Source organism: Palaemon carinicauda, chromosome 6 (genome assembly GCF_036898095.1).
Source record: "Palaemon carinicauda isolate YSFRI2023 chromosome 6, ASM3689809v2, whole genome shotgun sequence".
In the NCBI taxonomy this organism is placed as follows: domain Eukaryota; kingdom Metazoa; phylum Arthropoda; class Malacostraca; order Decapoda; family Palaemonidae; genus Palaemon; species Palaemon carinicauda.
This window is the reverse complement of record NC_090730.1, coordinates 159,182,380-159,285,942: the sequence shown is the minus strand read 5'-3', so window position 1 is coordinate 159,285,942 and position 103,563 is coordinate 159,182,380. Positions and strand designations below refer to the sequence as shown.

At 42.7% G+C, this 103,563-nt stretch overlaps 1 protein-coding gene across 1 annotated transcript; it reads left to right on the top strand.

Moving 5' to 3' along the window:
• The first annotated feature begins 13,071 nt into the window (after window positions 1–13,071).
• LOC137642254 (tudor and KH domain-containing protein homolog) lies at window positions 13,072–71,027 on the top strand. The gene is made up of 9 exons (XM_068374782.1): window positions 13,072–13,199; window positions 24,987–25,117; window positions 27,039–27,073; window positions 39,139–39,325; window positions 48,014–48,175; window positions 49,414–49,628; window positions 61,268–61,357; window positions 64,526–64,650; window positions 70,610–71,027. Exons 1-9 carry the CDS (start codon window positions 13,111–13,113, stop codon window positions 70,701–70,703), a joined length of 1,128 nt encoding a protein of 375 aa, XP_068230883.1. The 5' UTR covers window positions 13,072–13,110; the 3' UTR covers window positions 70,704–71,027.
• Window positions 71,028–103,563: the final 32,536 nt, after the last annotated feature.

Below are 103,563 nucleotides of genomic sequence, written 5' to 3'. Positions count from 1 at the left end.
TCATGGATAAGGCCATTAGGATGGATCTGGTGAGCTTGCGTCGATGTTTGTATCAGGGGTTTTGAAGAAAAGGGAACAGCTGTGTACCTTCCTTTCCTCCAGCATTACACCTTGCCAAAGGTCACAACTCCTTTTTGCTCCGCTCTCGAAGTTCCTCTTCCCTGAAGAGCTGGTTAAGGACTTGTCTGCTGCCCTGATACAAAAGGACACACACGATCTTGTAGCCTCATCGGCTCGTAAGTCTAAGGTTACTTACCTCAGTCCCAAGACTTATCGCTCACCAGTGGCTGATACCCCTGCGACGAGGTTCATACCGCCCTTTCGTGGTAGAGCCCCCAGCCGAGGAAGCTCCCGTTCAGACTCTTTCAGGAGCAAGTCCAGGAAAGGCTCCAGGACATCTAAAGGTAAACACTGACTCTCCGCATCTCCAGACAGCAGTAGGAGCCAGGCTCAAGATCTTCTGGCGAGCCTGGGAGAAGAGAGGTGCAGACGCCCAGTCTGTCAGTTGGCTGAGGAACGGTTACAGGATTCCATTCTGCCTCAAAACCACCTCTGACCACATCACCCATCAACCTCTCTCCCAACTACAAAGAAGAGGACAAGAGGCTAGCATTGCACCAGGAGGTGTCGCTACTTGTGCAGAAGAAGGCAGTGGTTATAGTCCGGGACCATCAATCCCCGGGCTTCTACAACCGTCTCTTTCTTGTGGCCAAGAAGACAGGAGGTTGGAGACCGGTGCTGGACGTCAGCGCGCTCAACGCGTATGTCACCAAGCAGACGTTCACGATGGAGACGACGAAGTCGGTCTTAGCAGCGGTCAGGCAGGAGGACTGGATGGTCTCGTTGGAATTGAAAGATGCCTACTTTCACGTTCCTATTCATCCAGACTCCCAACCTTTCCTGAGATTCGTTTTCGGAAAGGTTGTCTACCAATTCCAAGCCCTGTGTTTTGGCCTAAGCACAGCTCCTATGGTCTTTACTCATCTGATGAGGAATATAGCAAAATTCCTACACTTATCGGACATCAGAGCCTCCCTCTACTTGGACGACTGGCTGTTGAGAGCCTCCACGAGTCGTCGCTGTCTGGAGAATCTCAATTGGACTTTAGACTTAATCAGAGAACTGGGCCTATTAGTCAACATAGAAAAGTCTCAACTCATTCCCTCCCAATCCATTGTGTACCTGGGAATGGAGATTCGGAGTCAGGATTTCGGGCTTTTCCTTCGGCCCCCAGGATAAGCCAAGCCCTAGAGTGCATCATGAGCATGCCTGAAGAGGAGCAGTTGCTCGGTGAGACAGTGGATGAGTCTCACAGGGACCCTTTCATCACTGGCCCTGTTCGTCGAGCTAGGGAGACTCCACCTCCGCCCTCTTCAATTCCATCTTGCAGCTCATTGGGACAAGGGTTCGACTCTCGAAGCAGTCTCTATCCCAATCACCCAAGAGATGAAGACCACTCTCCTGTGGTGGAAGCACAACCTCCTTCTCAGGGAGGGTCTATCGTTGGCTATTCAGACCCCCAATCTTCATCTCTTCTCAGATGCATCGGACTCGGGCTGGGGTGCGACCTTGAACGGACGGGAATGCTCGGGAACGTGGAACGAAGAACAGGGATTACTCCACATCAACTGCAAGGAGCTACTAGCAGTTCATTTAGCCCTGTTGAACTTCAAGTCCCTCCTGCTAGGCAAAGTGGTGGAGGTGAACTCAGACATACCACAGCCTTGGCTTACATCTCCAAGCAAGGAGGGACCCATTCGAGGAGCCTATACGAGATCGCAAGGGACCTCCTCATTTGGTCAAGAGGTCTAAACCTCACTCTGGTCACGAGGTTCATTCAGGGCGATATGAACGTCTCAGCAGATCGCCTAAGCAGAAGGAATCAGGTCATTCCCACGGAATGGACCCTCCACAAGAGTGTGTGCAACAGACTTTGGACCTTGTGGGGTCAACCTACCATAGATCTGTTTGCCACCTCCATAACCAAGAGACTTCCGCTGTACTGTTCCCCTGTTCCAGACCCTGCAGCAGTTCATGTGGATGCTTTTCTACTGAACTGGTCCCATCTCGACCTGTACGCATTCCCACCGTTCAAGATAATAAACAAAGTTCTGCAGAAATTCCTCTCGCACGAAGGGACACGGCTGACGCTGGTTGCTCCCCTTTGGCCTGCAAGAGAATGGTTCACAGAGGTACTTCAATGGCTAGTCGACATCCCCAGGACTCTACCTCTAAGAGTGGACCTTCTACGTCAACCTCACGTAGACAGGTTGCACCCAAACCTCCACGCTCTTCGGCTGACTGCCTTCAGACTGTCGAAAGATTCGCTAGAGCTAGAGGCTTTTCGAAGGAGGCAGCCAGTGCGATTGCCAGAGCGAGAAGGGTTTCCACTCGTAGAGTCTACCAGTCTAAGTGGGAGGTCTTCCGAAGCTGGTGTAGAGCCAATTCAATATCCTCTACCAATACCTCTGTGACCCAAATAGCTGACTTCCTTCTACATCTTAGGAATGGGAGATCCCTTTCAGCCCCTACGATTAAAGGATATAGGAGTATGTTGGCTTCAGTTCTCCGCCACAGAGGTTTGGACCTTTCTTCCAACAAGGACCTTCAAGACATTCTTAAGTCTTTTGAGACGTCTAAAGAGCGTCGTCTATCCACTCCAGGCTGGAACCTAGACGTAGTCTTAAGGTTCCTTATGTCTCCTAGGTTCGAACCTCTCCAGTCAGCTTCCTTCAAGGACCTTACCCTCAAGACTCTCTTTCTCGTCTGCCTTGCAACAGCTAAGAGAGTCAGTGAGGTTCATGCCTTCAGCAAGAACATTGGTTTCACGACCGAATCTGCAACATGTTCTTTTCAGCTTGGATTCCTAGCAAAGAACGAACTTCCTTCACGTCCTTGGCCTAGATCGTTTGAAATACCTAGCCTCTCCAACATGCTAGGTAACGAACTAGAGAGAGTTCTTTGCCCTGTCAGAGCTCTCAAATTTTATCTTAAGAGGTCTAAACCTCTTCGAGGACAGTCAGAAGCCTTATGGTGTGCCATCAAGAAACCTTCGAGGCCCATGTCCAAGAATGGGGTTTCATATTATATAAGGCTTCTGATTAGAGAAGCCCACTCTCACTTAAAGGAGGAAGACCTTGCATTGCTGAAGGTAAGGACCCACGAAGTAAGAGCCGTAGCTACTTCGATGGCCTTTAATAAAAACCGTTCTCTGCAGAGCATAATGGATGCAACCTATTGGAGGAGCAAGTCAGTGTTTGCATCATTTTATCTGAAAGATGTCCAGTCTCTTTACGAGAACTGCTACACCCTGGGACCATTCGTAGCAGCGAGTGCAGTAGTAGGTGAGGGCTCAGCCACTACATTCCCTTAATCCCATAACCTTTTTTAACCTTTCTCTTGAATGCTTTTATTGTTGTTTTTATGGTTGTTACGGTAGGCTAAGAAGCCTTCCGCATCCTTTTGATTTGGCGGGTGGTCTATTCATTCTTGAGAAGCGCCTGGGTTAGAGGTTTTGTAGAGGTCCTTTAGTAGGGGTTGCAACCCCATATACTTTGGCACCTTTGGGTTGATTCAGCCTCCAAGAGGAACGCTGCGCTCAGTAAGGAAGACGAACTTAAAAAAGAGGCAGAGTAACGGTTCAATTCGACTTCCTTACCAGGTACTTATTATTTCATTGTTATTTGAGATAACTGTTATATGAAATATGGGATACTTAGCTATCCTTTAATCTTGTACACTGGTTTTCACCCACCCCCCTGGGTGTGAATCAGCTACATGATTATCGGGTAAGTTTAATATTGAAAAATGTTATTTTTATTAGTAAAATAAATTTTTGAATATACTTACCCGATAATCATGATTTAATCGACCCTCCCTTCCTCCCCAGAGAGAACCAGTGGACCGAGGAATAATTGAGGAGGTGTCAACAAGAAGTACTTGAGTACCTGGCCACAGGTGGCGCTGGTAAGTACACCCCCTTCTAGTATTGTGATAGCTGGCGTATCCCTCCATAGAATTCTGTCGGGCAACGGAGTTGACAGCTACATGATTATCGGGTAAGTATATTCAAAAATTTATTTTACTAATAAAAATAACATATTTCCACAATATTCAGATATTGCACAAAAAATAATCATCTGCACTGCATATTAAAGTGTTAATTTCACGATATTTATGAAAAAATGTTGATGTAAAAATACGACTTCTCTCGCCCCTGATATTTAGGGTTTATTTTTTTACCATAATGAAAAAATTCATATCTGGCAAAAAAATTACCTTTCGAAAAAAAAACTTTTCATATTATTGGAGGTACATATCAGGTCTATATAGGGTGGCAATCCCAGATCTTAGTAATAATTATCAAGGGATGTGATAGAATTTGAAAAACACTAATTTTCAATATTAAACTTAGCCGGTGATTATATAAGCTGCAGCTCTGCTGCTCGACAGAAAACTCTACGTTCAAAATCCGCCAGCGATCGCTAAGCAGGTAGGGGGTGTACATCAACAGCGCCATCTGTCGGGCAGGTACTCAGTACTCAATGTAAACACAGAACTCAATTTTCTCTCTGTCGTGCTACCGGCAAGACCTACTAATTCGCTGTTGCTAACTGGATTGGTTTTCACATCTTTTTGGTGAAGTACACATTTCTGGTTTTGAGCTTTCGCTTTGCAGGCTTTATCTTCAATACATCCTTGCATTCTTTTGTTGATATCGGATTATTTGTTGATGACTTTGGATAGTTTTTGAATTCCCCACTTGACTAATTCAAAATGGCTGACCCTTCTCAAGTCCCTAAATTCAGGAAGTGTAATGCTAGGGACTGTTCAAGGCGTCTTCCGAAGGCCTCTATCGATCCTCACACCGTTTGTTCCAATTGTCGGGATAAAACCTGCCAATTGGAAGATCGATGTGAGGAATGCGTTGGGCTTTCGGAATTCGATTTTATCGAATTCCTTAAATATACACGTAGGCTAGAGAGAGATAGAGTCAGGAGAAGTTCGTCTCGCTCCGTTGAATTTTCCTCTCCTCATGCCCCACAACCTATTCCTTCCCCTGTAGTGGTTGCTCCTGATCCCCCTTCTAGCACTCAGGAACCTTTGATGGCAGATATGATGCGTGCCATCCAAGCTTTGGGTGAGAGAGTCGAGTCCTTGGCTAGTGACCGCAACCAGCTCATGGCAGACGTCAAGGAACTGAAGTGTAAGAGTGCAGTGGGTAGTGATAAAGTGAGTGATAGTGTTGTGGATAGTGTTGCGCTTGAGGGTTCGTCTGTTCGTGCCTGTCGTCCTCCCAGTCCGGGACCTCTTGCAAGCTCCCAAGCCCAGGGGAGAAGCAATGTCGTACGACCAAAGGGTTCGAGAGGCTTTAATCAGCGAACAGACGTTCCCTCCGTGGTTTCGGGCGTATCTACCCAAGATCGCCCCACCCACACAAAGACGAGAGAGCCCATTTATTCCTCGTCTGCGGAAGAGGTTTCTCTTAAGAAACCATGGACCAAGGTCTCGCGGCCTCTTAAGCGCAAGTCGGTCCCTTCCGCGCAAGTCCAACGGCCCAGTTGTAGCCACTGGGTCAGTTCGGACTCGCTGCAGTCTTCCGACGACTGCTCACCTCCTAAGAGAGGCAAAGCGGTACCGCATCAGGCAGTCACACCGTCTGTTGCTGCACCTGCTCCTGTAGACCCTAAGTGGTCTTTGCTGCAGACCATGCAGGCTCAGTTAACGTCATTGATGCAGGACTTTCGTGCGGAGAAGGTTGACGCTGCACCAACCTCTAGCCTACAACCACCCACGGTTGTGCGTCCTGTGGACGCTGAGGCGACCTTCGGCCGCACTCCAGCTGAGAGAGTCCCGCCACCCATGCGCTGCCAGCCGCATGTTGACGTTCAGCGACGCACGGAACCTTCCGTTGACGTTCGCGAGGTACAACAACAGTCTAAGTTGTTTTGTTTTGACGCGGTGCGTCAACCTCCGCAACCCATTGTGGTTACCTCTGCTCGCCCACATCAGACTACACAGTCTGGAGTAGACGCTATGCGTCCCCGCGCTGCTATGGTTGTTGCCAGTTCACAGACTGGGCAACAGTTCCATGACGTTGCGTCCGGTTCAGTCACGCGTGCACCCGTGCTGCCGGACTCAGCTGACCAGCCGATTCCTACTCCTTTGCCGCTTCCTCCTCAGTTCTCAGATGATGGACTCTCTGATGATGACGACGCGGCACACATAGATGACCCACATACGGACCTTGACGAACCCAAGACCACGCAACCCTCTTTGGACTTTAGAAAAGTTCTTGCTCTGTTCAAAGAGATGTATCCGGACCAGTTTGTGTCTGCGGCTCCACGCTCCCCTCCATCAGAGTTTGCTTCAGGTACGCAGTCATCCGCGCCTGCCTTTACGAAACTCGTCCTCGCCCGCTCGTCCAAGAGAGCTTTACGAGTTTTAGGAGACTGGATGCAGTCCAAAAAGGACCTAGGGAAGACAGCGTTTTCGTTTCCCCCTGCGAGACTCTCTTCCAGATCGAGCGTCTGGTATGCCACGGGAGAAGTTCTCGGCTTGGGAGTTCCTGCCTCTGCCCAGGGCGACTTCTCAAGCCTGGTAGACTCTCCCCGCAGGCTAGCCATGAGACGCTCTAAGATATGCTGGTCTCCTACGGACTTAGACCATCTGTTGAAAGGAGTGTTTAGAGCCTTCGAGGTCTTTAACTTTTTGGACTGGTGTCTGGGAGCTTTGAGCAGGAAGATCTCCCCGTCTGACAAGGAATCTTCCTTGCTCATAATGTCCTGCATGGACAAGGCCATACGAGACGGATCTAGTGAACTTGCGGCTTCGTTCGTATCCGGGGTCCTCAAGAAACGGGAGAACCTTTGCTCTTTCCTGTCAGCTGGAGTAACACCATGTCAGAGATCTGAACTCCTTTTTGCTCCCCTCTCAAAGTGCCTTTTTCCAGAGGACTTGATTAAGGAGATAGCTGCCTCTTTGATTCAGAAGGACACCCATGACCTGGTTGCGTCCTCTGCCCGCAAAGCCACCCCTTTGCCTTCTGTGTCAAGACCCAGGATGGACACTCCAGCGTCCAGGTTCATTCCGCCCTTTCGTGGCAGAGCCTCCAGCAGAGGAGGTGCTCGTGCCGAAGGGAGACGTGGGAAGAAGAAAGGTACCAAGTCCTTTAAAGGCAGAGTCTGACTGCCTCCTTCTTCAGACAGCAGTGGGAGCCAGACTCAAGAACTTCTGGCAGACCTGGGAGGCAAGAGGCGCAGATGCACAATCTGTGAAGCTGCTCAGAGAAGGGTACAAGATCCCGTTTGTACGCAAACCCCCTCTAGCAACGTGTCCCATCGATCTCTCTCCCAGGTACAGAGAAGAAGACAAGAGACGAGCTTTGAAGCAGGTGGTGTCTCTCTTACTAGAAAAGGGAGCGGTAGTCAAAGTCCGGGACCATCAATCCCCGGGCTTCTACAACCGTCTCTTCTTAGTGGTAAAGAAGACAGGAGGGTGGAGGCCGGTGCTAGACGTCAGTGCGCTGAATGTCTTTGTCACAAAGCAGACGTTCGCCATGGAGACCACAAAGTCTGTTCTAGCAGCGGTCAGAAAGGAAGACTGGATGGTCTCTTTAGACCTAAGGGACGCATACTTTCACGTCCCCATCCACCCAGACTCCCAACCTTTTCTGAGGTTCGTTTACGAAAAGGTTGTCTACCAATTTCAAGCCCTGTGCTTTGGCCTAAGCACAGCTCCTCTTGTATTTATGAGGCTGATGAGGAATATAGCCAAATTCCTTCATTTAGCGGACATCAGAGCCTCCCTCTATTTGGACGACTGGCTTCTAAGAGCCTCTTCCAGTCGTCGCTGTCTGGAGAATCTAAAGTGGACTCTAGATCTGATCAAGGAATTGGGTCTCCTGGTCAATATAGAAAAGTCTCAACTGGTCCCATCCCAAACTATTGTGTATTTAGGGATGGAGATTCACAGTCAAACTTTTCAGGCTTTTCCGTCGGCCCCCAGAACAAGTCAAGCCCAGGTATGCATCCAGAACATGCTGAAGAGGGAACGATGTTCAGTCAGACAGTGGATGAGTCTGATAGGGACGCTATCTTCCCTGGAACAGTTCGTTTCGTTAGGGAGACTACACCTCCGTCCCCTTCAATTTCACCTAGCTGCTTACTGGAAAAAGGACAAGACGCTAGAAGCGGTCTCGATCCCCATTTCCGAGAAGATGAAGTCGTCCCTGACTTGGTGGAAGGACAGTATCAGCCTCAGAGAGGGTCTGCCCCTGGCTGTTCAGACCCCCAACCACGTTCTCTTCTCGGACGCATCGGACACGGGCTGGGGTGCGACATTAGACGGTCGGGAATGCTCGGGAACTTGGAACTCGCATCAAAGAACGTTACATATCAACTGCAAGGAGCTACTGGCAGTTCATCTGGCCTTGAAAAGCTTCAAGTCCCTCCTTCAAGGCAAAGTGGTGGAGGTGAACTCGGACAACACCACGGCTTTGGCGTACATCTCCAAGCAAGGAGGGACCCATTCTATGACGTTGTACGAGATCGCAAGGGACCTCCTCACCTGGTCAAAAGATCTAAACCTTTCTCTAGTAACGAGGTTCATCCAAGGCAACTTGAATGTCATGGCAGATTGCCTCAGTCGGAAGGGACAAATCATTCCAACAGAATGGACTCTACACAAGGATGTGTGCAAGAGACTGTGGGCCACATGGGGCCAGCCTACCATAGATCTCTTCGCAACCTCGATGACCAAGAGGCTCCCAATATATTGCTCACCAATCCCGGAGCCAGCAGTAGTTCATATAGATGCCTTTCTACTGGATTGGTCACATCTAGACCTTTATGCATTCCCCCCGTTCAAGATTGTCAACAAGGTACTGCAGAAGTTCGCCTCTCACGAAGGGACAAGGTTGACGTTAGTTGCTCCCCTCTGGCCCGCGAGAGAATGGTTCACCGAGGTACTTCAATGGCTGGTGGACGTTCCCAGAACTCTTCCTCTAAGGGTGGACCTTCTACGTCAGCCACACGTAAAGAAGGTACACCAAGGCCTCCACTGCCTTCAGACTATCGAAAGACTCTCTAGAGCTAGAGGCTTTTCGAAGGAGGCAGCCAGGGCGATTGCTAGAGCTAGGAGGACATCCACTCTTAGAGTCTACCAGTCGAAGTGGGAAGTCTTCCGAAACTGGTGCAAGTCAGTATCAGTATCCTCGACCAGTACCTCTGTAACCCAAATAGCTGACTTCCTATTATACCTGAGGAAAGAAAGATCTCTTTCAGCTCCCACTATCAAAGGTTACAGAAGCATGTTGGCATCAGTCTTCCGTCACAGAGGCTTAGATCCTTCCAACAACAAAGATCTACAGGACCTCCTTAAGTCTTTTGAGACCACGAAGGAGCGTCGTTTGGCTACACCTGGTTGGAATTTAAACGTGGTACTAAGATTCCTTATGTCAGAAAGGTTCGAGCTGCTACAATCAGCCTCCTTTAAAGATCTCACTTTAAAGACTCTTTTCCTGGTTTGCTTGGCCACAGCTAAAAGAGTCAGTGAGATTCACGCCTTCAGCAGGAACATCGGATTTTCATCTGAAACGGCTACATGTTCTTTACAGCTTGGTTTTCTAGCCAAAAACGAGCTACCTTCTCGTCCTTGGCCGAAATCGTTCGATATTCCAAGCCTTTCAAATATGGTTGGAAATGAACTAGAAAGAGTCTTATGCCCTGTTAGAGCTCTTAAGTTCTATTTAAAACGAACTAAACCTTTACGAGGACAGTCAGAAGCTTTATGGTGTTCTATTAAGAAACCTTCTTTGCCCATGTCAAAGAATGCCTTATCTTATTATATCAGACTGTTGATACGAGAAGCTCATTCCCATCTGAGTGAGGAAGACCAAGCTTTGCTGAAGGTAAGGACACATGAAGTTAGAGCTGTCGCAACTTCAGTGGCCTTTAAACAAAATAGATCTCTGCAGAGTATAATGGACGCAACCTATTGGAGAAGCAAGTCAGTGTTCGCGTCTTTTTATCTTAAAGATGTCCAGTCTCTTTACGAGAACTGCTACACCCTGGGACCATTCGTAGCAGCGAGTGCAGTAGTGGGTGAGGGCTCAACCACTACATTCCCCTAATTCCATAACCTTTTTAATCTTTCTCTTGAAATGTTTTTTATTGTTGTTTTTGGGTTGTCCGGAAGGTTAAGAAGCCTTTCGCATCCTGGTTGATTTGGCGGGTGGTCAAATTCTTTTCTTGAGAAGCGCCTAGATTAGAGGTTTTGATGAGGTCCTGTAGTATGGGTTGCAACCCTTGATACTTCAGCTCCTAGGGGTCGCTCAGCATCCTAAGAGGATCGCGAGGCTCCGTAAGGAAGACGTACTTAAAAAGGCAGAGTAATTGTTCAAGTCGACTTCCTTACCAGGTACTTATTTATTTTATGTTTGTTATTTTGAATAACTGCTAAAATGAAATATAAAATCCTTAGCTCATAATAATGTAAACAATTATTGCTGGTCTCTACCCACCCCCCTGGGTGTGAATCGGCTTATATAATCACCGGCTAAGTTTAATATTGAAAAATGTTATTTTTATAATAAAATAAATTTTTGAATATACTTACCCGGTGATTATATATTAAAGGACCCTCCCTTCCTCCCCAATAGAGACCCAGTGGACCGAGGAGAAAATTGAGTTCTGTGTTTACATTGAGTACTGAGTACCTGCCCGACAGATGGCGCTGTTGATGTACACCCCCTACCTGCTTAGCGATCGCTGGCGGATTTTGAACGTAGAGTTTTCTATCGAGCAGCAGAGCTGCAGCTTATATAATCACCGGGTAAGTATATTCAAAAATTTATTTTATTATAAAAATAACATTTTTCAAGATAAATTGCCCTGGCATCGCAAAACTGAAGGTCAGAGGCAAAAATCCTATGCAGTTTGGAAATGTCCTAAATCACCTTATTAAGTGGTATGAATGTCGAAGTCCTGTCATTATAAAGGGCGGGCCGGCCGGCTAATGCCGTTTTTTAAGGACAGGACTATGGCATTCATACCACTTAATAAGGTGACTTAGGACATCTCCAAACTGCATAGGATTTTCACCTATGACCTTCGGTTTTGCGACGCCAGGTAGAATTACCCGGGGGGGGGATTAAGAAAAAAATATATGAAACAAAAATTGGAAAAAGGCAACATTTGATCATTTTATAATGTCTTTCTAAGATATATACCTAATTTCATTGCTGTATCTTTAAAACTAAGGGAGAAGATAGAATTTGAAGGTCAATAATTATAGTTTTGGGATAAGGTCATTCAAAGTTTTTCATGGTATTTTTACAAAGACAATATTAATAAATCCTGATTATTATGAATTTTATGTTCTTTTTTGGATATTGATAAATGATGACAAAGTTATTTATTATAATTTAATCATAAATGAAGATCCTTTAGCTCAGTATCTTGCTTCTTCTGGCTCCTGTCAGGCAAACTCTCTCTCTCTCTCTCTCTCTCTCTCTCTCTCTCTCTCTCTCTCTCTCTCTCTCTCTCTCTCTCTCTCTCTCTCTCTCAATAGAGTGAATTTTCTTCTTCCTTATGTTAGCAAGATTTTGAAATTGTCTTTTACTTTTTGAAATGATAAAATTCTTGCCAAAAAATGAGAAAAACAAAAGTAAAAATGAGTGAAAGTCAGATGTCAAACTCAGACATGAACTCTCTATGAGGTTTGTGGTAGGAATGAAAGGCACAGGATGTAATTTACCATGTAATATATCGTCTTGTGACTCGTGGAAGCTATACAGATGCCATTGTTCACAATTTCTTTGACATTAAAATGTAATAATTATCAAAATTTACGATAGCAGAAGAAATACTGCATTTTCTTGTAGGGAACAATTTTTTGGTGTATTGAGTTACTTTTACTAATTACCCTGTAACTATGAAAGCAAGAAGAATTTTAACAAAATATTTCGTATATGCATTCTCCATTGCCATACGAAGCTCAGTGAATTTTTTTCAGGATTTTGTGTTTTTCTTCTTATACATCATATATTGGCATTCCAGCCGGGCCCCCTTAAGTTGAAGATTACAGAATTACACTTTACGATAGGGAAAGGCTGAAAGCAATGTTTTTTATTACCAATGAGTAATTGACATCTAAAGTTTTGTTTACCATTTGACTGGCGTATTTCAATAGGATTTTATTAGGGTCGTATTGTGGGTCTGTTCCCTAGCTATCTATTACTCAATGTTAGCAGCTTATGGATGCACAGGCTTGAAAAATGTCAACCTTTCATTCTATGGAACAACTTAATTATCACCATTTGTAATATCTAATGGTAATGCTAGTCAGTGAGATGTAAGTATTAAGTTGCTTGAAGAGGGTAAGTGCACTACCCCCTCATGTTTTAGTCTTTAAAGGTGGAATTACAGATAATCATTCATAGATTTTGTTTTTGATGGAATAATGTGAACTGTCCTAGGGTTATGTATTTGTTATAGAATTTTGGAAGCCCTCAGAGATTCAAAGTATAATCTTATTAGGTAGAAATATTCAATTATATGATATTCTTATGAAGCAAAGCAAAAATAGAAGATAAGACCAAGAGAAAACAAATGAGCAGGAAAAAAAAGTAGAGCTACTACATAAAATGTAAATCTTTTGTTCCAAGACCTAACAAGACACTAGAATATTACTGCTCTATTTCATACATACATACATACATACATACATATAACAAGGCACTTCCCCCAATTTTGGGGGGTAGCCGACATCAACAAAAGAAACAAAAACAAAAAGGGGACCTCTACTCTCTACGTTCCTCCCATCCTAACAAAGGACTCAACCTAGTTCAGCTGGTACTGCTAGGGTGTCACAGCCCACCCTCCCACATTATCCACCACAGATAAAGCTTCATAATGCTGAATCCCCTACTGCTGCTCTATTTCATACCTGATAAATATGAGAAATTTATGTTGTATCACAACCGCTGTAGCATTACATTACTATAATTAAAGATAAGGGAAAGTAGAGTTTTGCATTTTCTAACATTTTATTTTAAAGCTAATGAAAAATTTATTTTAGGTGCACCCACTTAATTCATGGGAGGAATGTATGTGGCCACCGGCAAGCATTAAAGCTTTTATCGATAAATGTGGAGGACTGGAGTCTACGTTGTTTGCTGCATTTCCATGGCCCATTTCGTGAGTAACATGTTTATTATTGCATCATAATTTCTATAGTATGGATGATCATAGTTCTATCTGCTGGTTTGCTGTGATTTTTTAAATTAAATTCTTAACCCTTTTACCCCCAGGGTATTTGGAAATTTCCAACCCTTAACCCCCAAGGGTTATTTTTTTCAAGCACATTTTGCAGTATATTTTTTAAAAATTGCTCTAACAGCCTTAATTTTTGTCATAGAGATGTCAGGTTGGTCCCATTCTCTTGGAAAATGCCTGAATTTTCTCAAAAAATTATCAAAAATATGCAAAAAAAAAAATTTTTAAATGGCATTTTTTTGCAAGGACGTACCGGTACGTCCATGGGGGTAAAGGAATGAGTTTTGTGAAACGTACCAGTACGTCCTTTGGGGGTAAAAGGGTTAAACTTTTTCTCTCAGAACAGCTAGATATACTGTATTATTAAATACCTAATTCATTTAGTGCGAGTTGAGAGAGTTTTGACAGTGCAGTCCTAAAGGTGCATACATAAATGTTCAAAACTTAAAGACCTTAGATACAATGTAATAGAAAATACTTCTCTGTTTCTTTAACCCTTGCCATTGCCACCTATTTCTAACTCCTGAAACATTCAGTACTGCTTAATACTTATTGATAGATTAACATTTCCAGGGAGTCTGAGTGTCCATCTAATTTATATTTTGTATGTTAGCAAAAGATTCATCATATTTATGGCGTTATTTCTGTGAACCTCCCCTGATGTTCATATTGCTTCTTCTCTAAAGGCTCGGTTTATCTACGTTTACCCTGAAAATTTTATCATTCGTTTCCTGTTTTCTTTCCTTTCAAAAGGTACTTGCCCCCAGTAAAATAATGAGATAATCTAGCGGTTAATGGTAAGCAGTACGCTGTTTCCCATTCTTCAGGTTTCTGTCGAAGTGCCTCGTCACAACTTGTATAGTATGCTAAGTTTCCCATTCTTCAATTTTTCATCAAATGCCTCGTTACAATTTGAATGGTACGCCAAGTTTCCCATTCTTCGGTTTTCCGTTGAAATGCCCCATCACAACATGTATCTCCCCTTCCAGATTGTGTTAGGTGTTTTTAATTTAATAATTACTTGTTTGGTTAGCATTTCTGTATGGGGAAAGCACTGGTTTTAAGTAACTATTGTGGAGGTAGCAATATCTCATGTTTCCTCCTATGATTTATGTTCCAAGTTGGTGTTAATGGAACTGAAGAGTATACAATGCGCAGCATTAGATTTTCTCTGTTTTAAAGAGAATGACTACCGTTCGTTGTCCATAATGGCTGAGGAAAATAATTTTTAGTTCAAGTGGAATTACAGTGAGAATAGTTAATTTTAAGGAGTTGATATGTCACCAATACTAGCTTCCCAACCAAGTGAATGATTTTGGGTTTCAAGTTAATATTTAACTTTTTTTTTCATTTTCTGAGGTCCGTGATCCTTCTCTTGTGGGTGATAAGTCTGTCTTGCCTGTCCGGTTGCTTACACTACCCTAACTTAGACCTAGTACTTTAGTCATAATTACATAGTGTTTCTTCAGTAAGCGTTCTGTATGTTCACTGCGCCTTACAGAGTCAAGTTTCTCTCTTATGAATCTCAGATTCTTGGATTGCTTTTTCCTTCTGTAGCTAAACCCTTACATTCCCACACTCCTGGACATTTACATGTCATCTAGATTGTGAGGCACAAGACCGAGTAGGTAGTATGTATCCTTATATCCTTCCTCTCGCAAAAGTAAGCACTCTTAAACAATATTGTTTTTATTTGGGAGATGGTGTTTCATATTGTAAATGTTCTTGATTTTTATTGTTATTGGTGATGTGTCAGATCAGCTGGTCATTTACATCACATGATCATTCCATGGGACGGTGCGTTTTCATTCAGTTGCAAGCTCGGCCACTAGCTCATCATGGGTTTTCTTTTGTGGAGTATTTTAACACATTTATTTTTTATCCTTAAAAGTCTGTCTATAAATAAAAGACTTAAATATTATAGTTTGTTATTCATACTGTATTCAGTGAAGAACAAGCCCTATTGTAGCCCTATAGCTTGTAGAGTAAATTTTGGTTCAATTAAGAGAGATAGAAATAAATTAATAGCAAAGGGTGACTTGAAATTTTAATGAGCATCATCAGAAGTCAAAGAGGCAGCTTTTGATGTACCTGCTGTATAAGCGTCATTTTTTGTAGATATATCCAAAATATGAGTTTTTATTCAATTAATTTTATGTAGGTATTTCAAATCAGTCATATTTTTAGGCTAGTCTAGGATTTAAAATATGATGATCATTTGAAATCAAAGCAAGTTGAAGTTTAAATCCAGATGATAAGACACTGTAGGAGACAAAACTCTCTTATTTTATTCAGTGGTGCCAGATTTGGGCTTTCTCTTTAGCCTAGCTAATTTCCTTGGCTCATAAATGCCCCATCACAACATGTATCTCCCCTTCCAGATTGTGTTAGGTGTTTTTAATTTAATAATTACTTGTTTGGTTAGCATTTCTGTATGGGGAAAGCACTGGTTTTAAGTAACTATTGTGAGGGTAGCAATATCTCATGTTTCCTCTTATGATTTATGTTCCAAGTTGATGTTAATGGAACTGAAGAGTATACAATGCGCAGCATTAGATTTTCTCTGTTTTAAAGAGAACGACTACCGTTCTTTGTCCATAATGGCCGAGGAAAATAATTTTTAGTTCAAGTGGAATTACAGCGAGAATAGTTGAGTTTTATGGAGTTGATATGTCACACCAATACTAGCTTCCCAACCAAGTGAGTGATGAACCGTTTTGGGTTTCAAGTTAATATTTAACTTTTTTTTTTTTTTTTTCATTTTCTGAGGCCCGTGATCCTTCTCTTGTGGGTGATAAGCCTGTCTTGCCTGTCCGGTTGCTTACACTAACCTAACTTAGACCTAGTACTTTAGTCATAATTACATAGTGTTTCTTCAGTAAGCATTCTGTATGTTCACTGCACCTTACAGAGTCAAGTTTCTCTCTTATGAATATCAGATTCTTGGATTGCTTGGTCCTTCTATAGCTAAACCCTTACATTCCCACACTCCTGGACATTTACATGTCATCTAGATTGTGAGGCACAAGACCGAGTAGGTAGTATGTATCTTTATATCCTTCCTCTCGCAAAAGTAAGCACTCTTAAACAATATTGTTTTTATTTGGGAGATGGTGTTTCATATTGTAAATGTTCTTGATTTTTATTGTTATTGGTGATGTGTCAGATCAGCTGGTCATTTACATCACATGATCATTCCATGGGACGGTGCGTTTTCATTTAGTTGCAAGCTCGGCCACTAGCTCACCATGAGTTTTCTTTTGTGGAGTATTTTAACACATTTATTTTTTATCCTTAAAAGTCTGTCTATAAGTAAAAGACTTAAATATTATAGTCTGTTATTCATACTGTATTCAGTGAAGAACAAGCCCTATTGTAGCCCTATAGCTTGTAGAGTAAATTTTGGTTCAAATAAGAGATATAGAAATAAATTAATAGCAAAGGGTGACTTGAAATTTTAATGAGCATCATCAGATGTCAAAGAGGCAGCTTTTGATGTACCTGCTGTATAAGCGTCATTTTTTGTAGATATATCCAAAATATGAATTTTTATTCAATTATTTTTATGTAGGTATTTGAAAACACTGTTATATTTTTAGGCTAGTCTTGGATTTAAAATATGATCATCATTTGAAATCAAAGCAAGTTGAAGTTTAAATGCAGATGATAAGACACTGTAGGAGACAAAACTCTCTTATTTTCTTCAGTGGTGCCAGATTTGGGCTTTCTCTTTAGCCTAGCTATATTTCCTTTAGGTTCATGAAATGAAACGGCGTCAATGACCTTCGATGTCAGGATGCCAGAAAAGGGATTTTGACGAAGGAAAAATCTATTTCTGGGGAGAGACCTGTGACGCCCGGCGAAAAAGTCCTTCTTTGTACTTTTTCTGATATAAATCTTCCAAATATACCAGAGAAAATTAAAAGCATGGAATGCAGAGGTTACAACCCTCGCGCGAGCACCTTGTTGGTGTCGTATATCTAACAAGGGCGTTTGTAAAACACTATTCACAGGCTGTCTTCCATTTAGATAATCCCTTCATCAAAGTGGGAGGGCCGTGACAGGCCCTAGAGAATACAGTTGGGTTACCCTACCGACACCTACCACTCGCGCTCACCAGGTCATCCTTCTGCAAGAACATATGGCTTGGCAAGGAAAGGGTGGGTCCGTACAAAAATAACCGGGAAGGGTTTCGCCGGGCGTCACAGGTCTCTCCCCAGAAATAGATTTTTCCTTCGTCAAAATCCCTTTTCTGGGTCGACCTGTGACGGCCGGCGAAAAAGTACCAGAGAATGCCTTCCAAGCCCAATAAATTAATAACATAATGAGGAGAATACAATCACCATGTACGACAATACTATGATATAATAAAGTAATCGTCCAATTACCAACCAGCCAAATGACATAGGGAACGTAAGGTTAAATAATAATGACGACAAGGAACCAACTGAGTGTCGAATCGCAAAAGGCATCAAACCTTACATGTCTAAGTATATCTAAACATTAAAGGAACGGTAACTACAATAACAATTAAACCATAGGAATTAAACATGGCAAATATCATAGGGCTAACGAACTACCAAGGAGAGCGGCGACGTGGTGTGAGTGGCGGGTAGGAGGGAGAAGAGAAGAGATGGAAGAAAGGAAGAAGAGGAGATTAATGGGGAGAGATAAGGCTCCCCTCTGCCATCGTTGGGTATTTAAGGGCCTGTAAGATCTTTAGATATTGGCGTTTGACAACCATAGGGGATTTCCAACCCGTATATTTTTTAAAATCATCAAAGTCCCTGTTCTGGAAGTCATTGTTGGAGGCATCTACTGTCCGTATATCATGAGCCTGGGGAAATGATTCCGGATTAGTATGTTTAATGAAGTAGAGGATTTGTTGCCTGATACCGTGAATGGAAATAGTACCTCCTTGTTCCCTGATAACCAAGGGGCCAGACGAGCGGGTGGCAGTTCTAGCTAAAAAGGGGCTTGAGAGTGTGACTGTACACGGAGAAAAATCCTGGGGATGAAGAATAATCTTCCGAGGGGAGCACCTATTTTGCGGATCCTCATTTTTTAGCTAGGGAAGCTTTGTCTGGAAAAGGAGTACTTCGGCTGAAGGGAGGAAATCTATGTTTTCCGGGTTTTGTGAGAGAGCTGCTAGTTCTGATGTTCCATCACCTGAGGCCATAGCCGTTAGAAATAAAGTCTTCCTAAGAAGAGTGATATAAGAGCAGGATTCATTGTCCGTGTCCATCGCAAGTTTGAGAACACCATTCAGAGACCAAGAGTCCTTTTGTGGCCGAACCGAAGGTCGAAGCCTAGCACATGTTTTTGGTGTTGATGAGAAATAGGAATCAGCTAGGTTAATGTTGAACCCAACAAGGAAGATCTTCTTCAAAGCTGACTTGATGGTGGTTAAAGTGCTAACTGTTAGGCCTTTGACAAATAGGAACCTCAAGAAGGAGATGGCTAAATGCGGGGACATACGAGTATGGTCTGCACTCTTAGGGGACCTACTAGTTGTTAACGGCCGAATCATATTGGCGAATTGTCGAGTCCCTTTTGTCCCATTCGATGAAGAGATCGTTTCCGGTTCAATGTTCGCATCTCTACGAGCTGCCAACTTCCTGTAGTCCACAAAGTTAGAGTTTTGGCTATCCTTGAGTAATCTGACACAGTGAGTTTGGATACTCGGGTCAGTTTGAGGAACGGGATCCGGATGGGACTGAGTTTCAACTCGAGGAGGAGAGGAAACCAACTGTTCTTGGCGAGTGAGGTGGTACTAAAGCCACTGCGCCCCGGAAGGAGCGTAGTTTGTGTAAAAGTTTTTAGAAGATTCCCTGGGGGAGATAAGGAAATCTTCTTCTAATGGTTCCAATCCCGGGGTAATGCGTCCATGGCATAAGCCCGAGGGTCCAGGGTTGGGGTCACATAACAAGGAAGTTAGTGATTCATCTGAGTTGCGAATAGATCTACCTGGAGGCCTGGAACGAGCCTGAGTATCCACCGGAATGAAATTATGTCTAGAGACCATTCTGACTCCAGTGGATCCGTCCTGGATAGTGAGTCCGCTCTCACATTTTGGCCTCCCGCTAGGTGAGGTGCTGACAGGAACCAGTTCTCTTCTGTTGCCCAGGCGAAGATAGTGACCAGGATCTGATTCAGGTTGGGTGACTTGGATCCTCCCCTGTTGACGTAGTGTACTGCGTCTGTGCTGTCTGACACTACTCTGATGTGGGTCGACCTCGGAGGAGAGTCTCTCTTCAGGGTCAAGAACACTGCCATGGCTTTGAGAACAATGATATGGGACTGTTTCATGGAGAGTGACCAAGAACCTGAAACATCTGATGTTCGGAGTAATCCCCCCCATCCACTTAGAGACGCGGCTGTATGGAATGTCACTTGTGGAGGTGGGAATTGTAGAGGAACCGATTTGGAGAGGTCCTTCGGTTCGGACCATGGGCGTAGTCTCATTTTCAAGACAGAGGGGATCTTCGAGACCATGTCTCTTATAGGTACTGTAGCTCTCTTTCTCCAAACTCGATTGATGTCTTTGAGTTTGGCTTTTATTAGGAGATCTGTTACTGAAGTGAATTGGAAAAGTCCGAGGATACTTTCTAAGGCTCTTCGGACACCTGTTTGTGTTTGAGAAAATTTTTTGATCTTGGAAACTATTCCTCTTACCTTTTGGAAGAGAGAGACAACGTGTGCTTCGAAAGGTCCCACTGAATGGCTAACCATTCTAAGCGGACTGATGGTTGCAGGCGAGATTTTTTGGAGATTGACCCGAAATCACAGGTTGTCGAAAAATTGAAGTAATTCCTTCGTAACTCTGTTGCCTTCTATGACCGGCCGGGCCCAAATGAGCCAACCGGCCAGATAAGCAATGATCTGTATCTCTTGGTTCCTGAGTTGTTCTAACACTCTCTCTCCCAGTTTCGTGAATATCCTGGGATCAATGTTGAGGCCAAAGGGCATGTCTTGAACACAAAGGCTTTCCTGCTTAGGCGGAAACCCAGATAAGAAGAGAAGTTTCGAGCTATAGGCGCAAGATAATAGTCGTCGGTAAGATCGACAGAGGTGGTGACGGTCCTACGGGGAAGTAAGGTCCGTACCTGAGAGATAGTCCACATCCGGAACTTGTCGCAGAGAATGTAAGAGTTTAGCTTGACAAGTCCAGGTCCACTCTCAATGCCGACAAGCCTTTCTTCGGAATTGTGAACAGGTGGCTTTGGTACTTCAGTGATCGATCCCGTTTGATTGCTTCTTCTTGAGTAACCCTGTGGTGTACTCTTTCAGGATGGGAGTGGATTTCTGGGAGAAGGTCACTGGTGGAGGAGGAGGACCTTGTGGCCATTTTCACCTCAAACCTTTAGAGATTATGCTATGAGCCCACAGACCGAAGGTCCAATGGTCTCGAAAGTGGTAAAGTCTACCCCCTACCGGGACCACCGCGTTGTGAGGGGGTGAATCTAGGTACTTTCCTTCTCCGAGCCCCCTTTTTCCTAGGTCCGCCTCGATGGCGAGACTGTCTTCTACTCCTGTAGCTTCCTCTCTGGTGTCCACGAGAGGAGCCTGAGGGTTCGGATCTAGGGCTGTATGCAGGTAAAACATCCCAACGGGGTTGGGCTGTGTACCTGGGGAATCAGTGAGGTAGACCACCTGATGAGGGGGATTTGGATGCATAGACGTCGAATCAGAGGAAGGCTGTGATGACGAGTGGGTAACCGACTATCGATTCCTGTCTGATAGAGGCCTCAGACAGAACGTATTTCCCACAACTAACCCGATCAGACCATCAAACGTGTAGGTCGAATTGGAAGGGCAGATCTTGGAATTATCGTACCCCCCAGACTGACAACATCCTGGTCCAGACAGATCGGGCCTGCCCTTTAGGAAATAATACTGTTACCTTCGGTACCTTGTCTAACCTAACCAAGGCAATCTCTTTCAATCGAACGAATCCGTTGAACGGGAATTCTAGTACCTGGGAGTAAAATCTAGGTCCCCCAGAGGGAGGACGTCTATGCCATCCAGATTTATGGTACCATCTATATATGGAACAAGTAAGGCAAATCTCTATGCGTTGTTTTTATCGAAGGAGGTTACTTCGATATGCCTGGGGCTGTAGGGGGAAACTTCCGAGTTCCTGAACGGATCCGACTCACTACCATACTTTTGAGCTCCGTCATAGCCCCTTGGTTTTCCCTAGAATGTGTTGCTTTTAGCAGTCACGGTTTATGCAGGGTAACATGAACATCAGGATCGATTAAGGGTCCTAGGTCGGTGACGTAGGTAATTGCAAAGTTGAAGGCTCAAAACTCATCCCCACCTACCTGCCCGTCCATGGGGTCGTCGTCCAACCTTAGAGAGGACACTCTGAGGAGATAGGGACCTCTAGATGGAGCATTTCTTCCCAACCTTGATACCCAAGGGCGGAGAGCCTCTCTTGCAGGCCAGAGAGATTCATCATCATCCTGACGGGAACCATGTAGGTGAACCTTCTGTAACAGAAAGGGGATATAAGTCTGGATGTTCCTTGAACTTTGGTTAGTGATCCTATTCACAGGCTGGGATCAGCTGTATAACTCATAAAAATCAATTTTAAAGAAGTCATTTAATGTACTATCTTTTGGGGTATAGTTCGACACTTGTATTCATGAAATGTGACACTGTTGGCGCATCCGCCACAGGTTGGCCACCCCTGACTCAGACGTTCAGAACCGGGTCTAACATTATTTACTGGCTATTAGTATTCTATTGATTCATCTGTTCACTGACCAGAGTTTCAAGGAACAGTAGATAGCCTCTCATGGCATGGTTAGTCTCGACCCGGCCCTTCATTAGAAGGGGCCAACGTTCGGTTCCCAGTACTGAGTGGAAACTTATTTCTATTTGAACACTATGTTGTATGGATATTTATTCATATTTAGGCATAGTTAGAATTGAATATGCATAAATAAAGGCATAATCAATTTATTTCTATTTGAACACGATGTTGTATGAATATTTATTCATATTTAGGTATAGTTAGAATTGAATATGCACAAATATAGGCACAATCAATTTATTTCTATTTGAACACTATGTTGTATGGATATTTATTCATATTTAGGCATAGTTAGAATTGAAAATGCATAAATATAGGCATAATCAATTTATTTCTATTTGAACACGATGTTGTATGGATATTTATCCATATTTATACATAGTTAGAATTAAATATATGCATAAATATAGGCATAGTTATGTTCATATATTTTTATTATGACTTTCAAGAATAACTAATGAATATTACCAACGCAAATTCAAAGTGTCATTAAAGTAAGTACAGTTTACTTTGTATTCATGTTAAATCCTTTCCTTTACAGCAAAACAAGAGATTGGCCACCCGTGGTCTGAGTGATCTCTGTCTGTACCGGAGCTCCGGTAACAATCCCCGGTACAAAGGTCCGTCATAGTGACAACGTGAACACCAGAGGAAAACTAATATTAACCTCAATGCTGATCGCCTGTACGATATCCGGTTAAGCCGGAGATTCGATGAAAAGGATCGTAATAACGATATTGTGATTATTCATGAAAAAAGGGTTCATACCCTAATTCTGATCGTCTGATTGATCTCTGTTTGTAACGGAGAACTAGTGACAAAGGTCCGTCATCGTGAAAACGTGATCCTCAGCGGTACGATAACATTCTCTAATACTGAATGTTTGTGTTATCTCCAGTGAAGCCGGAGATTCGATGAAAATGGGACCGTAATAATGAAACTGTGAAGTCTTCATCGGTATCACATTGTTAACTCCGGTTCTGGCCGTCTGCTTGATCTCTGTTTGTACCGGAGATCCGGTAGCAAAGGTCCGTCACCGTGATATCGTGACCGTTCCCGGTACGATAACATTAACCTCAATGAATGATTGTGTTATCTCCCGTGAAGCCGGCCGTAACGGTGTAATTATGATCAAACATGACAAAGGTTCGTGTGTAAAAGGCTTCAGCCGGAGTCCGAGTGCCGGATTTCACCGTTGCACTCCAAAAATCTGCTCCTGTACGTTAACTAGTTCTCACCCAATGAGTATCCATATAGCGGAGCATAACTCAAGGCGGAGCTAAGCATAACTCAAGGCGGAGCTAAGGGTGTCGGTATAAAACGACCCCAATTAATGACTCATACACTAACGTACCTATTAATAGTGTTAGCTATATTAACAGTAACCACATCAATAAAAACGTTTATAATATTAAACGTACTATCATCAACTCTGATACTAAGAGGAGGCCTGAATAACTCGTGATCGTATAAAAACGGAGAACGGGAAATTCACCTCTCTTACTCGAGCTAACAAAGAAAACGAGAGAAGGGATAACTCATATCTGTAGAACAGGGAACGAGCAGTCTCTGTTTTCGCTCTCAAGGTTACATAATAAAAAACTAACATCACACAATAAAACAAGAAAATTAATAAAATTGATTGCTTTTCTTAGTAATTGTAATAACCAAGAACGAAGAATAACGACAACGTAACAAATAAACAAGGATATAGTCTAAATCGAAGCCTCTGAGGCGAGTACAAACTAACAGACTAAATCGCTAAACTTTAATTCGCTATTCTTCGTAGGTCCAAATTGGACTTGCAAGCAAATAAATACCATAGTAAAATTTAATGATAACACAAAAAGGCCATAAAACGTAAGTGATATAACCTAGATGACAGAGTACCAGATGGGCAAAAATAACTAGAATATTTACCGAAGCGAACATAACCCAAAATGGCTGCCGATACCTCGGCAGGACAATCGCTTCCAAAACTAAAAACCACCATATTGGAAACAGAACAAATGCCCGGTACTGTCAAAAGCTGCCAAAACAAACTATGGTACTTAACATTGGTAAGGGTGAAGTAACAACGTCAGTCATGTTGAATTAACGACAATCACTTCGAAAAACACTGGGCAAAACACTTATCAACTTTGCGGCCAAGTCCAAAACAGAAAGATGACCTGGTGAGCGCGAGTGGTAGGTGTCGGTAGGGTAACCCAACTGTATTCTCTAGGGCCTGTCACGGCCCTCCCACTTTGATGAAGGGATTATCTAAATGGAAGACAGCCTGTGAATAGTGTTTTACAAACGCCCTTGTTAGATATACGACACCAACAAGGTGCTCGCGCGAGGGTTGTAACCTCTGCATTCCATGCTTTTAATTTTCTCTGGTATATTTGGAAGATTTATATCAGAAAAAGTACAAAGAAGGACTTTTTCGCCGGCCGTCACAGGTCGACCCAGAAAACCTAATATCAATAAATCATAATAAATCATGAAGTGAGAGCAGGAGTCGGATCTTGATCAAATTTACCATTACTGTATTTTGTGATGGTTTACTTGGTGTGTACGTGCATCAATATATTGAACGCCTTGGGATGAAATTAAGTAATGTGCAGAGAAAGATTTTGCATTTGTATTATAAGAAAAAATAAGATTATATATATATTATATATATATGTATATATATATATATATATGTGTGTGTGTGTGTGTGTGTGTGTGTATTTCTCATACATTACTGTATTAAGTATTTTATTGAAAACTTGGTAAACTGTTTTTGTAGTTTTGATAAAAACTTTTAGTGATTTGTCTTTGTATAATATATTAAGTGATGAGAATGATTTACATTTATGTAGAAAATGCAGTGACTCCTATTATATTTAGCCTATTTTCAGGAATGAAGTATACCCAGTTGTATTGAAGAGTCTTGAAAATGAAAATGTTAACGAGTACCTTGTGGACTCAGGATATGCCAAATCGAGCTCAAATTCTATGTTAAGTGGAACAACTCCAAAAAAAGCAGATGGTAAGTGAATTCTTCATGCATTATTATTATTATTGTTGTCATTATTATTATTATTATTATTATTATTATTATTATTATTATTATTATTATTATTATTATTACAAGCTAAGCTACAACCCTAGTTGGAAAAGCAAGATGTTACAAGCCCAAGGGCTCCAACAGGGAAAAATAGTCCAGTGAGGAAAGGAAATAAGGAAATAAAAACTACAAGAGAAGTAATTAAAATTAGAATAAAATATACTAAGAACAGTAACATTAAATTAGATCTTTCATATATAAACTATAAAAACTTAAAAAAAAAACAGGATGAAGAGACTAAGATAGAACATCGTGCCTGAGTGTACCCTCAAACAAGAAAACTCTAATCCAAGACAGTGGAAGGCCATGGTGCTACCAAAGACTAAAGAACAATGGTTTGATTTTGGAGTATCCTTCTAGAAGAGCTGCTTATCATAGCTAAAGAGTCTTTTCTACCCTTACCAAGAAAAAGTAACCACTGAACAATTACGTTGCATTAGTTAACCCCTTGAGCGAAGAAGAATTTTTTGGTAATCTGTGTTGTCAGGTGTATGAGGACAGAGGAAAATGTGGAAAGAATAGGCCAGACTATTCAGTGTATGTGTAGGCAACGATGAAATGAGCCTTAACCAGAGATAAGGATCCCTTGTAGTACTGTCTGACCAGTCAAAGGACCCTAAATACGACTGGCCGATTTTTTAAAAGTAATTATTTTGTTAAATCACTATGGGAACATTGTGCAATGTCTCTTCTGCTATTGAAATATTAAGCTTTTCTTTGTTAGGAGATGTGGTCTTGCTGTCCACCTTCTATTAACTTTACTCCATAATGTAACTATAGGGTTCCCCCACCCCTAGTTGCTTCTCAACACAAATTGGTCTTCCTGGTTCCGGCACTGGGTCACTTGCCCTAGTTTCCATAAATCAAATCAAATAAAGGCATGAAATCTTTTTGGTTATGAACATTATGCCAGTTTTCCCTTTCTGAACAGGGTGACATGTCTCTTTATGGTTTATATATGAGAGATCTACCTTATAAAACTTCAATAATATAAGCCTAGTTCGTTCTAGTTACTGATACATTCTTAGGCTGACACTTTTAAAAATAGATAAATATTGTCTTTATACCATATAATTGTAGACTCTCTCATGCCTAGAGGGGACAGTTTAGAGGGTTGGGAAAACCTGGAGTTTGTTCAGTGTTACAGGAGTATATGCAGCATTACTGTAATTTACTTTTAGTTTTTAGGCCTAAAAATTACTATTGATAACTAAAAAAGATAAAAATATGAAAAATATATAACTTATCTGCCCTCAGAAACCCGCAATATAAAGAGGAGGCCATGATATAGATTTATGTAGTCCCACGATTACTAAGCAAGCAATAGGTGAACAGCAATATGGCAAGGGGTTACTGTATTTTCAAATAAATATTAATGGTAGGATGGAGATCATTGATTCTGCTTCTCAGTTTGCAACCCCTGTTCCTAAGCTATGAAATTTCATTTTTAATTTGATATGAGTTTTCCTTGTTTATGATCTCTTTTTTTTTCACTGCAAGATAACTTCCAAACTAATGCACAAATTTTAGTACATGGTTATGTCAAGATTTAATTATTGTATACCAGATGGCTATAGTTTTCACAATGCACTGTGATTTTATGTTGAAAGTTTTATTTACCGGGTATTATCGTTTTTGGTATAACTTCGATACTTTTGATATTTTAAACTTATAAGAAATTGGTTAATCTTTACTATTCATATTTATTTGCATTTGGTAAGTAATTATGCATTTATTTGCTTTTTGCCTTCGTTATGTACTGTAGTTCTTAGAATTTTATTTGTACAAGCTTGAGTTGGTGGACACCAAAGTTTTGGTGACTAATTGATTTTATTATTTACAGATAAAGCCATGGAGGTCAAGACTGATGAAAATACTGTAAGTAACTTTTTAGGCTGTCCATACACTGCAGTATATGCATGATCTCTGCAGTCCTTACCCTTAGCTTCTCAAATTGATTATTTAAAATCATCACCAAATTAGGTGTTATAACTCAAGGTGCCACATCCCCTGCAGCCACTACAGCACCCAAAGCCCAGTAATCCTAATAAGATATCCATGTTTCTTTGAATGAGTTCCTAGAAAAAACCAACCTGCTGCTAATACACATTCTAATGAAAGGTTCCTACAGAAATTGAGATATGTAGCTACACTTTTAATATCATGAATCCTAAGTTTCAAGCGATGCATCTCACTTGGATATGGTTATCTTCAAGTCCCTGTGACTGAAATTTTAACAAGAAAATTATCTAGTGTCTTTGGAAAAAGGACGATTTGAAGTCCTAACCCTACAAAACAAATTGGGAACTGTTCCCCTAATATTCTAATATTTTTTTATAGTCTTTTCCAAGTAACATCTCTTACAAGACAGAAATCTGTTCTTTGACACATGACCAGTTTTCTCTTCCAAAGAGGAATTGTGAAGAATGTAAGGCAAACCCTCCGCCTTAAAATCATTCTTAACTCCGAATGTACGTTAGGTAAAAGGAGATAAAAATCATCTTATATTTTCCAAGAACTACATTATATGTAGGCCGTTAGTATATTTAGTTGATGCTGAATCTAATCAAAAAGTAATCCTAACTGTGAGATCTTCAACAGAAAATGCTTTCAAAGGTTCAAAGAGATAGCCATTTGAATATTGTAATGCTATAAGTAGATTCCAATAGATTGTTCTGCCAACCTGAGGTTTCTCAATATCAGATATAAACACATCCAAAATATCTGAAGCAGATAACGTAAGCCTAGATGCTTAAGTATAGAATTCAGTTAGTATCTATAAGTCCTTAATAGCTGAAATGAACGATTTCCTTCCATAAGAAAGAAAATGAAAAATTAGACACCATTGCCTAAACTAGTTCTAGTCATTGGAACATTCATTGATTCTCACTAATCAAAGTCAACATTCCATTCCCTTCGATACAGATTTCTGGGGCGACCTGTGACTGCCGGTGAAAGTAGTCCTTCTTTACACTTTTCTAATATAAATCTTCCAAATATACTAGAGAAAGATAAAAGCATGGAATGCAGAGCTTACTACCCTCGCGCAATCACCTTGTGGGTGTCGTGTATACAACAGGGGCGTGTGAAAACCACTATTCACAGGCTGTCTTCCATTTAGATAATCCCTTCATCAAAGGGGAGGGCCGTGACAGGCCCTAGAGAACACAGTTGGACTACCCCACCGACACCTACTACGCGCGCTCTCCAGGTCATCCTTCTGTTTTGGACTTACCCGCAAAGTCGTTAATTGTTTTGATCGGTGTTTTTCGCAAGTGATTGTAGTTAATTCAACATGACTGACGCTGCTACTTCACCTTTACCAATGTTAAGTACCATAGTTTGTTTTGACAGTTTATTTCAGTACCGGGCATTTGTTCTTTTTCCAGTAATGTGAATTTTAGTTTGGGAAGCGGTTGGCCTGCCTCGGTATCGGCAGCCATTTTGGTTTTGTTCGCTTCGGTAGTTTTTCAAGTTATATTGCCCATCTGGTACTGTGTCATCTAGGTTATATCACTTACATTTTATGACCAATTTTATTATCATTATTTATTATTGTTTTTACTATGGTAATTATTTACTAGCAAGTCCAATTTGGACCAACGAAGAATATCGATCTGGTCTTTGTTATAGTTATGTACACGCCTCAGGAAGGTGCTCGTTTTAGACTATATCTTTATGTTTATCTGTTACGTTGTCGTTATTCTTCATTCTTGGTTATTACAATTTCATCATTATTCTTATCATATTATTGTGTGATTTTGGGTCTTTATTATGTAACCATGAGAGCGTGAGCATAGAGTGCTCATTTTCTGTTACTACAGCTACAAGTTACCCCTTCTCTCGTTTTCTTTATTAAGCTTGAGTAGGGGAGGTGGATTTCCCGTTTTCCGTTTTATACGATCACGAGTTATTCCTGCCTCCTCTTCTTCTCCGGGTTGATGATATTACGTTTGATGATATTCACGTTTTATTGATGTGGTTACTGTTAATATAGCTAGCACTATTAATAGGTTAGTGTATGAGTCATTATTTTGGGATCGCTTTATGCCGACACCCGTAGCTCCGCCTTGAGTTATACTCCGCTATAATGGATACTCATTGGGTGAGAACTAGTCAGATATTTGGAGTGCAACGGTGAAATCCGGCACTCAGACTCCGGCTGAGGCCTTTTGCACACGAACCTTTGTCATGATTAATCACAATTACATTATTACGGTCCTTTTTTCATCGAATCTCCGGCTTCACTGGAGATAACACAGATGTTCAGCATTGAGGTTAATGTTATCTTACCGCTGAGGTTCACGATTTCACGATGACGGACCTTTGTCACCGGATCTCCGGTGCAAACAGAGATCAATCAGACGATCAGAATCGGAGTTAACAATTTTTTACCTATGAGGTTTATAGTTACATGTTACGTGGTTACTGGTTGTTAATATATAAAATTGTTAGTTGATATATTACTCACACATAATTAAATTTATTTGTTCTGTTGATTCATCTGTTCACTGACCAGAGTCTCAAGGAACATCCAGACTTATGATCTATGCCGGTCCCATGCACATTGCTCCATATCCTTCTCTCGGGAACCGGGACAAGCCCCCTACATGGTATGGTTCCCGGAGTCATGCACGCTCTGCTACGAGCTGTCATCCCTACTCCTGAGCGAGGATGTAAGTTGGTTCTAGTTTGTCCCTGTTAATATCCTTTGCGATGAATTAATTGGTCTTTATATATTTACATCAATTATTGCTTCATCATTAATCCCCTCACCTCTTTCAGGCTGATGATGAATCTCTCCAGGAGGCAAGAGCTACTCTCCGTCCGTGGGTGTCAGGTTTTGGGAGGAATGCGCCGTCTGGCGCACCCTATCTCCTTGATGGAGACATGGCTGCTCGCCTATTCCCGGGCTCTACTACTGCAGCAGTTCCACCGGAGACAGCTGCCCCGTTAATTGAGGCGGTTAGAGCAACCATTCCAACAAAGGAAGAAGTTTTATTGACGGAGGACGCGTCCTTTCTAGATCTGGACGACGAACCCATGGATGAGCAGGTAGGTGGTGATGAGTTGGTGGACCCCCTTTCATCCCTCACTCCTTCCTCTACTGCTTCCTTTCATGGCTTTGATAAGTCTACGGCTTCTCCTCGGGATCCCTCCGTTCCTGTACGACCCAAGGTGAAGCCACTACGTATCTTTAAGCCTTCAGCTTTGCCATTATCAGTGTCACCGGTCCCGGGACCCTCAAAGGATCCTGATGTTCATATTACTTTACCTAAAACCGTGACTACTAAAAAGACGAAGTCCGCTAAGTCCAGGGCTTCGTCAGCGGATCGGGCTCGGGAGCCCGCCTTATCCACCGCCATGGTCAGGGATATTGTGAAAGAGCAGATACAACAGCATCTACAACAACATTCTAGGACAAACCAAGGGGCTATGACGGAGCTCAAAGATATGGTGGCGAATCTGATCCGTTCAGGAACTCAGATGCCTCCTCCTTCAGCCCCAGACGCATCGAAGTTACCCCCCTTCGATAAAAACAACCCTTGGAGGTTTGCCTTACATGCTCCATATATAGATGGTGCCATAACTCTGGAGGGCATAGGCACCCGCCCTCTAGAGGACCTAGAATTTTACCCTCCGGGACTAGAATTCCCATTCAACGGCTTCATCCGATTGAAAGAACATGCCTTGGTTAGGTTAGACAAGGTACCGAAGGAAACGGTAATATTTCCTAAAGAGCAGGCCCAAGCTCTCTGGGCCAGGACGTTGTCGGACTGGGGGTGCACTAATTCCAAGCTCACCCCACACAAAGGAGCCTACACCATATTTACAGCTTCTCCAGTTATTACCCTACCTATTACAGATAAAGTGGCAGGTCTTACTTTTCAAGCTATCAAAGAAGGTTCTGCCATACCGGCTCTTAAAGAGACGGACCCCACCTCCATGCTCATCTCGAGTACCGCTACTATCTGGGACGATGCCCCCTCTACTTTCACAGCAGGAAAGTTAGACCCAGACTGCGCCTCTAATCTGTTTTCCGAGAAGCTTCCCAAATTACCGGAAAATCTTCTCAAGACTTGAGTTTGAGGCACGGAATAGGTTAGCTAGGTATCTCAACTCCTTTACCTCCGTGGAGTCTCTAGCCTCGCTTTATCCGACTGAGACCTTGTTCCGGGTATTCACGAAGAACCTGTCTCTGTCCTTCCAAATCGACCTACACGAGTTTTGTTCGGCTCGGGTTAGTTGCAGGAAACACGTTCTATCTGAGGCCTCGATCAGACATGAACCGAACAGGCTGATAGCTTCCCCCTGCTGGGGTAAGAACCTTTTTCCTCAGGAGGGGGTGAACAAGGTTCTACTAGACGCTGCGAGAGCAAACCAAAATTTGCAAGCAAGGTGGGGCCTCACTGCCAAAAGGAAGGTTGAAGCCCGAAAGCAAACCTTCTTCAAGAAGAAACAGAGATTTGCCCCATACAAGACGAACCGAGGTCACTACCATCAATCGTCTGTTACCCACTCGTCATCACAGTCTCCCGCTTCGTCGACTCTATAAGCGAATCCCCCTCAACAGGTGGTCTACCTCACTGCTCCCCCAGGTACACAACCCAACCCCGTTTGGATGCCCTCACCCGCATACAACCCTAGCTACGAACCCTCAGGTCCCTTTCATGGACACCAGAGAGGTAGCTACAGGGGTAGAGGACAGTTCCGTCAACGAGGCGGACCTAGGACAAAGGGTGCTCGAGGAGGGAAAGGACCTAGATTCACTCCCTCGCAATGATATAGTCCCGGTAGGGGGGAGACTTTACCACTTTCGAGACCATTGGACCTTCAGTCCGTGGGCTCACAGCATAGTCTCCATAGGTTTGGGGTGGAAATGGTCACAAGGTTCTCCTCCTCCACCAGTGGCCTTCTTCCAGAAACCTACTACCATACTGAGAGAGTACACCACAGAGTTACTCAAGAAAAAAGCAATCAAATCGCTGAAGTTCCAAGGTCGCCTGTTCACAGTTCCGAAGAAAGGCTCGTCGGCGTTGAGAGTGGTCCTGGACTTGTCAAAGCTAAATTCTTACATCCTCTGCGACAGGTTCCGGATGTTGACTATCTCTCAGGTACGGACCTTACTTCCCCGTGGGGCCGTCACCACCTCTATCGATCTTACCGACGCCTATTATCACGTACCAATAGCTCGAAACTTCTCTCCTTACCTAGGTTTCCGTCTAGGCAGGAAAGCCTTTGCATTCAAAGTCATGCCCTTCGGCCTCAACATTGCACCCAAGATATTCACGAAACTGGGAGAGACAGTGTTAGAACAACTCAGGAACCAAGGGATTCAGATCGTGGCTTATCTGGACGATTGGCTCATTTGGGCTCGGTCGGCCCTGGAATGCAACAGAGCTACGAAGAAAGTACTTCGTTTTCTCGCCATCCTGGGATTTCGGGTCAATCTCCAAAAATCCCACCTACTACCATCAGACCACTTCGAATGGTTAGGCATTCAGTGGGACCTTTCAAAGCACAAGCTGTCTCTACCTCCCAAAAAGGTAAGAGAAATAGCTTCCAAGATCAAGAATTTTCTCAAACACAAACAGGTGTCCAGAAGAGCCTTAGAAAGAATCCTCGGCCTTCTTCAATTCGCTTCAGTAACAGATCGACTATTGAAAGCCATACTCAAAGACATCAATCGAGTTTGGAGAAAGAGAGCCACAGTACCGTTAAGAGACAAGGTCTCGAAGATCCCCTCTGTCTTGAAAATGAGGCTACAGCCATAGTCCGAACCGAAGAACCTCTCCAAATCGGTTCCTCTTCAATTCCCACCTCCACAAGTAACAATTCATACAGACGCGTCTCTGAGTGGATGGGGGTGTTACTACGAACATCAGATGTTTCAGGGCTCTTGGTCACCCGCCATGAAACACTTCCATATCAATGTTCTCGAAGCCATGGCAGTGTTCTTGACCCTGAAGAGACTCTCTCCTCCGAGGTCGACCCACATCAGAGTAGTGTCAGACAGCACAGCCGTAGTACACTGCATCAACAGAGGAGGATCCAAGTCGCCCAACCTGAATCAGATCCTGGTCACTATCTTTGCCTTGGCAACAGAAAAGAACTGGTTCCTGTTAGCAACTCGCCTAGCGGGAGTCCAGAATGTGATAGCGGACTCACTATCCAGGACGAAACCACTGGAATCAGAATGGTCTCTGGACATAATTTCATTCCGGTGGATACTCAGACTGGTTCCGGGCCTCCAGGTAGATCTATTCGCAACTCAGATGAATCACAAACTTCCGTGTTATGTGACACCAAACATGGACCCTCAGGCTTATGCCATAGATGCATTAACCCTGGATTGGAACCATTGGAGAAAGATTTAACTATTTCCACCAGTGAATATTCTAATGAAAGTATTGCACAAACTACGCTCCTTCCGGGGGGCAGTGGCTTTAGTAGCACCTCACTGGCCAAAGAGCAGTTGGTTTCCTCTCCTCCTCGAGTTGAAACTCCGACCCTTCCGGATTCCATTCCCCAAACTGACCCAAGTAATCCAAACACAGACTGTGTCAGATTCCTCAAGGATAGCCAAAACCCTAACTTTGTGGACTTCATGAAGTTTGCAGCTTGTAATGACGCAAACATTGACCCGGAAAACGTTCTCTTCATCGAAGCGGACAAAAGGGACTCGACAATTCGTCAATATGATTCGGTTGTTAAGAAATTAGCAGATTTCCTAAAGAATTCAGACCATACTCGTATGACTCCGAATTTAGCCATCTCGTTCTTTAGGTTCCTATTTGACAAGGGCCTGGCAGCTAGCACTATAACCACTATCAAGTCAGCTTTGAAGAAGATCTTCCTCGTTGGATTTAACATTAACCTGGCTGATTCCTATTTCTCATCTATTCCAAAAGCGTGTGCTAGGCTTCGACCTTTGGATCGGCCACAAAAAGTCTCTTGGTCTCTGAACGATGTCCTCAAACTTGCATCAGACACGGACAATGAGTCCTGCCCTTATATCACTCTGCTTAGGAAGACTCTATTTCTAACAGCTATGGCCTCAGGTGCTAGAATCTCAGAACTAGCAGCTCTCTCACGTAACCCGGAAAACATAGATTTCCTCCCTACAGGCGAAGTTCTGCTTTCTCCAGACAGAGCTTTCTTAGCTAAAAATGAGGACCCGCAAAATAGGTGGTCCCCTTGGAAGATTATCCTTCTTCCCCAGGATCCTTTCTCTGTGTCCAGTCACTACTCTCAGGGCCTTTTTAGCTAGAACGGCCACCCGCTCGTCTGGCCCATTATTTATCAGGGAACAAGGGGGTACTTTGACCATTCAAGGTATCAGACAACAAATCCTCTACTTCATTAAACATGCTAACCTGGAATCATTTCCCCATGCTCATGATATACGGTCAATAGCTACCTCCATCAATTACTTCCAGAACATGGACTTTGATGACCTTAAAAAATATACGGGTTGGAAATCTCCTATGGTTTTCAAACGCCACTATCTAAAGAACTTACAGGCCCTTAAATACCCTACGGTTGCAGCGGGGAGTCTTATCTCTCCCCATTAATCTCTGATTATTCCTTTATTCCATCTCTTCTCTCCTCCCTCCTACCCGCCACTCCCACCACGTCGCCGCTCTCCTGGGCGGTTCGTTAGCCCTAAGTTATTTACCATGTTTAATTCCTATGATTTAACTGTTATTGTATTTACCATTCCTTTAATGTTTAGATATGCTTAGACATGTAAGATTGATACCTTTTGCGACTGGACACTCAGATGATTCCTTGTCTTCATAATTATTTTAGCCTTGCGTCCCCTATGTCCTTTGGCTAGTTTGTAATTTTATGTTTACTTACAGTATTATAATATTGGCTTACATGGTGTTTGTATTCTCCTTATTATGTTATTATTGTATTGGGCTTGGAAGGCATTCTCTGGTACATTTTCACCGGCCGTCACAGGTCGCCCCAGAAAAGGGATTTTGACGAAGGAAAAATCTATTTCTGGGAAGAGACCTGTGACGCCCGGTGAAACCCTTCCCGGTTGTTTTGTACGGACCCACCCCTTTTTTCCTTGCCAAGCCATATGTTCTTGCAGAAGGATGACCTGGAGAGCGCGCGTAGTAGGTGTCGGTGGGGTAGTCCAACTGTGTTCTCTAGGGCCTGTCACGGCCCTCCCCTTTGATGAAGAGATTATCTAAATGGAAGACAGCCTGTGAATAGTGGTTTTCACACGCCCCTGTTGTATACACGACACCCACAAGGTGATCGCGCGAGGGTAGTAACCTCTGCATTCCATGCTTCTATCTTTCTCTAGTATATTTGGAAGATTTATATTAGAAAAGTGTAAAGAAGGACTACTTTCACCAGGCGTCACAGGTCTCTTCCCAGAAATAGATTTTTCCTTTGTCAAAATCCCTTTTTTAGTGAACTGTCTCTTGAAATCTAAAAAAGGCAATCTAGAGAACTTGGAACCCTTTTCTCAGAGAATGTTGTGGGCAGTTTTCCTGCTGCTACATGTAGTGTGTATTGGTTTGGGTTTGTCGACTTTGAAACTGGTTGTCTGAGAAGATTGGTTTTGTATGGCAACCAAAGGCCGCCAATATGTAAATCACTCTCTTTCCAGGTAAAAAAGGGCAACTAGTCATATCCTGATTTTTGCAGACACTCTGAATCTAGTTTTTCATAGCTTGAAAGATGGGAAAAGGAGGAAACATACAGATCCAACTTGCCCTATAACAGGAAATACACTTTTCTTGTTAAAGTATCAGTCACAGGTGACTAAAACACTCCTATATATTGTTGAGCAATGTTGTAAATATGTCCACATTTGGTCTTCCCCTCCAATTCCAAAATGTTGGTCAGGTGAAATTAGTTTGAAGGTATCTACAGGGTATTTCCCTTTCAACTCAACTTCTAAGAAGTTCAGCCTCCATGAAATAAAAAGAGGTCGAAGGATCCCCCCCAAATTCATTCAAGTTAATGCAGAAGGTGTCCCTAGATTATGAACACAATACTTTACCAGTTTTGAGAAGGAAGCAATATGAACACCAGGTTTGAAAAGGAATAATAAAATTTATCATTGAAATTTGCTTTTTGTATTTCACTTATTTTGTCTGAATAAGTAGGTAGTTCTCTTGACAATGTTATGGAGTTGTTATTTTAGCTAGGCTACCTCTTTTGAAGCTATAAATTATGCAGATAAATGACTAAAATTTGATAAGTTTCAATTAATAGTCTTTCAATTTTAAATAGAGAGTTGTTATATGAGCTATGTTTGTAGTGTCTGATATCATGTAGGCTATTATATGGGGTCCATATTACGCTTATTGGATATCAGCTTATCAAAAACACAGGCCAAAAATATACAGCAAGTTTCAGTATTATCATATACAGTGGAACCTCTACACAAGAACGTATCTACATCCGAATTTTCCAACATCCGAAGTAAAATTCGAGCAAATTTTTGACTCTACACCCGAATTTTATTTCGACACACGAAGTAGCAATTTTCGTCGTACCGGTTGTATCCGAATTTTTCGACACACGAAGTACAATTCGAACACGTTCCTACTCTACACCCGAATTTTTTTTTCGACACCCGAAGTAAACAATACTCGTATGCGTAGTCGGTGCTCATAGCGCCTGATGTGTTTTTTATTTCCGCCAATAGAAGGCAGCACTTCAACCTCGGAGGGACCCTCAATTAGCGTGGCTTGGGTCAGTCCTCTGTTCTCGTTGGCTTTATGTGGTTGTGCCCTGTGCGTTCTGCTATTAATTGTGTTTTAATCGTGATTTTTTACATTCATCCTTTTACGGTATTTTACGAAAATCATGGGTCCTAAAAGGCTTAGTTTCGCAAGTGGTAGTGGTAGTGGTGAGAAAAGGAATAAGGGAATGCTTTCTTTAGAAGTAAAGCAAGGAATTATTGAAAAGCATGAGCGTGGCGTCCGTATGAGTGAACTTGCAATAAGTTCCGCGCAAATAAAAGAGGTGTTAGGAAAATATCAAGACGTGGTCGACTTCATCGACAAATACCATCCAAAGAAATTGCAGGTTTGTCGTGTAGCTGCGCAGTTTGATGATGTTTCCCTAACTTATTTTCGAAACATTCTGAAAAGCTGTACCAAGCAACTTTCTATCGATAGCTTCTTTAAAAAAACTACGAAGCGAACTCGTGATGAAGAGGAAGGAAGTGGTTCAAAGAAAACAGCAAAGAGTGAAGAGAAAAAAATTCAATCAATTTTAAGTGTAGAGAGTGAAAGTGATTAAAATTAATCATCAAAAAGAAAAAAAGAAAATGTAAAAAAAAAATATAAATTATAAAAAAAAAAAACTAAGTTATGTTAAAGTTCACTTAGTGTAAGTTAGAATAAGTTACGGTAGTGTACGTTTATCGTAGTTAACCTCTCTACCTCCTCGCCGCCCGTCCGTCTCCTCTCTGCGTAGCAAGACTAACAACACCTGCGCTGGAGTTTCTAAGGTAAAGTGACGCTAAAAACCCGTTTCTTATTTATCATTTTTTGCTAATTCTTCTTATTTACATGTCTATTCTTCTTATTTACATGTCTATTATCTAATTTAGTGTTCATTATTCTCATGGGAAAATTAAGTGTAGTAGTTTATTAAGAAGTTATCATAGGTTTTTGGGCTCAACCACGGATTAATCCTATTTCAATGTATTCTTATGGGAAAATTCGTTTCGACAACCGAACATTTTCTACATCCGAAGTTGGTTCTGGAACGGATTAAATTCGTATGTAGAGGTTCCACTGTATCTACTAATAAATCCCTTATGAACAAGAGAAACAAAAATTAGTTTGCAATTTGGCCTCCCTAGTCCCAGGGCTGAATCATATGGCTCAAATTCCAAGAATCCATTCATTATATTGTGCATTTCCTGTAGGGGTGTAGCACCATCTACTGTATAAGCGTTACTAAATAGCCTTTGTAGTATGCATTCAACCCCTAACTGCACCCTCTTTTTAACCTTCAGCTTGACCTTGCCATTGGCTTCTGTTGTTCCACCTTGATGTCCAGCCTCTTATAGCTTTTACTTTTCAGTGCAACAGTAGGCATTTGCCCCTAGTTGTACATTGGTACTGAATAGTATTCCCAGCTCAAGTCTTAGGCCTTCTTTTTCTGTCGGCTTCTCCCATTCAGGGATCGTCACAGCGTATCGTGTCTCCATTTACTTCTATCTACTGACTCCTCTATCACACCAACTGCTCTCATATCTTTGATTAATGGATCCATAAATCTCCTCTTAGGCCTTCCTCTCCTCCTCCTACCTGGTGGCTTCATGCTTAGCATCCTCCTCCCTTCCCTTCATGTGCCAGGACCACCTTAGTCTTGCTTCCCTTGCTCTCTTTCCAAACTGATGGACATGTGTTCTTCCTCTAATGAATTTATTTCTGATCTTATCCTCCCTCATTACTCCCAGTGAAAACCTCAACATTTTAATTTCTGCAACTTTTGTTTCTGCTTTTTATTTCTTGGTTATAGATAAGGTCTCCAAACCATACAACATAACTGGTTTTATCACCGCTTTATAGGCCTTCCCTTTCAGACTTGCTGATATCTTATATCATTTTGTTGCATAACCATCTGATACTCTTCTCTCGCCATTCCACCCAGTTTGAATTCTCCTCACTTTTCCCATCACACCCACTATGGCCTTGTATAGTTGATCCTAAACATTTAAACTCGTCTATTTTTTCATTTCTATATCATCCAATCTTAGTGGCCAAGTGGTAAGCTATATGTCCCAAATCCATAAATCCAAATGCAGTTGTTAACATGCTTTTACTACCTCAAAATCCTTTTGATTTTAAGAGCATTGGTCATGGTCTCATGAATGGTGTCTTATATTTTACTATTTTGTACTCTGTTTTAGAATAATATGTATAGACTTTTTACTATTTTATGATTTTCAGATGAATTGGAATCCTATGGCAGAAGACTTTTTGGGAGAAGGAAATAGTCATGTTAATAATGAGTGCGCTGAAACGGTACTTTCTGGGATTAAGAATACAGATGAAACTAGGCTGTGCAAGTTTTTCAGAGAAGGGAAAAAGTGTCCCCGAGAAGCATGTCAGTGGGAACATGTGAGATACAGAGATGGTGAGTGTATATTTAGTCGTTGGAATTTGAATAATTTATTTATTGCTTTAAAGGATAGAGGTTTTATTTTATAGTAAGGGCCTAATGAAAAAATGGGCATTCAGTATATCTAAGGACAGCTTTCAATTGATCCTCTGAGAGGCAAGAGAACTGTAACTGTTGAAGGAGGAAATGGAAAAGGCATTAAAGGGCCTTTAGTCTCCAATCCAGTTGTGCAAATAGAGAGCACCTGAGATGTGCATGTTGAAGGACTCCTGAGCTCATGTGCAACAATAACTTAAACCTCAGGGAACTAGAGACAGAAATGATGGGCGCAGGAGTGGAGAGGAAACATAAATTGGTAAATGAGAGGTGGGGGGGGGAGGGAAACAGGGAAAGATTGGTAAGTGTAATTTTAATTATCAAAATGGTTGTTTGAGACTGATATGCATAATTTTCTACACCATTTTTTAAGCTTTTTTTTTCTTTTCTCTTTACTGTATGTCAAATAAAAACTAAAAATAACATTACACGCTAAACTCCTATTCTGTAGATCACATACTCTACCTATATACCTAATGCATTTTAGAGAGAGGGTCAGACTTAAGGCTATATATTTGGGTCCTTCAAAACTAACCTAAACTAGATTATGATGCTGACATACTATTAACCAGTCCAGAAAAAAAAAAGATAATGATACCCTGCTCTTGTGAAGCAAAGTTATTTTTTCAATATTAAACTTACCCGATAATTATGTAGCTGTCAACTCCGTTGCCCGACAGAATTCTACGGGAGGGATACGCCAGCTATCACAATACTAGAAGGGGGTGTACTCACCAGCGCCACCTGTGGCCAGGTACTACAGTACTTCTTGTTGACACCTCCTCAATTTTTCCTCTGTCGTGCTTCCGGCAAGACGTTCTGGGATACGCTTATGATCTTGGAGTATTTTCACGGCTTTTGGTGAAGTATTTCTCTCAGATTTCGGCTGTCGCTTTACTGGAAAACTTCTATATTAGCTTAGATAGCTATTATTTAGTTCTGATTAATGGTTAACGATCTTTTTGCTTGATTTGGAATCCCCACTTGGCTAACTCTTTGATTCAAGATGTCTGACATTTCACAAGCCCCACCCCATAGACGATGTAGGTCTTGTAATAGGCGTATTCCGAAGGCCTCGGTAGATCCTCACACCGCTTGTTCTGACTGTAGGGAAAGACCCTGTCAGTTGGAAGATCGATGTGAGGAATGCGCCGGACTTTCGGAACTTGATTTTGTCCGATTTCTTAAGTATTCAACCAAGTTAGAGAGAGAGAGAGTTAGGAGAAGTTCTTCTCGCTCTTCACTTTTTTCCTCACCTCATGATCCCCTACCTTTTCCTCCCCCTGTAGTGGCTACCCCCGAACCTACTATTTGCCCTCAACCTGATATGTCTGTTGTTTTGCGTGCCATTCAGGCTTTAGGTGACAAAGTGGAGTCGGTGGTTAGTGATCATAAGTCTCTTATGGCCGAAGTCAAGGAACTTAAGGTCAAGAGTGCAGTGGGTGGTAATAGTGCCAGTGCTGTGACGAGTGCTAGTGTCAGTGCAGTGCCAAGTGCTAGTGTCAGTGTCAGTGTGGTGCGTGAGGGTACTTCTGTGCGTGCCAGTCGTCCTCCCAGTCCGGGACCTCTTGCAAGCTCCCAAGCCCAGGGGAGAAGCAATGTCGAAGGGCAAAAGGGTTCGGCAGGCCTTGATCGGCGCACAGAAGTATCCTCGGTGGTTGCGGGCGTGTCTTCCAGAGACCGTCACTCCCACCCGCAGACGATTGAGCCCGTCTTTTACTCGTCTGCTGAAGAATTGTCAGGGAGGAAACGTTGGACTCAGGTCTCAAGACCTCTCAAACGCAGAGTCCAGACCTCAAGAGCTCTACAACCTGGCTGCAGTCATTGGATCAGCTCTGACTCGCCGCAGTCATCAGTTGAAGGCACTCCTCCTAAGAGGAGTAAGGTGCTGCCGCAACAGATCTCTTCTGTTAAGGCTTTGCCTCAGCAGACCTTAGTGTCTGCCGACCCCAAGTTGACTCTACTGCAGTCCATGCAGTCACAACTTGCGGTCTTGATGCGTGAGTGTCAGGCTGAGAAGGTTACACCTCCTCCTGCGATCGCTCCGCCTAACCGCAGTCCTGCCTGCCAGGCGTACGATGTTGAGGCTCCTCAGGATACCTTACCACGTACTGAGTTACCAGTTTCCAGTGGTGTGCAGCTACCTCCGCCTTCCTTAAGGCAACCTCAGCAATGGGAACAGGAAGCTTATACCTTACTTCCTCCGCTTCCACTTGCGGTTCCACCAGTGAGGCAACACTCTCTTGAGGTACAACAACCTCTCCCATCCATGAGGCAGACACCTCAGCTCTCGCTGCAGCGTCCTCAACCCTCCTCAAGGCGAGAGCCTCAACACCTTAGCCTTGCGCCTCAGGAACCTCAACTCGCGAGACAAGTTATGCGTTCTGCGCAGCCTCTACCTCAACTCTCGCAGCTCACACCTCAGGAACCTCAACTCGTTCCTCAGGAACTTGCTACTGCGCATCCGCTCACCTTACAGCAAGCGCAACCCTTGAGGCAAGACACTCATGCCAGGAGTCAGCCTCCTCCACCCATGCGCCTACCTTCTGCTACTTCTTTTGACCAGCCTTTGCAGCCTGAGCCTCAGGTGTTCCCTCAACAGAGACTTGAGGAGGAAACCACAAGCGTTTTTGCTCCAGCTCGTGCAGATTCTGCTGTTCAGCATACCTTACCTCTCACTTCGCTACACTCTGGTGATGAGGTTTCTGATGATGAGGCTGCACACCTGGACCCCTCATCAGACGTGGATGAATCCAAGTCTTCTCCGCCTCCTATTGACTTTCGTAAGGTCTTGGCTCTTTTCAGAGAGGTATACCCAGACCATTTTGTCTCTGCTACCCCCCGCTCTCCGCCATCTGAGTTTTCGCTGGGCATGCAGCCAGCCAAGTCAACGTATACTAAGCTCGTCTTTGCAAGGTCCTCTAAGAGAGCGTTAAGGATTTTAGGGGAGTGGTTGCAGTCTAAGCAGCAACTAGGAAAGACTTCCTTTATGTTTCCTCCGACTAAGCTCACTTCTAAAGCGGGCGTTTGGTATGCCACAGGAGAGGAACCAGGCTTGGGAGTACCTGCCTCTGCCCAGGCTGACTTCTCAAGTTTGGTAGACTCTCCTCGTAGAACAGCAATGAGGCGCTCTAAGGTTTGCTGGACCTTCTCAGATCTTGATCACTTCCTAAAGGGTGTATTTAGAGCCTTTGAGATGTTCAATTTCCTAGACTGGTGCCTGGGGGCCCTTAGCAAGAAGACCTCCCCTGCGGACAAGGACTCAGCCATGCTCTTAATGTCCTGCATGGATAAGGCTATTAGGGATGGATCTGGCGAGCTTGCTTCGATGTTTGTGTCAGGAGTGCTTAAGAAAAGGGAGCAGCTTTGTACCTTCCTTTCCTCCAGCATCACACCTTGTCAAAGGTCTCAACTCCTTTTCGCTCCGCTCTCTAAGTTCCTGTTTCCCGAAGAGCTTGTTAAGGACTTGTCTGCGGCCCTGATACAAAAGGACACCCATGATCTTGTGGCCTCATCAGCTCGTAAGACTAAGGTTGCTTCCTCAGTCCCCAGGACTTATCGCACCCCAGTGGCTGATACTCCTGCTACGAGGTTTATTCCGCCCTTTCGTGGTAGAGCCCCCAGCCGAGGAAGCTCCCGTCCAGACTCTTCCAGGAGCAAGTCTAGGAAAGGTTCCAAGACTTCTAAAGGCAAAAACTGACTCTCCTCATCTCCAGACAGCAGTAGGAGCCAGACTCAAGATCTTCTGGCAAGCCTGGGAAAAGAGAGGTGCAGACGCCCAGTCTGTCAGTTGGCTGAGGGAGGGTTACAGGATACCATTCTGCCGCAAACCCCCTCTGACCACATCTCCCATCAACCTCTCTCCCAACTACAAAGAAAAGGACAAGAGGCTAGCGTTGCACCAGGAGGTGTCGCTCCTTTTACAGAAGAAGGCAGTGGTTATAGTCCGGGACCATCAATCCCCGGGCTTCTACAACCGTCTCTTTCTGGTGGCCAAGAAGACAGGAGGTTGGAGACCGGTGCTGGACGTCAGCGCGCTCAATGCTTATGTCACCAAGCAGACGTTCACGATGGAGACGACGAAGTCGGTCCTAGCAGCGGTCAGGCAGGAGGACTGGATGGTCTCGTTGGACCTGAAAGATGCTTACTTTCACGTTCCTATTCATCCAGACTCCCAACCTTTCCTGAGATTCGTTTTTGGAAAGGTTGTCTACCAATTCCAAGCCCTGTGTTTTGGCCTAAGCACAGCTCCTATGGTGTTTACGCATCTGATGAGGAATATAGCAAAATTCCTCCACTTATCGGACATCAGAGCCTCCCTTTATTTAGACGACTGGCTGTTGAGAGCCTCCACGAGTCGTCGCTGTCTGGAGAGTCTCAACTGGACTTTGGACTTGATCAAAGAACTGGGTCTGTTAGTCAATCTAGAAAAGTCTCAGCTCATTCCCTCCCAATCCATTGTGTACCTGGGAATGGAGATTCGGAGTCAGGATTTTCGGGCTTTTCCATCGGCCCCAAGGATAAGCCAAGCCCTAGATTGCATCCTGAGCATGCTGAAGAGGAGCAGTTGCTCGGTGAGACAGTGGATGAGTCTCACAGGGACCCTTTCATCGTTGGCCCTGTTCGTCGAGCTAGGGAGACTCCACCTCCGCCCTCTTCAATTCCATCTTGCAGCTCATTGGGACAAGGGTTTGACTCTCGAAGCAGTCTCTATCCCAGTCACCAAAGAGATGAAGACCACTCTCTTGTGGTGGAAGACCAGTCTCCTTCTCAGGGAGGGCCTATCGTTGGCAATTCAGACCCCCAATCTTCATCTCTTCTCGGATGCATCGGACTCGGGCTGGGGCGCGACCTTGAACGGACAGGAGTGCTCGGGAACGTGGAACGAGGAACAGAAAACGCTCCACATCAACTGCAAGGAGCTACTAGCAGTTCATTTAGCCCTATTGAACTTCAAGTCCCTCCTGCTAGGCAAGGTGGTGGAGGTGAACTCCGACAACACCACAGCCTTGGCTTACATCTCCAAGCAAGGAGGGACCCATTCGAGGAGCCTATACGAGATCGCAAGGGACCTCCTCATTTGGTCAAGAAGTCTAAACCTCACCCTAGTTACGAGGTTCATTCAGGGCAACATGAACGTCTCAGCAGATCGCCTAAGCAGAAGGGATCAGGTCATCCCCACGGAATGGACCCTCCACAAGAGCGTGTGCAACAGACTTTGGACCTTGTGGGGTCAGCCGACCATCGATCTGTTTGCCACCTCCATGACCAAGAGACTTCCTTTGTACTGTTCCCCAGTTCCAGACCCAGCAGCAGTTCATGTGGATGCTTTTCTGCTGAACTGGTCCCATCTCGACCTTTACGCATTTCCACCGTTCAAGATCATAAACAAAGTCCTTCAGAAGTTCATCTCGCACGAAGGGACACGGCTGACGCTGGTTGCTCCCCTTTGGCCTGCAAGAGAATGGTTCACAGAGGTACTACAATGGCTGGTCGACGTCCCCAGGACTCTCCCTCTAAGAGTGGACCTTCTACGTCAACCTCACGTAGACAGGTTGCACCCAAACCTCCACGCTCTTAAGCTGACTGCCTTCAGACTGTCGAAAGATTCGCTAGAGCTAGAGGCTTTTCGAAGGAGGCAGCCAGTGCGATTGCCAGAGCAAGGAGGGTATCCACTCGTAGAGTCTACCAATCCAAGTGGGAAGTCTTCCGGAGCTGGTGTAGAGCCAATGCAGTTTCCTCTACCAATACCTCTGTGACCCAAATAGCTGACTTCCTATTACATCTTAGGAATGAGAGATCCCTTTCAGCTCCTACGATTAAAGGGTACAGGAGTATGTTGGCTTCAGTTCTCCGCCACAGAGGTTTGGACCTTTCTTCCAACAAGGACCTTCAAGACATCCTGAAGTCTTTTGAGACTTCTAAAGAGCGTCGTCTACCCACTCCAGGCTGGAACCTAGACGTAGTCTTAAGGTTCCTTATGTCACCTAGGTTCGAACCTCTCCAGTCAGCTTCCTTCAAGGACCTTACCCTCAAGACTTTTTCTCGTCTGCCTTGCGACAGCTAAAAGAGTCAGTGAGGTTCATGCCTTCAGCAAGAACATTGGGTTCACATCCGAATCTGCAACATGTTCTTTACAGCTCGGATTCTTAGCTAAGAATGAACTTCCTTCACGTCCTTGGCCTAGATCGTTTGAAATACCTAGCCTCTCCAACATGGTAGGTAACGAGCTAGAAAGAGTTCTTTGCCCTGTCAGAGCTCTGAAATATTATCTTGATAGGTCAAAACCTATTCGAGGACAGTCAGAAGCCTTATGGTGTGCCATCAAGAAACCTTCGAGGCCCATGTCCAAAAACGGGGTTTCGTATTATATAAGGCTTCTGATTAGAGAAGCCCATTCTCACTTAAAGGAGGAAGACCTTGCTTTGCTGAAGGTAAGGACCCACGAAGTGAGAGCCGTAGCTACTTCGATGGCCTTTAATAAAAACCGTTCTCTGCAGAGCATAATGGATGCAACCTATTGGAGGAGCAAGTCAGTGTTTGCATCATTTTATCTTAAAGATGTCCAGTCTCTTTACGAGAACTGCTACACCCTGGGACCATTCGTAGCAGCGAGTGCAGTAGTAGGTGAGGGCTCAGCCACTACATTCCCTTAATCCCATAACCTTTTTTAACCTTTCTCTTGAATGCTTTTATTGTTGTTTTTATGGTTGTTACGGTAGGCTAAGAAGCCTTCCGCATCCTTTTGATTTGGCGGGTGGTCAATTCATTCTTGAGAAGCGCCTGGGTTAGAGGTTGTGTAGAGGTCCTTTAGTAGGGGTTGCAGCCCTATATACTTTAGCACCTTTGAGTTGATTCAGCCTCCTAAGAGGAACGCTGCGCTCAGTAAGGAAGACGAACTTAAAAAAGAGGCAGAGTAACGGTTCAAGTCGACTTCCTTACCAGGTACTTATTATTTCATTGTTATTTTGAGATAACTGTTACATGAAATACGGGATACTTAGCTATCCTTTAATCTTGTACACTGGTTTTCACCCACCCCCCTGGGTGTGAATCAGCTACATGATTATCGGGTAAGTTTAATATTGAAAAATGTTATTTTTATTAGTAAAATAAATTTTTGAATATACTTACCCGATAATCATGATTTAATTGACCCTCCCTTCCTCCCCATAGAGAACCAGTGGACCGAGGAAAAATTGAGGTGTCAACAAGAAGTACTGTAGTACCTGGCCACAGGTGGCGCTGGTGAGTACACCCCCTTCTAGTATTGTGATAGCTGGCGTATCCCTCCCGTAGAATTCTGTCGGGCAACGGAGTTGACAGCTACATGATTATCGGGTAAGTATATTCAAAAATTTATTTTACTAATAAAAATAACATAATTCTGTGAACAATCAAAATCACAATGAAACCAGACGGCTGATAGAATGGTAGTTTACCATCCCATGGAAAGAAGCAAACTGGTAGGGTAAGCATGTTATCACTGTCACAGTATAGCCATCTTAGATGAGGTGTTAACCCATGGATGGACTATTTAGATATGAGAAAATTATGCATCCAATTTTTCATTTATTGATATTGGGTAATATTTATTGAAATAGTATAAGTTGTTACAGAAATTCTACAATATCCTTCTTATTTTCTCCTTTGAATTTTGTTGCAAAGCTATGCAAGTTATAATTTGTAAGCAAACAATAAAATATCCTCAAGTACCTAATAAGAAAATTATATGACAATGAGAAAGGATAAAGACTATGAAAGCAAAATATATTAATATCCCTTGAAAATTAAATTTATAAAAGGAAATAATGCATTATAGGAAAGATTTGTTACTGCAACCTTATCCTCATTTATTTGATAATTTAATTGAAAAGTAATAGAAAAAATTTATAGTAGACTAGATTATACAGTGTTAACAAGGAAATAATTGAATGAGGAAAAATAAATACTGCAAACTTAGTAATTTGGAATTATTTACTCTAGTGAATGTGTAGTGGTTAAGCAATTAAAATAAAAGTGTAATCTTATCTGCACTGAGAAGTTTATCTTAAGAAGTTTAGTAACAAAGCATGCCGATAGCTACTTGATTAGCACTCCATTAAAAAACAAAGATACAAAAAATATGAAGTAAAAGTAACAATTCCCTAAATATAAGACTCAAATAAGAAAAATTAGAATATTTTAGTCACCCAGAAACTTTTGTGATCAAAGCTTTCTTAGTGATTTATATGTTCTAGATGAGGGTTACTTGCTCTAAAGAAATGCATGAAACTTACATTCCTACATTGGTGAACACTTTTAGGTAATGGCACACCTTTCTGAACAGTATCACATATGTAAAATAAGAACCTTGTAATTATGTATTAAACACTTTAAATTTTGTAATTATATCAAGTTGGCATTTAGAGGTAGGCCTGCTGTTATGCGAAATAACACTTATGGGATGTACCATCATTGAAGATACTGTAATGTGATATTTGAAAATATTGATCATGGTACTCCATAAAGGCTATATAAAGGTTATGTTTTCTGCCAAGTAGATTTAAAAGATTTGTGAAAAGAAACATTTAGAGACTTGCATAATTAGTCATTCTATTCTTTTAGGTGTAACTACAGAGAGGCAGCCTGTCTTTTATATAAGTGCTGACAATTATGAATTACCACAAGTTGGAAGAGCTTTGGCAGCTATAGTAACGAATGTAGTGTCTCCATCTCAATTTTATGTATATTTTCCAAATGGAACAAGAGATCTTCGTGAACTATCAGGTAATGTATGTTTGTTCTTAGTAACTGATCTTTGGGAAGAGTTAGTTCTTCCAAATTATATTCATAATGAGAATTTTTAGGGGGAGTAGTATTATAGTTTACCATCTAGTAAAGCATGCTTCCATATAGTCTACCATCTTGTAAAGCATGCTTCCATAGATTAGAATGCTGCTCGAGTTTTTTTTATATCTGACTGAAAGTAGAGTAATGCTTTGTGTTAATGAACTTTTAGGTTTGGTTTTTGAAAGTGCACTCATTTATAAAAATAAGGATAAATTATTTCTAGAACCTCTCAAGTGATTTCATTCTCAAGACAAATAATCTGTTGACATTTATATTTTTTTTTATTCTTACCATAAATTTGTATGACAACTATTTTCTTGTTCTTTGTATGAAAAAAAAAAAAAAAAAAAAGATTGTAGCCTACAGGAAAAGTATTACAATCCATGTGTTAAGAGTTTGAGCCTCACTCATGGCTGCATATTTTCATAAATTCCATGAGAGTAAAGGATTAGGGTTTAGGAGATCAGTAGGTCCACCTGTTATTGGCACCCATTGCCTAGCCCTAATTTTGGCAGAGAGGCACTTGGGTGCCAATCGTGATTATACTTTATATGATGTTTCTTGGACATCATGCACAAACTGCAGTGAACTTTCTTTGCCTATGCCACTCTTAAGTGTCCTTTAAAACCTATACTAATCTCTTTAATATAAGAAGAATAGAGAAAGCTTTTAACCAAAGGCAAACCCCTAGTGTGAAACAGACTAAATTCAGCTCAAATGTGCTGCACAGACATAATTTCTGTTCGTTTTGTTTTTCTTAACAAGCATGGCTTCATACCTGGTCAAGCTGTGTGGGAGGTGTCCCAGTATAACAAAGTTATACAGGATCCATTGTGATGGACCATGGTTTTGATTCCACATGAAATCTCAATTACAGAGTTGAAGTTGAACCACACTAAAACTAGTTACATTATACAAAGGAAATCAGAGTACTGTATATTTATTATATTGATGTACGATTTAGGTAGGCTAATGAGGTAAAATTTTAATGTTCAATGGGCTACTGAATAATAGAATGCCATTGTAGATTAGGAGTACAATTTATAAAAATATTGTCATGTAAAAGATATTAATATATAACATACTTTGCAATATTATGTAAGCGACCATATTTTTTTTACTAAATAAGAAAATACATTCCTTGTTGTATATATTATGAAAGACTTCCATTTCAGATTATCCCAACAATGTTGCTGACCAAGAGAATCTAGAAAATTTAGTAGAGGCTATGCAAAAGCACTACAAATACTCTTTGCCAGAGCCAATTGCTTGTTTGCCAGGAGTAGGGGAACTTAAAATTGTTCATAGTATTCGAGATGGAAGGGAAGAGTATTGTCGGGCACGTGTCTTGGAAATACAGAGAGAAACCGATGCCACTACTATTCTAAAGGTGAGAAATTGTTTGCATTATGTGGTTTTAGTATTGTCGCATACAAACTTTTACATGAGACAAATAGTGTCTTGAGTATTTTTATGAATAGTACTTACCTGGCAGTTATATATATATAGCTGAGTCTCCGACTTAGCTATATATATAACTGCCAGGTAAGTATTCATAAAACTTTGTTTTTCAATATTAATCTTACCCGATGATCATGTAGCTGTCAACTCCGTTGCCCGACAGAAATCTAAGGTCGGGATACGCCAGCGATCGCTATACAGGTGGGGGTGTACACAACAGCGCCATCTGTGAGCAGGTAGTCAAGTACTTCTTGTCAACAAGAACTCAATTTTTCCTCTGTCGTGCCACCGGCAAGACCTATTTGGATACGCTGTTGATTCTGGAGTTGTTTCTCACGATTTGGTGATGTATTCGCTCTAGTTTTTAGCCTTCGCTATTCAGGAAGCTTTATCATTAGCTTAGCAAGCTTTTGGAATTAATTTGGATTAATTGTTAACGAACTTTGCTAGTTTTTGGAATCCCCCCTTGACCATTTCTACAATTCAAGATGTCTGACCATTCTCAAGTCCCTAAGTACAGGCAGTGTAGTGTTAGGGCTTGTACTAGGCGTCTTCCGAAGGCCTCCATAGATCCTCACACCGTTTGTTCCAATTGTAGGGGTAAATCCTGTCAATTGGAAGATCGGTGTGAGGAATGCGCTGGGCTTTCGGAATTCGATTTTAACGAATTCCTCAAAAATGCACGTAAGTTAGAGAAGGATAGGATCAGGAGGAGTTCTTCTCGCTCTGTTGATTTTTCCTCTCCCCATGCCCCTCAACCTTTTCCTTCCCCTGTAGTGGTGACTCCCGACCCTGCTACTAGTGCTCAGCCATCCATGGCGGATATGATGCGTGCCATTCAGGCCTTGGTGACAGAGTGGAGTCATTGGCTAATGACCGTAATCAGCTTTTGGCAGATGTCAAAGAGCTGAAAGCGAAAAGTGCAGTGGGAAGTGTTAGTGCAAGTGAGGTGAAAAGTGTCAGTGTCAGTGTTGCGCATGAGGGTACATCTGTTCGTGCCAGTCGTCCTCCTAGTCCGGGACCTCTTGCAAGCTCCCAAGCCCAGGGGAGAAGCAATGTCGAAGGACCAAAGGGTTCGGCAGGCCTTGATCAGCGTACGGATGTACCCTCAGTGGTTGCGGATGTTTCTCTTAGAGATCGTCCCATCCACATACAGACGAATGAGCCCTATCATCCCTCGTCTGTGGAAGAAGTTTCAAGGAGGAAACGATGGACCAAGGTCTCACGACCTCTTAAGCGTAAGGTCCCTTCCGAGCGAGTCCAACGGCCCAGGTGTAGCCACTGGGTCAGTTCGGACTCGCCGCAGTCTTCTGAAGACTGCACACCTCCCAAGAGAGGTAGAGTGGTTCCACAACAGGCTACTGCTCCGTCTGTTGCTGCTCCAACCACGGTAGACCCTAAGTGGTCCATGCTGCAGACTATGCAGTCTCAGCTTGCTGCGTTCATGCAAGAGTATCATGCTGAGAAGGTTGACACTTCTCCTGTTAGCCTACAACCTGCCGCGGTTGTGCGCTCAGCAGATACTGCGGCTGCCTGCTCCCACACTCCACCTGTGAGAGCTCCACCACCGATGCGCAGTCCTCCCTGCCAGACGCATGTTCTTGCTGCACCATCCGTTGACATGCGTGAGCTACCGCATCAGCAGTGGGAAGGTGCTGTAGAGCTGCCGTGTTCTGACACTATGCGGCATGCTCCGCAACCGATGCGGCATGCTCCGCATCCCATACGGCATGCTCCGCAACCCACGGCAGTCCCTCCCACGCACCAGCACTCTGCTTTTGTTGTTGCCAGCTCGCAGACTGACCAGCAGCGGCATGATGTTGGATCCGCAGCAGCTACGCATGCACCCGTGCTGCCGGATTCAGCCGTTCAGCTTTCTGCTCCGCCTTTGCCACTTCCTACTCAGCTTTCGGATGATGGAATTTCGGATGACGAACATGCACATTTGGATGAACCGCACTCAGACTTAGAAGAGCCCAAGTCTACGCCTCCCTCCTTAGACTTTCGTAAAGTCCTTGCCTTGTTCAGGGACTTGTATCCAGAACAGTTTGTGTCTGCAACCCCTCGCTCTCCTCCCTCCGAGTTTGCTCTGGGCATGCAGTCTGCTGCTCCTGCCTTCACCAAGCTTGTCCTCGCGCGCTCATCCAAGAGAGCTTTGAGGGTTTTGGGAGAGTGGTTGCAGTCCAAGAAGCAACTGGGAAAGACTGCTTTCATCTTCCCGCCTACCAAGCTTGCTTCCAAGTCTAGCGTCTGGTATGCCACGGGAGAGCAACCTGGCTTGGGGGTTCCTGCCTCTGCCCAGGGCGACTTTTCAAGTCTGGTTGACTCTCCCCGCAGGCTGGCTATGAGACGATCGAAGATTTGTTGGTCCTTTTCTGACATGGATCATCTGTTGAAGGGAGTCTTTCGTGCTTTCGAGATCTTCAACTTCCTCGATTGGTGTTTGGGAGCGTTAAGCAGAAAGACTTCCCCTTCGGATAAGGACTCTGCCATGCTGATCATGTCTTGCATGGACAAAGCCATTCGGGATGGGTCTGGTGAACTTGCGGCTTCTTACACGTCAGGAGTGCTTAAGAAGAGAGAACATCTTTGCTCCTTCTTGTCGTCTGGTATCACTCCTTGCCAGAAGTCGGAGTTGTTGTTTGCTCCTCTCTCCAAGTGTCTGTTTCCGGAGGAGCTGATTCAGGGGATTGCTGCCTCACTGGTCCAGAAGGATAACCATGATCTGATGGCTTCTTCTGCACGTAAGGCTAAAGCTTTACCTTCCGTGCCTAGACCTTTCCGTCCTGCAGCAGTAGACACACCAGCTACTAGGTTCATCCCGCCCTTTCGTGGCAGAACCTCCAGCAGAGGAGGTACCCGTGCCGACAGTCACCGTGGCAAATCCAAGAAGGGTTCCAAGTCCGCAAAAGGCAGGTTCTGACTGCCTTCCTCTCCAGACAGCAGTGGGAGCCAGGCTCAAGTTCTTCTGGCGAGCTTGGGAGAGCAGAGGTGCAGACGCTCAGTCTGTGAAGTGGCTAAAGGAGGGGTACAGAATTCCGTTCTGCCGCAGTCCCCCTCTAGCTACATCTCCCATCAACCTCTCTCCCAACTACAAGGAGAAGGACAAGAGGCTAGCGTTGCAACAAGAGGTGTCGCTCTTGCTACAAAAGGGAGCGGTAGTCATAGTCCGGGACCATCAATCCCCGGGCTTCTACAACCGTCTCTTCCTGGTAGCGAAGAAGACAGGAGGTTGGAGACCGGTGCTGGACGTCAGTGCTCTCAATGCTTTTGTCACCAAGCAGACGTTCACGATGGAGACGACGAAGTCGGTCCTAGCAGCGGTCAGGAAGGAGGACTGGATGGTCTCGTTAGACCTGAAAGACGCGTACTTTCACGTCCCCATCCATCCAGACTCCCAACCTTTCCTAAGGTTCGTCTTTGGAAAGGTCGTGTACCAATTACAAGCCCTGTGCTTTGGCCTAAACACGGCACCTCTTGTGTTTACCAGACTGATGAGGAATATTGCCAAATTCCTTCACTTGGCAGACATCAGAGCCTCCCTCTATTTGGACGACTGGCTTTTAAGAGCTCCGTCAAGTCGTCGCTGTCTGGAGAATCTCAGATGGACTTTGGATCTGACCAAGGAATTGGGCCTCCTGGTCAATATAGAGAAGTCCCAACTCGTCCCATCCCAGACCATTGTCTATCTAGGTATGGAGATTCAGAGTCGAGCTTTTCGGGCTTTTCCGTCGGCCCCAAGGATCAATCAAGCCCTAGAATGCATCCAGAGCATGCTGAGAAGGAACCGATGTTCAGTCAGGCAGTGGATGAGTCTAACAGGGACACTTTCATCGCTGGCCCAGTTCATCGAGTTAGGGAGACTCCACCTCCGCCCCCTTCAGTATCATCTAGCTGCTCACTGGAGAAAGGACATGACGCTAGAGGCGGTCTCAGTGCCTGTTTCCGAAGAGATGAGGTCTACACTGACGTGGTGGAAGAACAGCATTCTTCTCAAGGAAGGTCTACCATTGGCTGTTCCGACCACCGTCTCTTCTCGGACGCATCGGACACGGGCTGGGGTGCGACACTGGACGGACAGGAATGCTCGGGCACGTGGAATCAGGAGCAAAGGACACTTCACATCAATTGCAAGGAGCTTTTGGCAGTTCATCTGGCCTTGATAAACTTCAAGTCCCTCCAGCTAAACAAGGTGGTGGAGGTGAACTCCGACAACACCACAGCCTTGGCTTACATCTCCAAGCAAGGAGGGACTCATTCGAGGAAGTTGTTCGAGATCGCAAGGGACCTCCTCATTTGGTCAAGAGATCGAAAGCTTTCGCTGGTAACGAGGTTCATTCAGGGCGACATGAATGTCATGGCAGATCGCCTCAGCCGGAAGGGTCAGGTCATCCCCACAGAGTGGACCCTTCACAAGAATGTTTGCAGCAGACTATGGACCCTGTGGGGTCAGCCCACCATAGATCTCTTCGCTACCTCGATGACCAAGAGGCTCCCGATGTATTGTTCTCCGATTCCAGACCCAGCAGCAGTTCACGTGGATGCCTTTCTGCTGGATTGGTCCCATCTAGACCTGTATGCGTTCCCTCCGTTCAAGATTGTCAACAGGGTACTTCAGAAGTTCGCTTCCCACGAAGGGACACGGTTGACGTTGGTTGCTCCCCTCTGGCCTGCGAGAGAATGGTTCACCGAGGTACTGCAATGGCTAGTGGACGTTCCCAGGACTCTTCCTCTAAGAGTGGACCTTCTGCGTCAGCCTCACGTAAAGAAGGTACACCCAAGCCTCCACGCTCTTCGTCTGACTGCCTTCAGACTATCGAAAGACTCTCAAGAGCTAGAGGCTTTTCGAAGGAGGCAGCCAGAGCGATTGCCAGAGCAAGGAGGACATCCACTCTCAGAGTCTATCAGTCAAAATGGGAAGTCTTCCGAAGCTGGTGCAAGGCGAATGCAGTTTCCTCAACCAGTACCTCTGTAACACAGATTGCTGACTTTCTGTTACATCTCAGGAATGTAAGATCCCTCTCAGCTCCTACGATCAAGGGTTACAGGAGTATGTTGGCAGCGGTCTTCCGCCACAGAGGCTTGGATCTTTCCACCAACAAAGATCTACAGGACCTTCTTAGGTCTTTTGAGACCTCAAAGGAACGTCGGTTGTCCACTCCAGGCTGGAACCTAGACGTGGTTTTAAGGTTCCTGATGTCATCAAGATTCGAACCGCTTCAATCAGCCTCTTTTAAGGATCTCACATTAGACTCTTTTCCTCGTTTGCTTAGCAACAGCTAAAAGAGTCAGTGAGATCCACGCCTTCAGCAGGAACATAGGTTTTACATCTGAAACGGCTACATGTTCCTTGCAGCTCGGTTTTTTGGCTAAAAACGAGCTTCCTTCCCGTCCTTGGCCCAAGTCGTTCGAGATCCCAAGCCTGTCCAACTTGGTGGGGAACGAACTAGAGAGAGTACTTTGCCCAGTAAGAGCTCTTAAGTACTATTTAAGACGGACAAAGCCATTACGAGGACAATCAGAAGCTTTATGGTGTTCTATCAAGAAGCCTGCTCTACCGATGTCTAAGAACGCAGTTTCTTACTACATCAGACTTCTGATTAGAGAAGCACATTCTCATCTGAAGGAAGAAGACCTTGCTTTGCTGAAGGTAAGGACGCATGAAGTAAGAGCTGTCGCTACTTCAGTGGCCTTCAAACAGAACCGTTCTCTGCAGAGTGTTATGGATGCAACCTATTGGAGAAGCAAGTCAGTGTTCGCATCATTCTATCTCAAAGATGTCCAGTCTCTTTACGAGAACTGCTACACCCTGGGACCATTCGTAGCAGCGAGTGCAGTAGTAGGTGAGGGCTCAGCCACTACATTCCCATAATCCTATAACCTTTTTTAATCTTTCTCTTGAAATACTTTTTATTGTTGTTTTTGGGTTGTACGGAAGGCTAAGAAGTCTTCCGCATCCTGGTTGATTTGGCGGGTGGTCAAATTCTTTCTTGAGAAGCGCCTAGATTAGAGGTTGTGATGAGGTCCTTTAGTATGGGTTGCAGCCCTTCATACTTCGGCACCTAGGAGTCGTTCAGCATCCTAAGAGGACCGCTAGGCTCAGTAAGGAAGACGTACTTAAAAAAGGCAGAGTAATGGTTCAAGTCGACTTCCTTACCAGGTACTTATTTATTTTATGTTTGTTATTTTGAATAACTGATAAAATGAAATACGGGATACTTAGCTTCTATTGTTAACATGTATGCTGGTCTCCTCCCACCACCCTGGGTGTGAATCAGCTACATGATCATCGGGTAAGATTAATATTGAAAAATGTTATTTTCATTAGTAAAATAAATTTTTGAATATACTTACCCGATGATCATGAATTTAAGGACCCGCCCTTCCTCCCCATAGAGAACCAGTGGACCGAGGAGAAAATTGAGTTCTTGTTGACAAGAAGTACTTGAGTACCTGCTCACAGATGGCGCTGTTGTGTACACCCCCACCTGTATAGCGATCGCTGGCGTATCCCGACCTTAGATTTCTGTCGGGCAACGGAGTTGACAGCTACATGATCATCGGGTAAGTATATTCAAAAATTTATTTTACTAATGAAAATAACATTTTATCATAAAAACTCCATATTTGTCATAAGTTTTATATTTTGGCAGTGTTTATTAAGCTAGTTAGGTAAATATCGGGAAATTATATGCTACAACTAAAAAGTTTTCATAACAACTTGTGCTGAAATGTGCTCTCTGAACTCAGAAATCTGACAGCTTTAATAGAAAGATTATAAAATGATTACTTTATTTAAACTTTACAGGTGTTATTATATCTTGTAGTTTACTACATGAATCTTGTACTTTGAGATGAATCTAATTTTTCATGTTGTATATGTTTAAAATTTTCCAACAGAAAGTGCCTTAGCTCCCTACCTTTAGTAGACTAGATTTAAATATCAGTGTGTTTAAATGCATGTTATTAATTTTGGAAGCTAGATAAGTTATTTCTATACGCTCCTGGTGTTCCTATTACTTCTCGCTGGAAGCTCTCTTATACCAAAGTTTACACCTATATATAAAAAAGGTTCCAGTTTTCTTTCCTTCAAGTAGAATGAGATCTCTAATAAAATAATGAGACAATCTAGCAGGTACTGGTAATGAATCAATGGCTTGGGCAAGCCATGCTTCCTTTATCTTCAATTTCGAAGTCAAAACTACTTCCTATCCTCTTGATATGAACATCAGGTGAGTGTATGAATAGCAGATTGAATTATTAAAATTTGTTTTTTTGTATCTATGAACCTCCCCTAATGTTCATATTGCTGACTTCTACACACAGATGGAAGTGGGTCAACATTGAGGGAAAGATATTGGTCATTTATAGCTGATAAATAATGAAAGTTATAAACCTTCTAGACTCCCCTGTAGTTTAGAAACTTGGTAACAATCTTTTCAAATTAAACTTCAAAATATGATATTCCATATTGTTTCCCTAGATATTTCCTTATCCTCTAACTAACTTCATTTTTAGGCAAAATTGTTTTCGTTTGACAATTCATAATTTACGTGTGAGAGCTATATTCTAATTGAGAAGGGTTTGTGTTCAGTATGGATAGTTATGATTAGTTGGTGAGCATGGCATATTCCTTGAAGGAGCAGTTGTCATTGTCATGCTGGTAATTAGTGATCACTCCTAATGCTGGAGTGGCTTCTTCATCTTTACCAATTTGACTGCTGGAGATCATGATGAAGAGTTTCCAATGCATTATTATGAACTGTTTCTTAACATACCTAAGAATGCATTTCAGTGCTCATCAGTTATGTAATAGTACTTGACTGCCTCTTGACTTTAGACTGAATCTGGTTGTGCCCCCGGGTGTTTGAATGTCCTTGTTTACAGTTACTTGCATTTGATCTCTAGGTTATTATTTGACATCTGTTCTGATAAGTAAACATTTCTGAAAGCTTTATACTCCTCAGGATGTGTGGTCTGTAAAAGTGACATCTATGCATAATAAACTGATAAGTATTGGGCATACTGTAATTTATCATGTCATAAGCAAAAGCCCAGGCAATCAGCACTTTGATGGCATGCAAATTGCATTGACGTATACAATCCAAGGAAAATATCATCAACCATGTCAATTTAAGACATCTAATATACAGATAAATCACATTTTGACTTGTGAAGATGATCAAGAAATTGAGACCACATTGTCTCAAGTTCTATAAAGCTCCAGGTTTCCATTAGCTGGCAATATCTTCTCGATTCAGATCTGTGTTGTTAAACTGCGATAGTATTTCTTGAACTTTCAGGCACTCATGTTTATCTTCTACTTATGAAATTAACTATTACCAGATAAATCTCATTAATGCCTCATACGTAAGTTTGTAAACTCTTTCAACAAGGTTATAGTCTACTTCAAGAACTTCACTAACAGAACCTTTTGCAACAATACGAGATCGAATACTTATGTAAACTAGTATCTTTAAACCTCTTGCATAGAACAAAAAGAGCATTGCAAAAGGTATGAAATATCCCCATCCTGATTATAACTGGCATATTTGATTCTCCAAGCAATTTATGACTTTCACAAAGACACCGATTCAGGATTTCAAAAGCTGTTTGTTCAATTTCTGAGGCATTTATTGCCGGGAGATACCAAAGAATTTTTTCTCTGATAGACCTCTTTTTTTCTTATTAAATCCAGTTCAACTCAGAATTTTTGTATTTCCTATATTTTTTAGTCTGCAAAGAATCTAAAAGTAGTTCATTCCATGAGCTGCAGCGCAGCTTCAACTTCAACTGCTTTCTTATCCTTTGCTGTACATACAGGCTTTACAAAATTCTCCACTTATAACACCAATTAAGAATCATTTCAAATTACATGGAAAACTGTTAGAGTTGTTTCTAACATCACTGATGGTTTGACAATCAATGGAGGTGGTACGGTAGTTATCTGTAATGATAAATGAATATAAGGTGATGCCTTGTGTATGGTACAATTTATGTCACTTGTTTATATTTCATCATTTTCAATTACTGTAGTTTTTAAGATTCCTGTTCTCGACAACCATATCGGGCATTGTAACATTAGTAAGGACTGTACTTTATAACAGAATAATTTATAGCATTTTAAATCCTCTTGACTAGTTAAAAATGTTTTCATTTGAACAATTAATTTATCAGGTAACTTTTTGTTCCTTATAAAAGCATACTGGTCTGCAAAAGCTTTACTTTCAGCCTTGTTTTAAACAACTTCAAAAATTGGCTTCAACCTTGCATGTTACTGTCAATTCTTGATTTTGTATAGTTTTCTGGGTTATTTTTTTCTTGGATGATTTATGATAATGGGCCTCTGCTATAAGAAGGTCTCATCTTGTTTTCGACTTCACATTTTCTCTCTCGTCAACCCTTAATTGGGAGGTTTTGATTCAAGTTTTTCAGAAGTTGATGTTCCTTAAAGAAATTTATCATTTCAACAATGTATAAAATCAGTCTTAATACACTGGTTGGGGCAGGCATTCTTTTTTATCTTGCTGTATCTCCGCTCCTTAGAGCTATTACTTTACATAGCATATTTCCCTTTTAAGTTCTCCACATCTATTGTTAGTGTAAAATGGATCCTACAGTGTCTGTGGTACCATATAATAGGTACCTCATGTTTTTTAAGATTTTCTTCAATTCACAGAATTACCCCTTATAGTAATCATTCTACAGTTGTGAAAATATGTGTGGAAAAAATCTCCATACTTAAAATATTTATGATAGTGCAAGATGCTAATTGCATGATATCTCAACATGCTGTACATAAATGAAAAGTTCTCTTTCTAAGCTTCATTTTAGTGTAAAACAGCTCCTATTATGTTTAATGCATTGTGACACAGGAAAGAAATGTCCTCCAAGTCCTGCTCAAAAAAATTGCAAGTGATACCCAAGTAAAGACTAATATCTCAAGGAAGGCTAAGAGGTACATATTACTAACAGGCATTTTTCGAGACTTATGACGTACAGTACAATCCCCAATTATGCGAGGATGTGGTTGATCTACGGCTTCGCAGAACTGGAAAATCATAGTTTCAATACACACAAGGGGAATAATTCCATTAGGGCCAAGGCAAATGGCAACTTACCCAGTCAGAGGTTTTTTTACTACCCATTTTCAAATATGAAATTGTTCTTATGGATAAATAAAAGATTAAAAAGGTTTTAAAGTTTTAATAACTTGAACAAAATTTTTAAATTACACCCAGGTTGGTGAAAATTCCCACACGCAAACACTGCCACCAGTGGTTGCAAGTGTATTGTACAATAGAGTACTTTCCTACTGTTAAAATCTTTAAAAAAAAAAAAAAACTTTTGAGTGAAATTTCCACTACCCCTCCTCTGCAAAGAGTTATATTGCCAAAAGAAGGCTTTGTTAACCATTTGAGGTTTCAGGGAGTAGCGAATCATGCTTGTCTTCACTCCCGTTAGACCTAACAAACTTGGTTAGGAGCACCCCTCTCTGTTTGTTCTGTTTCTGGATGAGCAGATCCGAATATAATCTAAATGTTGGGTTGGCACGATCTCAGCCTTCTGAACCTTGCAAATCTGTAATGAAAAATTGAAAAGAAACATTAAAAATTGAACTTGAAATGACTTTTTAATGAAGTATAGATTTATTGAAAAAGAACAGATAAAAATTCAAAACTCTACTTGAAATGACAGTTTCTTGAAAAGTTTACATCAAATGATTCTCTCTCTTGTGTGACTCACAGACTTTGAACAGCTTTGCAGATACAAAAAAAATTCATTCGAGACCTAGTGACCACATAAAAGGGGACTGCCAATTCGATTGTGCATATTTTGGAACCGTACTGTATGTCTTTCCATTAATCACGAAGAGATTTTCTTCCTAAATTGATAATGACTGAATCCCCTGAGGCTTTGAACTAACAAATAATGGTTACTGATGACTCGGTAGGTAGACATATATGCTCCCCCAAATCCCCCATGCCTAGCTCAGAAGGATGGTGTGGTTGTAGACTCTAATAGAAACTATCAGGTTTGAGTGAGGCTCAAACTCTAGTCTCAGAATGCAAGACAGATACATTTAGAATAGGCTACCATAACTTTTACTATCCATTTTATTTTATTGATTGTATATAATTTGATTTTACATCTTGAATAAGCAAGTTTAATTTTAACATCTTGAATAAATATCTCGTGGAGTGGGATGCTTAATAATGAATTAATTAAATTTTTTTTTGCTATTTTCCATTTATTCCTTATTGCGAATTACTATATTTGACATAATAAATAATATTCTTTGCATCAATGGTCCATATAATTTTTGCTGGTTCGAAAGGGCATTTTACTTTTACTTTGAGCATGATTCTTATGCTAACAGTCTTCCCTGGGTATAGATGTTGCAGTGAAATAGTGCTACCCTGATTGGGTATAGATATTGCTCATCTATATTTATACTATTTTCTTGCATTGAATATAAAATTAAAATAAATGTTTATATGTAAATATTGTTCTGTCATTGTTTTATTAATATTTATCTTATTTTAATTTGGGTCACCTCTATTCCAGGTTTTCCTAATTGATTATGGTGACATATTATGGGTGAAGGAGCACCAGTTCAGACCTGTAGTACCTCAGTTTACTCACTTGCCACCTCAGGTACTGTATATGTAACAATATGGAGTTCAGGACTGCAATTTATTTTGTAGATGAGTATGGTCATTTGAATCTGTTTGAAATTCCATCTAGTTAGTTCACTTTTGCTCCTACAATACAAAGAAGTTGTTTGTGAATACAGTGATACCTCGCAACATGAAATTAATAGATTCCGTAATGGCTCTAGTACCATGAATTTCTTATGTTGTGAGTCGCCTTTTACTTATGAATAGCCTAATTTGTTCCAGGCCTTACAAAAACACCACATTAAAGGATTATAAGAAGGATACGCTCCACTAAACTCGAGGAAATACAGTACTGCACAATCATTTGGATCATTCAATAATAAATTAATCGTTGGTAATCTGTAAAAGAATTGTATAATAAGAGAAAACAGTAAAAATACAGTAAAAAAAAAAAATTGGAACCTTACCTTTGGAATGAGGTGATGTCTGGGAGGTAAGGAGGATGACAAATGGCAGAAAACTTAAACACTTAACTTTACTAAACAGATTAATAAATGGCAGAAAACATTAACAGTTGATTTTAGGAAACTCAATAATAAATGGCAGGAAATATTAACACGTAACTTTACGATAAACTTTAAATAATAATTTTTTTTTACTTTTTTTCTAATTCTGTATTTTCACTTTACGTTTTGTGTTTTCTAGATATGATTACACTACATATTTTTATCACTTCCACTTTTCTTTTGTTTTTTTTTATCACTTTTATCTTCCTCTTGGCTTGCTAGTACCAAAGGCCTCTTTAAAATAACTATCCAAGGAACCTTGTTTCTGCCTGCTTCTTAAAATTTTCCTAAAAAGATTCAGGCAAGCTTCATTTACATATTCAAGCATCAACCTGGGACAATTTTTTCTGGATGTGTCTTTTCGACAAAAGTCGCCATTTCATGGTAACACGCTAGAGCCTCCTTAATTTCTGCCGTGGTTGTAGGATTATCCTCCTCCCCCTTGCTGCTAAAGGACTGTTTCTGAACTTTGTTCAGTTGCATGACCTTCAACTCCCTCAGGTCATCCGTCGTAAGTTCCTCTTGTTGTTCCTCTATAAGCTCATCGATGTCGGCCTCATCAACTTAAAGACCCATGGACGTCCCGAGTGTAACGATCTTGACAGGTTCAGGATCGTCAACATTTTCGGAATCGGCTTCGGCCTCAGCTTGGTCTGCGTGGAAACCCTCAAAATCTTGTGCAGAAATGACATCAGGCTCGTTTCTTTTACGCAGAGTTCAAGGTGGGCCTCGAAACCTCCTGCCAAGCTGTATTGATGATTTTGAGGCATGTTTCAATATCGAAATGTTCCTTCCAAAATTCACGAAGGAAGAGGTTTGTGCTCTCAGTGATTTCGAGTTTCTTGAAGTTGGAAATCACTTGCTGGTCCATGGGCTGGAGGAGAGGGGTGGTGTTAGGCGTAAGATAGAGAACTTTGATGAATGAATACTCTGCTAGGATATCTTCCTAAGCTAGGTAGAGAACTTTGATGAATGAATACTCTGCTAGGATATCTTCCTAAGCTAGGAGGATGAGTAGGCGCATAGTTCATCACCAGCAGGCATTTCAGGGGAAGATACTTCTCTTCTAAATATTTTTTCACAGCCGGGCCGAAGCAAAGGTTTACCCACTCAGTGAACAAGGTTCTTGTTACCCAGGCTTTTGCATTAGCTCTCCACAACACCTGAAGCTTCTCCTTCATAACTTTGTGGACCTTAAAGTCTCAGGTAGTCTCGGAGTGATACACCAGAAGGGGTTTTACCTTACAATCCCCACTGGCGTTTGCACTGAGTGCAAGGGTAAGCTTGTCCTTCATAGGCTTATGCCCGGGTAGCTTCTTTCCTTCCGTAATGAATGTCCGAGGTTTTTTCTTCCAGAAAAGCCCAGTTTTGTCGCAGTTGAAGACTTGCTGGGGACTGTAGCCTTCCCGGACAGTCAACTTGTCGAACGTCTGAACAAAGGCTTTGGCCGCTTTCATATCTGAGCTTGCAGCCTTTCCATAACGCATCACTGAATGAACACCAGACTGTCTCTTAGAATTCTCAAACCATCCCCGAGAAGCCTTGAACTCTCGGGGTGCCTGCTTTGATGTCCCTTCTCTTGTGTCGGCTTCGGCCTCAGCACACACGAGATCACCGAAAATGGCACTGGCCCTCTGGCAGATTATCGTTTCGGTGATCGTGTCTCCAGTGATTTCCTTGTCCTTAATCCAGACAAGCAGGAGTCTCTCCATCTCATCGTGGATGTGGCTCCTCTTGCTGGAGAAAAGAGTCATGCCCTTAGGTGTTGCTGCTTTGATGCCTTCCTTCTGTTTCCATATCGTAGACGAGTTTCGGCTATATTCCCTTGCGATCACACTTAACTGCATGGCGGCCTCGTATTTCTTGATTATTTTCATCTTTGTCTCCATAGAAAACATCATCCTCTTCTTACTCTGCACATCAGCAACTTTCTTGGGACCCATGACTAATAAGCTAACATAATATCGCAACACAATACAGGACAATATTCACAAAAGTGAAATCACAAACACAAAGTCAATGGGTGCGATAACGCTGCCAAAACGAAATGGCTGAGGAACACCTATGTGTAGATGCATGATTGAACACAGTACAGTAGATGTTGACCAATAGGAGAGCTGGATCTTATGGCAGTAACTAGCATTTGAGTCGGGAGAAAACCAATGAGAGTGCGGGAGGATGGTTTCTAGTTTACGGGCTGGGGGCATGTGAATTTTAAAATCGGTCTCGGACACGTTCGGGTTCTCGTACCGTACCTTCTTTCCTTGCACAAAACATTTTTCGTGATACGAGTCGTAAAATTCTTCGCATCTCTTTTTGCAGTGAAAATTTCATAAGAAGATATTTTTGTGTCGAGAGGTATCACTGTATATTGTTTTTTATCTTTCTTGATAAGTCTTGAATTACATAAGTAAACAGTATCGTTAGTATAATATTTGAGATATCTTTCATTGCATTTGCTTGTTTAATTAATCATACCCCTTCTTTCCATAGCAAATAAAGGTGTTTTATAACATACACAGTATACTAGATGGCTGGTTTCCAGTACTTGATATCAAACTAGAGATTAAACTGATTTGTGATTAATTCAAGAAATGTTGCCTTTTGCTTTTGTAATACAAGTATTCCTTTCTTTATAGGCTGTTGAATGTTATTTAGAAAACCTAGAAAAGCCAGAAAAAGGCTGGGATGCCTCTGCTATTCTGCATCTGAAGAGGATGACTGAAAAGATTGACCTTGTTGCCATTGTGGAAAGTATTAATGAGTAAGTACTGGCATTTACTTTGGTCTTCTTGAATGTCATTAACACTTCACTGTTATATGCTAAATCATTGGTTGCATTTTTGTAGGTTTAAAGAGTACATTGGGTTGTTGTTACAGTCTGCCCTCGGTATTTGCAGATTTCATCTTCACTTTTCTGAGATTCATATAATATTTTAATAAAGTTTTGATGAATTACTTTTAAGACTGCTGTGTGCAACCCGACTTTTTCACCGTGCTTCATTTCGTTTTCCTTCCTACACAATGCAGTGATGAAAAGGAATCAAATATACATGACTACTCTATAGCTAACACTATTCAGATAAAATATTTGCTAAATTTGAATAATAAAAATTATTAAAAGTTTCATATATACAGAATCTTTAAGTAATATAAAAAATTGATGAAAAATATAAATTTGCATTACAGTTGTCTTATAGATGCATTTCAAGTCGAGACTGGAGCAATAAAAGGGAGAATACTAACCCCTCTGCTATATATTAGGGTGATTGATTATGTTATGAGCAAGGCAATCCAAGGAATGAATAATAACATTCAATGGAAAGACGACCAGATAATATTTGATAGTCTAATTTCCTGTACAATGGCTGAAATGCTGGAAATGATTGATAGGTTAGAACTGAAGGGGAGAAATGTTGGATTGGTGATCAACCTGAGAAAGACAGGGGTGATGCAGATTCATTGTTGATCAGGCTAACTATTACCAACAATGGATCACAATTTACAGAAATTAAAAGAGTAGGGAGGACAGAACAAGCAATGAGCATGCTAAAACCAGTTTGGAGTTCACAGCAAATTCTATATCTATATATATCTATCTATGTATGTATGTATTTGTACCTGTGCAAAATACAAACCACCTGTTCTTACTGAGGAGTATTATCTCGGCGAAAGCTGAAACCAGCTGATAAACTTTTTGGTCAGGGTGTAACTACCCACTGCTATTTAGTGGAGGGGTGGAGCGGGGTAGGTTAACCCTCCAGCGCACACCAGCGACTAACCTTCACTTTTTATTTCGGCTCGGTAGAGTAAAGACGTAGTCTCTCTCTCCCATCAACACCCTTTTAACTGGTTACGGCTAAACGCAACTGGCCTAATACTTATTCAATTTCCATTTGAGCTGCCTTCCTTACACGGGTTCCCCGGGCAAGGGAGGTAGCAAGAGGCCATGGCTTCTACCCCTGCTGCTCACCCAGTATTTGCTCTGCTTCAGTGGGCGGCCAGGAGCAGTGGCAGACGGGAACTCCTTGGGCTTGGAGTGACTTGTCACAGGACCACAGGTCTCGGGAACGAGTTTTGGCTTTGTGCCAGAGGTTGTACGGGTTGCTGTTCCTTTAGCCTGGTTCGCCCGAAGGAGGGGATGCAACCTTTACAACCGGAAGGTTCGCCTACAAGTGTTGCGCAGTCAGACCTTCCCAGGAAGGACACTGCAACACCCTTCCGAGCGGAAGCTCCCTCGTATGGGGCAATGCGCCATAGGAAGGAGGAATTGATCGATCCTCTCTTGTGAGAGGAGAGATCTTCTCCAACACCCTTCTGAATGGCAGCTCCTTCGTCCACGAGCCAATGCACCATAAGAAGGAGGAGTTGATCGATCCTCTCTTTTGCGAGAGGAGAGATCTTCTCCAACACCGTTCTGAACGGCAGCTCCCTCGTCCGCGAGGCGATGCGCCAAAGGAAGGAGGAGTTGATCAAACTCCTCTAGTGAGAGGAGAGATCTCTCCAACACTCCCTTTTGAGCGGCAGCTACCTCATACGCGAGGCGATGTGCCATCGGGAGGAATAGGTGTTGGTCTCTCTTCTTGCTTACGAGAAGAAAGATTTTCTCCTGAGTTGTACCCTCTGAGTACGAAACGAGTCTTGTTGAATTTTCCCTCTGGGATATTTACCACAGATGGTGAAGACTGCCGGCCGCCTCCTTCCCCATCGACGAGTCTCGTAGGCCTTAACCCTATGGGGTTATTCCTTATCGTGCTTTTGGGCACAACAAAGCTCTTAGAGCTTTGTGAGGCCGAGCTTTTTTGGACCTGCGCCTCATAGCGACTCTAATGAGGGAGAGACAGCTGATCTTCAAGTCCAACAGAGCCTCTTTTCGTTAACATGAGGCTACTGACCTCCCCCTTTTTGGGGGGTGGGGGTAGGAGTACTAAGAGGAGGTGAGGGATTTCTCGCTTCGTGCGAGACCCTCGCCTCACGTGAGACACTCACCTCGCACAAGACTCTCATCTCGCATGAGACCCTCACCTCGCGCGAGACTCACCTCGCCAGATTTGCCCGAGGCGATCCTCGCCTTAGTACCTGTTGCGAGTTTATGAACCCTCATTGCCAGCTAGATTAGCGTACACTACTAGGTCTAGATGGAAAGGAAATTTTTTGGCACTTTTTACTTTCTTGTTCATAGACTTGCGCTGGTTCGCGAGCGCTTGCCAACGTTTGCAAACGCTCGCCAGCATTCGCTGGCAACAGTGTACGAAAGCTTTCTGGGACAACAAACCCTTCATGCAAGACTTCGCTTTTGCATGGGTATCTCTCGGCCCTGAGAAGTTTTACATAACTACAGATGTTCGGTAAAATTCTATAAAAGGCTGAAACGCACTCCTGTGGGGCATGCATTCTTGCCAAGACAAAACCTCAGGATTATTGCCACAAATACAGTTTACTACCAATGGCTTGAGTCAGCTGGATGTGTCAATGTGTCTCTGGACACAACGAGTTCTCGTTAGACACCAAGTTTCGTGAAATATAGTCCTTCTGGGTTATTTTCTTCGGCTTTGTTGCCCGACGAAATGGAGAGCTTACTAATATACCCTTACAAGGTTATAATCTTAGCATGTAGTCCAAAGATTGTTAGTTTCTGCTCACGTTTACGAATAATAGCAAGCTCCGTACACAAGGTCACCAGACGATTGTTGTTGGCTTTTCATTACGTTTACGAACGTTAAGAAGCTCCGCCCACAAGGCAAACAGACAATTTTGTCAGCTTCTCGTTACATTTATAAATGTTAGCAAGCCTCGCCCACAAGGCAGGCAGGCAAATACAGTAACATAACGGAGTTATAATTGTTAAACCAGCTGTATGTGTGGTTTTACACATCTTGAGAATACTACAGGTAGTCGACGATCAAATTCCTTTGGCCATAATGTTGCGATTCCTCGCACATACATTATTCCCTCAAGCGGTTTCAAACTCGTCAAACGTTTTTACCTGTAGGCAAAGAGGTTTCGTATGCCCGGCCGCAGACGGACATGTGCATATGCGGGTAAGCAATCTTGCGGCCGACGAGGAATATAGGCCATCTTACAATTAGAACTCAGTTCTAATAAATCATTATTGTTGATGGCTATATTCCTTACGGGGAAGCAGGTTATGTATTAGTCTTTTTTTTCCTTCCCATAACCAGACATACTGGATATGCAGTCTCCCTTCATCCCAGGCAGTCCTTCCTAACTTCCAATCAGAGGTCTCAGTTTAAAAATAATAATACTGAGGTCAGAAACTTCACATAAGGGAATCAGTTTCCTGATAAAGAAAATTTGAAACTTATTCCAGTTTTGCCGATCGGAGAGAAAGAAATACAACTGTTTTCATCATTCATAGGAAGGAAGAGGTCTGTTACGAACGTTTATCAACATTCTCCAACCGAGTTACATACACTACTAATAATTCGGGCTACACCCATATGTTCGTCTGCCTCCCTGGTCTGTGTTACGGGTCCGTAGAAGGACTTATGCATACATTACCTGTCCAACAATAGATTGGAGATACATCTCAATCTTACCTTTAGGAAGTAGTTGTGTGAGCGATCGATCATTACCAACCGGTCTCTTGCCCGTAAGCGATCACTAGGAGATTCGCTGTAATAACATCTTCCTCTAAGGGGTACTGGCTACCCTGGTTGACCGATTTTATCATACTTACTCGGCCAACTCCCATTGCGTTGGTGGCAGTTAGAGTTAATTCCCCCTCTCCCCTCATAGCAGGTGTGTGCAAATTGTTGCACTTCTTGACATCAACTAGAGATGTTACTTGCTATGCAATCTCTAGACCCCTCTCGAGGAACCGAGGAGGATTGACTTTGGGCTGGAAGGTCTAGGTCTCTTGTTCCACGCGATAGAACTTTCTAAACTTTGGGGGTGGGGGGCAATAGAGACAATCCCGAGGTATTGTTGACATCCTACTGGGTATTGGTAGCCCAGAGCCCTTCCCATTTTCTGATGATGGCGAGGAATTTTTCCTCACAGTTGCTGGTACAATCTGTCTCCCACAGTCTCAATAGCCTGTTATGAATGAATGCCTATGACAGGTGGGATAGGGCTCCCTGCCCTCGCTCTACTTCAGCAGAGTTGTTTAGCTGTTCTATACAATCAAAGTAGGGATGATGTTCAATGGGCCTCAGATCTAACAGGTAGGCTCTCCATGACTTTTGAGGGAGGTGGTAGCCAAAATTAATCTTTCTCCATTACAAGTTTGTGATCCTTCTATGGCCCCTGATGTCAGGGGACACAGTAGGTCTGGTTTGGTTGCCTACCACCTGGCAGGTAGGGTAGCCTGGGTGGAGACAGTATCAAAGAAAGGTAATTGTAAGGGAATTCTTCTAAAATGATTGAGTGTGACCCCGATCTCTGACCCAATGCTCTCTTTCCCATGTCTCACCCTGACCCTTGTGTCAGGGGATCCGGGGTCTGTGTTTCCTCCCTCTGTGGCTCTGGCTCATGTTGATGGGTTGAGTGGCCTTGATTGTGCCCCGGTGCTATGGTTCCTGCCAGTGCAACTCCCATCATTTCTCCCCCAGGGGAAGTATCGTCGTCAATAGTCACTCCGACCTCAACCTCGACAGCTCTGTTACAGAGCCGGGAGTGAGAGCTAGGAAGAGGAAAAATTCTGCGCACTATTTCACTTCCTCCTCAAACTCTTTGTCTGCTGACTCCGATTAAGACTCTTCCTCTCACCAGAGGAAAGGGTCTAAGAAGTCCAGTCATAGTTGCAGGGACAGAGATTCCCGCCACCTCTCCTTCCGGAGAGATGGATGGTATCTGTGTGGGTCCTGTGGGACCACAGCCTCTTACGACCCCTTTGCAGGGGGAGGGGGCAGGACCTTGTTTTTTGGCCCTATGCCTTGGCCTGGGTTACGGTCATCCCATGGAACACAGTGTATTTCTGGGGTGTTAGAAGAGAGCTGTTATGGTATACAATGTGTGGCAGCGGCTTTGTCATAAGCAAGGGATAGTGGTTGACTCTCTGCCCCAACCCATGGTGTCAGGGCCAAGGTCTGCCTTGTCGAGCAGTCTTGTACAGGGAGATCTCCTGCCTGGGCTTTCTGTGGTTCTAGTCTGCCACCCCCCCCCCCTCAATTACATTCCAGGGTCTTTTTTTTTTTTTTCCAGACTCTGGAACAGGATTTCTTTTGAGCTTGGTCCAAAGTCCTCAGATGCAGCCTGTCCTTGAGCTTGGGCCGTAACTCTCCCAAGGGAGACTTCAGTGGTTCTGCCTTCTTGGAGCACTTGTGTTATCGATCAGCGTTTTTGTTCCCCCTCGAGGATCGAAGCCCTCATTAGCATTGTCATGGTCAGATCTAGTTGATATAGCCCTCGACTAAGTAGATGATCAGTTCTGCAGACTTGAGAATTCACTTCGTTCAGGATCTCAAGATCTTGTTTGTCTTCCCTGCTTACTAGGCAACAATGCCGCATCCTTACAGATTGACCTGTCCTTCCTTTATAAATTGTATGTTATTGAATGAAAGAAAAGGGGAAAATTGACAGGTAAAGGTCAATTAGATTGAGCTTCTGGAGAAGTAATATGAACATCAGGTAAATATAGAAATAAACTTTATTATTAAAATTTTGTAATTGCTTATTTAATGGTAGAATATGAGTACATGAAAAAAATTTGGACCCTGGAGAATACAATTTACTGTATTTATAATTAATCTTTTCAACAGAACTATGCCACGACTTGGTCTTAACTTGTACAATACCAATGGAAATATCGACATCAACATAAATGCAATCCTCAGAGCAAAGATCTCCTCGTGATAGATTACAAGTTGCAGAAAGTATTTTATGCAGAAAAGTATATTGTTTTATGAAAGTCAGTCAGTTTTTATTTGATTTTACCTGGTAAGAAATAGGATTTCTTTTTGTAGAAGGCCCGAGTTTGGAAGCTATTGGGAGTATGAAATTGGCTGTAAATTGTATGCTTCATCAATGATGGTTTAAAAGATAATTGCTTTGTAATTTTTTCAGAGTACCTGTACATTTTATGAATATTGAATGCTTTTACTGTGGTAAAATTAGAACAACTTAGCATTTACTTAAGAAATGTTCTTGCGTCTTCAAAGAATATACGATTCGACTCATTGTTTTGTTTTCATAATTTATTTTTATCCTCTTACTTTCTTTTTTTTATAATTTTAAAATATAAATAATGATGGGACCAGAAAATGAAAACTCAAATGATATAAGATGTGCAGATAGTAAAATGCAAGTTAAGGTAACCTATTGAGATTTCAGTCTTTTTTTGGCTCAGGCCATGTCGTTCTGATGGAAGGTTCCTTGAAGTAGCTTCCTAGGGTATATTTGACAACAGCGATATTCCCTGAGAATTTGACTTGAGGTCTCCAGAATTCTAACTCCTGGCTCGCGCGAATATCCTTAAAGTTTTCCTTTTAGGATATCACATATCAGGGGACGTATTCTTGACACGCCACATAGCAATCTGCACCCTGCATAGCGTTTATGCTTCGAGGGGAAAAAGTGGCAAAATAAAAGAGGAGCTGTTATAAAGTTCACTTCCTCCATTACTGTTTGAGTACTCAGAGGGCGCCATAATTGCCGCCATCTTCATTCCTTTTTCTGTAGCGGTCTCGCACGGTGGTTTTCCCAGTGCTCTCTTGTTATCAGGATTTATTATGCAATCTCCAGCCTCTTCTGCCTCTGGAAAGTTGAGTATTTGATTCTTATGCTGTATAAAATTAGCTCTGGCCGTAAAGTAAAAAATTGAATCGAATTAAACTAATTTTTTGGCAGAGCTATTGCCTAGACTGGAGGCGTCTTCGGCGCTGTTGTTCGTAACGCACGAGTTATTTAGTTAGCTAGAACGACTTTCCCGGTATAATAGCTTAAATAAAAATAATTAGCTATTTAGTCTTCATTGCTAGGAATTAATTATATTATGCCGATAGTATTCACATTAGTTTCGGCGAATTAGGTAGCCGATCTTGTTTACTCTAGGCTTTCTAGCCTAGGCGTTATAGTTTACTCTCTTGCATGATATAATAAGTGTTCCTGGTGCTATTGAATTCAAATGAAGATAATAGGCAATTTATACATGTAAGATATATGCATTGCATATAAAATTTCCTCTTCTAAGATAGTATACGAGAGAGCTTCGATGAGTTAGGTAGTCGATCTCACTGTCGCTAGGCTAGTAGCCTAGTGGCTTTAGTATACTTTCATACAATCTCTCCTGTTACCCTCATATATAGGGTAATCCCTCCTTCCCTCTGAGTGTAGCCTATGGCTACAATCCTAGTTGATCTTGCCTCGAATTGTCATTCAGGCAAGACTAGGCTAGGATTTTTCTGCCCCTTCACCTAGCTACTGATGGTGAGCTTTGAGTTTGGGTCAGAACCTCAGAGTACTTGTCATATGCCGGCAACTGATCGACAGGGTGAAAGTACTCCCCTGTTGGACCTTGTTGGATGGCATAGGAGGCTTTGCATCCCTAGACTGCACTTGAAGGGGTCATGTGATCCCCCTTCTCCCTGTGGTTTAGTCGAATAGTCCTGTGCTCGCAGACTCTAGGCTGAAGAAAAGAGATTATTCTGCTGCCTAGGATGGCGCCGGCATTGGAACTCTGTTTCTCTATGATTAAGAGTGGCGGCTAGATGATTGCCGGCCCCCTTACTGTATTGGCAGACCCTAGTCTGGGAATGAATTCTCTGTCCGCCTAGGATGGCGTCGATACTGAAACAGAGCTTCCTCAAGGTGTGGTAGGACCGACATGCTGCCGGCTCCTCTCACATCTTATACTTTCCCCTCCCCACTCTGTCCTTTAGTGATGGCCTAGCCATCACATTCCTTTGGCCGTTGTCCTACAATCTAGCCGCTTGCCGGCAGTTTGTAGGGCCGGTTGGGCTTCTGCTTGTATGGCCTAGTCGTACAGCTTCCCTATCGTACGCAGAGCTCCGGGATAGCTGTGTCGGCAGGTCTAGCTGCTGACAGAAGACCCATTTACTTTAGAGTGTTCTTCAGTCCTCCCTTGGGCTGCCATTCACATCCTATTACCGGCAGGGACCGGCAACGCAGGTGGATGGATGGAAGCTTGATTATCTTATATTCTCCCCTTCCATTAGAACCCTCATTCCGGAGGAAGGAAGTGAGATAGTGCTCTTACATCACCCTTCACTCTTTGCTTTCTCTCTCTCTCTCTCTCTTGGCTAGTGCCGCCATGTACTAACGTAACCGGCGGCTGCCGGCCACTAACCTTGCCAGCAAGATGCTGGCTAGACTTGTGGACTGACAGCCAATGATTCACTGACACAACTGACTTGGCCGGCAAGAGCCGGCCGAGTTCGGTCTGCCGGCCACTACCCTGTCACATTGAATGCTGCCGGTGACCCGCCAGCGTCCAGTAAGCCGACGGCAATCCGGTGGGTCGCCGGCCTTAAAAATTATCAATATTGTGTCAGTTGAATTGTGCCTTAGGTACTAGCCTGGCCGGCTATATGCCGGCGGCAACTATTGTATGTGTATATACAGTAGCCAGTACATCTGTAGTATAGAGCATACAGTACTGCAGACAGATACCAAAGTATACATTAGTTAAATTTTCCAACATACTCTGTGTTCAGGCGCAGTCTATTGTTGAGACCTTATTCTAAGGTGCCGGCCCTAAGCAAGAAACATCCCTCTTTTCTTGCTCCAGCAACTATGGCCTTCCCCTTTGCGGAAAAAGAGTTTAAGGCAGTAGAAGCTGGGAAACCTTGCCTTACACTGGAGGAGTGTAGCCCCCTTTCCCTAGCCCTGCCAACGGATCACAAGGACTGGAAGGATGTCCACCTCACCTTCTCAGTCGGGAAGTTGGAGGCTGATATCGCTGGACATCAGTTTAGCGAAAACCTCCCCAAGTTGTCTAAATTTCTCCTGCGTAGGGAACAGGATACGAAAGAGAGGCTTGCTGCCTCTCTGTCCCTCCAGGTGACCCTGGAGGCAATGGCCAGTGAACAGAGGTCCCCGGATATGTTCATGGTCATAGCCAAAACACACTTGGCAACCCTACCTAAAGACTACTATAGCTTTGTTAGGGCTAGAGGGGCTTGTAGGGAGTTCGTGTTTGCCTCGGCTGCGGTCAAACACGAACTTAGGAAGTTGATATCGTCCAATATCTGGGGGAAAGACCTCTTCCCAAAGGAAGTGGTCAAAGAAATAGTCGACAAGGCTGCCACGGAGAATAGAAATCTTCTCCAAAAGTGGGGCATGTCAGCTAAGAGGAAGTCTTCCCCGGATGAGGGTCCCTAACCGAAAAGGAAGACAAAGAGGCCAAGAGTGCCATCTCGGCCTGCTGGACAACAACATCATCTTCCCATGACCGCGGTGCCACAGATGGTGGCACAGCCCCAACCCACCTACCAGATGGTACCCCAGCAGGTGGTGACTCAGTTACCAGCCTTTACTCCCACCTATGAGAGGCAGACCACTACCTTTCGCCCTAAAGGTAGGGGGTCAAATAGAGATTCCTCTAGACATCCCTCGAGAGGAAGAGGGGGTAAGGAAGCACGTGGTCAAGGAGGCAAGCCCTCCGGAAACCAGAAGCAATGAGATGCTTCCGGTAGGAGGAAGACTCCGGCTCTTCCGGGATCGTTGGACCTTCGATCCGTGGGCCCACAGCCTAATCAAGAACGAACTAGGTTGGAGCTGGAAGACAGCTCCACCATCATTTCCTCAATTCTTCCAACACTCCACCCCCGTTCTGGAAGAATACACCCGAGAGCTCTTGAGCAAATGGGTGATAAAGAGGGCTAAGTCCATCAAATTCCAAGGAAGGCTGTTTTGTGTCCCCAAGAAGGACTCAGACAAACTCAGAGTCATTCTGGATTTGTCGCCACTCAACAAGTTCATAGAGAACGACAAGTTCAAGATGCTGACCCTTCAACACATAAGGGCCTTGTTGCCCAAAAGGGCATACACAGTCTCCATAGACATGGCAGATGCCTATTGGCACATTCTGATCAATCGCCAACTCTCCTCCTACCTAGGATTCAGGCTACAAAAAAGAAAGTACGCTTTCAGAGCCATGCCCTTCGGACTAAACATAGCCCCAAGGATCTTCACGAAGCTTGCAGAAGCAGTCGTTCAACAACTCCGCCTACAAGGTGTCCAGGTGATATCCTATCTGGACGATTGGCTGGTTTGGGAAGCATCCAAGTCAAAATGCAGGCAAGCATCCAAAAAAGTGATCCAGTTCCTGGAACATCTAGGATTCAAGATTAACACCAAAAAGTCTCGCCTATCTCCAGCTCAGAAGTTTCAATGGCTAGGCATACATTGGGACTTACAGTCACATCGCCTCTCCATTCCATTAAAGAAGAGGAGAGAGATAGCGGGATCTGTCAAGAGACTTCTAAAATCCAACAGGATTTCAAGACGCCAACAGGAGAGAGTGCTGGGCTCCCTTCAGTTTGCATCAGTGACAGACCCAGTGCTAAGAGCACAGCTAAAAGATGCATCAGGAGTCTGGAGAAGATATGCATCAAACGCTCGAAGAGATCTAAGAAGACCAATACCGATTCGATTACGATCACTTCTCAAGCCATGGTAGGAGGCCAAGAACTTCAAGAGGTCAACACCTCTGCAACCGCCTCCACCCTCAGTCATCATCCACACGGATGCATCATTGGAAGGATGGGGAGGTCACTCTCATCAACGGAAAGTTCAAGGAACTTGGTCCTCTCCATTCAAGACCTTCCATGTCAACATTTTGGAGGCCATGGCAGTCTTCCTCACACTGAAGAGATTATCCCCTTGCCCTTCAGTCCACATAAGACTGATTCTAGACAGCGAGGTGGTAATGAGATGTCTGAATCGTCAAGGCTCAAGATCACCTCAACTCAACCAAGTGATGTTGGCCACCTTCTGTTTAGCGGAAAAGAAGAGATGGCACTTATCAGCAGTTCACCTTCAAGGGTTCCGCAATGTGACAGTGGACGCTCTATCCAGGATAACTCCGATAGAGTCAGAATGGGCCCTAGACGCAAGATCATTCTCTTTCATCTTACATCAAGTCCCGGAACTGCAGATCGACCTCTTCGCGACGAGCGACAACAAGAAACTTCCTCGATACGTGGCCCCGTACGAGGACCCTCTGGCGGAAGCAGTGGACGCCATGTCCCTCGACTGGAACAAATGGACCAGGATTTATATGTTCCCTCCATCCAACCTGCTGATGAAGGTCCTCAACAAGCTGAGATCTTTTCAAGGAATAGCAGCCCTAGTGGCTCCCAAGTGGCCCCGGAGCAACTGGTTCCCTTTAATATTGGAATTACAGCTGTGGCTGATTCCCCTGCCGAACCCAGTTCTGTCTCAACAAGTACAGAAGTCTACTGTCTTCACTTCATTACAGAAAACCAAAGACCTTCATCTCATGATTTTCTCTCCCTAGCAGGAAAGAAAAGGTTTGGGATCTCGAAAGAGTATAGACTTCTTAGAGGAATATTAGTCAAAATCTACCAGAAGGCAATACGAGTCATCTTGGAAGAAGTGGGTGGCCTTTGTCAAGGCAAGAAACCCAAAGGAAATCTTGACGGATTTCTGCTTGTCTTTCTTTATTCACCTTCATGAACAAGGTTTAGCAGCCAACACGATAACTACGTGTAAATCTGCCTTGACTAGACCCTTGCTTTATGCTTTCCAAGCAGACTTGTCTAATGAGATTTTTAACAAAATCCCTAAGGCCTGTGCTAGGCTCAGCCCTGCAGCACCTCCAAGGCCCTTCTCATGGTCTTTGGATAAAGTGCTACATTTTGCTTCAAATTTGAACAACGATAATTGCTCTTTGAAAGATTTGACTCAAAAAGTTATATTCTTGTTTGCTCTAGCCTCAGGGGCTAGTGTTAGTGAGATAGTGGCCCTTTCTTGGGAAGAAGGCCATATCCAGTTTGCTGAAGCGGGAGAGCTAAATCTCTTTCCCGACCCAACGTTTCTCGCTAAGAATGAGCTACCCACTAAGAGGTGGGGTCCCTGAAGAATCTGTCCTCTGAAGGAAGATGTCTCGCTGTGTCCAGTGGAGAGTTCTTCGCAGAACTTCAGACTACAGGGGAGGACAGCTCTTCAAAGGAGAAACATCGGGCTCAAACTTATCCCTGAAACAACTAAGGGCGAAGATCACTTACTTCATTCGCAGAGCGGATCCTGACAGTACACCCACAGGTCATGATCCTAGGAAAATTGCTTCTTCGTTAAACTTTTTCCAGCTCATGGATTTCGAGAGCCTTTGCTCGTTTACTGGATGGAAGTCATCCAGAGTGTTTTTCAAACACTAACGCGAAGCAAGTGCAAGAATTCAAACGATTCATGGTGGCGGCAGGTAGTGTACTAAAACCTGTCGCTTAGTGCTGCGAGGAACAGTGAATTATGTGGGACTGTAATTCTAAAGGGCGTACATGTTGGCACATTATAGTGCAACATGGTAAGTGAAATGTCATCAAGGTGATATTATGGACTGTTCCAGTGTACAAAGGTGATGAAACATAGACTGAACACTAAGTGCCGTGTGTTTTTTACACAAGTGTAAATAGACAGAGTTCTCAGAAAGACATTATAAAATTTATTAAATTTTCAATTGAGTGGCAAAAATTTTTGTTTTCAGGTAAAACAAGTATTTCTGATTTATTCTGTATTGTCTATGTTGGTAAATTCTATTTTACTTGAATTTTTATATTATTAGGAAATGTATGCACAATTTTTATTTGTTGTTTGACAATAAATGATTAATTGTTTTGTGCGTCTTATTTCGCCCTAAACATTTTTAATAAAGTTATGTACGAGCACTCCTTTCATTACTTATTATTCTGCATAATTACATTGAACAAAGGTAGTAACTTTGTTCCTATACGTAAACAAACCTTTCTAGCTAGACTGAACTGATCTACCTCAGATGCTATGATGGCTGACATGAACCTGTGTTCGTTTATAAATACAAACTTTGGCTAAAGGCATACAGTGAGACCTGTATGCCCTTTTGATTGCTAGGTTGGTCATATGAAATATGCAAACTTCGAGACTTTTCCCGAGTCTAGTTTGACTCTTCCCTGTAGGGGGCAGGAAGCACTAACATAGTCTATGATTAGAAGAAATGACATATAACAGTAAGGTCATAGGTCTCTTAGGTCTAGATGGCCAAGGAAATATTGTCTTGAGGTTTAAGGCACAACTGGGAAATCCACAGATACATTAATGCTCTGGTAAACTTCCATCAGGACGACATGGCCTGAGCCCAAAAAACGGATTTTGAGCGAAGCGATAAATCTATTTTTGGGTGAAATAGCCATGTCGTCCTGATGGACCCGCCCTCCTTTTTATGAAAGGCCTTGGCAGGATCCCTCCCAATAATACTGTATCTATAAGTACCGGCTTAACACTACATGGAAAAAGATGGTGGCGATTATCGCACCATCTGAGTACTCAAACAGTAACGGAGGAAGGGAACTTTATAACGGCTCCTCTTTTATTTTGCCACTTTTCCCCCTCGAAGCGTAAACGCTATGCGGGGTGCAGATTGCTATGTGGCGTGTCAAGAATACGTCCCCTGATATGCGATATCCTAAAAGGAAAACTTTAAGGATATTCGCGCCAGGAGTTAGAATTCTGGAGACCTTAAGTCAAATTCTCTGGGAATGTCACTGTAGTCAAATATACCCTAGGAAGCTACTTAAAAGGAACCTTCCATCAGGACGACATGGCTATTTCACCCAAAAATAGATTTTTTGCTTCGCTCAAAATCCGTTATGTAGACACTAAAAGGAAGTGGTGACTAAAATTCTGTGAAACAGGTTATCTTTATATTTTTATTAGCTCTTACATTGGGGAGCTAATTGTATTTTTACCAAGAAGGCTACTGGTATAGAGTTTTATGAGCACAAAGAATGGCAAATGCAATTAGGGAAAGAATTTTGTACTAGCAGTTGTACAGTTTTACAAAATTTGGCTAGGGGAAATTCAATAAAAAAAAAAAAAAACATTGTATAGAAGATGCAAGCTAAATGAAGTCATCCTATTATCAACAATGAAAGGGCAGTTGCACAGTATAGTCAAATTCAAGAGGTTGGACAGCAAGAAGAAAGAAAGAAATCTGCAACTGAGGTAAAGTAGAAGGCTTAAAAGTGAGTCATATAGGGCAGGAAAGTGATGTTGCTACAAAGAAAAATAATACCTACAGTGCACCTCATGAGATACACTAATGGCCTTCTCCCAATAGAACATAAAATCTATAAATATGCCACTGAAACTTTTGGCGCACTCATTGCCTTGACAGGATGCCAGAAAACTCAAAATCAATCAATCAATCGATCATTACATTAATATTTTTGTCACAAAATAAGAAGCACCAGAGTATAAATTTTATTTGTTCCGTAACCAAAATACAAACCATGCTATTTACATTGGGTTTACCTTTTAGCGCAGCTGAAATGACGAGCCAATAGTTTTAACGAGGGTTAATTATCCCCGCGCTAGTTAGCGGGGGGTAGGGGAAGGGTAGCTTGCTACCCCTCCCCCCCCCCCCCCACACTGGTGACTTGCTTCACTTCACTTTTGGCTCGGCGGTGAACAGACGTGTCTGTTCATCGTCCTCGTTGACAGCCTTTAATCTTTCTGCTTTTTCTTTTCTACAGCTTGTGTGTTGGTTTGAAGTTGACTTTCGTTATTATTATCTTACAATGCGTACGTGCCCTGGTGTTGCCGGCCGCCCTTGTGGGACTTTTATGTCGGCCTTAGATACGGACCCTCACACCCTTTGCCCTCGGTGTCGGGGCCGACGGTGTGACCAGGAAAACGTGTTGTGAGTGTAGGGAGTGGTCTGCCTCCCAGTGGGAGAGGTTTGGCCGTCGGCGTAAGAAGAAGTCCAAGAGAGACCGTTCTCCTTCGGGGGTTACCTTGAAGGAGGAAGGTTCTCGGGATTCTTCTTCCGCCACCCAAACCTCCTCCGAAGCTCCCCCTCGACCGCCTCCTAAGGAGAGTCAGACGAGTGGTAGCGCAGGCCCTAGTTCTGTTTCCCGACCTTGGGTGGGGGGAGAGGGCGTCGCCTCCCATAGCGGGGCGGTTCCCCCTCCTCCGGGGGAGGCCATTGCTAACTCCTTGTCTAATGATGATCTCTTACAGATTTGGGCTTCCCTGGGGCTTAAGGGCTTGCCCTCCAGGGTCGCCTTGATTGACCTTGTCTCGTTGGGGGCCGTCGTTAAGCAGTCGCCGGCGTTACCAGAGGTAGACCCTCTGTCTATTGTCGACGTCGTGGTGGCAGAGGCCTCCGACGTGGCTGGGCAATCCTCTGCAGGTGCAGTTGAGGATGATGGTGCTGACGGCTCTCCTCCCCCTTTCGTACATCCTTCGAAGGGGGAAGTGAGTCCTACAGGCTCTTCTGCTGTTCAGCTTCCTTCTAAGGGAAGTGCTTTGACTGAGATTCCCCTTCCGAGGACTGATGGTCCTGATGATCTTCCCCGTGGCCGCCTCCGCCGTAAGGCTCACCGTCCGCTGCGTCGCAAGGGCCTCCCTTCCCCTTATAAGGGGGTTAAGAGGCGCCTTTTTGGATCTTCTTCCTCCGAAGGGGACTCTCCTCGTCGTACTCAGCCTACAGCTCCTTCTCCTTTGGACCTCTCTGCAGACCGTTCTCCAACACCTGCTAGATCTTCACCTTCTGGGGAACTTGTCACCCGACGGGCAACGGTCCCTTCGGGGCAAAGGGATTCTTCCCTTCCACGTGCAGTGCTAGCGCACAGGCGCTCTCCTGCTCGTCAGCGCTCTCCTGATCGTCAGCGCTCTCCTGCTCGTCGGCGCTCTCCTGCTCGTCAATGCTCTCCTGCTCGTCAGCGCTCACCTGTTCGCCGGCGCTCTCCTGATGTTCGCCGGCGCTCTCCTGATGTTCGCCCTCCTCGTCAGCGCTCTCCTGAGGACATCCTACATCCTGTGGTTCCTGAGGAACGCTTAGCGCGCCAGCATTCTTCTGCTCGCCCTTCTGCAGTGTTAGCGCACAGGGGCTCTCCTGCTCGTCAGCGCTCTTTTGAGGATCATCGCCCTGTGGTCTCGGACCATCCTGCAATTCCTGTTGAACTCCCTGCACGCCATCAGTCTCCTGAGCTCTCTCATCCTGTGTCTACGCAACAACGTTCGCGTTCTCCAGCGCTTGTGTCAAAAGCACATGTTCACCCACGCGCCTACGATCTTCCTGTTCCTGAACGCGCCGCACCACCTGTTTCTTCACAGGATCTCACGCGTCGCCCTCCTGCTCGCTCTCGCCAGCGATCTCCTGCTCGTCAGCCATCACCTACACGCCAGCGATCACCGGCTCGCCAGCGTTCACCTGCTCACCAGCGCGCACAGGCGATTTTAGTATCGCCTATTCATCAGCATTCTCCTACGCGTCAACGATCACCTACGCGCCAGCGATCACCTGCTCGCCAGCGTTCACCTGCTCGCCAGCGCGCACAGGCGATTTTAGTATCGCCTATTCATCAGCGTTCTCCTATGCGTCAGCGATCACCTGTTTATCGGCGATCTCCGGTACGTCCGCATGATTTACAACCTGCTCGCACGCGTTCTCCAACGCTTCGTCGACCAGAGGTTCTGAAGGGACATGGTTCGCCATCTACTAGCTCGCCATCGCGTGATCACTCACCTGCGCGTGCTGCGCGCTATCGCTCGCCAGAGAGTCACCATGCGACAACGCGCCATCGCCCACCTGCGCGTCAGCGCTCGCCAGCTCACCACCAATCGCCTGTTGATCTACATCGCCAGCGATCTTCCTCGCCCACGCGGCAGCGCGTTTCCTCGCCATCGCGCCAACGTTTTCGTTCGCCGACTCGGACACGCGCTCATTTGTAATAGTTAGAATGGTAATATTACATGTTTAAAACAAATGACGTAATATGTCATGTTGGTTGGAAGAGCTAACCCTGAGATTTGCTGTAGTCATTCAAATTGTAAACAGGATGTATAATGCAAAGACGGCAAATTGACATTCTTTCTTAACGTCAACACATTGTCTCCTCGTGTGAAAGTTTGTGACGTCACCGGATGCAGGTGTCTTCCGATTCCGTCACTTGGCTAAATTAAAGCAAGCATACGATATTTGTGATATCGGTAATTTATTCAGTTCATATCTAAACTTCACCAGAATTGGTCATGTGGACCAACACAGCTTCCTCCAGTGATGGAGATGTTTAACTCTGTTGTTTATTAAAAATAAAACTTAAAAACCATTAAGATGTATTCAGTAAACCATTTAAATACATCTGAAAACAACTCATACTCAAATGTGTGCTTAAGACAGTAGCACACCAATAAATGGTGGCAGCGGTTAAACCATAAGACAGCGATTAAACTCTAAGAATTAGAGAAATATCTTCAAGACTTCAAAATAAATAGCTGTAAAACCAGAGAAATATCTTCAAGACTTCAACATAAAAGCTGTAAAACCAGAGAATGATCTTCAAGACTTCAAAATAAAAGCTGTAATACCTGATAAAGATCTTCAAGAACTCAAAACTATCTACAAGAATCTACAATTTTGACTAAGTCCAACGGAAAAGCTAACATCAACATATGTTAGTATACAACTTGAATCTTCAATCAACATCCTAGGAAACCCAAGGACTGACGTTCAACAATTGCAAGACATATCCAGGAAGAACTACATTCAACAAGAAACTAGAACGAGACATCGCTAACAAAACATCAAGAGAGAGAGAGAGAGAGGACGTGTCGACTTCATATAAAGCTAAGTACAGAGATTTTGTATTCATTTCAGTTTGGGCAGTGAAGTGTAGTTATCACAAGTCGTTAGTCAATTATTACTGGGGTGAGTGAATTCCTAAACTTTGTTATAAGAAACTCCGAATTCTCATTTAGAATTTTTCTTTCTTTGTGCTAATTCCTTTTTCTTTCATAAACTCTTGGGGGGAAATGTTTTGGGATTAGTAACATTGTTGGGGGAATTTTATTATACATATGCGTTTACGCAGTGGGCGTCTGTACTCATGTAGATATTTTGATAGGATTGAAAGGGGTCAAAGAGATAGAAAAAAAAAATACAGCAGTCATGGCTCCTCCTGTCAGCCCTACCCCTGGACCTAGTGATGTAGGCCAGGCTAATCCTCCTCCAATTGTGACGCTTGTAAATGCCAGGTCAGCAATCCTTCCTTTTCAAGGTCGTGTCAACGGGTTCTTGCCACAAAATGTGGAGTCATGGATTTCATCCGTTGATGCCCATTTAAATGCCAAACAAATCGTAGATCCTTTTGTACAATTACAAGAAGCTAAAAGTTTTATAGATTTTTCTAAGGGGGATGCGAGTGCGTATTTAAGAGGTGTTTCATTTCAGGAAGCAGTTACTTGGGATGATTTCAAAGTTAGGTTACGCGCGATTTATGGGGGTGAGGAAGCTTTGGATGTAGTGTTAACGTTACGAAATACACTTAATCAAGCCACTATGAATCGGCTTAATGTTGTTGAGAGAGCAGCTCTCATAGCTGATAGGCTTAACGAATATCAGGACATTTTAGGTAATTCCACTTGGGTTACTAACGATAACATCTCCGTGAAAGATTTTTTACGATTAATGTATTTAACTTGCATGACACTTATGTTGCCTGAAGCTTTAGTGCGGTGCTTTGATAAGAAGTTAATGCCTGCAAGTACGGAATTGGATGTCTATAAACAGATAAAGAAACACATGTCCAAGTGTCCAGATCTCGATCCCGTGTTAACTCAAGTTTTTGCTAAGAATGAAACAAAACCACAAACAGTGAACGTAATTAACAATCCAGTAGCGGGAGTGACGTGTTACAACTGCAAACGTCAAGGTCACATAAGCGCAGACTGTAGAACGAAATTTTGTTCAGTTCACAACACAGCATCACATTCTTATAGTCAATGTTACGCGCGTAAGACACAACAATATCCTAGAAATACACAGTCAATTCCACAGTCAGTTCCATATGGAAATAAAAAGAAAAATCCTCATTTTAACAATAAGAAGAAACAACAAAATGTCAATGCAGTTCAGAGTCCGAAACAAACAAACACTTCTTCAAATATCGCTGAGCCTGGGCCGTCAAACCAGACCTCGCAAAATCAGCCTAATTTTCAGAATGTGCAGAGCAAAGCAAATACCACATAGTTAACTCTAGAGGGGAAGAGAGTGATGTTGGGTCAAGGTCATTTATGTCAACATCAATAGTATTGAATACAGTAATCAATTTAATGTTTTATCAGATAATTGTGAGACAATAGATTTTCCTATGAAACACACGGCCGAATTAAGTAAAACAGTGCATGCTCCCGTAGATTTGCAACGAATTCATACAATAATAAGCCAAAATGAGTTACGGCCAACCTTATATGCTGTAAATTTAGAACACAAATCCTTTACGTTATTTTTTGACTCTGGTAGTCCACGTAATATTATGGATTTGAAGACGCATCATTTGTTGTTTTCAAACTTTCCGATTGAAAAATCAGGAATTAGACTTTCAGGTATAGGAAATAATGAATTAAACGTCATAGGCATAACTCATATTCAGTTCAGAGTCGGTAATCGCACGTTTGCCGATACATTTGTTGTTGTGAAAAACATTAATATGTATCCAGCTGTAATTATAGGATACCCATCTATGGGAAATCAAAACTATCTTAGCTCCTGCAAAGCACGGCGTGTATATCAAAGGGAAATTCTATAAGTCTTCTAATACTTTAAAGTCAGTTTTGGATAAAAAGGAGACGACAAATGTAACCGTAACGTACGTTGAAGAACCAATAACTTGTCTCACTAATAAAGAAATAATATACGCGACCCAGCAGAATTCTCGTTCACCCGTAATATCATCTTGCACGCAATATATCGAACCAAACATACCTTCGAATTTAATAGTGCAAATAAAGAAAACACTACCGGGATCTGAAATATTAATCCTTTCCGATACTTTGAAAACTAACGGATTGTCTGTCACACAAGCTATTTATACAGTAGGCTCACATCAGCAATGTAATATCGAAGTCTGTAATCATTTAAATAACACTTTAGTAATTCACAAAAATCAACATATCTTGGATGTAGAAGTTTATAAACATCGTATTCTTACCGTTGCTGAAATCAATCACTCTCAATCAGTTGCGGATGAATCCCTTTTGCGATCTATTAAAAATAAAATCAGTAAGGACATTCAAGACGAAGAAATTCAGCAGAAAATTTTTGAACTTTTAAATAAATATACAGATGTCTTTTCCACTACGGATGGATCCTTAGGAAAAACAGATGTGATCGAGCATCAAATAAGGTTAAAAGACAAGAAAAAAATTATATATGTACCCTCGTACAGACTCCCTATGAAATTCCAGAATGAAATAAATGATGAAGTAGGTAAAATGTTAGAGGAAGGAGTCATTAGAAAATCAAATAGCCCTTATAATTTTCCTTTAATAGTTGTACCGAAAAAAGATCAAACATGGCGTATCTGCGTCGACTTTCGTCGTCTAAACGAGGAAACGATCCCTGATCGATTCCCAGTGCCATGTACTGACGATATTTTGTCTTTGTTAGGTCAGAATAAATATTTTACCAGTTTGGACTTACTTAAAGGCTTTCACCAGATATCATTAGAAGAAGATAGTATCCCATACACAGCCTTCAGCACAGCCAGGGGACATTATGAATTTTTACGGATGCCTTTTGGTTTACGTTGTGCTCCTATAACATTTACAAGAATGATTAACATAGTGTTTGGAGACTTGTTAGGGGATATATTGCATGCCTATATGGATGATCTTGTAATCTTTTCCAACACCTTAGAAGAACATCTACGTAAGTTAGAACTAGTACTACAGAGATTAAGACAACATAACTTAAGGGTAAAGATTAGTAAGTGTGAATTTTTCAAAACAGAATTAATATATTTGGGTTTCATGGTGTCAAGCCAAGGTCTTAAAGTAGTCCATGATAAGGTGTCGGCTATACGTAATTTTCCCATACCTACTAATGTCAAGGGAATACAGCAATTTCTGGGTTGTAGTGGATATTACAGGCGTTTTATACGCAACTATTCAATAATAGCCGCTCCTTTAACTGATCTTACGAAGAAGGGCGTAGATTTCATATGGTCTGAGCAACATCAACAGGCGTTTAATACTTTGAAAGATGAACTGTGTAGTTCTCCTATCTTAAAATTTCCTGACTTCAGTAAGGAATTCTTCATTGCAATAGACGCCTCAGACTTAGGAGTAGGAGGGGTATTGCTTCAGCAATATGATAAACAGTTTTTCCCGATAGCTCTCTATTCTCGAAAATTGAGAACTTCCGAAAGTAAGTATGCAGTAATAGACAAGGAAGGACTAGCTATTGTTAATTCGCTAGTGCATTTTAAGTTCATAATTTACGGTTATCCCGTTAAGGTTCTTACTGACCATAAACCACTAACAGAGTTCTTTAAAGGCTTCAATCACAGCCCTAAACGAACTCGGTGGCATTTAATCATTCAAGATTTTGGCGCAAGAATCGGGTATTTACCTGGGAAAGCAAATATCATTGCGGATGCATTATCACGCAACCCCGTGTCATCTTGTACGGAGTCTTTAGCTGAATTAATAGATATATCAACATCCATGCCTATTGTAAAAACAATATCTGAACAAGAAGATTTAGGCTGGAGTGCTGAATTGTTACAGACTGAGCAAAGAAAAGATCAGAAAATAGAAACAATTATAAATGCTTTGAAAGGCAATCATAAAGAAAAAGAATATTTAAAGTATAAGCAGCAGAATTATATAATCAAAGATAATATTCTGTGTAGGACTGTGACAAGGCTATCGCGTCCCGTTCACAACATCTCAACCTCCCCTGACAGCGAATCCAGTGTCGTTGAGCTCCTATGCCACGGGATCGGCAAAGGGGCGTGCCCTTCGGGCTGAAGTTGAGACCATGCTCGAGAAGGGTGCTCTCCAGGAGGTCGTCAACGGCTCCCCAGGCTTCTTCAGTCGACTCTTTCTTGTAAAGAAGGCGTCTGGAGGCTGGAGGCCTGTCATCGACCTCTCAGCTCTGAATGGGTTTGTCAAGCAAACCCAGTTCAGCATGGAGACAGCAGACATGGTCAGACTTGCGGTGAGACCACAAGACTTTATGTGCACACTGGATCTAAAGGACGCGTACTTCCAGATCCCAATCCATCCGTCTTCCAGGAAGTACCTGAGATTCTGCCTAGACGACAAGATCTACCAGTTCAAGGTGCTGTGTTTCGGTCTCTCCACAGCTCCTCAGGTGTTCACCAGAGTGTTCACTCTGATTTCAACTTGGGCGCACAGGAACGGCATTCGTCTCCTTCGTTATCTGGACGATTGGCTGATCCTAGCAGACTCGGAGTCGACCCTTCTTCGGCACCGAGACAGGCTTCTGGATCTTTGCCAGAATCTTGGGATCGTGGTAAACCTCGAGAAGTCCTCATTGCAGCCGTCCCAACGACTGGTTTATCTAGGCATGCTAATAGACACCAATCTCCACAAAGCCTTTCCATCAGACGACCAGATAGCAAGGCTGAGGAGGGTGGCGGAACCCTTCCTCAGGCGAGAAGAACTCCCCGCCCAGTCGTGGTTGCGTCTCTTAGGTCACCTATCCTCCCTGGCTCGTCCGGTTCCGAACAGCCGCCTCAGGATGAGATCCCTTCAATGGCGGCTCAAGTCCCGGTGGAATCAAGGATTCGATTCTCCGCACATTCTGATCCCAATGGGGTCTCTGGAACAGACGGACTTGCGATGGTGGCTGGTCGACGAGAACCTGCGAAAGGGAGTGAGTCTTCTCGTCCTCCCCCCGGAATTGACTCTGTTTTCGGACGCGTCAAAAGAAGGGTGGGGGGCGCACGTTCTGAACCAGAGGGCCTCAGGCCTTTGGTCAGTATTAGAAAAGTGCCTACACATCAACCTGCTAGAATTGAAGGCCGTCTTTCTGGGTCTTCAGCAGTTCCAACAATCCCTGGCGGGTCACTCTGTGGTGGTGATGAGCGACAACACCACGGTAGTGGCTTATATCAACAAGCAGGGAGGAACTTTTTTGCATCAGCTATCCCATCTTGCAGTAGAGACTCTGAGGTTGACCGAAATCCACTCGATAACACTATCAGCTCGCTTCATTCCTGGCAAGAGGAATGTGCTTGCCGACAGTCTGAGCAGGGCCTCGCAGATAGTGAGTACCGAGTGGTCTTTGGATCCTCAGATAGCCAACAAAGTCCTGACTTTGTGGGGTTCCCCGACTGTGGACTTGTTTGCGACAGCTTTGAACTTCAAGCTGCCCCTGTACTGCTCCCCAGTCCCGGACCCCAAGCCACTCTGGCAAGATTCCCATGTACGCCTTCTCACCGTTCTGTCGGATGAGAAGGGTGCTCAACAGGACCAGACTATCGGTCAACTGTTCAATGACTCTGGTAGCTCCGCTATGGCATCACGCGGAATGGTTTCCGGACCTTCTGCAGCTCCTGACGGAGCTCCCGAGGGAGCTTCCTCCACGACACGAGCTTCTCAGACAACCCCACTCTGGCGTCCCTCACAGGGCCGTAGCCTCGCTTCGGCTTCACGCCTGGAGACTATCCAGTGTCTCCTCGCGGAGAGAGGCTTTTCGCAACAGGTTGCGGAGAGAATGTCTCGGCACCTGCGAAGGTCCTCTGAGGGAGTCTACCAAGGAAAGTGGAGAGTCTTTTGTGGTTGGTGTCGTGGAAGGGGTATCTCTCCACTCTATGCCACTATTCCAGCAATAGCGGACTTCCTCGTTTATCTGCGGGAAGAAGTGCGCCTTTCTGTCTCGGCAGTGAAAGGCTATCGCTCAGCCTTAAGCTTGGCCTTCAGACTGAAGGGCGTGGATATTTCTTCATCGCTAGAACTCTTTTTACTCATACGTAGCTATGAGCTTACCTGCCCCCAGTCGGAAGTGAGACCTCCTCCTTGGAACGTGGTTCGAGTCCTCAGGTCTCTTAAGAGACCTCCCTTCGAACCATTACGCCAGGCCTCCGATCGCCACCTGTCTTGGAAGACGGCTTTCCTACTCGCTTTGGCTTCGGCCAAGCTGGTTAGTGAACTTCATGGTCTCTCGTACGACATCGCCCATTCAAGGGGATGGGGGGAGGTAACGTTCAGGTTCGTCCCTGAGTTTGTTGCCAAGACTCAGAATCTTGGAGTGCCAGATCCTCGCTTCGACTCTTTCAGGATCGCGAGTCTCCGTTCTGTAACAAGCGACCCAGACCAACTGCTACTATGTCCAGTGAGGTGTCTGAGGCACTACTTGAAGAGAACGGCTGCAGTCCGTCCTCAAGTGCGAGCTTTGTTTGTGAGCACAGGCAGGACTAAGAGGAGGGTCACCAGGAACACCATCTCAGCTTGGATTCGAAGGGTTATCCACCATGCCTTGAATCCTGACCCTCCTCCATCACGTCCCCCTCGGGCCCACGATGTTAGGGGTATTGCTACATCCCTGGCCTTCAAGAGAAACTTCTCTGTGACGCAGGTACTTCAAGCCGGGGTCTGGAAGCGTCAGATGACCTTCACAGCCCACTACCTGCAAGACGTGACCCACAGGAGCCTCGATACGTTTTCTATCGGCCCTGTGGTGGCTGCACAACAGCTGGTCTAACCTCAGGCTCCTTTTTGGACAAGTAGCAGTAGGTTGAGGGCGTTGTTACCCGATCTTAGTCTGCGTGAATGAAAGAGTATGTCTGACCCTTACTTCTTTCTTCTTTCTCCCCTCTCTTGGGGAAGCAGCATCCTGGTTCTCGCATAGCTGACCTCGACCTCTGCAGGTAACCCATGCTTCTTTGTGCTCCTAGTATTAAGCTTAATACTGTTGCGTCTCCCATACCCTGACGAGGTGGTATTGGGAACGTCCTATCCTAGAATTCCTATCTGAAGGTCTCAAGGTCAACTTCATAGGACGAGTCACACTCTCCTCCACACACTGCTTATGTAGGCCTTGGTACAGGGGCTCCCTTTCTCTAGTGCTGCTCACTGAGGGATCGAGACCCCGGGCAAGCCGAAGTCAGTAAGGCTGGGGACTTTCCACCCTTCCTAAGGGGTAAGTCACCCAATGTAAATAGCGTGGTTTGTATTTCGGTTACGGAACAAATGACAAATTTGAAGATAATTTGTATTTTTTCTAACCATACAAACCTTAGCTATTTACACATATGTGCCCGCCATCCCTGACCCCCAAGTCAAGTCCTACCTCTAAGTGAAGTGAAGCAAGTCACCGGTGTGTGGGGGGGAGGGGTAGCAAGCTACCCTTCCCCTACCCCCCCCGCTAACTAGTGCGGGGGTAATTAACCCTCGTTAAAACTATTGGCTCGTCATTTCAGCTGCGCTAAAAGGTAAACCCAATGTAAATAGCTAAGGTTTGTATGGTTAGGAAAAATACAAATTATCTTCGAATTTGTCGTGGCAATACAGTACAATAAAGAGCCTTGCAACATTGTCACATAGATACTTAAGCATTTAGCCTATATTACCATATGAATAGTACCTCACACATACTAATAATTTCTCTGATGTCATGGATTGTGGAGCCTGCTTTTCATAATCAGACTAATTTACTACAGCAAAATTAGTTTGTTACGTCACTATTACAAACCCTTTCGCTCCTTATTAGGGAATACAATTTTGGCGAAGTGGAAGACTAGCCATAAGACGTAAGCGAGATACAACTACCCCACCACTAGTTAGCGGGGGAGGGGGGGGGGGACTGGCTACCCCGGTCATTCCCTCACACACACACACACACCTGTGTTGCCTCGTCACTTTTGCTCTTGGCTCGGTTGGGAGTGGACGTCGTCTCTCTCTACCGCTGTTTACCGACTGCCATTTGACTAATTTATTTCTTTGCTTTTCATTTCAGCTGTGTTTGTTTCTTCTTCTAGTCCAGTATGTGGACTTGTCCTGGACCTGAGGGGTGGAAATGCAGCACCTTCATGTCTCTGATTGATAGCAACCCACATTCCCTGTGCCGGCCTGCAGAGGAACTTCAAGTATGCAGGAGGATACCTACATTGAATGCCGAGAGTTGTCATTGTTCCAGTGGGAGAGGTATAGTAGAAGGAAGAAGAAGGCAAAGAGGGATTCATCTACTTCTGGGTCATCCTTGAAGGGGAAGAAACCTCAGCCTCCTTCTTTGGCCTCTCGATCTCTGCCCGAAACTCCCCCTCGAGCACCCTCTGCGAGGGATCGATCAAGTAGGAGCGGTGGCCTTTCAACACTTGGACAACCCTTAGGAGAGGATTCTGCCGCTTCCCCTAGAAAAGCGGAGCTGCCCTCTTTCTCAGGGGATTCTTTTACAGTTGAAGACATGTGCAGCTGTGTCTGTCCTTGGGGATTGGTGATCCACTGTTGAAGGAAGATCTCTGAGCTTCTACAGTTGGGGGCACAGAGGAAGCGTACAACGGCTTCCTCAGAGGTTGATCTCAATCCTACTCTTAGATACTCCGAAAGTAATGCACCGGCAGTCTTTAGCGGCCCTTCTCAAAGAAATGTCTCCGACTGCGCCTGCCGCAGTTCCTAATCAGCGTGCTGACGATGGCGCTCTCCCTCATTCTGAGCTTGCACAGCCAAGGGAGGGCTAAGTCCAACGCCTGTTCCTACTACTCATGGTGGACACTTTTCCCGTTCGCGGGTTCGGTCCTCCCCAGAGTGGTCTCCACCACTCAGGGCTAAGAGAAGGGTGCTGGATTTGTACATGCCTTGCTCTAGTCCCTTTGGTGTGTAGTTCTTCTGAGCGTGAGGATGAGGTAGCCTGTACGCTGGGTGTAACCGCTCTACCTCTCTGGTGAGTTCAATGCTTCCAGCAACTGCCCATCTTCAGTCGCCCTTCCAGTTCGTCTCTCCCAGGTGTCTTGTCTCACTCAGCTAACTCGTCTTGCCCTGTCTATTCGACTTGCCCACTTCCTGCATCAGATCAGAGGAGCACTTGTCACATTTGTGACGATCAGCGCACCATTGCTGACTTCACGTGAGCGATCTTCTTGTGATCATTGAGATTTCGCTGACAACGATCAGCACTCGCCACCTCCAGCTCGCAGTGCCAACAGCAGAGATGATTGATGTGATCTAGAGCGATCGCTCGAACATCGTTCAACATCATCCAGTCGACACTACTCACCAGCTTGCGACTAACACCCAGCGCTCAGCCAGGTTCCAGCTCACAACTGAGCTTCTCCTTGTGACGTCTCCTCTTCTTGTGGTCACCTGTTAGCTCATGACCACCTTTCAGCTCGTGGTGTTATTTCAGCTTGTGACGACACTCGGCATGCAAACAGCCTGCAGCTCACAGCATTAGGTTACAGCATTTTGTCCCGAGACCATGGAACTTCACGTGACCAGGCAATGACTTGTGACCATACAGCAGTTCTCAGTGACTCCCTACCCGCCCGGATAAGCGAGTGCAATTGCCGAGAACGGTGACAGCTGTCCAGCCACGATCTCGGACTCATTCCTCCAAGTTGGAACATCACGGTGTGCTGGTGCACATATTCTTCCCCACACGTGGACTGACAATTATACCTCCACCTCTGGAGAGGAAGAATACCAAGAACATGCTGAAGAACTGGTCTTAAAGGATGGGGGCTCCAGTCCAGGAGAAACTTCGGATTGCCATGCACTCGACTTTGACAACGGCCAGATTAGTTCCTGTATCATTGAGGTACCAAGATGATCATAACGACCCACCCCGGGCTCCTATGTCTGAGAGCTCATGAGTGGATAATTCCCATCTTGACTTCAATTGGGACAACACTCTCCTTAGGGCTGCTAGTCCTAGATTTACAGCAGCAGAGCAGAAAGAAACCAACCATGCATTTTGGCGGGAGTTGGCCTGCATGAGGGCAATCAGCGGCTTCGGTGACCCTTCGACAGCTTCATCAGACGGTAGAACACAGTCCAAGACCATCTTTACAACACTCAGAAACCTACCAAGAGTAACACAGCCCTGCTCTGGTTGAGGATGACAGGAAGAAGGCCTTCACCCAGATCGCAGTCCCTTTGAGCCAATGATTCATCCAAGCTCCTCCCTTCGCCCAGCAGAGGAGGTATTATGAAGTGATGAAGGAGACCCTGTCAGCATTGCCACTAGATCCAGCGATAGAGTCTCTAACAAAGGGTGTATCGTTCCAAAGACTATTGACACTGCCCATCACCTTTTCAGCTAGCGACACCCTCAACATGGAAACTGATTCTGTTGAGCAGTCTCCTCATCAGACAGAATGCATCTTGCCGTAGAGCTTGAGGATCTGGGACTGGGGAACAGTACAATAGAAGCCTGCAGTTCAGGAATGTTGCGAACAGGTCCACTGTTGGGGAACCACACAAATTTAGGACTTTTTTTGCTGTCATCAGAGGATTCAAAGACCATTTGGAGCTCACTATTTGAGTCACCCTGCTCAGGTTGTCCACGAGCACATTCCTCTTGCCCAGAATGAGGTGAGCTGATAGGGACACTGAATAATCTTCCGACCATCTAAGAATCTCTAATGCAAGATGGCATAGGGGCAGTGAAAAGGTACACGCTTGTTTGCTTATATAAGCCACTGCTGTGGTGCTGTCGCTCATCACCACCACAGAGTGACCCGCCAAGAGCTAGAAAGGCTGCTCTCATCTCCAAGAGATTCACGTGCACACAAGCTAGGAGGGTCAGTGGCAAGCACGAAGGTGATGACAGAAGCAAGAAAGCGACAGGCAAACATGAACAGGCAGCTGCATATGGATGATCTGGAATTAAACTCCGGAAACTGTCCTGACTAGTTAACTTAAGCAAGGCAGTTGCTGGGACGGACTATGTTTAAAGCCCCAGATTGTGGTGCTTTGGTGATCTGTCTTTAATTTGCCTTTATGGCGGAAACTTGATATACTGTATGCACTACAGGCCTGCTGCGAAACAGCCAAATTTCGTTTCTCGTGAGCTTGCCTTAAGCATTAAAACAAAAGAAATGTTCAAATACAAAAATATTAGCAAAGTGTATTTTGCACTAAAGGATTGTCTAATATTGCTCAAGTCGAACTAATAATATTGTACTCTTTGAGGTAATCTTGATAGAATGAACTAAGGAAGTTCACTTGAAATATCATTTGGCCTATAATTACTTAAAAAACAAAAACAAAGTTATACACATACTAATGCTATGATGTTGGTTTATAAGTGTTGAGCTAGGGCTTTAGAGAAGCTTTAGTTGTTACTTAAGGCATGCCCATAACTTACAATTGCATAAGACTTGCAGAAAACCTTATGAAATCACTCAACGACCAACAAGATTATTAGTTAACGATAAAGGTTGGTTAATGATATTGAGAAACACAATTTTACATAATTTTCTTCGGGAAGGCTGTTTCGGACCGTGACTCATCCTACCATAAGACAAAGTACTATTACCAACTAATAAAGGAGTTAATATCGATGAATATAGTTTTTATCTAACCACAGACATAGTTACAGAATGTAGGTGCCTTTACCAAAATCCAAGATTTTGCGAAGGGTACCCCATGCATTTACCCATGTCTATTCATTACTTTATTTATTTGTTTATGAGCAACTAAGCTACCATAGCGATTTAGATCAAATTTGGTAATCATGTTGGGCATGACCAAAAAATGAATATATAACAATTTGGATAAAGTACATCAAAGTACAAGTACGCGGCTGTACTTTGATAATAATCGCGGTTTAAGTAATTATAAAGTATTTTTAGTTTATTTTTTTCATTGTGAACAACATTACACAGAAACTGCAGAACCAACTTGAACGAAATTTGATGCACATGTGAGTTATGACCCAAGGACAAATCCAATAGATTTCGAAGAAAATACATCAAAGTACAAGTACGCAGTGGAGTTAATAGAAATACAAGACTGAGTGGTGGGTCGGGTTTAATTTAATTTAATATAAAATTTAGACCTTATGCCAAGCACTGGAGCATCAAATGCTATTCATTGCCATATAATGCAAATTAATAAATTATACCGGTACACTCACAAGATTTGGTATTATTTTAATCTATAAAACCAATCACACAACTTTCATATAATAAAATCTAAATGCTAATTAAGAAGGGATTAAAAGGATTAAAAAATAAATCTATTAAAGCTCGTGATATAAAACAATACTCTGTATAAATTTTATCAAGTTCAGGGTATTACAATTTTCCCCTAGTATATTTCCTAAAGGTGGCGAAAGCACGCTCTCTACTGAGTGCCCCTATATTTTCATTCTATGAATAGCTGAAGCGTTTATTGAGATCAAGTAAATTTATACATACAATGCCGAGCAAGGGAAACGCCTATCTTTAGTCAAGTGTTTAAGTGATTTGTTTACTATACATCTAACCGGCAAATAAAACATATTTCATTTCCAGCATTTAAGGGAGAAGGCCGATCATCATCTCTCAATATCATTAGGAACAAAACTTATCAAGGGAAAACAATGAGACATAAGTTCCTGCTATATGAGAAAACTGCGAGTTTAAATCCAGGAACACACACACACACACATATATATATATATATATATATATATATATATATATATATATATATATATATATATATATATATATATATACACACATACATATTGAAAGCAATGTCTATTTTCTACAACTACTTTTGAAGGAAATACTCCTTTAGCCTTGCTGAGTTTGTTCTCTGCCTCTTATTCTCCATCTCATTTCAGATAAAATTTTTGATTAAAAAAGATAGAAAAAGCATATATATATATATATATATAAATGCTTTTTTCTATCTTTTTAATCACAAATATTATCTGAAATGAGACGGGTAATAAGAGAGAGAATAAACTCAGCAAGGCTAAAGGAGTATCTCCTTCAAAAGTAGTTGTAGAAAATAGACACTGCTTTCAAAGAAAACGAAATAATATTTTAGATGGCAAGGCTAAATGTTTTATTATTCCTAAGAGGTATTTCAAGTAACACAATCGAGTGAGTTTAAGTTAAGATTCTATTCTTATATTCTTTTAGATTATGACTGAATTGAGAAAAGGTACAAAGTTTTGCTGATCTACATTATTTATGAGCGTATAATGAGAAGTCGATTGTCATCGAAACCATGTTGTGGTTTCAACCTATACGTTTAACAAAAGTGTTAATATCATAAATGTACATTCGCGGAATTATCATAGGCACACATCGATTGGGTATGAATAAACTATTGGAAGTTTATACTCTGGAAAATAAAGATTCTCTGATAAGAGCAAACGGAAAACAAGAAAAACTCATGGGATTCTCTTAGGTCTCGGGTCTCGTCATACTCATATCTACCCAGATTCCTTCCCTCTTTTGATAACTACACCATTTGCAATGCTCATTATGGTCACATGTTTAATATTATAGCGTCTGACAACAGATGCATTTACAAGTCATATACATGCACTTGCATTCGTATTTTACATATTGTAGACTAGTCGCTTTCAGAAAACAAACTTGAGAAATTATAAAAAGTGATGCATGTATTTTCATCTCTCTCTCTCTCTCTCTCTCTCTCTCTCTCTCTCTCTCTCTCTCTCTCTCTCTCTCTCTCTCTCTCTCTCTCTCTCTCAATAATGACATTATCACTATTACTGTGGATTTGTATTTTACAATAATAATAATAATTGATGATTATGAATAACTAAAAAAACATAATTATGCCTAGATGGGAAAATAGTCAACATCTTAACGCTTATGCTCCTCAAGTAGGATGTGAGAAAGTTGAGAAAATGGCATTGTGGGAGGAAATGGACTGACAGTTGAGTGAAATAGCAACAGAAGGGAGATTAATCCTTTGAGCTCTAACCCTTCACCAAACTGTTTGGCCCCAAACTCTCAGGCCTTTTTTTTTTAGGGGGGGTTTACTTACTTCCTCTTAGCAGACAAACTATATAAGATATAAATTTACAACATTGGTTATTGTATGACTGATTGAATCTCCTTTTAATTAATATACAATATTAAATATTTTGTAAAGTAATAAAAGGAAGAGGAAAGAACTAGTGATAACTAAATGTAAATTACGTTATATGGAATTGAAGGAAGTAATTGTACACCTGACGTAAATCATTCTTATAACACTCAAAGGGTTAATTATTGGTGGTGACATTAATGGCCTAGTAGGAAGAACCAGAGATAGTAGGAAGAACCAGAGAGGGTATTGATAGGGTGTAGAGGGGGGGGGGGTGAACTGTGTGATCTTGCTGTATGGCAATGACCCTCAATTCGCATAAAAAAATGAAAAACAAGTAGCAAGAACTTCGCAAAATGTTCCTTAAAAAAGGGAGCTGGTCCCATGGAGACAAATTTTACAATGCGTTAAAGGACTGCCGGGACAACAAAGCCTATTCTTTATTGTGGTGGAATCAATGTTTTCAAACGTTGGCATTTTCTCCAGAAACTGTAGCGACAAATCACCCTAGGAGGAATATTTTAGTAGAGTTGAATTGTTATTTTAGATTAGTTCCCGTGAGTGAATATGATTGAAAAGAGCTCGTTGCTTGGGGGAATTTGAAGGATTTTCTTTGCTCTATGATAGGAAATTACAATAAGTAACAACTAAGCTTTTAGATGAAGAGCACAGAGAAACATTTGTAATTGAATGTAGGAATTTATTTGCAGTCGTAGAAACTTTAAGAGACGAAGAACAGACTATTAATGAAGAATGGTGTGATATTAAGAACATACTGTATATCAGTCAGTTAGTAATGAAGTCTTGGGACACGCAGTAACAAGGAGAAAATAATGGATATCAAATGAAACTTGGGATACTATAAAAACGAGACAAAGACGGAAGTTGATTGTGGAAAGTTTTCGAGTAAGTAATGAAAATTACAAGGTAGAGCATGCTAAGTATTCCAGTATTGACAGTGAGGTCATAAGGAAAGCCAGGAATGACTGGAGAGAATATTTAGACACGAAAGCAGATGAGCCTAACAAAGCTATGAATTCAGGATGTAGCTATGGTGTAAGAATTGCTCATAGAATTGTTAATGGAATCTCGACTGGGGCAAAGAAGAAGCATATACCTATGAAAAAAGAGATGGCTCTGTTATAGCAACAGATGATGAAGACAGACAACACTGGATGGAACACTTTAGTGAGGTTATGAATAGGAGATATGAAGGGAATGATTTGATTGAAGCTGATGAAGACCTTGATGTGCCCATGAATGAATTCAGTGTGTTTGAAGTCGAAGCTATCCTAAAAAACTAAAGAGATGCAAAGCCTCGGGATACGATGGAATAACTGTCGAGATGATATTGGCCGAAAATTAAGTGACTCCCAGACTACTTACAAGATTATTTTGTAGAATGTGGCATGAAGAGGCAAAACCTGATGAATGAGAGTTAGGAGTGTTGGTGAAAATAGCAAAAAAAAAAAAATGACCTGACTGATTGCAATAATTACAGAGGCATAACACTTACGTCAGTTGTTATGAAAATATATAGTATGGTTATTCTAAAGAGACTGGAGAGAAAGATTGATGAAAAGCTGAGGGATTAACAAGCAGATGTTAGAAAAGGTGGAAGTTGCACTGATCAAATTTTCATTTTAAGACATGTACAGCAATGCGTAGAATATAGAAATCCCCTTATGATGGCATTTGAGAACTATGAAAAAGCCTTGGTAGTGTGCACCGGCCAATTTGGCGGATTCCTGCGTTATTATGGAATTCTTAAATATGTAAATTTGAGCATAGAAAGTGCAAAGATAATGTTAATGGAGTATTATTAAGTGAATTTCCAGTGAACAGCAGAGTACTCCAAGGGAATGTGTTGTCACTTATGTTGTTTATCCTACTCATGGATTTTGTAATACATAGAGCAGTCAGAGATGGTGGAGAAGGGTTGTACTGGATTGGTGATAGGAATTTAGCAGGCCTAGAGTATGCTGATGATGCTGTCCTTGTTAGCAGAACACCACAGGATTTGCAATGCTTGCTTACCAGAATGCATGGAATATCACACGAGGTTGGGCTGAACATAAATAGAAGAAAGACAGAGATGATGAGAACAGAGTATGCAATGGAAGATGAAATATCATCGGAAGGAGAAAATATTAATGAGGTAGAATCATTCAAGTATTTAGGAACTATGATCTCCAATACAGGGTCTTTAGAATTGGAGTTTAGTGAAAGATTGAAAAAAGCAAACCAGATAATGGCTAGGTTAAGTAAAATTTGGAAAACAAATCGCCTGAAATTACATATAAAAATCAGACTATATATCAGTTTAGTGAGATCGGTGTTACTCTATGGACATGAGTCATGGTATGACAATGAAACAATCTCCAACAGATTTGGTAGATTTGAGAACAAAGCCCCCAGAATGATATTGGAAGTGAAATTGCAGAACAGGATTAGAACTGAAACTATAACAGAGATTACTTGAGTGCCATATGTGGATGAGATCATGATGAGGGGTAGATGGAGATGATTTGGTCATGCTCTTCCCATCCCCAAGAGAGATTAATTCTAACGTTCAGCTGGGCTCCACAAAGCACTAGAAGAGTTGGAACACTCAGGCCTACATGGCTGATGAAGCGCGAAGTAGGGGATGATGAATGGAGAAGTATTGAATTAAAAGCTCAAGATAGAGACGACTGGCGAAATCTAACCGAGGCCCTTTGCGACAATAGGCGTAGGAGGAGATGATGATGAACAAATAACAAGAAAATAAGATCCAAATGTTAGGGAAACATAATAATGAAACTACCATCGAATAAATAAAGAACAGAGAAGATCTCCATTGAAACCTCCTCCCAAATCAAGAAGGCGTGGAGTTACACCTCACAGTATTTGAAAGACTAGGTGAATTTTGTTATCTGTGGTCCCACCCACAGTCTACGCTGTAGGTTTGACGTGAAAGATATGTGCCAATGGAAAATCAAAAGTCTGACCTCTCTTTTTGTGTTCTGCCATCTTTGGGAGAAAAGAGATTAAAGTTTACAAATGATCGATTACTGATAAAAAATATATGCATATTAGTGTGCGCAACCTGTCAAAATAACGGCTAAATATTTAGATACATATACAGACTACCCCGTCTCACCAGGATATGATTACCTACTGTCGCCCCTACCTGAGGGATGGGGAGAGCTTAGGGTGACACACACACACACACATATATATATATATATATATATACTGTATATATAATATATATATATATATATGTGTGTGTGTGTATATATATATATATAAAGCCAGATACTTGCACCTTATTATATAGGAGAGTTTTGTGTGTGAGAGAGAGAGAGAGAGAGAGAGAGAGCGCTGGATACAATACGTCAGTCTTCCTTTCCCCCATCATTCCACTTCATCCTTCATCTACCCACCGAAACCATTATTACATTACATCTCATCCTGCCATCCGTTCCCTGACGTCCTACATCCCACGGTCTCTCCTTCTCCCCAAAGGCACGGACATCCCCATCTCTATCCCGTGACCCCCCCTTGCCCTATCCTAACCTTCCCTATTCCCTGAAATACGAGACGTCCTCTGGTGTCAACGGCACCTTGGGAGTCCCATTTACTTTTCCACCACATAAAACCCACCATTCGCCCATAGGGTGGAAGTCGACGGGGGATCCAGACTCCGGGAAGGAAAAAAGAAAAAGATTTGGAAAATTAAGCCAAATTTGACCGCCTTTTACAAAACGGAGAAATCTTGACCGCGACACGAAAGGGAAGAAAGTAGCTTGATATTTTTTTTTTTTTTTTTGCCGGTCTTAAATTAAAGAAAAATGGATATGAAAAGACGATTGGGGAATCTGGGAGTAAGAAGAAAAGAGGTTGGGATTAGTGATAATTAAAGAAAATATGTGTTACTCAGTTATGTTCTAACACATAATCTAAATTATTATTATTATTATTATTATTATTATTATTATTATTATTATTACAAGCTAAGCTAGAATCCTAGCTGGAAAAGCAGGGAGCTATAAGCCCAAGGGCTCCAACAAGGAAAAATAGACCAGTGAGGAAAGGAAATAAACAAACTACAAGAAAAGTAATGAACAATTAATATACAATATTCTAAAAAAAGTAAAAAACATTAAAATAATCTTTCATATAAAAAATATAAAAACTTCAAAAAAAAGAGAAAGAGAATGAAGATAGAATAATATATCATGAATCATACTAGGAGATTACACCAAACGATGGCAGAAGTAATATCAAACGATAGATATAACCCTAATTTACGATTGGGAATTTACGATTAACACCCTAATTGCTCACCATTGTCCGGCCATCTCAGAATCGGATCTTATCTGAATTTAAACTCCATTTTAGAGGAGTCATTTGAACCGAGATCACGTCTGGCCCTAATCACCAGAGTTCTGACAATAACCTTTTGCTTCCAACTGGAGCGAATTTATGCCGGTCTATTTCTTATCTGGTTGTAATTGCCTTGGGAAGATTGCAATAATGAAGGTTTATACATCCGTGAATTGTAAATGGTGTATCGTGACAAGGAAGGAGAGAGAGAGAGAGAGAGAGAGAGAGAGAGAGAGAGAGAGAGAGAATTATTTCAGGATCGTAAAAAACGAGGTTTATCTTTATACTCGAGGAATCGTAATAATGGTTCATATAACCGTGAATTATAATGTGTATTGTGACAGAGAGAGAGAGAGAGAGAGAGAGAGAGAGAGAGAGAGAGAGAGAGAGTTCATTTCAGGACCGTAAAAAAAGTTTTTCTTTCTCAGTACTTGAGGAAACGCAAAAATGGTTTATACATCCGTGAATTGTAATGTTTATTGTGACAAGACGAGAGAGAGAGAGAGAGAGAGAGAGAGAGAGAGAGAGAGAGAGAGAGAACTAGCAGGTCAAGAACAGCAGAGAGAGAGGAGAACTAGCAGGTCAAGAACAGCTACGCCATCTCAGGGAATGAATTATGAACGGATGGATTAATAGAAAGAACGAAGAATACGAGAGAGAGAGAGAGAGAGAGAGAGAGAGAGAGAGAGAGAGAGAGAGAGAGAGAGGAGAGAGGAGAGAGGTTTATTTCAGGATCGTAAAAAGGGTAGTTTTTCTTGCTCAGTACTCGGGGAACCGCAAAACTAATCTAATTCTGATATTTTAATGCCCCAACACTTTCGTGCAACCCCAGTAAACTTTTTAATGGAGTCGAAAGTTATATAGCTTGACTTATAATTTTACGGTATTGCAAATCTTTAAACAAATTTTACCTTACCCCCGCCCCCACCCCCCAAAAAAAATCATGAAGTATAATTTGCTATTTATCTGTTATCAAAAGACTAAGGAAAATATTACCTTCACAGGCTTTCATGTTATCGAAACTGCAGTAGATTATCAGTCATAATATTTTGCTTAATCAGATATAAGAAGTTTCCTGTTGAAATACATATACATATATATATATATATATATATATATATATATATATATATATATATATATATATATATATATAATGTATGTATGTATATAAGAAGTTTTCTGTTGATATATATATATATATATATATATATATATATATATATATATATATGTGTGTGTGTGTGTGTGTGTGTATTGCTAAGCTACAACCCTAGTTGGAAAAGCAGGATGCTATAAGCCCAGGGGCTACAACAAGGAAAACAGCCCAGTGAGGAGAGGAAACAAGGAAAATAGAACATTTTAAGAACAAATAACATTGAAATAAATATTTCCTACATAAACTAAGAAAACTTTTAACAAAACAAGAGGAAGAACAGTAAGATAGAAAAGTGTGCCCGAGTGTACACATACATACATACATACATACATACATACATATATATGTATAATATATATATATATATGTATATAAATATATATATATATACATACGTGCTTGCGAGTATGTATAGAAATGTATATCGCATATATTTTTTCAATATATTTTACCATACAACACTACTAAACAATTACCATTCAACATTCTAAATGTATATGTCCAACCGACAGAATTACAGTATAGGGATTCCAGCTTAAATACTTTACCAGTAATGAAATTATATGTTCAAGCATTTTATTAGCTTTAATCCATCATATAATAACTGTAGAGGTTAGTTGGAAAACCAAGCAACTCAATATAGATATAATGCTTTGAGTATAGAGTAACTCAATATAGTTTTAATGCTTTGAGAATAGAGTAACTCTAAATAGTTATAATGCTTTGAGTATAGAGTAACTAAAATAGTTATAGTGTTTTGAGTATAAAGTTCAAAAAAGCCATAATGCTTTGAGTATAGAGGAACTCAAAAAAGTCATAATGCTTAGAGTATAGTCACTCAAAAAAGTCATAATGCTTTGAGTATAGAGTAACTCAAAAATGTCATAATGCTTAGAGTATATTCACTCAAAAAAATCATAATGCTTTGAGTATAGAGTAACTCCAAAAAGTCATAATGCTTAGAGTATAGTCACTCAAAAAAGTCATAATGCTTTGAGTATAGAGTAACTCAAATCAAATTCAAGAGAATTCCTTGTTGCCCTGCGCCTTTATAATTGAACATACAATTGCTATATGGTCCAATCGAAAGCTGATATTTCCCTATCACATCCACTGGTTAAAAAACTTTCAATCACGATACTTTATTAGGGGTGAATTAATTCCAACTCTAGTATGGCTGCAGGTATCGGCTGGAATACC

Coding starts and splice junctions, on each gene's coding strand:
- LOC137642254 (XM_068374782.1), top strand. CDS start 13,111: ATGTGGCCACCGGCAAGCATTAAAGCTTTTATCGATAAATGTGGAGGA. Junction 13,200..24,986: donor GCATTTCCATGGCCCATTTC/GTGAGTAACATG, acceptor GCCTATTTTCAG/GAATGAAGTATACCCAGTTG. Junction 64,651..70,609: donor ATTGTGGAAAGTATTAATGA/GTAAGTACTGGC, acceptor TCTTTTCAACAG/AACTATGCCACGACTTGGTC.